General features: G+C 41.5%; 1 protein-coding gene and 2 non-coding genes across 5 annotated transcripts; all 3 read right to left on the bottom strand.

The window, feature by feature from the left end:
* Positions 1–22,599: 22,599 nt before the first annotated feature.
* Positions 22,600–22,670, bottom strand: Trnag-gcc. Its single transcript has one exon. It is a non-coding gene; the product is annotated as a tRNA-Gly (tRNA).
* A 4,952-nt stretch (positions 22,671–27,622) lies between these two features.
* Positions 27,623–27,693, bottom strand: Trnag-gcc. The gene has a single exon. It is a non-coding gene; the product is annotated as a tRNA-Gly (tRNA).
* Positions 27,694–66,138: 38,445 nt separating this feature from the next.
* On the bottom strand, positions 66,139–139,312 carry LOC124606848 (alanine aminotransferase 1-like). Of its 3 annotated transcripts, XM_047138925.1 has the most exons (13): positions 138,707–139,312; positions 102,364–102,453; positions 102,135–102,243; positions 101,884–102,014; positions 101,575–101,688; positions 101,324–101,453; positions 96,379–96,458; positions 72,691–72,811; positions 72,423–72,544; positions 67,862–68,047; positions 67,031–67,179; positions 66,545–66,599; positions 66,140–66,477 (listed from the first exon to the last, which is right to left on the bottom strand). In XM_047138925.1, exons 1-13 carry the CDS (start codon positions 138,995–138,997, stop codon positions 66,442–66,444), a joined length of 1,614 nt encoding a protein of 537 aa, XP_046994881.1. In that variant the 5' UTR covers positions 138,998–139,312; the 3' UTR covers positions 66,140–66,441. The 3 variants fall into 3 exon arrangements, with proteins under 3 accessions (XP_046994882.1, XP_046994881.1, XP_046994880.1); XM_047138926.1 differs by lacking the exon at positions 96,379–96,458 and having other exon boundaries at positions 66,139–66,477; positions 101,373–101,453; XM_047138924.1 differs by lacking the exon at positions 66,140–66,477 and having other exon boundaries at positions 66,478–66,599.
* Positions 139,313–144,179: the final 4,867 nt, after the last annotated feature.

Below are 144,179 nucleotides of genomic sequence, written 5' to 3'. Positions count from 1 at the left end.
TAATAGTCTTGCTGTTGCACCATCTGAATGACTGCTTTCGATGCTGTGTGAAATTCTCCTGCTGTTAAGCCTCTCAGTGGGTTGCCACCTAAGATTGTTTATGTATCTCAGCACATACGCCATAACTATTTGCAGTTTTGACCATGAAGAATAATGTTGGGCTATCTCATTCACAATCCAAGTAGTTGTGAATAAGCAAACATGTTGAACACGTTTCTCTGGTGCGTCAGCTGATTCATCTGCATACCTCATGTTGTTAACAGGCCATGCTGATGGTGCCTGATGGAACCAGCAAAGGCCTGTCCACCATAGCTTACTGTCGCCTAGCTGTTGTGGTGTAATTCCTCTCGAAATGATGTCAGCAGGATTACTTTTATTTTTCATTTTTGGGGACAGCGCAAATGTCATCCTAATTACCTAAAATTATGCGTCCAAGTTAAGCTCATTTTTTTTCCTTTTATTTAGGAACATAACATCATTACAGCAATACATGTACAGAAAAATTTAATTGTGAATAGCTGGTCAATATTTCACATAGCCGAAATCCTTTAACAACAGAAATAAATACAACTGACATGTGTGACTAGTTATTTACAGAAAGCTATCAGTAACAGTTCTAAAAAAAGGTCAGTAAGTGTTGTGCAATGTAAACAAAATGTAAATTGGTGCATCAGGTAAAAAACTAATAGAAAGTGGAAAACACAAATGAGGAAAGAGAAACAAAATGGATACTTCTAGCGAAGGTATTCACTTTAAGTGAAGCGTCCACTGATATCTGTACAATAACCCAACTAATGAAGTGTTGGCAAAATTTTCACAGTACTGCAGTGAACCGTGCAATCGTTGATGAGCTTCAAATTACTGACGTCATCTCACTGGCACTAATGAACTCGAGAACGCGATCGGGTGATCGCGTGTCATCAGCTAAAATGGAAGATACATCAGGCGACAGCTGTAGACGGGTTTGTAATGGAGTAAAATAGGGGCACTCGAGTAAAAGGTGTCTCACCGTCCACAGTTGAGAGCAGTGGGGACAGAGTGGGGGCCGCTTAAAAGATGTCGATGGCTAAAGAGACAGTGCCCTATCTGGAGTCTAGTTAAAATTACCTCCTCCCGACGACGAGTTCGGGAGGAAGAGGTCCAAGCACAAAGAAGAGCTTTCACGTCCCGCAATTTATTATTGGGAAGTGTCGACCAATGTGCGTGCCATAAAAGAGCAACACGACGACATACAACACTCCGTAGATCGGCGAAGGGAATCATGCGGATAGCTGGCCGAAGAAGAGAGACTGCAGCTATATCGGCCGCCTCATTTCCACAGATACCAACATGCCCTGGGATCCAGAGGAACGCCACAGAGACGCCCCCCAAGTGGAGCAAGTGGAGGCAGTCCTGAATCCGGTGGACTAGACGGTGGACAGGGTAGAGAGCTTGGAGACTGAGGAGAGAGCTGAGTGCTGTATCCGCCGAAGGCGACGGATGTATTTGACAGCCTGGAGAACAGCGTAAATCTCTGCAGTATAAACTGAACACTGGTCGGGAAGCCAAAATCGATTTGGGGTGTCACCAACAATAAAGGCACTCCCAACACCAAACGATGTTTTTGAGCCATCCGTGTAAATAAATATGGCATCCTTCATTTGTGCGCAGAGAGCAGCAAATGCCCGAAGATAAACAAGAGAAGGGGTACCATCCTTGGGAAACTAGCTAAGGCGGTGCTGTACCCCAAGTTGTCAATAAAGTTTTAGGAAAGTGGAAGGAAAGAGAATGGAGCAGTTGACGGAAGCGGACTCCCGGTGGTAGTAGGGAGGAAGGGCGGCCAGCATACCCTATATCCACGGAGGCGTCGGAAAAAAATGTCATGGGCCGGATTTGCAGGCATGGAAGACAGATGACTAGCATAACGACTCAGAAGGACAGCTCGCCGATTGGACAGCGGAGGTTCAGCAGTCTCAGCATAAAGGCTTTCCACAGGGCTGGTGTAAAAAGCTCCAGACACTAAACGTAATCCACGGTGGTGTATAGAGTCGAGACGCCAAAGAATAGACGGCAGAGCAGAGGAGTAAACTATGCTTCCATAATCCAATTTCGAGCGCACTAAGGGGCGATAGAGGCGGAGAAGGACCACTCGGTCCGCTCCCCAGGAGGTACCATTCAGGACACGGAGGGTGTTGAGGGATCGCAGACAGCGAGCCGAAAGATAGGAAACGTGGGAGGACCAGCACAGTTTTCTGTCAAACATAAGACCCAAGAATTTAGTGACGTTTAGGTCCTAGGTGTAAGGAGGGTGGAAGAAACTCCTTACGTCGCCAAAAATTAACACAAACGGTCTTACTGGGAGAAAAACGGAAGCCGGTTTCGATGCTCCAAGAGTGGAGGCGATCGAGACATCCTTGAAGACGTCGTTCAAGAAGGCTGGTCCTTTGAGAGCTGTAATAGATCGCAAAATCGTCCACAAAGAGGGAGCCCCAGACATCAGGAAAGAGACAATCCGTAACTGGATTTATGGCAATGGAAAACAGTACAACACTTAGCAGGGAGCCCTGGGGTACTCCGTTTTCTTGGGAGAAAGTACGAGAGAGAGTAGTGTTCACCCGCGCTCTAAATGTGCGCTCTGCCATAAATTCGCGAAGAAAAAGGGGCAGCCGACCTCGAAAGCCCCAAGAGAACAGTGTGCGGAGGATGCCTGTCGTCCAAAAGGTACCGTATGCTCTCTCCAGATCAAAAAATATCGCTACTGTTTAGCGTTTCCGGAGAAAATTGTTCGTGATATAAGTGGAGAGAGCAACAAGATGGTCAACTGCAGAACGATGCTTTCGGAATCCGCATTGGGCAGGTGTCAAAAGACTGCGGGACTCCAGCCACCAGGCTAAACGGCAATTCAACATACGCTCCAAAACCTTACATACACTACTCGTGAGAGAAATGGGGCGATAGCTGGAGGGGATATGTTTGTCCTTTCCAGGTTTCGGAACAGGAACGACGATAGCTCCCCGCCATCGTCTGGGAAAAGTACTGTCGGTCCAAATTCGATTATAAAGGTGAAGGAGGTAGCGGAGACTATGGCATGATAAATGCAGCAACATTTGGATGTGGATACCATCTGGCCCTGGGGCGGAAGAGCGAGAAGAAGAGAGTGCATGTTGGAGTTCCCACATGGAGAAAACAGTGTAGTAGCTTCCGCGATTTTGAGAGGAGAAGGCAAGAGGTTGCACTTCCGCTGCACGTTTCTTCGGGAGAAAAGCTGGTGGGTAATTTGAAGAGCTCGAAAACTCAGCAAAGTGTTGACACAATGAGTTAGAAATAGCGACGGGGTCCACTAATTTATCATGCGCGACAGTGAGTCCAGAGACCGGGGAGAAACTAGGCGCTCCAGAGAACCGCCGAATCCGCCTCCAAACTTCCGAGGAGGGAGTGAAGGTGTTAAATGAGCTAATAAAGAATTTCCAGCTTGCCTTCTTGCTATCGCGGATGACGCGACGCCATCGCACGCGGAACTGCTTATAGCGGATGCAGTTGGCCAAAGTAGGATGGTGTCTGAAAACGCGAAGAGCACGTCGCCGCTCACGTATTGCGTCATGGCATGCCTCGTTCCACCAAGGAATTGGGGGGCGCCGGGGCAATTCGGAGGTGCGAGGTTTTGAACGTTCCGCAGCTGTAAGAATAACTTCTGTAATATGAGTGACCTCATCGTCGACGCTAGGAAACTGACGGTCATCGAATGTCGCTAGAGACTAAAAATGTGTCCAATCGGCTTGGGCAAACTTCCAGCATCTTGGGCGCATATATGGCAGTTGTGGCTGCAATCTAAGGACACATGGAAAGTGGTCACTCGAGTGTGTATCAGCAAGAGAGAACCATTGGAAGCGCCGAGCTAGCGGAACAGTACCGACCGAAAAGTCCTAATCAGAGAAATTTGTCGTGGAGGCAGACAAAAACGTAGGGTCCCCAGTGATGAGGCAAACAAGATCCGCTTGGTGGAAGACGTCTATCAATAGTGAGCCGTGCGCACAAGGATGCGAAGATCCCCAAAGCGGGTAGTGGGCATTGAAGTCCACAACCAGCAAATAGGCAGGTGGAAGGTGACCAAGAAGATGAAGGAGATCAGCCCGTGCCAGTGGTGTGGACGATGGAATGTAGACAGTAAAAAGAGCGAAGGTGTATCCAGAAAGGGAAAGACGGACAGCGACAGCTTGGAAGGCAGTGTTTAAGGGAATTGGGTGATAATGGAGAGTATCATGGAGAAGAATCATGAGTCCTCCATGTGCTGGAGTGCGTTCAACAGAGGGGAGATCAAAGTGGACTGACTGAAAATGGGGGAAAACAAAGCAGTCATGGGGACACTGCTTTGTTTCCTGAAGACAGAACATGACCGGTGAATAGGATCGTAAGAGTATCGACAATTCATCCCGATTGGCTCGAATGCCGCAGATATTCCAATGGATAATGGACATAGGGTGGACAGAAAATGGAAGAATGTGACCAAGGCTGCCCTCAATTCAACGACTGCTCAGAGCTTGCGACCGACAGCGTGAAACGGCATTCAGCCAAAGGGAGAAGATCCTGATCCATAGGTTGTTCGGTAGCAGCTCCTGCCACTAGCGACCGGCCAGTTGATCGGCCGCCAGCAGTGCGCCTCGGCCACACAGAAGACAGCCGAGGGCGGTTACCGCCAGGCAGTGCTGTAGATGAGCCACGCCGTGGCGGAGAAGGAGAGGAACAGGGTTTCTTATTAGCCTTTTTGGAAACAGAGCATTGAGATGAAGGAGGAACCGATGGTTGTGAAGTTGGGGTACGTAAAAAATCTTCACGAGTAGGCTCTTTTTTGGAAGTCCGGGTTTCTGATTTTGGGGCTCGAGATTTAGCAGAACCCGATGAAGGGTGAGCCATAGAGTGAGCAGGTGAGAGTGGGGAGGTCGAATGGGCGATCTTTGCGCAGGCCAATCAGATGACCGCAGCACTAAAGGTGAGATCACAAGTCTGCGTGGCTGCCTCCTTTGTTGGCCGAGGAGAGGCAAGGACAGTGCTGTATTTACCTGCGTGAGACACAGTGGGCTTACGACTGGCGAGTAACTTTCGAGCAGCAAAGGTCGACACCTTTTCCTTCACTCCGATTTCCTGAATGAGCCGTTAGTCTTTAAAAATGGGGCAATCTTTAGAGGAAGCCGCGTGGTCACCCATACAGTTGATGCAACGAGGGGATGGAGGTGGACAAGCACCCTCATGGGCATCCTTGCCACACGTAACGCATTTGGCCGCATTGGAACAGGACTGGCTGGTACGATTGAACCGCTGACACCGATAGCAACACGTTGGGTTCAGGGTGTAAGGGTGAACGGAAATTATCTCATAGCCCGCTTTTATGTTCAATGGGAGTTGAACTCTGTCAAATGTCAAGAAGACAGTATGGGTTGGAACAATGTCTGTGTCAACCCTTTTCATGACTCTGTGAACAGCCATGACGCCCTGGTCAGAAAGGTAGTTTTGAATTTCCTCCTCGGACAATCCGTCGAGAGAGCGTGTATAAACGACCCCATATGATGAATTTAAGGTGTGGTGTGCTTCCACCCGGACAAGGAAGGTGTGCAGCAGTGAAGCACGCAGCAATTTTTGTGCCTGGAGGGCACTGACTGTTTCTAACAACAAGGTGCCGCTTCGTAAACGGGAACAAGCCTTTATAGGATCTGCAATCACGTCGACACCTTTCTGAATAATGAAAGGGTTGACTGTGGAGAAGTCATGACCTTCGTCAGACCGAGAAACAACAAGGAACTGTGGCAACGATGGAAGAACTGTCCATGGCAGAGACTCATTGAACTTACGCTTGTGTGCAGACATAGTGGAAGGTGAGGAAACCATTGCGGAAGTATCCCCCATGATTACCGGCGTCTCCAATGGCGCGCTCCTTCCTTGTGGGGGCCCTCGCTGAGGGCACTCCCGCCTTAGGTGATTGTTCACGGACAGAGAGACCAATCGGCACTTTTGGAAGGTATTAGCTCGGGTAATCACCCTTCCCTGTTCCTAGCCGTTACCAGGGGGTATGTACATGTCTTACATGTCCACCCGGGGCAGGGAATTACGCGTTACCCCATCACCGACTACTGCGTGGGTCGGCCTTCAGACACGCACAGGGAGGAAAAAAGAGAAAGGGAAAAACAAAGAAAAGGAAAGGAAAGAAGAGGGGTCTCAAACGCCGCAGCGGAGAAAAGGGTAAAGAGAAGAGTTAAGGAAAACAAGGACAAAGACTTGCCAGCAGAGAAAGCGAAGAAGATTGTTTTATATTTTCGAGCATCTGTCTCCGGACGTAGGCACAAAACATGCTCCCAGAGGGGGAGAAAGGGAAGGAAAGAGGCGGAGGTGAGGGGTGGGCGAAGATGGGGGATGGGGAAGGATGCGAAAAAGGAAGGTATGCAGCCCGGAAAGGAAGGAGGGCCACATTAGCTCGGGGTCCCGTGCTCGCTACGCATGTATCCACAAAAGAGTTGTGGATCCCCGGGGGGAATGTGTTTATGGCTGTATGAACGGTATGAGTACTGGACACTGCAGTAATTTCACAATGAATCAGGTCCAGGTGTGTATTCGTTTTTCATCAGCTGACAGTCTGTAGAAGAAGGAAGCCCATACTGCCTGCTTCACTTTCAACAGATCCTCATAACACACAAATCCACAGCCTTCTATATAAAAAACTACATGTTTTATTAGATCTTGAAGTAATGCACGTAAAAATTTTAACGTTTTCAACCAGTATAGATTATATTTTTAAAAAATGGAATAAACTACTTCCCATGTGAGTTTATAAGTGTTTATATATATATATATATATATATATATATATATATATATACACCCATATGTTTTTTTATTCCAAAAATTGCAAATTTTACAATGAGATAAAAATCCGAAAACATGAAAAAAAACTTTTTTACATTCTAACTCCCCTTGTTGTTGTTGTGGTCTTCAGTCCTGAGACTAGTTTGATGCAGCTCTCCATGCTAATCTATCCTGTGCAAGCTCCTTCATCTCCCAGTACCAACTGCAACCTACATCCTTCTGAATCTGCTTAGTGTATTCATCTCTTGGTCTCCCTCTACGATTTTTACCCTCCACGCTGCCCTCCAATGCTAAATTTGTGATCCCTTGATGACTCAGGATATGTCCTACCAACCAATCCCTTCTTCTAGTCAAGTTGTGCCACAAACTTCTCTTCTCCCCAATCCTATTCAATACCTCCTCATTAGTTATGTGATCTACCCATCTAATCTTCAGCATTCTTCTGTAGCACCACATTTCGAAAGCTTCTATCCTCTTTTTGTCTAAACTATTTATGGTCCACGTTTCACTTCCGTACATGGCTACACTCCATACAAATACTTTCAGAAACGACTTCCTGACACTTAAATCTATACTCGATGTTAACAAATTTCTCTTCTTCAGAAACGCTTTCCTTGCCATTGTCAGTCTACATTTTATAACCTCTCTACTTCGACCATCATCAGTTATTTTGCTCCCCAAACTCCCCAAATAGGAAAACTCACTTACTACTTTAAGCCTCTCATTTCCTAATCTAATTACCGCAGCATCACACGGTTTCATTCGACTACATTCCATTAGCCTCATTTTCCTTCTGTTGATGTTCATCTTATATCCTCCTTTCAAGACACTGTCCATTCCGTTCAGCTGCTCTTCCAGGTCCTTTGCCGTCTCTGACAGAATTACAATGTCATTGGCGAACCTCAAAGTTTTTATTTCTTCTCCATGGATTTTAATACCTACTCCGAACTTTTCTTTTGTTTCTTTTACTGCTTGCTCAATACACAGATTGAATAACATCGGGGAGAGGCTACAACCCTGTCTCACTCCCTTCCCAACCATTGCTTCCCTTTCATGCCCCTCGACTCTTAGAACTGCCATCTGGTTTCTGAACAAATTGTAAATAGCCTTTCGCACCCTGTATTTTACCTCTGCCACCTTTAGAATTTGAAAGAGAGTATTCCAGTCAACATTGTCAAAAACTTTCTCTAAGTCTACAAATGCTAGAAACGTAGGTTTGCCTTTCCTTAGTCTTTCTTCTAAGATAAGTCGTAAGGTCAGTATTGCCTCACGTGTTCCAACATCGTGGCAAATTTCCAACCCACCTGTTCGACACAGGGCCAAAGCAATCATCAATAGGGAGGCTAGGTCGATGCTACTACACATTCCATTGTTGCCAGATGTATTCAAGATGGTGGTGATGATGTCATCAAAGATGGCGGCTTGTAGACTTGCCAACAGCACATGGCATCATTCTAGATGGCGACCATGACGTCATTCAAGATGGCGGATTTTGGCGGGAAGATGTCAATTATGCTACCTCCAATAACCTAACCTCCCCCAGAAAAATGGCGGGGAGTTCAAAATTCCAACAGGGTAATGAATCACACCATGGTTATCTCTAATATCTTAAGAAAATCGCAAGAAAATAGGTCACTTGTGCTAACCTAAGTCATCCAACCGCCACCTCTTCCTAGCGATTGGTGGGAAGTTTGAATTTTGGCAGTAAAGAAAGGTGTATTGGGCTGTGTTCTCCACGAGGTCCGAAGTTCAACTGACCTAGTACACAGTACTGTCACCAGAGGGTGCTCAAATCCGTGACGTAATCAAAAATGGCCACCATGACGTCAGCTGATGACGTAAGTAACATTATCCAAGATTTCGGGAAACTGTGTTCACCACAAGGTCTGGACCTAGTACACACTACTGCCACCAGAGAGCACTGTCGTTCATTCCGTGATGTAACCCAGGATGGTAGGGGAAATCGGCACAAAACAGTGTGGTCACAATGAGGTCTACTACACAGTATTGTCACCATAGTGCGCGGTCATCTGTTCCATGACATAACTCAATATGACTGTCTGGAGGAGTAAATGACTCAGCCTGCGCTGGGCTGCTGGACAGAATAAGGAAGGAGTACTTTATTTTGGAGCAATTTATTTAGGGATGAATTTTGAAAGATAGTATATTTATCACATTGATACAAAACACATGCTCTTACATGCTTGGGGTCAAACCACACAGCCCACAGGCCTGTTAAACTACTCCTAAATAACGCGCTGCGGACATACAAACAACTCCTAAAATACCGAGATAATTTCAGTAGAGACATGCAAACTCCTCCTAAATAATGCAGTATACTGGTGAGCACACACGAAATCAACTCTTAAGCTGTCCCAATAACACAGAGCACAGCCTACAGACCTGCACGGAAAATAATGGAACAGACACGCAAACAACGTAAACAGGCACCACCCGCCACCCCCTGTCCACTGGACTGCACAGGAGGCTTGTGCCAGCCCCTGCAAAGTGACGTGGTTGTCAACTGCGAACCCACGCACAGGTGCCCGTTCGGGTCCCTCAGGCATGAGGTGGCGGCATCCCCTTCAAACTTCACATCTGAGAAATTCCTCTCGAAATACATGATCACCATTGATGACGTGAATGGACGGGCGCGAAGACCTATTTACAGGTGGGCCGCGCGGATGTGCGTTCACCGCTGCTGGTGTGAAACCTCCCTCTACCTGCGGGCCGGCAAAGAGCTTATAGCCAAGCGACACTGCAGAAATCCATTTCAGAATAGCACAAGCTGCTTTCTCCCTAGCAATTCTAATGGACCATGCGTGATGTATGGCTGACGCATCGCCACGTAGCTATATACTATCTCAAGTGCATCTAGCAATGTTCTCAATGTTAGCCAAATGGCTATCTAAAACAATAACCAAGTCAAACTCTACGAAATTGCATAGTGTTTCAGAAATACTTAACATGTGCTTTCGTAGGAGTTTTCGGGATGTCTCAGCTTGTATTGTTCTAACAGAATCTGTTTACGAAAATAGCGCTGAAAAACATCGAATGCAGTCTTCCTAGCAGTCCTAACGTGATACCCCATCCATTACGTGTCACCCTTCCAGCATTCAACACACACAAACATTCCCACCACTACGTAGAGACTCCTGTATCCCAGCACATAGGGTGTCTTGTGAATGAATCAAGCATATGATTGGCTCTTATCGAATTTACCCGCCGAATTACTGATGCTTCCGGTATCAAAGAACCATCCCCCTTTTCTTTCTTTCTGCAGACCAGACTTGCAGCGGGAAAAAAAAAATTCCGCAGATCGCTATATTCCACCGACAATTAAACCATGCAAAGTGCCCCTACATATCGTCAAATACGTAAAGACTCTTACCCAATTACACAGCTCTCCCACTGAGGGCAGGAGCTTAAATATTAGAGCGCGAAACTGATCTCCAACCCAGCAATATATCACAGTGTACCATGTCAATGACGTAAACATACAATTCCTATCCTGTGCCATACAAAGTCACCCCTTTTACATCATTCGTACAAATACCGCAGAGACAGAGAGCTCAGTACATGTACTCGCAGCACTAAATATGTCAATGCGAGGTTGGCGGCCATCGACTACCGATGGGTGACCAGAGCGCTCTCAGCGGGCCCAAGTCACTCTCAGAACTGTTCTACAAATTCGGGCCTGCTTCCCCTTGACACAAATGCTGTTTCTGGTCTGGACCTGCTTGCCTGCTAGCTTTTCTACACCCATCTACAGACTCTGGGAATTACAAGAACATATGTATTTTCGCATGGTTTGCCATAAAATTGTACTATTTTTGCAGTACTTCTAGATATCAAGCACACAGCAGTAGCCTACCGATCGCTCGCGCAACGTAATTTCACAGATATAGACTGCAGATTCTATAACATACACCAGATAAAGATTATGAAATATAAAAGCTCTACTACCTTCATCCAATGGAGAACAAGCTACGATTTTTAACACATCTCTCTCCTCCCGTATATCGAAACCATATACCGCATGCATGCAGGCATCAAGCATGTGACGATCCTATTAAATATACAATTATTGATCAACTGCACAGACCAGTTTAAAGTTCCATCACCAGTACTGTAGGATGATTATGGTATCCCATTGACTATACTGTAAGTCGCAATAGCTGATGGCTCTGTGTTCCGTTTTGACCGATTCCTCATACTGCACTCTTGTACGCTATCACTGTTTCGGTGCTAGAAACCCCCAGAAGGTGTCACCCATCCACAAAACTCTTTCCCCAACTCAAACAAGCGTTGTCAGCCAATCATGATATGGTAACCAACAGCCTGTCAGTGGATGGATGGGATGGAAAATGCACCACCAATGCACTGTAATAACAAGCATCACAGTTGATAGTGTGAACAATTTTAGCAATTTTACAGTAATTTCAACACCAGCCAATGATGTGACAGCATGTTTCCCCAATTTCAGTAGGCTATCGTAGCTCAACTGCCCCTTCTCTACTTTGCCAGTATCATTGCGAATGTAGATAGATGACTGTGCAGTACATCCATTCACTGTTAATTCTCGAACACACACGCCATCAAAGGTTACCAGACAGTGCTCTACACATTTCTAACACCTCGAGCATGGTGCATAATTTATTATCTATCTCTATGCGGATGGGAGTCAGAGCATTCTCGCAGTCTTAGGATAAAATTAGTGACTGAAATGCCTCCCTGCAATGTCTTTGACCAGCCCACCCTGCAGCACCGTTACCGATTTAATCAGCAGCTGACCAGAAATAGACGGCTACATTCCACATCTTGTGACTGGAGATTGCCTGGTCCTCACTCATACAAGTGCACAAGATTTCTCCAGACACACCCATGTCAAGGTGGTTAGCACCCCTTATCAGTGTATAGTAACAGATTTGAAAGTGTTGTGATGAAATAGCACAGGGTTAAGAAGAACAAGAAAAGGGTGATTTTTATGCATGATGGAGCTCCAGACGGATGGAGTTCGAAGTATTTTACACAAATCGACTACGCTATCAACTCTTAAGTATGGTTCTAGAGTTCAGGATCAGTACCTGGAAGGTATTGGTAAGAGAGAACATTAACACCTGCACTCCTAAGGCTACAACGTTCCACACTTGAAACAGGCTATAATGTTAGATAGCTTAAGCTTCTGGCCTATCTGTCCTGTGGAATGCTGCGCTGTTAATATTCCAAGGTAAGAAATATATTGCCAGCGCATGACACGCATCCTTCTTGTAGGTTTTTCTACGATAAACTATGGTAACAAACTGTAAAACACTGGCTCTGTGTGATACATGGGCAATATAGGTTTCCAGAGATTTATACCGTCCACTGTACACATCCGATCACGGTTCAGAAATTATACTATGCCCACATCAGTTCTATATAAAATGATCGTCAATAACTGAGAAGACCTCTTACAAGGCAACAGATAAACGCATAGCAGTGGTGTCGGACATGTGAAATTACGTCTTGCCGCCACTAACTCTGTACACAGTACATCTGTCAAGCAGAAGTATACACGGGGATTGCAGAGTCGTACGAACACCTATCGCTAACTTAGTTATAAAACTGAAGTTTCGATTTTACACTTAACATGCGACAGGGGAATGGAGTACACCGCATAAATCTTCGTTCGTTTAGAGGAATGTGTCACGGTTCATCACACGTGAAATGGAAGTCCTCTGATGACCGAGAGGTTTACTGTTAACGATCGCAAGTAGACAGCGCTCTAAGACCCATACAGTACAAGCGGTTGTATATGGGTCGAACGCCGGCTATGTCATGTGACTGATGCATCCTGACAGATCAGCGGAAAAAAATGGTCGAATGACCTGCGCCAACATATCCATCCCTCTCTAGAATGCATAATCAGTCTGCCATTAAATCGTACCTCGTTACAGCTCCATCTCAATCGACCACTCCGTCCATTCGCTGTTATCCTTCAACGCAGATGCAAGTAAGTTTAGAGGCAGATGGTTCTCTGTCTTCCTGAAAAGCGTCAAATACAGTAGTCAACTCGAGTGTAGCACTGTTACCTTAATAGACGTAAGGTCGAATGCTGCCTCAACGGAAGAAAAAGTGACTGTTTCCCTGCTTTAGTTCGCTTCCGTGTCGACGTTTTCCTGGATTCCTCTTGCTGTCGCATACTTACCCCCATGTGTAAATTGTTCTGCGCCAACCACAAGACACGCTAGTTCTTCTTCAATTTCACTGCATTTCAGAGTATTTTCCCTTGATATATACTTATTTTCCGCAAATCTGTAGATTTTGAAGTCACTGATCACGACATGACATGACATAACCTCTCGTTCTGTGTTGTAAAATAGCTTTAAATGTAGCACAGCTGCCAACACCTAGATCAAATGCTTTGATCGCGGGGTGTAGTAAAGCACTGTACAAGATTGTATCCAACTACCTCCACATTTGGAGAGGATATCCTTTGTTTTCTGTATGTTTGTGTAATACATGTGCCGCGAAAGGGTACTGGGGTACTAGGACCCAGTCTCCCCGCTGGTGGACCAAACTTCGAACATCGAGCACGTATTCATCGTAATCTTAAGCGTTCGAGAACATTCCCTTAATCACGTTAAAAGCATTCCACGATGCTGGAAGATGTTTAAAAATATATATCTTTCTTTACACAGTAAGCTGCTATTACTGGCCATACACTCAACGTCGCATCATAGGTAATATTACAAAGTGAGAAGCTGTTTAAACTACAGTGAAACTAATTCTCTGGCAATCTACTAAAAAAAGAACTCTTATTCTGCATGGAGGTATGCTTCTACGCAGTTCTGCTTCACTGACATTTTAGTAATAACATGCCTTACTTGTTTCTTCATTGCACAGTTTATGGGCTAGCAAAAAACACGTAGGTAAGTTTTTTGCAAAACGTGAACACTAAAACTGTTGTGCATACGAACTGAAAGCAGAAAATTTAACCGACAAGAAGCAGTAAGCAAACAAGCGTTGGTTTCGGAGTTCCAGTTTCATTTGTTATCAATACAAATACAGTAACAGTGGAATTTAATGGCTTACTAAAGTATGCTTCTCACATAACTTTCACTTTATCATTACCCGAAACAGCAAAAAACAAGTTAACGAGGCCAAATGTGTCGTATCACTGGAGCAAATTTGCATTCAAGGACATAAAAACGATCAAGTTGCCTTCCTGACATGTTATTCATGTAAGCTCTATAATTTTTAGTATTCAAAACAGTTTTTGCGCACACACAGCACAACTAAGGTCCCACCAATTCTGGCTTCAAAGCAACGTACACCTTGTCTTTTTTTTACCCCCATACAATTCACATAATTAATTACTTAGCCACGAATTATACCAAAAACAATTGAAGGCAATGAAAACAAGTAAGGACAGGAAAAGAGAGACTTACATGTCTCAAAATACTAGCGTAATTTATGCGAGTAATAAAACCATGGAGAGCCATTAAGTCTAACGCAGTATTAGCGGATGGTGAAGTCTTAATACTGTGAATTAGCGTTAATATTTAATCATAATTATTGGATCTAACGGTGCTACCGCAGGAAAGTAAGGGTTTTGGGCGAGGAGGAACTAAATTTTGATACAACAGGAAAAATAAACAACAACATAAACGAAACACGAAAAGAACAATAGCACCAATTATGGCGTAAACGACGGAGAAATTACAAAAAACGCACACAAGTAACGCCAATTCACAAAAAGTAACAAATACTGGAATCGGTAACTTGAATTGAACTGTTTACGTCAATTCTAGCTATCAATTCCAACCATTCCACTGTTCGTTATTTAGGACTTTTTTGCAAACTAGTGTGTGTATTACAGAGCTACAGGATTTCTACTTTTAGTATTACTCTTCATTACAGAGAAAAAAGTAAAAAAACTTGGAATCGGTTCCTATAATATTTGTTACTTGGACCTTGCCGTCGGTGGGGAGGCTTGCGTGCCTCAGCGATACAGATGGCCGTACCGTAGCTGCAACCACAACGGAGGAGTATCTGTTGAGAGGCCAGACAAACGTGTGGTTCCTGAAGAGGGGCAGCAGCCCTTTCAGTAGTTGCAGGGGCAACAGTCTGGATGATAGACTGATCTGGCCTTGTAACACTAACCAAAACGGCCCTGCTGTGCTGGTCTGCGAACGGCTGAAAGCAAGGGGAAACTACAGCCGTAATTTTTCCCGAGGGCATGCAGCTTTACAGTATGGTTAAATGATGATGGCGTCCTCTTGAGTAAAATATTCCGGAGGTAAAATAGTCCCCCATTCGGATCTCCGGGCGGGGACTACTCAAGAGGACGTCGTTATCAGGAGAAAGAAAACTGGCGTTCTACGACTCGGAGCATGGAATGTCAGATCCCTTAATCGGGCAGGTAGGTTAGAAAATTTAAAAAGGGAAATATATAGGTTAAAGTTGGATATAGTGGGAATTAGTGAAGTTCGGTGGCAGGAGGAACAAGACTTCTGGTCAGGTGAGTACAGGGTTATAAATACAAAATCAAATAGGGGTAATGCAGGAGTAGGTTCAATAATGAATAAAAAAAATAGCTGTACGGGTAAGCTACTACAAACAGCATAGTGAACGCATTATTGTGGCCAAGATAGACACGAAGCCCATGCCTACTACAGTAGTAAAAGTTTATATGCCAACTAGCTATGCAGATGATGATGAAATTGAAGAAATGTATGATGAAATAAAAGAAATTATTGAGACAGTGAAGGGAGACGAAAATTTAATGGTCATGGGTGACTGAAATCCGAGAGTAGGAAAAGGGAGAAAAGGAAACATAATAGGTGAATATGGATTGGGGGAAAGAAATGAAAGAGGAAAACGTCTGGTAGAATTTTGCACAGAGCATAACTTAATCATAGCCAACACTTGGTTCAAGAATCATAAAAGAAGATTGTACACATGGAAGAATCCTGGAAATACTACAAGGTGTCAGATAGATTATATAATGGTAGACAGAGCTTTAGGAACCAGGTTTTAAATTGCAAGACATTTCCAGGGACAGATGTGGACTCTAACCACAATCTATTGGTTATGAATTGTAGATTAAAACTGAAGAAACTGCAGAAAGGTGAGAATTTAAGGAGATGGGACCTGGACAAACTGATTAAACCAGAGGTTGTACAGAGTTTCAGGGAAAGCATAAGGGAACAATTGTCACAAATGGGGGAAAGAAATACAGTAGAAGAAGAATGGGTAGCTCTGAGGGATGAAGTAGTGAAGGCAGCAGATGGATCAAGTAGGTAAAAAGACGAGGGCTAGTAGAAATCCTTGGATAACAGAAAAAATATTGAATTAAATTGATTAAAGGAGAAAATATAAAAACTCAGTAAATGAAGCACGCAAAAAGGAATACAAACGTCTCAAAAATGAGATCCACAGGAAGTGCAAAATGGCCATCAGGGATGGCTAGAGGACAAATGTAAGGATGTAGAGGCTTACCTCACTAGGGGTAAGATAGATACTTCCTACCGGAAAATTAAAGAGACCTTTGGAGAAAAGAGAACCACTTGTATGAATATGAAGAGGTCAGATGGAAACCCAGTTCTAAGTAAAGAAGGGAAAGCAGAAAGGTGGAAGGAGTATATAGAGGGTCTATACAAGAGCGACGTACTTGAGGACAATATTCTGGAAATGGAAGAGAATGTAGCTTAAGACGAAATGGGAGATACAATACTGCGTGATGAGTTTGACAGAGCACTGAAAGATCTGAGTCTAAACAAGGCCCCGGGAGTAGACAACATTCCATTAGAGCTATTGACGGCCTTGGCTGAGCCAGTCCTAACAAAACTCTACCATCTGGTGATCAAGATGTATGAGACAGGTGAAATACCCTCAGACTTCAAGAAGAATATAATAATTCCAATCCCAAAGAAAGCAGGTGTTGACAGATGTGAAAATTACCGAACAATCAGTCTAATAAGCCACAGCAGCAAAATACTAACGCGAATTCTTTGCAGACGAATGGAAAAACTAGTAGAAGCCGACCTTGGGGAAGATCAGTTTGGATTCCATAGAAATATTGGAACACGTGAGGCAATACTGACCCTACGACTTATCTTAGAGGAAAGATTAAGGGAAGGCAAACCTACGTTTCTAGCATTTGTAGACTTGGAGAAAGCTTTTGACAATGTTGACTGGAATACTCGGTTTCAAATTCTGAAGGTGGCAGGGGTAAAATACAGGGAGCGAAAGGCTATTTACAATTTGTTCAGAAACCAGATGGCAGTTATAAGAGTCGACGAACATGAAAGGGAAGCAGTGGTTGGGAAGGGAGTGAGACAGGGTTGTAGCCTCTTCCCGATGTTAATCAATCTGTATATTGAGCGAGCAGTAAAGGAAACGAAAGAAAAATTCGGAGTTGGTATCAAAATCCATGGAGAAGAAATAAAAACTTTGAGGTTCGCCGATGACATTGTAATTCTGTCAGAGACAGCAAAGGACTTGGAAGAGCAGTTGAACGGAATGGACAGTGTCTTGAAAGGAGGATATAAGATGAACATCAACAAAAGCAAAACGAGGATAATGGAATGTAGTCGAATTAAAAAGGGTGATGCTGAGGGAATTAGATGAGACACTTAAAGTAGTAAAGGAGGTTTGCTATTTGGGCAGCAAAATAACTGATGAGGGTCGAAGTAGAGAGGATATAAAATGTAGACTTACAGTGGCAAGGAAAGCGTTTCTGAAGAAGAGAAATTTGTTAACATCGAGTATAGATTTAAGTGTCAGGAAGTCGTTTCTGAAAGTATTTGTATGGAGTGTACTCATGTATGGAAGTGAAACATGGACGATAAATAGTTTGGACAAGAAGAGAATAGAAGCTTTCGAAATGTGGTGCTACATAAGAATGCTGAAGATTAGATGGGTAGATTACATAACTAATGAGGAGGTATTGAATAGGATTGGGGAGAAGAGGTGTTTGTGGCATAACTTGACAAGAAGAAGGGCCCAGTTAGTAGGACATGTTCAGAGGCATCAAGGGATCACAAATTAAGCATTGGAGGGCAGCATGGAGGGTAAAAATTGTAGAGGGAGACCAAGAGATGAATACACTAAGCAGATTCAGAAGGATGTAGGTTGCAGTAAGTACTGGGAGATGAAGACGCTTGCACAGGATAGAGTAGCATGGAAAGCTGCATCAAACCAGTCTCAGGACTGAAGACCACATCAACAAGAACAACAACTTTTTGCAATAGTTCAGAGATCAATAAGAACTCTAGAAAGCCTACAAATCCGAGTTCACACACTTATGTACTACTAACATGGCAAAAATTATGAACCATTGTATGGTTTGAATTGGTAATTAGAATTGATCTCCTCTATAAGTCAGTTTTCGTTACAGATTCCAACAGTTCCATGGTTCACTATTTAGATCGTTTTTCCGTCTGGTGTGAACACCGACAATGTAATACGATTGTTGTACCTGAAACTGCTTTCTTAAAACTAGCGTGAAAACATGACTAGATTTCCACTGTACACGAGGTCACTTTTAGTTATTGATTCCAATATCCACATCTACGTGATTACTCTCTGCAATTGACAATTAAGTGCCTGTCAGAGGGTTCATCGAATCCCATTTAAACTACTTCTCTAATGTTCCATTCTCGTAACACCGCGCGGGAAAGACGGAATACTTAGGCCCCGCCCGGCGAGCTCTGATTTCTCTTATTTTATTATGATGATCATTTCTCCATATGTAGGTGGGCGCCAGAAAAATATTTTCACACTCTGTGGAGAAAGCTGATGGAAATTTCATGAGAAGTTCCTGTCGCACCGAATAACACCCTTGATGTAATGACTGCCACTCCAATTCGAGCATCATATCGTTCTACACTCTCCCTTATTTAGCGATAATAGAAAACGAGCTGTCTTGTTTGATATTTTTCGACGTCCTCTGTCAGTGCTATCTGTTGCGGATTCCAGCAATACTGCAGAAGAGCGGGAGCAAGGGTAGTGTAAGCTGTCTCTTTAGTAAATCTGTTGCATTTTCTCGCCGAAGTGGCGTCAAATAGAAAGACTTGCATCCGGCGAACGGTCTACCCGACGGGAGGTCCTAGTCACACGACATTTTATTGTGTAACTGAAATTTAGAGGATTCTAGTTAGTGTTCATGTGCACGACTTCACGCTTTTCACAATTTAGAGCCAACTGCCACTTTTTGCACCATACAGATATCTTGTCTGAATGTTTCTGCAGTTCGTTTTGATCATCTGATAACTTTACAAGGCGGTAAATGACGTCATCGGCAAACAATCTAAGAGGGCTGCTCAGATTGTCTCCCAAATCGTTTCTGTAGAACAGGAACAACAGAGAGCCTGTAAAACTTCCTTGGGAAACGCCAGATATTATTTTTGTTTTACTTGTTGACTTTCCATCAGCTACTACGAACTGTGACATTTCTGACAGGAAATCACGAATCCAGTCACACAACTGAGACGATACTCCATAGGCAAGCAATTAAATAAGAAGTCGCTTTTGGGGAATGGTGTCAAAACCTTTCTGGAAATCTAAAAAATATGGAATCAATGTGACATGCCCTGTCGATAGTACTCATTACTTCGTGAGAATAAAACGCTAGTTGTGCATCACAATAACTATATTTTCTGAATTCTTGTTGGGTATTTGTCAAATTGTTTTCTTCGGGGTGAATCACAATGTTAAACACAGTATATCTTCCAAAAGGCTACTGCAAATTGACGTTAGTGATACTGGTCTGTAATTCAGCGGGTTACTCCTATTTCCTTTCTTGTGTATTGGTGTAACTTTCCCGTCTTTGGGTACCAAGCTTTCTACGAGTGAGCGATTGTATATGATTGCTCAGTATTTACCTATTGCATCAGAATACTCTGAAAAGAACCTGACTGGTATACAATCTGGACCGAAAGCCTTGCCGTTATTAAGGGGTTTAAGCTGCTTCGATGTTACTCATGTTAGCAGTTGTTCTTGATTCGAATTCTGGAATACACACTCCTTTACTTTTTGTGAATTTAGTTACTTGTGTACTGGCCTTTGTTAGGATTTCTGTGTCGGTTTTTCCACATTTCAAGCTACTGTTTCACATACATTATTATTTATTTAATTTTCTCGTTGTTGTGTTATATTTTAGTTTCTTCCCGCCCAAAAACCCCACTTTCCCGAGGTAATCCCGTTAGATTTTACAGTTGTTATTAGAAATTAACGCTGCTTTATTATATTACGACTTCACCACGCGTTATAATGTAATGGAATTTAAAGTTTCTCTAGGCTTTTCTTACTCGCGTAAATTACGACAAACATTATTTCACATTCTATACTTCTCTTTTGTTCTGTTCTTATTTCCGTTATTTCAATTCGTTCCGATATAATTCGCGGCTAAGTAAGTAATCGCGTCAATTATGATCGCAGGCTTATCGTGTACTACGTTCTTTCGTTCACGAATATCATACGCCGCGGGTAGCATTCATCTCACTCTAGGTGAGGAGAACCCTACGTCATAATGACGTAACGCTACGTCATCTTGACGGAAATAACCTAAATCGACTAAATGAGTACGTATGTCGATCTTAGCAGTTGTACCGATAACGTCAAAACTAAATGTAAATACATGTGTACAAACGAAGTGGCAGGAGTTGTGTGATATGCTCATCCCAGCTGAATGAATTGTTAAATGTAATCCCAACAATTTGCGATGTTATCGTGTATTTCATGAACATAATTAATGTCTGAGCGAAGGAGCCATAACGAAATCAAAAAAAAGCTTGTCATTCAAAGTAAAGTAATTAATTATTAAGCTGCAATCCAAAGAATGTGGGATGTTATTGTGTGTTTCGTGAACGTAACGAATATCTGAAGGAAGGAATCATAATCATAACGAAAGTTAAAAAAGTGTCTATTCATGTTTCCAATCCGATTAATATTGAATAAATCATGTGGATAAAAACGTGAAACAGGAAGAAATTAAATTGTTTCGTATTTTTATAAAATCTAATGAGTTGTACACAATTCATGTGGGCAGAAACGTTAAACTGAGAAACTGAAGTGGTTCTGACGAAATTCGGAATGTTGCTAGAAACATTAAACCATCTAGTTCCATTTAATTTTGCCTTCGTGTTGTAAATCAACTAAGAAAGATAGTGAAATCTTTCGACTATCTTCATGGATCTGCTCGAAAGGTCTCTCATCTCAGTTACAGCCCATGTTCAGAACGACATACACGCTAGCAACACCGGACAATAGGACAATGAAAGCACATAAACGAATAACAATGCAGATTCAAGACGCACACAACAGTCGATATATACAGAATGTCGATAGGACAACTCGTGAAACTGATGATGACGCGTGCCTACGTCACTATGACGTAGGGGTCTCCTCACCCGAGGCCAACGAGAACGTTGGCCTCGCTCCTCACCTAGCGTGAGATGAATGCTACCCATACACCGCTTTCAAAGACCGCCCCCATGTAGCAGTGCCCTAGCCTCCGGTATGGCACATTGCTCAAAGCCGACGAGTGAAATCTTGACACTATAAAGATGCCGTAGTTCTAAGAACGAATTAAATTTATTTATACTTGACAGCTACTTTCTAATGTTTTGTAAGTTGTTTGCCATGTAGCTTCTTCGATTTGTTTTAATAGTTTCTCAATTATCATCATTTAACAATTTTGTGTGCATAGGCAGCCGAATCTGCCTATAGAAGATTTCCTTGTTAAGATTTTTTACGATTTCACTTCGTCATTAACTCCCAAATAATGTGAAGATTGGCTCAGAAATGCATTTGGAGGATAAGCTCCGTCCAAAGCAACAATTTATAACTGGTACAGCGAATTCAAAGGAAACCCAAGTTTGACTTAGCGATGTATTTTGTGAAGCCCGTCCAAGAACTGCTGTTACTGATGAAAATATTAGTTGTTCGGGCAGTATTTGAAGATCGACGTCCATATTATGAATTCATTCGGACGATACTGACATGATTCAAAACCAGAACATTTTACAACCGGGGTGTGTCAGAAAATTGAGTTTATGTGGAATCCGTCGACAACAGAGTCATTCAGATCAAAAATTACAACGCACTGCTCTTCAAATTTTGGTTTTGAATATCGTTACTGGTGACGAATCATTTATTCATTGTTAACATACAGAAAAGAAAATTCAGTCAATTCACTGGTCTTTCGAAACAGTGTTGGTCAAAAGATCGTTGCCAGTTTCTTTCTTTCTTTTTCTTCTTCTGTAAGAAGGGCTGTACTGATGCAACAGTATCAGAAGATAAACGCAGTGTTACTGCCGGTTAGTACACAAATATCCGTTTACCACAGCTTTTTCAAAAATTTCGTGAACTATATCACGTCAACGCATAACCGTATACAGTAGAAATGAACATCGTACAGCCCTGACCTAGCACCTTGTGATTTCTTTTTTTATTTCCAAAAATTAAAAATAAAATTCGTGGAATAATTTTTTAGTCCTTACATGAACTAGCGGTACGTCATAAATATCTACTTTGTGAAGTGCCTCAGGAAGAACGGCATCATTGATTTAAGGAGCGGTTTCATATAATGCAATGATTTATCTTGTTAACGGGTAACATTTTGAAAAACAATAACATCATTTCAATTTTGTAAATACTAATCCTGGCTTGAGTTTCTAAAATATGCCCATTGTTGCATTCTGAAGTAGGAACAGGTATATCGCGTAATTGAGCTTCACAAGAAACGCAGCAGCTCCATGGAGATAACAACAAAATAGATGCATCGGCCGGGAATCGAACCCGGGCCGCCCGCGTGGCAGGCGAGCATTCTACCACTGAACCACCGATGCGCACTAATCACACGATTTACGTGTACTTGTCACGCAATGGTCTGCAGAGAAAGTGTATGGAGCCATCCAAGTCTTCTCAGATCGACTTGGAAAATGGCTGCAGATTGCAGACGCTCGCTCAGTAATCCTGCACACACGGGGGCGTGACTCGCGCCATGGTTGCGTTGACATTTCGGACCGCAGACGAGTATCACATGATTAGCTGCTGTACACGCCTGGCTGCAACGACAGATGATAGCTGACGCGGAAATCTGTGCTCGAGCGGAATATGATTGTATATTCGTAGCTACAAAATTCGTGTACTTTCCTTCTCAGTTTTATCCCTCAGTTATCTATATGCACTAAACAAATAAGCGAACATGTTGAAATGACCGACTGGTGACTGCTATTAAAGGGAAAAATATGTTGTTAGTTACGTTTCAGTTGTGCTTAAGAACTTCCGCCTGACAGAATAATGAGTGCGACTGCTATTTTGTGATATTTTTGAGACCCCATTGTAGAAGTAGACTCCAGAAAAAACGTAGGTCGAGATTTGTTGTAACGCACCTTGTCATGCTATTTATCATTGTGCATTAAACATTGAGAAATGTGTTACAGTATTACCGTAATACTGAAGTTTTCTCATAAAATGACCGTATCATACACTACCAGCACACTGGGTATTACCTTAAATACATTTATACAGATATTTTAAATTTAATTATTGCTATATCCCCACAAATTACTTTAATGTAAAATTGTTTCGTCTCTCTGTTACAGCTTGGTGTATGACGCGAAACTCGCATTATTATAAACGCCTGTATCACTGGTCAAGGTAGTTCATATTCATTCCAACAAAGTTACTGTACGCAAATTTATTCACTCTGCAAGTGAAATTTAGATTACTACCGCTGCGTACGGTCATGTCTGTGAACCTCACGTATTTGTAATAATGACTCATCTAACTATTGTGTGCTTTTGGAATAATGTGTTTAGTGCGGAATGGTAATACAAATAATGTTCTAAATCACTGAAGGGTGGTCATTGTAATTCACTTAAACATTCAATATTCCTTTGATACAGTAGCTCTGGTTGTTTTCTTTTTCCACAGGAATACTGTTCCACAGAGACTGAACACAAAGAAGGAAATGTTAACAGAAGACGGTTTAGCATGTAAGCAAATGTTTTTCAGTTACAATGGTTTATAATTTGTGAAGGACGAAACCACTTTTAATAGCTTTACCTGGTGTCTGCTTACCATGTCAATTTGAGATCTAGTTGTTTGACTAGCCGTCTGACTCAGAATACTTACTTACTCCGTCACTGATTTTGCGAGGGAAAATATAATATCATCGGTTTCAATGTTATTTAAACACGGATCTCACGTGGAAAACTAGAGCACCTATTATGCTTGCTTTCTTTCCCACCTTTAATAGAGGTAATATACTGGGGGAATTTTGGCAGCAGCTAAGCGATCTAAACTGTGGCAATAGTTACTGTAGCAATGTTGTAGTTGATCTTCAGTCCGAAGACTGGTTTGATGCAACCCTCCATGTTATGTACGGGGATCCCCTCCGTAACTAAATTGGCCGTGCCAACTCTCGTTTCAGTGGAAATATTGTAAAAATCAACGTTATTGGAAAAAAATATTTGTGGGAATATCGCTTCCTGTAGGAGAGCAATGTCTGTCGCTGACTAATACAGAAACTGTTTCAGAGCAGCTATTTTAACATCCGACTGTATCCTATTAACGTTCAACTTGGTAATCGTGTATGACTGTAACATAGGGGAGTGACCTTTTTTCCATACCGGATACTTCTTGAGAATCTGACATGAGACCACCGCCGCGGTTTGCATTAGAACCTTTCTTTTTACTTTTCTTGCGGTTTGTACTGACACTGGTCTTCACCGAACGTCTGCTCCGCCCACCCCGAGAGTAGCTTTCCACTGAGGGCGGCGTCGGTGAATCTGAGGGGCAGTCGTGTACCTCCATCTCCTCTGCCAAAGGCGGCGCAGAAGCAGTTTGCAAACATTCTTCCAATGCCCGGTCACTTCTATGATCACTTTCGTTTGCTATTTGTGTGTTATTGCTGTAAAACTCCGATTCTTCGTCTTGGGATTTGGGCTGTGACATCGGCTGTTGTTGACAATAACTCGCTATCTCGTCATGTTTGCTTTCAATTGCATCCGGGAGTGAATCTGTCTGCATTGATTGACGAACCGGTGCTGTAGTGAGGTGTTGTGGCGTCACCGAGTCCAGCGCATTGCCATCTACTGGCGTGACCAGCGCTACAGAATGGGGCTGTGATGTCACTTCGACCTGTTCAGCTGATGGTGGCGTACTCTGTTTGTCTACTGATATACTTGACTCAGAGTTTGAATCTATGCTGACAATATTGTCCGAAACAGTAGTTTCCAGTACTGTTTTCTGAATGTCACCTACAGCTTTCAGCGACAGGTTGATATATTCGTCATCTGTGCTACTGCCGTCATAAGTTCGACGTCTCTTGTTAGTAGCTACACTACTTTTTCCAGCCGGATTGTCTGCAGTGGCTTTCCTGAGTAAAGGTGGAGATGCTTCAAGAGTATTTTGTGGCCTGTCGTCCACATTTCCCATAATGCTGGATGTGGTGTCGCCGCCAGACACCACACTTGCTAGGTGGTAGCCTTTAAATCGGCCGCGGTCCATTAGTATACGTCGGACCCGCGTGTCGCCACTGTCAGTGATAGCAGACCGAGCGCCGCCACACGGCAGGTCTAGAGAGACTTACTAGCACTCGCCCCAGTTGTACAGCCGACTTAGCTAGCCACAGTTCACTGACAAATAAGCTCTCAGTTGCCGAGACAATAGTTAGCATAGCCTTCAGCGAAGTTATTTGCTACGACCTAGCAAGGCGCCGTATTCAATTGATATTTATTATATGAAGCATGTATCATCAAGAGCGATGTTCTACAATTATGGATTAAAGTTAAGTATTCCAGAAGCTACGTACATGTCTTTATAGCATTCATTACGTGTCCTGTTTCAGACCTCACGCCAGCCTGCGTGAGTTTAAGCGCGTGCCTTTCGGCTTCCTCTCATTGTGTCTGGGCTGTCTTGTCTAGACACAACACTGGAAACTTCACCACCCGTCATCTGATTTTCGGTCACGAGATCAGCCAGTGTTAACCTTTCACGCTGTTGTAAATCATTCTGCAATACAAACGCCGTTTTTGGGCAGTTTTGCCGGAGATGCCCACTTTCGTTGCACATATGACAAGTCAAAGTTTGTCCATTGTAAATAACGTGCGCTTTTTAGCCACAACCCAAAATATGAGATGGAATGTTTTGTTTGATATGCATATCGACAGAACGAACACCACTAAAGCAATGCAATCTATGCTGGCTTGGCCACCGTTCATTACGAATTTGCCTGATATCACCGTATTTAGATAATGCGTCTTTTAAGTAGCAGTTTTCTACCTCAGGGGGCAAATTAAATACTCTGACTTGTTTATAATCAACATCAGCATTTGAAATGGTAACTGTACTCACCGAATTATCGCGATGGCGGAATTCAGCTTTTCCTTCAAATTTCTGCAAAATCCGTTCCAGCACCAACGGCTAAAGCAGCTTCACAAAAAAGCAGTATTTCTCCAAGTCATAATAAGCAGTGTGCGTCTGATCCGAAGTAACGCCAATAACGTCAAAGATCGAGTCATGAATTTCCAGTGAACTTGGCTGACCATTACGGGTTGCTTTGTCAAATCCAAATCTTAACAGTAAGCTTTCTGGGGAACATGGTTGCCATGTCAGCAGCTAACAGCTTGCGAAAACAAGGAAACTAAAATGCTGCATCACCACAATCATAATTTTACGCAACACTGTAACGCAGAGACTGAATATTAAGTCGTAAAATCCGAAAAGAAGCGCCACGGCGCGTCCGCTCAGGACGGCCGCAAAAGCCGCTATTCTGGTCCCAGACAAACGAAAACTTTTGTGTAATTACTTGCTGAAAGGCTATGAACGATAATGGACACCGCTCAAAGTACAATTATCTGTAATACAACTATATATTTAAATTATTTCGCAATGCGAACCAAACTGCGATCTCTGTTTACGTTGCTAAGCAGAGAGAGATACTATGATCGACGTCCATATTACATATTTCATTCGGACGACACTCGACACTGATATATTCAAATCCAAAACATTTTACAACAGTGATGCGTCAGAAAACTGAGTTTATGTGGAATCCGTTGACAACAGAGTCTTTCAGATCAAAAACTAAAACGCACTGCTCTTCAAATTTTGGCTTTGAATATCGTTACTGGTGATGAATCTTCGATACTGGCGACGAATCTTTATTCACTGTTAACATACAGAGAAGAAAAATCAGTCAGTTCACTGGTCTTTCGAAACACTGTTGGTCAGAAGATCGTTGCCACGTTCTTTCGTCCTTTTTTTAAATTCTCTAATAAGGGCCGTACTGATGCAACAGTATCAGAAGATACACACAGTGTTACTGCCGACTGGTACACAAATATCTGTTTACCGCAGCTTTTTCAAAAATTTCGTGAACTAAATCACGTCAACGCATAACCGCATACAGTAGAAATGAACATCGTACAGCCCTGACCTAGCACCTTGTGATTTCTTTTTTGTTTCCAAAAATTAAAAAAAAAAATGCATGGCATAAATTTTTCGTCATTACATGAACTAGCGGGACGTCATAAATATCAAGTTTGTGAAGTGTCTCAGGAAGAACGGCATCAGTGATTTTTAAGGAGCCGTTTCATCTAATGCAATGATATATTTTGTTAAAGGGTAAGATTTTGAAAAACAGTAAAATAAATTCCATTTTTTAAATACTAATCGTGGCTTGAGTTTCTAAAATATGCCCATTGTTGCATTCTGAAGTAGGTACAGGTATATCGCGTAATTGAGCTTCACAAGAAACGCAGCAGCTCCATGGAGATAACAACAAAATAGATGCATCGGCCGGGAATCGAACCCGGGCCGCCCGCGTGGCAGGCGAGCATTCTACCACTGAACCACCGATGCGCACTATACACATCATTTACGTGTGCTCTTGACGCAATGGTCTGCAGAGAAAGTGTACGGAGTCATCCAAGTGTTTTCAGATGGACTTGGAAAATGGCTGCAGATTGCAGACGCTCTCCCGGTAAACCTGCACACACGGGGGAGTGACTCGCGCCATGGTTGCTTTAACATTTCGACTCGGACGCCAATATCACGTGCCTAGCTGCAGTACACGCCTGGCAGCAACGACAGATGATTGGTGACGCGGAAATCTGTGCTCGAGCGGAATATGATTCTATATTCGCAGCTATAAAATTCGTGTACTTTCCTTCTCAGTTTTATCCCTCAGTTACCTATATGCACCGAACAAGTGTATAGAAATGGCTGGCTGGTGACCGCTATTAAAGGGAAGAATATTGTTCTAATTGCAGTTCAGTTGTGCTTAAAAACTTCCGCCTGACAGAATAATGCGTGTGACTGCAATTTCCGTGACATCTGTGTGACTCCATTGTAGAGGTAGACTCCAGAAAAAACATCTGTCCAGATTTGTTGTAACGTACGTTGTCATGCTATTTATCACTGTGCATCAAGTATTGATAAATGTATTACAGTAATGAAGCTTTTCTCACAAAATGGCCATATCATACACTACGAGCACACTGGAGATTACTTTAAATACATTTATACAGGTATTTTAGATTTAATTATTTGCTCTATGCCCACAAATTAATGTTGTATAATTGTTTCGTCTCTCTGTTACAGCTTGGTGTATGACGCGAAACTTATTATTATAAACGCCTGTATCACTAGTCAGGTAGTTCATATTCACCCCCACGAATTTTTTCATTCTGAAACCGAAATTTAGATACTACCGCTCCGTACGGTCATGTCTGTGTACCTCAAGTCTTTGTAATAATGACTCATCTAACTTTTGTGTGCTTTCGGAATAATGTGTTTAGTGCGGAATGGTAATACAAATAATGTTCTAAATCACTTGAAGGGTGGTCATTATGATTCACTCACACATTCAATATTCCTTCGATACAGTAGCTCTGGTTGTTTTCTTTTTCCACAGAGACTAACACAAAGGAGGAAATGTTAACAGCAGGAAGTTTAGCATGTAAGCAAATGTTTTCACTTACAATGGTTTATAATTTGTGAAGGACGAAACCACTTTTAATAGCTTTACCTGGTGTCTGCTTACCATGTCAATTTGAGATCTAGTTGTATGACTAGCTGTCTGACTCGGAATACTTAACTTACTCCGTCACTGATTTTGCAATGCAAAATAAAATACCATCAGTTTATTTAAAACATGGATGTCATGTGGAAAACAAGAGTACCTATTATGCTTGCTTTCTTTCCCACCTTTAATATGAGGTCATATACTGGGGGAATTTTGGCAGCAGCTAAGCGATATAAACTGTGACAATAGTCACTCTAAGAATGTTGTTGTTGATCTTCAGTCCGAAGACTGGTTTGATACACTCGTCCACGCTACTCTATTCCGTGCCACCCTTTTCATCTTCGAATAATTACTGAAACCTACATCCTTTGGAATCTGCTTACCGTAGTCATCTCTTTAACAGCATAAACTATGTAATGAGTACGTAACTGCCAGCAGCATATGTAAGCTAACAGAAACAAAAACAAAAAATAACAAGGAAAGCAAGTGAAATGAGAATAAGCAAGCCATGTGAGAGTAGGCAAGCGTAGCAACGTCTTAGCAGCTACCCTGAGAACGGTATAATGCGCAGCTAGATCTTCTCTGAAGCTGGGTCACGTAATGTAAATTTCCGGTTCGAAACATCAGCGCCGCCTGGCGTTTTACTGCACGAGAAACTCCCGCACCCATGGCCGTCCGTACAAAATTTTCCCGGAGGCGGCAAGAGACTTAAAACTCGATAGTTTTGGAATAACTGATTCAATGTCGTGCCCCAAAAACTAAATTTGATACGGAGTACAGGATATCCATCATACCGTTACGACGGATAACTGTTATGCATCTACTTAGCATTTTTTAAATTAGATTATTTTGTTACCTAAATGGGAAAGTTATTTCAATATACATGAAAAGTATCGGTACATCTTTTTATGTTATTAGCAAGAATAACGACGTTTGATTCGACAGTCTGAAATTACATCTTCATTGATTAAACTGAGGATAACCAACGAGTTATGAAATAGAGCTAGAAAATATTCACAAAAATAAATTATTGACACTGCCATAATTTTAGGTTCAAATGGCTCTGAGCACTTTGGCACCTGTCATGTAAGGTCATCAGTCCCCTAGAACTTAGAACTACTTAAACCTAACTAACCTAAGTACATCACACACATCCATGCCCGAGGCAGGATTCGAAGGTGCGACCGTAGCGGTCGCGTGGTTCCAGACTGAAGCGCCTAGAACCGCTCGACCACAGCGGCCGGCTAATTTTAGGCTGAAACTGAAAATTTAAAATAAGTAATAGGAAAAAAAAGAGTGCTTGAGAATATAGATATCAAGTAAACGGTAACACTGATACTCCTCGAATTGGAGAGACAGGAAATAAACTTTAGAAAAGCCTTATTCAACTCTGGTGGCCAATGGCGCCCATGCTCTCTAGCTCTCAAGCGATGGAAAAAAAATACAATGCAGTAAGGTAATTTTCTTTCATGAGTATGATTTAAAAATCAGTACTACGTTGGTTTTTAACTGGGTCTGAACTGGAACTTTTCTATGGCTTCTTAGAAGTCGCTATCTGTCTCCCAAAATATTCAAATAGTCCCTACCCCAGTTCTAGCACGACCCCCTCCACAGACTATCGCTGGGCGCCCTTGCAGTGACGCCATCTACGTTTGCTTATAACAATTAAAATGCGTTCATGGTAATAGATTTTTTGCATTACTTTCATAAGATATATATTATATCAGTATCGATTAGTGTAACTTAAGTAGAATAAAATGTACTTCGAAAGCTACTTTTTTTTTGTTTGGTTAAGTAAAATAAGCTCAGTGACAATAAAATAATGATAACATGAGCGTGGAATACCTCCAAAAAAAAACATCCTCATATTGGTCGGTGGAATCAACTTTTAGTAGACTGGGACTGCCCAAGGTAATCCCCGTCTTTCCAGTTTTTCACATTATTTCTACAACTACTTCTATATCTACACATGTACATATATACTACAACAACAGTGAAGTGGATGACAAAGAGTACGTCCCTTGTACCTTTCTTTCTTCTCCAATCACGAATGGAGCGCGAAGAAGACAATTGTTTGAATGCTTCTATGAGTGCAGTAATTATTCTAATCTTGTCTTCACTTTCCCTATGTGAATGATACATACAGGATTGTAACATATTCCAAGAGCCATCATTCAATGGCCGGTTCTTGAAACTTCGTTAATGGAGTTTCTCTGGATAGTCCACGTCTACCAGTTCAGTTTCTTCAGTATTTCTGTGTTACTGTACGGAATACCAACAGGAATGCACAATTCGTAGCTCGGTGATGGCATATAACACAGAGTTTGAGACGATCTCAATCGCGAGGAGCGCATTTTTTTTTTTGAACCTGATATTTCACACTTTTTCCCCCTCTCTTCTAGGGTATTCTCTTGTTTCGGTTAATGTGTTTGGGATTAAGTACAGATGTAGACACAATCTAACAATGGCCGTGTTCTACTGAGTGTACTATAACACCTGTCTTGTAAAACTGAAAGCAGAATCAGCAAAATGTGGATTATTTCATTTTTCCACAAAGGAATGGTGAACAACTGGTATGATTCCATCGTGCATCAAGCGTTAAGAGCATCATTGTGGAAATTGGGGACAGATGACTGGTACGTATAATGCTACTATTTTTATTGCGTTGGGAATCTGCTGTGGGATTCGTGCTCTCGGGGTGTTAGACCTGCTCGTTGCAGCAGTTTGCTAAAGATTGAACGGCAAAGCAACAAAAAGATTGAAGACTATATTTCGGCACAGTTATATAGAAGTACATATCCACTTTGACGGCAGATCAGCAACGAAACCGCAGCCGTACCAAGGAACTGGCGTAATTTCCACGAGTGTGACTACTAAGAAAACCCAGGATATATAGTGATTGCTAAATAAAGACGCAGTATTATTCGTCATGGTCGGCAATGTTAAATCTGCTGTTTGGTGTACGTGCAGACAGCTGATGCTGGAAGTTCGAGAATTCTTAATGAATAAAAACGGCTTTACCCACACCCTAGATTCTGCCCTAACCTTGATAATGCCAGTGCCCGTAACATGCGTGTACTGCAAAGCCAACGGAAAAAAAATTCAAACAACCAAACCAGTTCAGAGATTTCCTAGGCATGCGATAAATCGTACACTACCTGATGAAAAATATTATTTTAAAGGCACGAAAACATTTTATTAATTTCATAAATACACCCTGAATACGAAAAAAAACACATTTACTGAAAAAACACAAAAGTTTCACAAAAGCAAAGAATAAAGATATTGACAGCAGAGTCATGGAGCAGCACATAAACAGACCTCAAGGAATTTTTTTTCGTTTCTTTTAACACTTCCTCCAAAAGAAAAAAAAATCATGAAATTATTGCTTTGTGTATTGCACGCCAATTTCTGAACACAGAAAATTTCTGCAATATTTCTGAAAAACAGTTTCGATCTTTGTATTCAACTGCATCAACTTTTGTTGCCATACAAAATTCACCACTTTCCATCCAGGTTGGTTTTCTTTGTTGTCTCTTATTCTTCTGTTTCTCTTCATTAGAAGATTCAGCAGCTTCTGCTTTTAGAAATTCTTTTAATTCTTCATTTTCATCAGATTCACTCGACTCTTGACTTTCTCTAGAATCGAGAGTGCGAATTTTTTCTTGAGTTTGGTTTTCTCCAGAAGTGTACAGCATAGGAGATTTACATTGGTCATCTTTAGATGAATTCGGATCATTAAAGTGTTCCTGAGGAACTTCAAATTCAACATGATCACTATGTAAATCACAAACAATTTCTGGCTTAAATTTCACGTTGAGACTTAACACCACTTTACTTTTAGATGGAATCCAAACTCTAAACCCATCCTTGTCATTAACATATCCAATAAGTCGTCCAAAAACTGCCTTATCATCAAACTTGGAACGGAATTGTTTGTTAATGTGAACATAGCAGCCTGTGCCAAAAATTCTGAGATGATCAAGTCGTCCTACTGGTCGATTAAACCGTAGTTCATAAGGGGTTTTATTTTCAACGGAAGATTTTCCGGTACGATTTATTAGGTAGACTGCTGTGTTCTATGCCTCTGCCCACAACCCTTTAGGTAATTTACTCGGATTTAGCATTGACCGGGCAGCTTCAACAATGGTCCTATTTTCCCGTTCAGCCACACCATTTTGCTCAGGAGTGTAAGGAGGAGGAATCAGAAGCTCTATTCCCCTGTCTGCAAGCAGTTCACTGACATTCTTGTTGTTAAATTCTTTGCCACCATCACATCTAAATTGTTTGACAACATGGCCATTAGTTCGTACTTCATTTAAAAACTGCTTAAGCACAATACACACTTCACTTTTGTGTCTTAAAAAGAAAATTCGACGGAATTTACTAAAATCGTCTTTGAAACATACATAATAATGCTTACCTCCAAAAGATTTCGTGCTCATTGGTCCATTGACACCCGCGTGGATTAATTCACCAGTACTGGTAGAGCGAATTGTTCGTGTTTTGAATGGCAGCCTATGCATCTTTCAAACTGCACAGCCGTCACAAAATTCACTTTTGGCATCTTCCACATTAATGTTCATTCCTTTTAAAATATTCGGCACTTATGCAGTTTAGCAGGTACGGAAAAAATTTACATATTCACCCACAAAGCTCTCCAAGCCAGATACATTTGGAATGAAAAATTTTTTCCGTGCCTGCTAAACTGCATAAATCGATCTGTAGCGTAGCCCACTTGAGGTTAGGTTGGGAGTTTTTTTTTTGGAATGCGGCCGCGGCAGCGGCCGCCTATGATTTGAAAATACTGATTAGTTAGTGTATTACGCAATGTTGCGTCATCGGCAGCGCCGCGCTTATCGGGCAGAAGATATCGCCGACGGTCAAGGGAAAATGAAAATGGATGTTATATTCGAAATCAGCGCATCAGAATTCACTATATCGACAAAATATTGAAAAATAAAAAATTTTTAAAAGATTTAAAACAATTTTTTTTGATTTAAATAATTGACTGGGGCGAAAATAAATATCGTATTCGTAATCAGCGTATCAAATTTGACTATAATCGATCAAATTTTGAAAAAAATTGATAAATTTTTTCCGTACCTGCTAAACTGCATAAGTGCCCCTTAAAATTGTCGTATTCTTTTCCCAGTGTAAACAAAATTCGACCATTGAAGATTCTTTCAGATTGCGTATTTTCTTTATGTTTTGCTAATTCATCGTTCAGGTCCACAAATGACTCTTGCAGTTTGGCCACATGTGCATTAATATCTTCCGTTTCATCACGTTTAACACGGAAAAATGTTTCAATCAACATATTCAAACGCCGAGTACTGCTACGTTCAAATCGGGCGCGTAATTTGTCCCAGATTTCTTTAGCATTCTTGCACGTTAAGACGAGTTCTGCAACAGGTTTACTTAGCGCACTTGCTATAAGACTTGCTGCCTTTGCGTCATCCTTGTGACATTCCACACTCGCTTCTTTTTGTACACTTGTCGCATCTTGCGGCAACTCTACACGTTCACGCGTACCGTTAATAATATCTTCTAGTCCATATGAACGCAGCACCATAGAAACATGCCATTTCCATTTGGCACAGTCGTCAGGTCCTTCAAGGTTATGAATGCTGACCTTATAATCGCCGCTAGCAATCATGTTTCTTTACAAACATTGGCGCATTTCAAATATTGTTTTAATTAAACTATGTTGTTTGCCTTTACACGTGTACTGGGCCCATAACCTGATGAAAAATATTATTTTAAAGGCAAGAAAACATTTTATTAACTTTATAATTACACCCTGGATACGAAAAAAAACATTTACTGAAAAAAAACACGGAAGTTACACAAAACCAAAGAATAAAGATATTGACAGCAGTCATGGAGCAGCACAGACAGACCTCAAGGATTTTTTTTTCTTTGCTTTTAACATTTGTTCCTCTAAAACAGAGAACGCAGCTGAGACCTACTAAAGTTGTTTCGCTTCGGTATCCAGTTTAAGATTCCAGAGAATCGTACGTGACAGGGCAAGGTACTACCGTAACTGCCTTAAAATTAAAATAATAATAATAATAATCAGAAGAAGAAGAAATTACTATAGCTCGTCTCAAGTTTCTGTTTTTATTTGGGGGGGGGGGGCATGCTGATATAGGCACTAATGATCTTAGGGAATTTCTTAATACTGTAATTAAAACAAAATACAACTATGCCTATATCTTTTCGCGTGTTCTAAACGTATGTCTATAATAATATTTTGTGACTTGCATCCACCGACTGTGATTTTGGAAATACGTCTTTAGGTCCACACTTTTGGTAGAAAGTAAATTTTAGTTTACACCTGCTAGTTTAGAGAGGTTTTATGTAGAGTATTTGCACAAATCAATTATCGAAACATGTTTTCCGCGAAGGCTTTATTGGAACAAAGTGCTAGTCACGCTTTCCAATATTTTCACGAAACCTAATTCGCCTTTTTAAATTTTAATATCTGCAGTGTTGACGAGTTCGCGTGACAGCCACCATTTCGTACTTCACATTTTATGTGTGGTACAATCCACACTCTTTATGTACGTAAACAACGAGGAAAATATAACTCCATACCACATGAAATAACGCTGTAACAGGCTGTACACATTATGCTAGAAGGAAATTAAAGAATGGATCATATCAGAACTATTTTGCTAGTATGAATTGAAGCACCAACCTTGGCAATCTAATTTCCAAGCATTTTACGAAATACGCTTACCCTTAACGCGGCATCAATTGGCGTGATCCTTTTGAGCCTTAGGCACTACAGCTTTTCACAGCACAATCCCAGAATTGTGGTTCCAGTAGCCCCACACTGTGTAGGTGACTGCGCTGGAGTCATATGGAGTACTATATTTGTCGTGTTGTCGGAAGAAGCTCACCGAAGTGACTGAAACGCTGTATTCTTTCTTTGCCCACTAAACAAGCTGTACTCCCGAAGATTACTAAAAAATGTCTTCCTAAGTTTGAGCCAGTAACTATTATAATCACATAAAGTAAAGTGATATACAAAAAAATATGTTTACAAATGCAAGGTGCCATCATTTACAACAATATGTGCAGTGTTATTCGAGCAGAATATGGCGTTAAATGGGTACGATTAAACACAATTACTCTGTAGATGGCTTTGAAATAACAATCGATTAGTAAACTGAGTGTCAACTAGAGATCATTCATTCTTTAATGTTCACCGGACAAAATACGATATAAATCTTATTACGGTAATGTAATGTTTACGCGAATGAGTTATACTAATCAATACCAGCTGGCTAACGACACAGATTCTAGTGTTTTCAACATTTGATATTTCAATCGTGTGGTTCGATTCATGTGTGTTTGTTGTGACGAAACAATGTTCCTCAATACAGTCGTGCCGTTCGATGAATATGTGATTGTTGTTGCGAAAAAATTCAATATAGTGTGGGATCGTGATATTGAGATCTAAAGTATGAAGAGACACATAATAACCAGTACCAAGTACCATTACCTTGAAAAATGAAGCAAAAGTAAGGATGAGTGCGATACTACAACTGCCCCCCCCCCCTTCCCGGTCCTACCAATATGATGTACATATTACCGTCGACTGGGGTTACTTTGGGCCAGTTTTTCATGTTTTCACTTGCATAGTGATTAAAAAATATAATAAATGCATTTTCAACGTCAAAATTGAGTTTTAATCGATTAACAAAGTGGAAAGAAATAAACTGTATCGTCCTTCTTTAAGAAATCATCCTTTTTTAATTTTTAACTATTTTTCAAATGTTGGAACAAAGTAACCCTTGCTCGGGGCTACTTTGGACCACTCACTTACTTTAATACAAATTGAATACAAATCACATGTTATACTATGGTAAGCCCTTACACAAAGTTAAGGAACGAAATACCAATACAATATAGCAAAAAAAAATTATTTACTTATTTAAATATCTATAAAAAAATTTAAAAAATTTACAGTTAATTTGAAATACCTTTTTGTTCTACAGACTATTTTAATGCTAATTTCTTTTTATACCAACTCAAAATCAGCCATCTCAGGAACATTTCAGTGTCCTCGTTTCATGAGCTTGGGAGGGCAGATTTTTTTTTTCTTCATTTCAGTCCACTCATAAACAAGAATATCCTTTTTGCCAGGCCACTTCCAGGACTTTTTGGTCTTGTTCATACAGTCTACTGTAAGGCCCAACTCTCCCCCCATTAGGCAGTTTCATATTCAAACCTGGATAGTGCTTTCCTTCATACACGACAATAACTAAGTCACCTTCTTTCATGTTATGTTTTAATGATTCTAGGTCCATTGCCGGTGGCGTTTCCTTGATAGGTTCGATGATACTAACTTCTTCTTTGAAATCTTCAGATTCACTTTCAGTTAAAGAAAGGTGTTAGCCATCATCAGAAACACTGTCATCGTGAAGACTGGAAGAACTAGAGTTATCTGATTGGCTTGCTGGTTCTTGCTTCCTACCCCGGGCCCCTTTTATCGGCTTAGGTGTAGAAGTTGATGCGCCTTCAAAGTCCATTTCATTTTCTTTCGACTCATCAAACAAATTTGAACAAAAACTTTCTCCAGCTGGAACATCCAACGGTTTCTGAGTTGGCTTAGTACTTTTTGTCATATCCTTCCTTTTTTCTGTAAGGTGTTGCATGAAACTCACCAATTAAACTTTCCATAGGGCTGTTGAAGTTACCAAGTTCAGGCAAGTGCTCCAGTACTTTGGTTCTGTCAAAAGGTATGATACCTGTTTTTTTAAATCCAGATATCATATTTTTCTTCTTCTCTACATACAAACTACATACAAACAGTTAACCAGCTGTTTTAGCAGTTTTGGAAATTGATTCTTGGGCAAGCCTGTCATTGACTTTTTTTTTTTCCTTCCAAAAAGTCAATATCTTATGCCACTCCCTTCTCATAGGGCCATAGTAGGTGATGTCCAGTGGTTGGGTGACACAAACTTTACATCGTTATCCTCACTAGCTTTTACAATTTCTAAGTTGATATGGGAACTTAAGTTGTCCCCAATCACAACCTTGACACCAGGCATCTTTTTCAACTGAGGAAGTAAGGTGGTCATAAATCAAACCACCCACTTTTTGTTCTGTTGTACCTGCATCCCGCAGGACCACCTTCGGTTCATGTAGACCATAAATGCTCAGACTTACACACCATATAGGGTGGTAACATCTCTCCACAGCCACTTCCACAAAACATTAAAGAAATACAAGACTTTGTTGACTCCATTATGCATTCAACGTACTTCTACCCCGTTTTATAAATGATCTTGCTTGCTCCAGGTTCATCTAGCAGGTTCGTCTTGTCATAATTGTATGTGTTCTCATCTGGAACGTTCCTTAGAACAGTTTGTTTGTGTGTTGTCAAAATAATCATTGACTACCGTTTCATCAATAGCAGCCCTTACTTGTTTAATGTTGCTTGCTGTACGCACCGTTAACTTGTGACGTTTTCTAAATGACACTGCCCAATCGGGACCTGGAAAATAGTTTTTAAAACTCTTTACTGTACACGCCTGTTTGTCAAGAAAATATTTTATGGAGTATCTTAAATCAAGATCAGTGATAGGAAATCAAAATGTAGCTAATTTGTCAATATGAGCCTCAAAGGCTTGTTCTTCTTCTTGATTGAAGACTGGCCATGTGTTTTTGCAGGTAGGCCTACCAGCACCAGTAACCCATAGGGTTTAAGATTATTTATTATTTTGCTTCTAGGTACATTGTAATACTAACTTGCACTTCGTTGTGTTCTTACTCCACTTCGTATGTCCTTCAAAGACGTTTCCAAGGTCTCAGCATTTATAACCAGTGTACTTTCTTGAACATGGCTTGCTCTTGTAGGTTCTCGTCACTCTGCGATCAGCAACTGGAACAAAACCAAGCAACATAATATTGCACAACAGTAAGTTATACAACAATGAAAGTATAAATATTTTTGTTTTAATTTGGAAGTAAAAAACATGTTTGTAAATTGATGGGGCTATTTTAGTCTAAATTAGGCCTGGTACAAAGTAGCCTTAAAAAACTAGTTTTTAGGTGAAGTTTACAAAAAGTTAAACATGTACTGTTTTTTTAAAAAAAAAGAATAAAGAAAAACAGTTATCACACATTGGTAACAAATTATGAAAGATGACATTTTGACACTTACCTTATTGTTATCTTGCTACTGAATATGTCCACGATGAAAAGTTTGGAGATAAACAAATCACACATCAAAAGAAAGGTTTACAGAAACACCAGTGTTAACAATGGTAAAAAATTTAAATTACTCAAAACTATTAAAATACCCTCAAGTAGGGTATAAAATATATTTTAAACCCAAAAATACCAATATATCTTGTTTTGTTTGTTCAGCACAAAAATTTAATTTGTGTGTGTGTGTGTGTGTGTGTGTGTGTGTGTGTGTGTGTGTGTGTTGGACCAAAGTAACCCCACAAGGATCAAAGTAACCCTGGTCGATGGTACCAGTATTGTGAAACATGGAGCTGGATTGCAGGTAATCTTCAAGGAGTACAATAACAAACACAGTGTATTGCAGCTGAAGCCGTCATAGGCCTCCAGAATCCTTCTTTACCAGCTGATCCTGAGGATGAGGAAACTGGCACTGCTTATCCACCTTCACTCACAGTAACAACAACAGCAGCAGCAGCAGAGCACACTGAAGCTCCACCAGCAGAAGAGGAGGGAACAACTGCAAGTGAAATATGTAGTGTAACAAGCAGACTTAAAATAATGCCACCATCCCGTCTGAAGGATTTTTTAATGTCAGGCACGAAGAGGAGGAAACCACCACAGTAAGTAGAAGTGAATGTTCAGCAGTATGTCATCTAAATATACAATCCATAAAGAATATAGTTAAGCTACTAGAATTAGAGTTTCAAACACAAGACTGTACCATTGTATTTATTACTGAACATTGGTGTAAGGAAAATGGAACTGTATATTTTACATTAACATCGTATCACTTAATCAAAATATCCACGGGTATGCTGCCGGTCTATAGTGTCCAACGGGCACAATATTTCGGCGATCAAACATGTCGCCATCATCAGGTGAACTGACGGACTGAGCTCCTGTGAACGTGCCGGCACGGAGATCCGTACGCTATGGCTGCTCAGAGGGAACTGGGTTCGGTCGCGGCGGCCGCCGCGACCGAACCCAGTTCCCTCTGAGCAGCCATAGCGTACGGATCTCCGTGCCGGCACGTTCACAGGAGCTCAGTCCGTCAGTTCACCTGATGATGGCGACATGTTTGATCGCCGAAATATTGTGCCCGTTGGACACTATAGACCGGCAGCATACCCGTGGATATTTTGATTATCAAATACGCCGGGAGAAACTCAAGAATCACATCGTATCACTTGGTCTGTTCCACTAGTAGAAATTTCATGAAAGGTGGGCTTAATGTATCTATGTGATAAAAAGATATTACATTTAAAATCGGAAAGGATCTTGTAGCTTTAAGTAAAGACAAAACATTTTGAATTATCAGCAGTCAAAATAACGGAAAAGAGTATGTCAAAAAAAATTAATTGTATTTTGTTTACAATGATCGACTTGTGCCAATATCAATATTTTTTTCTTCAAAACTCAATCAGAGCTTGGACAAAGGTATCTAGTCCAAACATTAATTTTCTCATATGTGGGGCTTTAAATATCAGTACAATGAAATCAGATGATATTAGTAATACATACTCGAAAATCCTCTGCAGCTATGGCATAACATCACTCATAAACTGCCCTACTAGAGTGGCTAAACAATATTCCTCAATGATAGACCATGTGGCAATAGACACAGAAAGAAAGCACTGCAGGTTACTTGTTCAAAATCTAGGCCAATCAGATCATCTCTTTCAGATATTAAAAGCAAATATTTATGCAGAAGTGGTATCCAATAAACAATGTACAAGAAGTACACAGTCAGCTATAGCACAGTTAACTAAAGTTGTATTTGTGATGTCAGCATCATAGTGATTAGAGACAAAAATTCAGCTCAGTTAGCAGAAAAGTCCAGTGAAGCTTTCAGAGACGTCCATAACAGGTCATTCAAGAGTAGGCTAACTTCAAATGTGAAAAAAGACAAATTGTATGAACTCCTGACTACATAAAAAAAACAATGATACTACATTGAAAGTACATTTACATCTACTTGGTTACTCTGCAATTCACACTTAAGTGCCTGGCAGAGGGTTCATCAAACCATTTTCATAATACTTCTCTACCATTCCACTCTTGAATGGTGCGTGGGAAAAAAGAACACCTAAATCTTTCCGTTCGAGCTATGATTTCTCTTGTTTTGTTATTATGATCATTTCTCCCTACGTAGGTGGGTGTCAACAAAATATTTACACATTTGGAAGAGAAAGTTGATGACTGAAATTTCGTAAATAGATCTCGCCGCAAAGGAAACTGCCTTTGTTTCAGTGACTGCCATCCCAACTCTCATATCATATCAGTGACACTCTCACTCCTATTGCGCAATAACATGAAACAAGCTGCCCTTCTAATGATGATACCAAATTCTTGGGTATAAATGTAGATTGTCAGTTGAAATGGACAGAAGATGTGAGAGTTTTGGCACCATCAGTATGTTATGCCCTGCAAATCCTTGCACCTGTGTGCATCATTTCATGCCTCAAATTAGCCTACTGGATATATGTATTGAACCCTCAGTTATGGGACAATGTTTGAGGAATAAGTGCTGGGGATTTACAGATTATTTTTAAGATACAGAAAAGAGCTGTACCCAGTAACAAATAGTTCTAATAGGGCACACCGCAAAGAATTATTAAAAAAACTAGAAATTTTGACAGTTCCGTGTGAATGCATCTATCACAACATTGCATACATAAGAAAATATCTCAATCGATACCCCACAAACAGTAAAACACGTGACCATGGAACCAAGTCCAGACTGTGTTTACATCTAAACAGGGGAAACAAGTCAAAAACTCAAAGTAGTATAGTATGCTATGGAATAAACTTGTACAGTAGACTTCCACAAGAAATTAAAGATGCAAATGATCCCCCCTTTAGCCAAGGCCTAAAAAATATTTACTGAATAACAGCTACTACACTGTAAATGAATATTTACAGTAATTATAGATTGTAATTTAATATTCATAAACATTATAATATCTAACAACTTTGTGATATGATTAGAAAAGTAGAACTAAGCATAGGAGCTATAAATGCTGTAAGAGGAATGTTTATTTTAATAAGAAATATTTTACAAACATTTGACGACATCCATACAATGTATATTGCTCTACAGATGAATAAACCAATCAATCAAAAATGAAGAAAACATTTAAGGGTGTAGTGTGATACTACGTCTCTGTGCCCCCCTCCCCCCATCACCCTCCTCAGAAAATTTGGTTTGCAGTTGGTTGAGAATTCATGAAGCTAACGAATGCGAATGCAAAATAGAGGTTGTGGTAACAGACTAATCTCTAGCATAGCCTGATGTTTACGTTCACACCATATTTGACACACTTTGCTTCATAAAAGCTAAGACTGCAAGATAAATTTTGAAAGTCTATATTTGAATACAGGTAATTCTCCAAGAGTATTTTAATGCATGTCATGTACATATATCATACATAAATTACAATAAATGCAGACGGGAGGTCCCCTCTACGTACTTTTACCATGCCACTTTAACATTTGCTGCCCTTCAGTTACCTGTGTGATCAGTATATTCTGGGTATATTTCCTACTGTCCTCCCATTAATTTCAAACATTTTTGTGTCAGTGGCCTATTGTAGACTGCTGAAATTTTTTGTCTGTGCAGAACTTGTTAACGGGTGTGCACTTTGGCTTTGTCTGTCTCCATAGCTGAGTGGTCAGCATGGCAGAGTGCCGCACAAGAGGCCCGTGTTCTATTTCCAGCATGGTCAGAGATTTTTTCCTCTTGGGGACTAGGTGTTGTGTTATCTTCATCATCATTTGATCCCAGTTGATACGCAAGTCATTGAAATCGCGTCAACTAAAAAGACTCGCAGCAAGCGGTCAGTCTACCTGATAGGAGGCCCTAGCCACATGTACATTTAGGCACATTTACTTTGGTTTTAATAAATGTTCTGTGCAGAGAAACCCAAAGAAGTCCACATAAATGAAGCCTTGGCAGAATTAAACAAGCATATTGCTCTGCTGGCATTTCCTGTGAGCTTGCAGCTGTCTTTGATTGCGTGGACTAAAAATTTTACTTAAGAAACAAAGATGGTACAGAATTAATGAAGTCCTTCTTGCACTGATGTTAATTAGTGGATGTCTGAGATAATTTTACAGTCATAGTAAACTTTGGCAGTGAAAAATATGGCTACCCCATATGCTGACCACTTGCATGATGGTTTATAACATATTCAGAAAGTCTACTACGGAAGGTGTCGTCAAGCAGATATTATTTCTGTCTGCATTTGAAGTTAATTTTGTTGTGTCTAGACCAGACAGCCTAGACACAATGAGAGGAAGCCGAAAGGCACGCGCTTAAACTCACGCAGGCTGGCGTGAGGTCTGAAACAAGATACGTAATGAATGCTATAAAGAAAAGTACGTAGCTGCTGGAATACTTAACTTTTATCCATCTATTGTATACATCGTTCTTGATGAGACATGCTTCATACGATAACTATCAATTGCTATGGCACCTTGCTAGGTCGTAGCCATTGACTTAGCTGAAGGCTATTCTAACTATCTTCTCTGCAAATAAACGAGGCTTCGTCAGTGTTGCATCGCTAGCTCAGCCGTCCGTACAACTGGGGGGAGTGCTAGTACATCTCTCTAGACCTGCCATGTGGTGGCGCTCGGCCTGCTATCACTGACAGTGGCGACACGCGGGTCCGGCGTATACTAATGGACCGCGGCCGATTTAAAGGCTACCACCTAGCAAGTGTGGTGTCTGGCGGTGACACCACAAATTTTATTATCTGTAAAATAAAGGGCTTTGTAATAGAAGGCAGAGTGTCACAATGACAGACAGTGTTACATGAGTGAGGCACGAAACTAATCACAGAATAGGGGAACTCGACATATGGTGTTCCCCAAGCATCAGTACACAACCTTCAAAAGTGATCTGCCAGTGCCTTTAAAGGATGGTTCAAAAACTGTGATGTTTGCCAGTGATACAAGCATACTAACCAAGGGTCCAACTTATCTTTATTAGACACTACAGCTGGTTAACAACAGATCATCCTAATCTCACAAAGGCTCATATTATGTGCGAGGAGTGTTCAGTTAGTAATGCAACACTTTTTTTCTCAGGAGCAATTTCGAATTAAAAAAACCTGCACATTATGAGGCTGATCATGACAATTTTTTGTCAAATATCATCACAGGTGATGAAAGATGGATTCCTAACTTCAAACCGGAAACAAAATGGCAATCCACGGAGTGGTGCCACACCACCTCTCCTCCAAAGAAAAGTTCAAAGCCACATCCTCAGCCAGTGACGTCATGGTGATGGTCTTCTGGGACTCTGAAGGGGTTATTCTGTTTAATGTTCTCCCTCATGGTGCAACAATCAACTCTGAAGTGTATTGTGTTATGCTCAGGAAATTGAAGAAACAACTTCAGCAAGTTCATCGCCACAAAAATGCAAAAACATTTCTCCATCTCCGTGACAACTTAAGCCTCATGCAAGTCTGCACACCTGAGAGGAGCTCGCAGAACTTAATTTGGACTGTTCTTCCTCATACATACTAGAGCCTGGATGTCACACCTTCTGACTTCCATCTGTTTGGCCCAATGAAGTATGCACTCCACAGGAAGTAGCACATAGATGATGGAGAGGTTATTGATGCAGCAAGATTTTGGGTCTGACGTCGACCAGTAGAGTGGTACAGTGCAAGCATACAGACCATCTCTGTAAGGTGGTGGAAGGCTGTCACACTGAATGGAGATAATGTTGAAAAATAGGGTTATGTAGCCAGAAGAGTGGAGTTTAATATGGTGTGCTGGGATCCTGTATAAAACTAACCTGCTTTCAACAAAAAATGTGTTGCACTACTTATTGAACACCCCTCGTATGCATGTACATTTTTATTTCTCTCTTGATTCAGCAAATCATGATGTAACATATAATTTATACATACACTATAGGACAAGGGAAGGAAGGAAGAAAGATTAGAGTTTACTGTCCCACCAACATTGTGATCATTACAGATGGAGCATAAGCACTAATTACAAAAGGGCAAGGGGAAGAAATTCACCTGCGGCCTTTTAAAGGAAACACATCAGCATTTGCCTGAACTGATTTATGTATTTCATTGGAAACCTGAATATGAATGGCTGGATGGGGATTTGAACTGTCTTCCTCCAGAATGTGAGACCAGTGTGCTGATCACTAAGCTACCTCGATCAGTGATGCAGGACAACTCAGGTTTCGCATAGTAAATACAATTTATACATACTACAGTTTCAAATTACTAATTACATGTTGTATTTTGGTAGCATAAAACTGCAAATAAATAAGATGACTGAACAATTATACTATTTTTATGGGATTTTAAAATCTGAGAAAAAGAAAAGCAGCTGACAAGCAAGTTCTATCAGTTTCACTTTAAATTTATACAAATTCAGTGTCTGTTTCAGATAGGATGGCATATAGTCTTACAGCGTAATGACAGTATGATATATCTCTCCTTCTCAAAAGGTTTACTTACTGTGTTGATGTGCAGATTATGCTTATGTGAAAATCAGTTATCCTGTAAGATTTTTCTCCTTTTAAAGGCTTTTGTGAAAATTATATATATATCCCACGTGGAATGTTTCCCTCTATATATATATATAGAGGGATGTATATGTGTATATTTCCCTCTATATATATATATATATATATATATATATATATATATATATATATATATATATATAGAGGGAAACATTCCACGTGGGAAAAATATATCTAAAAACAACGATGATGTGACTTACCAAACGAAAGCACTGGCACGTCGATAGACACACAAACATACACACAAATTTCAAGCTTTCGCAACAAACTGTTGCCTCATCAGGAAAGAGGGAAGGAGAGGGAAAGACGAAAGGATGTGGGTTTTAAGGGAGAGGGTAAGGAGTCATTCCAATCCCGGGAGTGGAAAGACTTACCTTAGGGGGAAAAAAGGACGGGTATACACTCGCAAACACACACATATACATCCACACATATACAGACACAAGCAGACATATTTAAAGACATATTTAAAGACAAACTCTGTGTCTTTAAATATGTCTGCTTGTGTCTGTATATGTGTGGATGTATATGTGTGTGTTTGCGAGTGTACACCCGTCCTTTTTTCCCCCTAAGGTAAGTCTTTCCACTCCCGGGATTGGAATGACTCCTTACCCTCTCCCTTAAAACACACATCCTTTCGTCTTTCCCTCTCCTTCCCTCTTTCCTGATGAGGCAACAGTTTGTTGCGAAAGCTTGAATTTTGTGTGTATGTTTGTGTTTGTTAGTGTGTCTGTCGACCTGCCAGCACTTTCATTTGGTAAGTCACATCATCTTTGTTTTTAGATATATTTTTCCTATGTGGAATGTTTCCCTCTATTATTTTTTATATATATATATATATATATATATATATATATATATATATATATATATATATATATATAAAAAAAAACAAAGATGATGTGACTTACCAAACGAAAGCGCCGGCACGTCGATAGACACACAAACAAACACAAACATACACACAAAATTCAAGCTTTCGCAACAAACTGTTGCCTCATCAGGAAAGCGGGAAGGAGAGGGAAAGACGAAAGGATGCGGGTTTTAAGGGGCGCACACACACACACACACACACATATCCATCCACACATATACAGACACAAGCAGACATATTTAAAGACTAAGAGTTTGGGCAGAGATGTCAGTCGAGGTGGAAGTGCAGAGGCAAAGATGTTGTTGAATGACAGGTGAGGTATGAGTGCCGGAAACTTGAAATTAGCGGAGATTGAGCCCTGGTGGATAACGGGAAGAGAGGATATATTGAAGAGCAAGTTCCCATCTCCGGAGTTCAGATAGGTTGGTGTTAGTGGGAAGTATCCAAATAACCCGGACGGTGTAACACTGTGCCAAGATGTGCTGGCCGTGCACCAAGGCATGTTTAGCCACAGGGTGATCCTCATTACCAACAAACACTGTCTGCCTGTGTCCATTCATGCGAATGGACAGTTTGTTGCTGGTCATTCCCACATAGAATGCGTCACAGTGTAGGCAGGTGAGTTGGTAAATCACGTGGGTGCTTTCACACGTGGCTCTGCCTTTGATCGTGTACACCTTCCGGGTTACAGGACTGGAGTAGGTGGTGGTGGGAGGGTGCATGGGACAGGTTTTACACCGGGGGCGGTTACAAGGGTAGGAGCCAGAGGGTAGGGAAGGTGGTTTGGGGGTTTCATAGGGATGAACTAAGAGGTTGCGAAGGTTAGGTGGACGGCGGAAAGACATTCTTGGTGGAGTGGGGAGGATTTCATGAAGGATGGATCTCATTTCAGGGCACGATTTGAGGAAGTCGTATTCCTGCTGAAGAGCCACATTCAGAGTCTGATCCAGTCCCGGAAAGCATCCTGTCACAAGTGGGGCACTTTTGTGTTTCTTCTGTGGGAGGTTCTGGGTTTGAGAGGATGAGGAAGTGGCTCTGGTTACTTGCTTCTGTACTAGGTCGGGAGGGTAGTTGCGGGATGCGAAAGCTGTTTGCAGGTTGTTGGTGTAATGGTTCAAGGATTCCGGACTGGAGCAGATTCGTTTGCCACGAAGACCTAGGCTGTAGAGAAGGGACCGCTTGATGTGGAATGGGTGGCAGCTGTCATAATGGAGGTACTGTTGCTTGTTGGTGGGATTGATGTTGACGGACGTGTGAAGCTGGCCATTGGACAGATGGAGGTCAACATCAAGGAAAGTGGCATGGGATTTGGAGTAGGACCAGGTGAATCTGATGGAACCAAAGGAGTTGAGGTTGGAGAGGAAATTCTGGAGTTCTTCTTCACTGTGAGTCCAGATCATGAAGATGTCATCAATAAATCTGTACCAAACTTTGGGTTGGCAGGCCTGGGTAACCAAGAAGGCTTCCTCTAAGCGACCCAAATTTTTGTTTATTGTTTGGAAGTGGGTGACGTATTATTGAGTTTATGTAGGCGGGATAAAATTGTATAGTAGATTACAGTACAAAGAAAAAGGTGAATACAAAGTGAAATTTTTTTCCGCTTTCAACACTACCGCTGCTATAAAATCCACCCTTTCTAGTCCACAAACAGTTCCTTTCACCTATTAAACAACCATTTCGTCTAGTTCTGATAACTTTAGCTTTATTTCCATTTCCGTTTTTCCCACATCACTGATAATTTTTAGCCGCTTCCCACATGTTTTAACATCATTATTTCTTCGCCAGACAATTGTTAGCCTCATTTTCATAATCTGCCACCATAGAACCACTTTTTAATACATTTACACGCCGTTTTTTCGAAATTTTCCCGAATCTCTCCATCCTTTAACGTGTTTTGGCGGCAACACAACCACCTAACCTGTGTGCACATCGTTGTCTTCCAACCCAAGTTCACCACAGCATCAACATAGCCCTGCTTCAACCAACACTTTTTCGCCTTTTTTCACAACAGATCTCCAGTTACTTTCTCCAGTTATTTTCATTTCAACCTCATGTTACACTTTCCACCTTCTAATACCATGTCAACCTCACAACACCCCCACAACGACCCCATTAAATTTTTTTTTTTACATTCCCTCCGCAAACATGCCTTCACCCTAGCCAGATTACGCTTGCATATTTTATTTTCTCAGGCTTGTCTGACATTTGGCATTACCCCCAAAAGCCTCACACTTAAAGTTCCCATCTCTGGCTGCAACCCTTCTTTCCATCAGTCCCTATACCAGTTCCAAACTGAACAATCCATTGCCCTCACCCACCTAATCCTTCACCTACACATCAACTCAGCAAATGAACACATCCGTCAACTCCTATCCTTAATAAAAGTCCTCAATCTTTCCTCTCCCACATCCACACCGGCTGTTCAGAGCATCCTCCTACAGGCCAACCGCAAATTAGAACAGTATGCCACCCATCACCTCAAAAAACTATCCAGTCTCCTGGTTTCCCACCTCCGGAAAGGCAACTCACTCACCCTTCACAACCTTTCCAGCAAACCTCAACCTCCTCTCATTGCACACAAACCCAGTCTCTCCCATCTACTCAACCTCCCACTTCCAGCTCCACTCCCTCCAAAACCTCAAAATTCCAATCAACACAATCTGGTACCACAACACCCTAATTCAGTGGTTAACCTTTCCTCCAAACCTCTCTCGCAATCCGAAACCTCTGTCCTATCCAAAGGCCTCACCTTCAGCCCCACCCCCAGATTCAACCAAACAGCCCTCGTCAAAGATTTACTGTCCTACACTCGTACTCTCTGCTGGAAGTACCACTTTGCCACGAAGAAAAATGATCCTAATCCTACTCCTAATGATCCAACTCCCCAAGACACTATCCAAATTGAACCCTGCCTGGAACAGTTCCGTCCTCCGTCACAGCGGGACCCACCTCCTCTTCCTCAAAATCACCCTCTCCAAACCTTCCAGGAATTTCTGACTTCCAGCCTTGTCTCTCAATCCTTCTTAAAAAACCTTAATCCTACTCCCAACATCACCACTGCTCAAGCCCAGGCTATCCGTGATCTGAAGGCTGACCGGTCCATCGTCATCCTTCCGGCAGACAAGGGTTCCACGACCGTGGTACTTGATCGTCGGGAGTATGTGGCTGAGGGACTGCGTCAGCTTTCAGACAACACCACATACAAAGTTTGCCAAGGTAATCCCATTCCTGATGTCCAGGCGGAGCTTCAAGGAATCCTCAGAAACTTAGGCCCCCTACAAAACCTTTCACCTGACTCCATCAACCTCCTGACCCCACCAACACCCCGCACCCCTACCTTCTACCTTCTTCCTAAAATTCACAAACCCAATCATCCCGGCCGCCCCATTGTAGCTGGTTACCAAGCCCCCACAGAACGTATCTCTGCCTACGTAGATCAACACCTTCAACCCATTATATGCAGTCTCCCATCCTTCATCAAAGACACCAACCACTTTCTTGAATGCCTGGAATCCTTACCCAATCCGTTACCCCCGGAAACCATCCTTGTAACCATTGATGCCACTTCCTTATACACAAATATCCCGCACATCCAGGGCCTCGCTGCGATGGAGCACTTCCTTTCACGCCGATCACCTGCCACCCTACCTAAAACCTCTTTCCTCATTACCTTAGCCAGCTTCATCCTGACCCACAACTTCTTCACTTTTGAAGGCCAGACATACCAACAATTAAAGGGAACAGCCATGGGTACCAGGATGGCCCCCTCGTATGCCAACCTATTCATGGGTCGCTTAGAGGAAGCCTTCTTGGTTACCCAGGCCTGCCAACCCAAAGTTTGGTACAGATTTATTGATGACATCTTCATGATCTGGACTCACAGTGAAGAAGAACTCCAGAATTTCCTCTCCAACCTCAACTCCTTTGGTTCCATCAGATTCACCTGGTCCTACTCCAAATCCCATGCCACTTTCCTTGATGTTGACCTCCATCTGTCCAATGGCCAGCTTCACACGTCCGTCAACATCAAACCCACCAACAAGCAACAGTACCTCCATTATGACAGCTGCCACCCATTCCACATCAAACGGTCCCTTCCCTACAGCCTAGGTCTTCGTGGCAAACGAATCTGCTCCAGTCCGGAATCCTTGAACCATTACACCAACAACCTGCAAACAGCTTTCACATCCCGCAACTACCCTCCCGACCTAGTACAGAAGCAAGTAACCAGAGCCACTTCCTCATCCTCTCAAACCCAGAACCTCCCACAGAAGAAACACAAAAGTGCCCCACTTGTGACAGGATGCTTTCCGGGACTGGATCAGACTCTGAATGTGGCTCTTCAGCAGGAATACGACTTCCTCAAATCGTGCCCTGAAATGAGATCCATCCTTCATGAAATCCTCCCCACTCCACCAAGAATGTCTTTCCGCCGTCCACCTAACCTTCGTAACCTCTTAGTTCATCCCTATGAAACCCCCAAACCACCTTCCCTACCCTCTGGCTCCTACCCTTGTAACCGCCCCCGGTGTAAAACCTGTCCCATGCACCCTCCCACCACCACCTACTCCAGTCCTGTAACCCGGAAGGTGTACACGATCAAAGGCAGAGCCACGTGTGAAAGCACCCACGTGATTTACCAACTCACCTGCCTACACTGTGACGCATTCTATGTGGGAATGACCAGCAACAAACTGTCCATTCGCATGAATGGACACAGGCAGACAGTGTTTGTTGGTAATGAGGATCACCCTGTGGCTAAACATGCCTTGGTGCACGGCCAGCACATCTTGGCACAGTGTTACACCGTCCGGGTTATCTGGATACTTCCCACTAACACCAACCTATCTGAACTCCGGAGATGGGAACTTGCTCTTCAATATATCCTCTCTTCCCGTTATCCACCAGGGCTCAATCTCCGCTAATTTCAAGTTTCCGGCACTCATACCTCACCTGTCATTCAACAACATCTTTGCCTCTGCACTTCCACCTCGACTGACATCTCTGCCCAAACTCTTAGTCTTTAAATATGTCTGCTAGTGTCTGTATATGTGTGGATGGATATGTGTGCAAGTGTGCGCGAGTGTATACCCGTCCTTTTTTCCCCCTAAGGTAAGTCTATCCGCTCCCGGGATTGGAATGACTCCTTACCCTCTCCCTTAAAACCCGCATCCTTTCGTCTTTCCCTCTCCTTCCCGCTTTCCTGATGAGGCAACAGTTTGTTGCGAAAGCTTGAATTTTGTGTGTATGTTTGTGTTTGTTTGTGTGTCTATCGACGTGCCGGCGCTTTCGTTTGGTAAGTCACATCATCTGAGGGAAACATTCCACGTAGGTAAAATATATCTAAAAACAAAGATGATGTGACTTACCAAATGAAAGTGCTGGCAGGTCGACAGACACACTAACAAACACAAACATACACACAAAATTCAAGCTTTCACAACAAACTGTTGCCTCATCAGGAAAGAGGGAAGGAGAGGGAAAGACGAAAGGATGTGGGTTTTAAGGGAGAGGGTAAGGAGTCATTCCAATCCCGGGAGTGGAAAGACTTACCTTAGGGGGAAAAAAGGACAGGTATACACTCGCACACACACACATATCCATCCACACATATACAGACTCAAGCAGACATATTTAAAGACAAAGAGTTTGTCTTTAAATATGTCATTATAATGATCATCTATGTTGTTATTGTCTCCATCCTCATTAACTACCCATACATCATTATCCTCTGCCACACATTTGTAGAGAGGGATCTGGTTCAATTCATAGCCCATTGCAGAAAGCAGGGATACCTAGTCACTTTTCTTTGCCTGTTGTACATGACTATCATTTAGTAAATGTTTTACTTGAGGCAAAAACATGATCATACCTTACCCCCTTCTGATCATTTTGCATTTTCACACTGATGTTATTGCATATGCAGCATGCACACCAATGTATGATGAATGGTGAGATGTTTAGCTTCACTAATTTTGAATATTTCGACTTTGGAACTGATATTTGACCGAGTTCTTGCCTGTTGACTCAGGAGAAATCAGGAGTCAGTGAGTGAAGTGGTCCTGCTGTCTCAAATACACTGTAGATTCCCCAGGGATCATTACAGTTTCAAGCTTTTAGAGTATCTGTTCTACAATACAACAACATCCATCTGCAGGTGTTTGTGAATTACCATGTACAGGGAAGAACCACTCAATCTGAAATCCATTTTGTGATGTAATCACACAGAGCAGAAATAAAATAATTTTTGTTTTGTGATGCACAACTGTCACAGAACAATCAAATACATTTATTGTCATTTTCATGACAATTTGGATTTAAGACCGTCTTGAAGAAATGCTACAGACATTAACTAATTTCCTTTTGACCCCTACCACCTCCACTCTCAAGCTACCTATAAAAATATGTCATGTTTAGTGAAATAATTTTGCTTTCCTCACGAATAACTATTCCCAACACAGTACCATAATTGGCGTGAATAATATGCTGTTCACTGTTACACTGCCATAAGGAAATTTATTAAGGCTCTGAAGGAAAAAAAAACCTCTACTTTTTGTTTACGAACAAGTATTTCCACAACAATCTGCTTCTTCATATCATCAACAACAGCAGCTTTAAAATGAACTTTGAATGCTAGGCAGTCATTGCAGGTGTCCTGTTTTATGTTGTTAAACCCCAGATTAAATTTGGTGATAAAAAAACTGAAGAAAATAAAGAAAAGATAATTAGAAATCTCCTTTTACTGTGCAGTGACCTTAACAGAAATTTTAGACATAACATGAATGCGTCTTTTAACTGTCATCTCAGGATATCATATGTACTAGATAATTAATTTATTGCTCACCTGATAGTATACTTTGTAAGTAAATTGTGTTGAAGTTGTGCTGCCAGCTTCTCTCTTCTTGCACAATAAATTTCACATCTTATGTATGGTTAATTCTGGAGGCAAGTATTTTCTTAATGGTGTCTTTTTTTCCCCCCCATTTGCTGTTCGCTGCATTTAAACCTTGTTATGTGAGCTATAATTTTAGCTTGTAATTTCTTCATATCGTCACCAAGCCTTGCACCACCTCTTTTTTCAGAAACTGCTACCACACTGTTCATTTTCTCATCAGCTGCAAGCTCAACCTTCCTTCTCCCAACATTAAAAATATTTAGGACTGCAGATCTACAAACAGGGACCTTCCCCTGAAGAGCAGTTTATATGCTATAGCTTATAGTTTTCTTTTAGCTGGAACATTCTGTCTTACCTTGATTATGGCTTCTTCTGTTAGGATAATGCACATAAGTGTACCCTATTAAAAAGTTTCTCTGGCTCACAGCATCTGTGTTCAATTCAATTCAATCTCTTTATTCATCTGTTAACAATATACATTGTATGAATGTAGTCAATTACAATATAATTTCTTATATTTAATTTGTTACAAAATCTTGGATAATACATATAAATATTTCATATCAGTATATATAAATAATATTACTTTTCCATATTCAGATTTTCTTCAATGCTATAAAAACTATGTGTTGTTCCAATATCTATTATCTTCAAGTATCATGTTATATTCTAATATGCATAATGCTTTGCAAAAACTATCATTATGTTTACACATGATTTGAGTCTTTGCACTTGTAGCAGCATAATGTTTTTCTGCTTCCACATATTTATAGATGTTTTACATTTATTTGTCTTTTTTGTAATTTTAGGCACATTGGAATATTCATTGGACACATCAGGATTCATTTTAAGTATTCACCATAGACAAACACAACAGAAAATACAAGGATATTGCATGAGATAACACAACAGCAAACATGTAATGTGACAGGGTTTTGCAGTTATCCGCTTTCATCGCTAGCCACTACACAGAGTCCTCTATGTAATCTTGAATTGCATAGATCCTGTATTTATGTAGAATGTTGAAGCTGTCTTTTTAAACAGGTCTAGTCTAGGAAAGCTTTTCATTTCCTTGTGCAGTTTGTTACAGAATTTTATTCTCTGATAGAAAATGATGTTTGGAGATTTATGTTTGTTTCTTCCTGGTAAATCTAAGTCTAAGTTGGCTCTTGTTCCACGATTATGTACAGAACTATTCATGAAATACTTAGTAATGTTTGCATTGATGTGCACAACAGATCCATAAATGTATTCATTCGCACTGTGTCACTTTCCTCCCCCTTCCCTTTTTAGTCCCCCAGCACAGTCTCCTGATGCTGCACCTATCAGCCCTATCCCGTTCTCAGCACACTCCTGCATGCTCTCATGGGAAGCACTGGCAACTCCCATATCTCTACACTGCTATCCAACCCCACCTGATACCTTGCCCCTCCCCCCTTTCCCCCCCCCCCCCCCCTGCTCCCCCACTACACACCTCAACTAGATTACTGCTCACATTAGATGCAGTCACAGTTGGGCATTAATGCCTGACGACAGTGATCTTGTGTGTGAGGTGTTGTTTGGATATGTGTGCGTTTTCTACCTTCTACCTCTGAAGTATGACTTTGTCATAAATCTGAAATATTTAGTATTTTGTTTCACTTTGTTGCTGGTCTCAACACTTCCCCTAAGTGGTGAGTATGAATCTATACTTTCTGTACTTCAATTTTTTAAACAGTTCTTACAGTGAGCCTGACTACCACTTTTGCTATTTAGCAAGAATATACTTAACTTTTTATTTATATTACTCAGGTGCAACTCCCATTCTGAGGTTTTCTTGAATATGTATACATTACCCAAAAAATTTTTCTCTCTTACTAGTGAGACTGTTTTCTGTCATAGAAAATTCATATTGCTGGGTGGCGATTCTGTTTGGTGTGGAAATTGATTGTCACTGTTTTGCAGAATTTATTATAAGCATCTCAGTTCTGAACCATGGTGTTAAATGGAGTATTATGACTTCAACAGTTTCTTGTCAGCTCTCTTCAATGTGTGCTAGGTTTTTTCCCTGATAGGTCATTAATGTAAAGAATGAAGAGGAGCAGAACAGATCCTTGAAGGACTCTGTATTTGATTCTGTGTACATTACTATAAAAATTATTACTTTTGTATGTTTTTGCATCTTTGTGTTTCATGTAATTGGTTTGTTGAACGTCAATGAAGGGTAACAGGCAGATTCCATATTTGAGGATTTCTGGAAATTGTTTGACACAGGGCCCCAATGAAAACTGTTAACAAAGGTCTGAGCATATGGAATAGTTTCCCAGATATGGAAGTGGCTTGAAAACTTCTTAAGTAACTGAGCCCAGTATGTTGTCCTGGGTGGCAATTGATGATCAGATACAAGGGTATCATCAGAAGTGCCCCAGGGGAAGTGTGATAGATACTGTAGTGAACAGGAAAATGCTATTGTTGAGCGACTGTAGGAGGATACAAGATGACTTAGAGAGAATTTCTATTTGTTGTGATGAATGGCAGGTTGCTCTAAGTGTAGAAATGTCTGAATTAATGCAGGTGAGTTGGAAAAACAATCCTATAATGTTAGAACACAGTATTAGTGGTGTGCTGCTTGCCACAGTCAATTTGTTTAAATATCTAGATGTAATGGTGCAAAGCCTTATGCAACGGAACACATATGTAGGGATGGTAGTAGGGGAGGTGAATGGTCAGCTTCAGTTTATTGGCAGATTTCTGGGAGAGTGTAGTTCATCTACAGAGGAGACTGCATATAGAACACTAGTGCAACCCTTTCTTCCATACCACTCATGTGTTTGGGCTCCTCACCATCTTGGATTAGAGGGAGACATAGAAGAAATTCAGAAGGATGCTGCTAGACTTTTTACCGGTAGGTTAGATCAACACAGAAATATTATGAAGATGTTTAATGAGCTCAAATGGAAATCTGAAGGGAATAAAACATTCTTTTTGTGAAACACTGTTGATAAAATATAGAGGAACTGCATTTGTGGCTGACTGCAGATCAGTTCTACTGTTGCCAATGTATATTTTGTGTAAGGGGCCACGATGAGAAGGTATGAGAAGTTACAGCTTGTACAAGGGCATTTTCCCTGATTCCATTTGTAATTGGAACAGAAAAGGGGATGACTAGTAGAGGTAGATAGCACCCTCTTCCAGGCACTGACTAATGGCTCATAGAGTACATCTGTAGATATAGATGTCGAAGAACAGATCCATCTCTTTGGTAGACCTCAAATTCCATAATTATTTAGTTTCTGCAACAGATTGCCATGATCAGTTGTATCAGAAGCTTTAATAAAGCCAAGGAATATGCCAAAATATGTTGTTTATTGTCTACTACAGTTATTATTTCATTTAGGAAGACAGAAATAGCTGAATAGGTTGACCTCCCAGCTCTAAATCCATATCATGAATCACTTCTCATCATTTCTTTATTTAGGAAGGTTGCTAGTCTCCTAACGAAAAGATTCTCAAGAATTTTACAAAAGTCTGACAAAACTGATACAAGTTTATAGTTTGCAGCTTCGCATTTGTTTCCTTTCATGTGCAACAGTGTTCGGCATATTTTTAGAATTTTCAGATTACATCAGATCTTGCTCACAAGGCAGAATGCTGATATTAACTGATTCCCTAAGTACGAGGGCTATCCACAAAGTACATTACGTTTTGGAATTAAAAATAAATAAAGTATTGGATTTTTTTAATTATATACAGATGAAAGCCACACTTAAATACTACTTTTCTACATAGTTGCCATTTAAATTAAGGCACTTATCGTAGCGATGGACGAGCTTGGAAATTCCTTCGTCGTAAAATTTGGCCGCCTGCGCCTTCAACCACGTAGTTACCTCTTCTTGAAGCTGTGCGTCATCATCAAAACGCTGCATAGCCAACCACTTCTTCATTGGTGGGAATAAGTGGAAGTCGCACGGTGCCAGGTCAGGACTGTACGGCGGATGGGGAAACAACTCCCACTTAAAAGATTCGAGAACTTAACGAGTGGCATTTGCCGTGTGGGCCCAGGCGTTGTCGTGAATCAGCAAGATCTTTGAGCCCAACTTTCCCCTGCGCTTGTTTTGTATTGCTCTTCTGAGGTTGTGCAGAGTTTGGCAATACCTTTGAGAGTTTATTGTAGTGCCTCTTTCCAGGAAATCCACAAAAATCACACCTTTTCTGTCCCAAAAGACAGTCGCCATCACCTTCCTTGCCGACATTGTCTGCATGCATTTCTTGGGTTTTTGGGGGGAATTTGTGTGCCCCCACTGCACTGACTGCAATTTTGTCTCGCAGTTCACATGCTGAACCCATGTTTTGTCACCAGTAACGATGCGATCGAGTAATGAGTCACCATCTTTCTCGTAAGTGTCCAAAAACGTTAACGTTGCAGCCATTCGCTGATTTTTGTGAATCTCTGTCAAGATTATTGGTATCCATCTTGCACAAAACTTGTGGTAACCAAGCTTTTTGCTAGTGATTTCGTGCAACAAACTTCGTGAAATCTGTGGAAAACTCATAGAGAGTTCCGGTATTGTGAAATTATGGTTTTCACGGACCGCGGCATCGACTTTTTCGACAAGTTCGGCAGTCACTATGCTGGGTCTTCCACTTTGCTCTTCATTGTGAACGTTAGTTCGGCCATTTTTAAATTTTATGACCCATTGACACACTCCACCTTCAGTGGCTATGCTGTCCCCATACACTTCACAAAGCTGCCGATAGATTTCTATCGGTGTACAGTTTTTTGCAGTCAGAAACCTTATTACAGCATGCTTTTTACACTTCACGGCATTTTCAATTAATGCTGACATTTCAGACTGTCACAGTAACTCAACGGAGTACAGCACGAACCTCTCACTATAACGGCAGGATGCCGACTGAGTGGCGGAATGCCATGACACCAAGATGGCCACACTAGCCCCGCCCCTAACGGACACAAACGAAAACGTAATGTACTTTGTGGATAGCCCTCATATATTAAAGATTCTTAAAAAACAAAAATGGAACAAACATGTGTCAGTTACAATTATAGACATTATTAAAAAAGTCACTACAAATACAAGAAACAACTGACAGATCCAATGGGATTCAACCAAGGTTTCAAAAGAAGTGCATTATGGTCAAGCACTCTGTTTTCAGGCCACGAGTGGCCCACCGGGACCATCCGACCACTGTGTCATCCTCAGTGGAGGATGCGGACAGGAGGGGCATGGGGTCAGCACACTGCTCTCCCAGTCGTTATGATGGTTTTCTTGACCAAATCCACTACTATTCGCTCGAGTAGCTCCTCAGTTGGCATCACGAGGCTGAGTGCCCCACGAAAAATGGCAACAGCGCATGGTGGCCTCTATGGTCACCCATCCAAGTGCCAACCACGCCTGACAGCGCTTGACTGTGGTGATCTCATGGGAACCGGTGTATCCACTGCGGCAAGGCCATTGCACATTATGGTCAGCTGAAATATAAAGGTAACATTTTCTCCTTGGTTTAACTTTTGCAATAGAAGTAGATGATTCATAACAATGATTATGCACATGCGCTTAAATCATGGCAAGTTACCAGCTTTCCTGTCCCAAATAGTATTGAAGGAATCTCCATTATGTGATTTATGCAGTGAAGAAGGAGACATAAACCGTCTACTATTTTCACGTACGAGATGCAAGACATACCAATGGCATTGTCACAGTGGTCACACTAGTTCCCCTCAGACCACCAAAGTTGAGTACTGTTGAGTATGGGTAGCACTTGGACGGGTGACTGTCCAGGTGAGCCATGCACTGTTTGCAAGAGGGGTGGGCTCAGCCATTGTGAGGCCAACTGAGGAGCTGCTTGACTGAGGAATAGTAGCTCCAGTCTCATAAATTGACAGTGACTGTGAGTGTAGTGGGCTGACCACATGCATCTCCATATCCACATCCAGTGATGCCTATGGGCTGAGGGTGACAGTGGTCTGTCAGTACTGTTGGGTCTTCCAAGGTTTGGTCAAAGTTTAGAAACAAGACACAGCAAAAACCTTTTTAATGAGTATTGGTTAATGCAAAGGTTCCCATTCCAACATTGGCTCCAGTGTTGCTGTCAAACCGGAAGAATGAGCTATTGTTAAATACAATATTGAAGCACTTGAATGTTTAGTATGAATTTCTTTTATTTCTGCCTAGTTTACATCATATTTTAAAATACGTACAATGGTGCTATGCGGATTTTCTGTATATTTTAGAATGATGCTACTATGGCTTTATTATATCACGACATCAACAAAGCGGGAAAAGGTAGATTGCTACTTACCATAAATATTACATGTTAAGTTGCAGACAGGTGTAATTAATGCACACTTACACAAAGTTTCCGGTCATAGCCTTCATCAGAAGAAGAGAAACAAACACCATTCATACACACAAGCAAGCACACCTCATGCATAAGACCACATTCTAGCTGAGCTGCCGGGATTGGCAGTCATGTGTCTGTGACGTGTGCTTGCTTGTGTGTATGAATGGTGTGTGTTTCTCTTTTTCTGATGAAGGCTGTGGCTGTGGCTGGGGCCAAAAGCTGTTGTTGACGTATTATGTCATCTTTATGATAAGTAGCAATCTACCTTCTCCTACACTGTTGATATTCCTATGCAGAGTTTCCATTGTTGTATTAGAACATGTTATACAACAGATCTGAAGAAGGTCATTGCTGACTGAAACCAGTAATCTAAGGACCAAAAGTTTTGTGATCATTTGTGGAAATAAAGGAAATTCTTTCTACATTTTCTGGATCACTGTTTTAATCAGTGACCATGTCGCAATTTGGTAAACTTAAATATGTGTGATCTAACTATTCAGATCAAGGACAGCCAAGAATTCTGCATGCGAGCAATGCTCTTGCTTGCATGCCATAGTTTTCTCACCTGGATGCACACTTCCACCATTGCCACACCACACTGTCTGAGAGTGAGGAGTGGGAAACTGCAAAAGTGCTGCATTTAAAGGGCAATGTAGTCACACTGCTAACAACTTGATTTCATATTTCCCAACAACTTAGATTACAAATAAAACAAATTTTAAGTATTATTCAAGTACTCCTGGTGTGTTGAATGCAGAATATAATTTTTATCAGGTACAAACTGTCAGCATATGGACACAAACAGACAATTTCATAGATTTCCACACTCGGGTTGCTGTGTAATTTTATAATCGGAAAAGTCCTTTCACACACAGGTTAATTAAAATATTTTATCACATTTGCAACCTGATTATGGGAGTGCAGAAAGTCTTCCGAATGAAAGCAATGTAGACCACCTGGACAGTTTTAACATAAAAGAATTTGTCTTTTAAAGGGGAATTACACTGCAGGTGAATTAGTTCTGCACACCCACAAGGGAACTTTCAACTGAAATGGCAAATCGTCTCAAAAACCAGATGTAAGATTGGCAATGTCCTCAAAACATTTAGAAATATTGTTGCAATTCTTTCAAGGCTACAATGCATTATTCAGACCTCGCATTTTCTTTAATGCCAGTGGGCTTAGGGAAGTGGTTGGTATTTTTTGTCAGAATTTGTCCCTTTCACAATGCGGTTTTCTTTTTAAAATAATCCCTACCAAATCATAAATAAGTTTTTTCTCACCTTGTAATGTCTTACTGAGAGAGTCATGCTGTCAAGTCCACTTACAATACGAGGTCTGCATTCCATAGTGGATGTTCTAATTTTCATTCCTGCTCTCCTTTTTCTTTCATAAATAAACAGTAGTGAGTTTGAAATTGAAAAATCACTGCAAATTCACTTAAGCAATGTACTCTGCAGTAATATATAAAGTCCACATACTCTTTGTTCGATTCCATTGAAAACTGTTGCAACTTACAGTGGAATAACGCACACGACTTCGGAAAATTTACTATTTGTACCACCAATTTCATCAAGTGCTCTACACCTGCAAACAATGAATTTCATCTGTTGGTCATTGGAATTTTTTGCTCTTTCAGCATCAACTAAATCTTCAAATTTTTTCTGCATGGTGTTGTTATGTCATAACACAGCAAATTTGTGGTACATGTTGATAACATAATTGTATATTACATGACTGATACTGAGAGTTCATATCCTTCTCTTCTGTCGTTCCCATTCACTTTTAAAGGCTTGTGATGATAGATCACTTGACTGCCTCTTTTTGTACAAACAACCACTGGCCCTGTGAACTTTTTTTTTACCACAAACAAATAACAAAAGATATAGAGTGCAGATACCCAAAGATGCCCATATGATTGTAGGAGGGGAAGGGGTGGGGGTAAACCAGGGAGGGATGGGGTATGAAGTATTTTTAATATTTCTTCAAGATAATTGGTGACTTATAAGTAGCCATAAAAAAAAGTTCTAGCTCCGAACCTTTTAAAAATCTGCATAACAATGACTTTTAAATCATTATCTTGAAAGAAAAACATTTGACTACACTATATTTTTTTCATTTGCCTGAGAGCGAGGGAGCAACTGTGCCCCCCTTCAGCCCAGGTATGGGCGCCATTACTGATACCATGACCCTTCCAAACTGAAGAAAGTAAAGCCAACCAAAAAATGGAATGTCATGCTGCACCAAGTTCTTCTGACAAGAAACAAGCAAAGTCAAGACACATGCAGCCTGCTTATCATGCTCACATGCAATTTGGCACACTGTGGCTGACCCTGATTTGCTGATACAGAAACATTATGCACATGATGTGTGGCTATTTTATATGATTGTATCTAGGTTTTTTTTATATTATTGTAGTTTGGAAGGCTCCTAGCCAGTTTGGGTTATTGAGAGAATTTAAATTTTTTTTCTTTTTTTTTCATGCGTGTAACTGCAACAAAGCTAGATGTTTTTCTAGTGCTTACATGACCAAACTACCTGTCCATTCAGGACAGAAGTAGCTCTTTTGAGTAAAAGCAACCAACAGGGTACACTTTCAGCCCTCTGCTGAATGCACTTATGTACCCACTCCACCGACTAGCTGATAGGGAGGCATCAGAAAGGATTCACATGGTTGCTGCTGGTGGTTATATTTTGGGAAGGAGAGGACAGTGAAGTTGCTCTATGGTTTCTAGCTTTCAGGCAGCACCTGCCTCCATAACCACTCTGTCTAACCAGCCACTGGATGCTTTGAACATGAAACACCTTTCTCTTCCCTTTCTGTCCCCATATTTTGCTAATACTCATACTGGTGTATGCCCCCCAGTCCCATCTGGATAAACCCTCAGGCACACCACATGGTCGAAATATAACCAAAAGTTTATTTTACATATCTCCTTAGCTTCAAACCACCTCCTTTCTGGTGTCTCCCTTTTGACACAAGTTCTCTCTACACCTGGTGCACTCTCTACAGTAATATAATCGCTTTATGAATAGTTCCTAGTGGTGACATGTATCAGTCTTTTGTTCATACCCCAGTTTTTGTAAACAGCAATTAACAGCATGCATAATGGATTAAGCAATAAGAGTGGTAGTAGCTAAATGTGGTGCATAGCAGTATAGCAATGGCCAAATGCCAATAAAAAAATATAAAAAAATACATTAAAACTATTACACCTATCTAAAATATTAAGAACCAGTGATATAAATGTAAAAATTGTAGTGCAGTCCTTTTTGTAAATCATCAAGTCTAAAATAATCCTGAGCCTCTGTAACAGCCAAGGTGGAGATCTACTCCAACCTTTGTTAAAACTTTAATATCAGCCACATCCACCTCTAAAAGGCAATCTTTCACACAAAACACATAGGTCCTTGTTGCTCATTGTCAATTATGAGAAAGTCTTCCCATTGGTGGTGAAACAGACTTATAGTGTTGTGATATCTTTGCAAGTGTAAATAATGGTACTGCCGTGACTAATGAATATCACAATATGTTTCTTGTCCTGTTTATATTTCATTTGCTTTTCTCTGTGTAAAACGGTGGGTCTCTTTCAATGTTAGGGACTTCTATTCTATATTTCGTGTTTTATTGTTTCTAAAACTAATTGATTACTGGCATTCAGAGCTATCAAAATGCTATTGTGATTCGGTACAAACTATTCTACTTATATTACATCTCTGTCAGCGAATATTGATGTGAATGTTTATCTGTGATCAGAAGAGTCTTAATATCTTTTTACCACATGCCTGTTACCTGATGTATTTGCTTATAAGAAAGTTTTCGTTCAGTTCTGTCTTGTATCTTAAGTGGACAGATATGAGGAGGTTTGATTCTACACACCTTCATTTCGCATATGTAAAAATACATACGTGAAACTGTATTGCCAAAGAATGAGTATTGTCAGAAGAAATGTGTTTTGCCAAGTGTGAGAACTATGAGAAGTTATTGATTTAAAAACTCATTCAGTATCATTACTTTAAAAAAGGGGTCGAGTTAATGTTATCACATTTTTTGAAGAATGCACTACAGTGGATTACTGACCTGTGAGATTAAACAACTGTTCTAAAATACATAAAACATACACCTTTATCAGTGACATCATACCCTTTTCATTTTAGGACAACAAGCAACAACAACAACAACAACAACAACAGTAATTACAATGCTGAATACAAGAGACAAAAGATAAGTATAATATTTAACTACTGACTTTTACACTGTGCAGTGTTAATGCAACTGATGTACTACCTGTGTCCTGCAATTTACCCTATCCATTTCTGTGTCTACTCTACATAGACAGAACTGTTAATGAACCTTCAGTTTTGACCATTATTCAACATTATTTTTAATTAGACCGTGAGACAGGATAATTCAGAGTTGACAAGAAACAGTATGGTATGCAGGTGTGTTAGGTGTGGACAACATTCTATAGGCATGCCGCACCCCAGTGCCAAGTGTGGGGCTGGTTGTAAAGGCCTCAGCAGTATCCAGCCGAAATCCTTCACGGTGTACCACATCCACAATTTCTCAATAAGAGATCTTATAGACCCATAAACTATGCACCCATAATCAGACCAAGAGTGCATGAAGGCCCAGTAAAACTGCAAAACCAAGTTGAGTACTCTCCCCATGAATTATGACTAACACATTTTAAATACTGAGTACTTTGAGTGATCATCTTTTCAGGTTCCTAAGATGTGGCATAATGCAAGTTAAGAGTCAAAGGTGAGGCCCAGAAACCTCACCTCATATTTAAAATTAAGAACAGTGTCCCTCATCATCAACTCAGGAAAGTGGAAAACAGAATGTGAACTGTTAAAAAGAATGCATTCAGACTTCTTGGTTGAGAAATTAAAACTGTTTTTCTCTGCTGTTGCTGCAACCACCAAATAGTCAACTGAAACTGACGAGTTGTTGTTGAAAGGTTCAAAGGGACAAAACAAAGAGAAATCATCAATAAACAAAGAACTTTGGACAAGACATTTAACTGTCGATGTTATACTGTTAATAGTTATGGCAAGGACAGTCACACTTAAAACACTACCTTGAGGAACATTCTCTTGCTCAGTGCAGTCGTGGAGGACAGAACTGACTCAATATCTTAAATAGCGTGAAAGGAACAACTGCATAAGGATAGGAAGACATCCTCAAAACTTCCATTCATGGTGCTGCCCAAGGATATTGTGCTGCCAAGGAGTATTGTAAGCCTTTCTGATGTCAAAAAATATACCCATTAAGTGATTCCAGCATAGAAAAGCCTGTTGTATAGCTACTTCCAGGAGGGCTTTGTTACCAAAGGTGGAGTGGTATATGATGAATGCACACAGAAAGCAACTAAGAAACTACCTGGGTTCTATGATTCAGAAACGGCAGCACTTGACCATCTGATACAAGGTATTTCCCATACAGCTAGTGAGGGCAACACTATGACAACTACTTTGGGTATGTGTGATCCTTCCCAGGTTTTAAAAGTGGAATTAAAGTTGCTTCATGCAACAAGTCAGGAAAGTATCCTTACTCCAAAAGGAGGTTAATATGGACAAGGAAATTTCTTTGTTTTGCCGTATGAGGATTTGTACCAGACCGGAAACACAACCATCATGGTGGGTGCACAATAGTGAAGACTGGATGTTCTGCAGACAACTTGCTGTGTTTGAACACCATAACAGCATCCAGGAGTGAGTGGATCATATTACCAAAGTGATCCACCATGCCATAGAAACATACATTCTGCAGTCTTCAGGCCAGCTGAAAAGGCATCTTGGCCCTGATGGAGTGATGAATGCCACTTTGCAGTAAGGACCAGGTGGGTGGCTCTGTGTAGATTCAAGTGTTAACCAACAGCAAAGATCTATGCAGCCCTTTGAGAAGCAGACATTGTCTGGGTTATGATGGCCTATATTGCCAAAGTGATTGTCACTGCCAATCACGACTCAGCCTTCTGACAGAACAGAATGGCTTCTGGGAGGGGTAATTGGAACTTCAATTCCACCACTGATTAGGAATACAGCTGCCCATTTTCCATAAGGGGGCTGCATTCTGTGTTATCAGAAACTTCTGACAGATCAAATGGTCATGATGGGGTCCATTATATTTAAGGATCTATACCAGGACAATGAAAGACAGCATGCATGTACATGTTTTTGTTAGTTTTTAGATTTGAGGTAGGACACAAAAGACATAGGTACACTTTCAGTCTTGATTCTGTACTTATCAACAACTGCACAATACCTCAGCTGCATGGTAACCCTTCCATCATTTATAATAGAGCTCTAATGCTACTGTCAAATCCTTTGATAATTTTGAGTGTAACAACACAAACAAATAACATGAAAATTATGGATTGCATGTCATATTTATTTCACATTAATTACTTGTAACATGGATCCACAGTTTCTATAATTTTTAATGACATATATGTAATATACAACACACACAACATCAAATCAAATGGCAAAATTTCAAAACTGAAATAAAAAGGTAACAGCTAAAAGTGAGTATTACATCATTTAAGAAATTAATTTCACAGCCTCCTTAGGATGTATAGTAATATTTGTCCACAAGTATAAGTATTTAGTAGTTTTTACTCCATAAAGGAACAGAAGACAAATATATCCATAATAAAACACTGCTCTGCCCAAATTTGTGAGCACTTTCCTTAATTTGCATATTATTCATACTTTTGCATAAACTCTTCATGATAAGCCTTGAATTTCTTCATAATACTCTTCTGCATATTATTCATACTTTTGCATAAACTCTTCATGATAAGCCTTGAATTTCTTCATAATACTCTTCAGTTTATCTTGCTGAGGCAGAATAGTAGTTCTGGAAAAGAAAATATGTATGACTGTTAACCTTCCAAGAATCTATAATGCAACAGTAAACTAATGAAATACCTGTAGTTCAAATCTTAAACAATGGATACATGCTGAAAAATGCAAGGTAAATGAAAAACTACATTGCTTAGAAAAACAGAGTAGAATTTCATTCCTTTCACATTCTCTAAAAAATTCTGTCTGCTAATAAATTGAATGAACAAGGAAAAAGGGAAATATGAAGAGCTGCTAAAAAGAATAAAATTTCAGTCACTCCAAACCTCTGAAGGTGGTAATTGCTTATTAATCGTTTCTGTATCTCGTGTAGCAACTATACTGTAATTATTCTTATTCCAGTGACTGGCAGGTAGATACTTCTCTTTTTCACATACATAATTTACATTCAACATTTCATATCAGAACTGATAACTGATTTCATACCTGAAATGATAAGTTCCTGGTTTTTGCCCGAATCCTGATCCTGGTACAACAGAGATACCAGTTGCCTCCAGTAATCCCAATGCATAAAATGTATCTGGTGGTAAATGATTTTGTTTAGCTGTCTTTATAGCATTGGGTGGAAGATGTAACTGAAATGAAAGTTGATAGCAGGACATGAACAATAAATACAGAAGAATAAAAGTGTAAAAATTGGCTGTTTCACTACAGAATAAAGGAACAGCACTTGCTATCTGAATAGGGAGGAAAAGGATTGGAGAAAGCTGGCTCCATTCAGCAAACAGGTTGCAATAGGGAATGGAGCAGCATAAAGATAACATGTTCTGACTTCTTTACATCAGTGCTTAGTGATCTTCACCAAGCATTTATGATGGTAAACAAGAGATGTGCTTTATTATGTATTTCAACGGTTGTCGTCTGAGGAATTGCAACTAACCCTAACAATGGGCCTCCAATAACTTAATCACTCATTTTCAGCCCAATAATGCAACATGTCATTCACTACATAATGGTTTCTATAATGCTAGACATAGTATTGTATCACTACTACAATAAGAAAAATTCCAGAAAGGGAACCATGACCAAAAATGAGGAAAGGCTACTCCACTCACATGTAGCTGATTGATGCAGTGCACAGAGACATTTGATAGTAGAAATATTTTACTACATTTCCAAGCTCATGTATGTGCTTATGCTAGAAAAAGAGCAAGGGGCTGTTTACAAACTGATAGGTTGCCTTGCCTCATATTTTGATTAAACACTGTAGAACATGTTTTCCAGTTGCCACATATTTTAAGAGTGTTGGAGTTTTACCTTTGGGAATGCGTACATGGCACCTTGCACTTTGTTGCAGGACATCCCCTTCAGACTGTTGAATGTTTCTACAACAATCTTTGCTCTTACACTGAGTGAGTTTAAAATAGCCTCTTTTTCTACAGCATACTGCTTGTATGATGGAGCTCCTGGCTGAGGTGGTTTGACTATGCAGTCGATTGCAACCTGTACACAAAATCACAATATACACACACATGCAAATGCACCACCCTTAAAGAGAGAGAGAGAGAGAGAGAGAGAGAGAGAGAGAGAGAATAATCATTACAACATACTGCTAATTAAATATGAGCATCATTTTAAATGAAATGATGAATCCATTGTCAAAGTAAAACATACACTAACATGTGGCTCAATGACTTAGTGGCTAGGCATCAGACTAAAGATCTACAAGTCTGATGTTGAACATTCTGACAATTGTAGAATCTTTTCTTCCAGTTATCTCCTCTTTTACATTTGGCAATAATTTGCATGTAAAAAATGCTTAGATGCACCATGATTTGGAGTCCACATTAAACTGTAGGTCCCCTTATAACTGGCTGCGTCAATCATTCATCATAGGTTGGAAAGAGAAAATATACTGCTTCCAAAATGACTATGCATATTAAAGTGGCATGGTGTTCAACCTTAGGATTGAGTACAGTTTTATCTTACCTACTAAGCTAAAATTTAAAAATTTCTTACTAAGCAGTCAGGCTATGTAAAATTTTCATGCGCAGAAATCTATGTACTTGTAAAATAAATTTAGAAATTGATTATCACATTTTATGAAAATTGTCATTGTGTGACCATTACATATAATTATCTATTTCTTCAGTAATATTTACTGTAAAAAATTTGTACTTACAATGAGATGCAAGTGAACTTTTATGCTGCTTAAGTAAAATGTGTGTTTTATTTGGCAGGTTTACACTTCTTACTGTTTGCATATTAATCTGTAAAAGTAAGCTTTGGCCACCCCAAACCTGAAAGATGCTGATGTTAAACTGAAACTAAGAAACTGTTGAGTGACATTTTTGCTGAGGTACTAAATAAAAGAACAATTAACTTGATAAATCTTTAATTATAATGTGTAAACACCTACACCTCGCTCTACTTAATTTCAATTACGTTTCACACAGTTTTCTGATGTATCTGCAGTTCTTTGCTTATAAGTTTAAGAGAGACAGTCCCAATGGGAGTCTCATTGATACACTGGTAGTAGTGATTAAAATAGATTGAAGAATGACTATATTATGTAAAGCATAGATTGTTACTCACCTTATAGTGGAAATGTTTAGTCACTGCCAGGCACAATAAAAAGACTGCTAAACAAGTAAGCTTTCAGCCAAACAGCCGCCTTCTGAATTAGACAAAATACACACACACACACACACACACACACACACACACACACACACACACACACACACACACACACACACACTTAAAATCACCCTCTCCAAACCTTCCAGGAATTTCTCACTTCCAGCCTTGCCTCTCAGTCTTTCTTGAAAAACCATAACGCTACTCCCAACATCACCACAGCTGAAGCCCAGGCTATCCGTGATCTGAAGGCTGACCGATTCATTGTCATTCTTCCGGCTGACGAGGGTTCCACGACCGTGGTACTTGATCGTCAGGAGTATGTGGCTGAGGGACTGCGTCAGCTTTCAGACAACACTACATACAAAGTTTGCCAAGGTAATCCTATTCCTGATGTCCAGGCGGAGCTTCAAGGAATCCTCAGAACCTTAGGCCCCCTACAAAACTTTTCACCTGACTCCATCTACCTCATGAGCCCACCGACACCTCGCACCCCTACCTTCTACTTGCTTCCTAAAATTCACAAACCCAAACATCCCGGCCACCCCATTGTAGCTGGTTACCAAGCCCCCACAGAACGTATCTCTGCCTACGTAGATCAACACCTTCAACCCATTACATGCAGTCTCCCATCCTTTATCAAAGACACCAACCATTTTCTCGAATGCCTGGAATCCTTACCCAATCTGTTATCCCCAGCAACCATCCTTGTAACCATTGATGCCACTTCCCTATACACAAATATCCCGCACATCCAGGGCCTCACTGCAATGGAGCACTTCCTTTCACGCCGATCACCTGCCACCCTACCTAAAACCTCTTTCCTCATTACCTTAGCCAGCTTCATCCTAACTCACAACTTCTTCACTTTCGAAGGTCAGACATACCAACAATTAAAGGGAACAGCCATGGGTACCAGGATGGCCCCTTCGTACGCCAACCTATTTATGGGTCAATTAGAGGAAGCCCTCTTGGTTACCCAGGCCTGCCAACCCAAAGTTTGGTACATATTTATTGACGACATCTTCATGATCTGGACTCACAGTGAAGAAGAACTCCAGAATTTCCTCTCTAACCTCAACTCCTTTGGTTCCATCAGATTCACCTGGTCCTACTCCAAATTCCATGCCACTTTCCTCGACGTTGACCTCCATCTGTCCAATGGCCAGCTTCACACATCCGTCCACATCAAACCAACCAACAAGCAACAGTACATCCATTATGACAGCTGTCACCCATTCCATATCAAACGGTCCCTTCCCTACAGCTTAGGTCTTTGTGGCTAACGAATCTGCTCCAAACCCGAATCCCTGAACCTTTACACCACCAACCTGCAAACAGCTTTCGCAACCCGTAACTACCCTCCCAACCTGGAACAGAAGCAAATAACCAGAGCCACTTCCTCATCCCCTCAAACCCAGAACCTCCTTCAGAAGAACCCCAAAAGTGCTCCACTTGTGACAGGATGCTTTCCGGGACTGGATCAGACTCTGAATGTGGCTCTCCAGCAGGGATACGACTTCCTTAAATCCTGCCCTGAAATGAGATCCATCCTTCATGAAATCCACCCCACTCCACCAAGAGTGTCTTTCCGTCGTCCACCTAACCTTCATAACCTCTTGGTTCATCCCTATGAAATCCCCAAACCAACTTCCCTACCCACTGGCTCCTACCCTTGTAACCGCCCCTGGTGTAAAACCTGTCCCATGCACCCTCCCACCACCACCTACTCCAGTCCTGTAACCCGGAAGGTGTAAACGATCAAAGGCAGAGCCACGTGTGAAAGCACCCACGTGATTTACCAACTGACCTGCCTACACTGTGAAGCCTTCTATGTGTGGATGACCAGCAACAAACTGTCCATTCGCATGAATGGACACAGGCAGACAGTGTTTGTTGGTAATGAGGATCACCCTGTGGCTAAACATGCCTTGGTGCACGGCCAGCACATCTTGGCACAGTGTTACACCGTCCGGGTTATCTGGATACTTCTCACTGACACCAACCTATCAGAACTCTGGAGATGGGAACTTGCCCTTCAATATATCCTCTCTTCCTGTTACCCACCTGGCCTCAACCTCCGCTAATTCCAAATTGCCGCCCCTTGTACATCACTTGTCACTCAACAACATCTTTGCCTCTGTACTTCCGCCTCGACTGACATCTCTGCCCAAACTCTTTGCCTTTACATATGTCTGCTTGTGTCTGTATATGTGTGGATGGATATGTGTGTGTGTGCAAGTGTATACCTGTCCCTTTTCCCCCCTAAGGTAAGTCTTTCTGCTCCTGGGATTGGAATGACTCCTTACCCTCTCCCTTAAAACCCACATCCTTTCGTCTTTCCCTCTCCTTCCCTCTTTCCTGATGAAGCAACCGCGGGTTGTGAAAGCTTGATATTTGTGTGTGTGTTTATGTGTTTTTTATTGTGTCTATCTACGATTCTGTGACTTACCAAACGAGAAAGATATAAATCTCTTCACACACATAATCACTGGCTCTGGCTGCCAAGGCTACCTCGTTGGGCAGAGACATTGGTCATGTGTGTGAGAGTTGCACTTGCATATATATATATGTGAGTGAGTGAGACTCAACAATTCCACTGTATGGTGAGTAGCAATCTATCCTTTTCATGATATTGTCATTATTCTGTCCTGGATTTTCCATTGTTTGATAGATTGAAGAATGAGACACAAAAGATGTTAGCACTCTTTTCTGTGGAGTCTGAAGGTAAGCACTTGCCACACTTACTTTCTCTTTGTGAAATTTATACATAAAATTCACCATACACAACAACAAAAGAGTAGACATGTAACAATCCATTTTTAGCTATATGTTTGACGAGTAATACTGTTTTCTTAATAATAATTGCCACATGTAGTATATATCAGAAAATTTACCTAAAAAGAAGCATAAAGAAGGTAAATAACAGAAACTAGCAACAAATATTAATCCAAAAATACTGAACTGTATTCATTTCCTGTTTTTAAGTATAAAAGCACATTGTGGGCCCAGAATCTACAAATGAAAGTTGATTAAGTGTTTAGCGCCCATTTATATTTCTGCTTCCCATGGGAGATACCATAAACAGTTATATATCCAGTAATCTGTGATATTGAATATGATCTTGCATTGAATTCTGTTCTTGTACATAAATTAAAAAGTATTTCACTATGCAATTAATGTAAAATAAAATCAGTTAGCACTCAAAACATTTTTCTTTTTAAGTGAGGGAGAGTACCTGTCCTGGAAGAGTAGCACCTGACAGAACACTAAAGCCTTTCAAGCACATTTCTTTCACATCTGGATCTAGGTTGATCACCTCACAGTATCCTCCCCGTAGTCCACATTCACCCATGTATCCTGTAATAAACAACATACCGTAACAACACTGACACTGTTAAAGTTAATTGAGGTATTATTTTGTACTTTCAGTACTAAAATCCATGACAAATTACAAAAAAATTATAGAACAAACAAAACTATGTCAAACACAATATACATTTCACCTTTTGATGCAGACATGAAAGAGGCCATCTCCATCTCACTATACGGTGGTCCCATTTCCATCATAACCTTTTTAAATGAGTAGAATTTAGTTTCTTCTGCATACACATTGTCCTGGTACACCTAAGGAGAAACACATTACAACTGCAACTGCAAGGAAAAGTAACTTGTTCTTCACACATGTATAGAATATTAAGAATGCAATGTAAAATGGCAGTCTCCTGATTATTATAGTTGTCATTTCAAAAAACTTGTATTTATCGTTTCAGTTTATTGTAATGAAGCCATTCCGGCAGTGAATGTTAAAACCTGCATCATTCTCCCTCTTAATTTACTCTTATTTATTTTAAATTTAACAGACACTGACAGTAGTAATATACTTGTATAGCTGAAATATGTTTTAAAACATGCAATATTTTATGAATGTTTGAAAATTCAAACAGATCTTTACTTCAAAAATATTAAAACTGTAATCACATTTGCCTCAGGAAATTTATCTGTCAATTATGTTTTGGATCAAGGCATATATACCTTCAACCCTCCCTCCCACTCCTTGTCTTTTTCTCTCTCACACACACACCACAATACATGACCTCTCACCCCCGGCCAAGATGCAGGACTATAGTCCCAGCACAGTGTATTCGTCTGCCACAAAGCTGCAGATGTTAGCTTTATTCCAAAGTTACATACATTATACCAAGTAAAACTACTTTGCTGAAACATGCATTATATGTGAACCCTTATCCAGAGGAGGTTAAGTAGGCAAGATATCTCTTGTCTGCTAAATTTCCCTTGATTTTCAGTCAAGGGCAACTTCCCCAACAGCCGTTCCTACACCCTAAAGCTTTGTGCATCTGTTTACTTCTAACTCTTTCTTCTGTTCTGCCAGGAGCACTAGTCCCTGTTTGCAAAAGCTAACAGTTTTATGTCTTTCTGTGTTTTCATCTCCCATCATTTGATGAGTAGATTTTCTCTGTTGTAAGTATAAACAAAATATTACTTTAAACACTGGACAGATTGAAAGTACCATAAAATCAATGCAGTGCCTACCCTTGAGAATTTCCTTTCAGAAAACTGGTAGGCATTATTAACTGGTTTCTCATTGAGGGCAAAAATCACACTCTGATAGTGAATGTCTCCAAATTCCTGGAACATGGCATTTTAACAATTTGCAAGATGAATACTTAATACAGTTTTCATTGCATGTTTTTCTGGCAAAAATGAAAGTCTCTTTCAGATCTTAATTTTATTATGAGTTGGTTTCTTGACATCACTGGATAAGTGGATGTCATGTGGCTTAGAAAGCAGCAAGGTTTATAAAAATCTAAGGTGGAGTGCCATACAGTTTAAGTTTTCTCCCTGTTGATAATTAACTTCATAAGGAGTAGGTGCTTTGTGTGACTATTAATATGTATATCTGGTTAAAGACTCATCTAAAAGAGACTAAGAGTGGATAACAGATATTATTTTTATTACATACTTCTGCAGTGTGAATACTTAATTGTGAAATGCCACAGAACATGATGCCATAAGCCGTCAGTGAATAAAACAAGAAAATTATAACATTACAACATATACATTGAGCTAGAAAATCACACGGAGCACAGCAAAACAAATTGCCATCTACTGGAACTTATTGTGGAGCACACAATGTGCTTTTGGTAAAACATCTGTGTAATGAAAAATATTGGGCATCTGAAGATAGGTATGGTAGCCTGAAACTAGTTATGAAACTAAAATTAAAAAAAAGCATGTGTGGCTGGTTGCGTCATTCACCAACTGTCGTTAATGGCTGTGGAGTTCACAAGACCCAACATCAATAAAATAACATTGCAACATTTTGTTGGGAAGTGAGTGGATTTTCTTTTCATCACTGCATGTTCGCAGAGTGCCAGAGAGTCCCCCCCTCCCCCTCCCCTCCTCTACTCTGTTGAGCTGAGGTTGCGAACTGCCTGATCAAGCATGCAATTAGAGATTACACAAAAAGACTCAAAACGACATAATAATTAATATAATCCAAATTGTAGCCAAAATTGTTCAGAGGTAATAAAAAGACCAAATTCTGAGTTTGGCAGAAATTAATGTAATAGTTTCTGTAGGAACCACTGTTTTTTGTAATTTTTAGAGTAATGGGATATAAAAGCTACAAACTTGACACTTAGACAGTAAATGAATTATATCATAAATTCATCACTTTCAAGTTTCTATTGTGCTACTTATTATTATTTATTGAGTTACTGGTGAATATATAAATTTTGGCCCAAAATAAGCTGAAGTGTTGCAGATTATCTACCACCTTAGAGATACGTTAGAAGTTCCTGTTATGAATTAATGAAGCTATAGTATCCCAAGAAATCCTACTTACAGAGTTTTAAGAATGGGATTTAAATGATGACTCTAGAATTATACTACAATCCTCTACATATCCACTTCTGTAGATATCATGAGGACAAGATCAGATTAATTACAGCATGGAAGGAAACATTAAAACAATCATTCTCTCCATGCTCCATATATGAATGGACTGGGAAAAAAACCTAAAAACTGGTAAATGGGATGTACTCTCTGCCTTGAACTTCACAGTGGTTTGCAGAGTGTAGATCTAGATGTAGATTTCCAAGATAATAAATGTAACATTTACTTGGTACAGAGTTGAGGAAATGGCAAGTTTGGAGGAGAAAGGCTGTGAATAGTGCTATTAAAATTTTGTAAAAGACATAATTAGAGACTCCAAACTTAGACAATATATCTAGAAACAACTATCTAGTATAGAAAAAATTAGCAGCGAGACAGAATCCCAGTTGAAAAAGATATTTCAGATTTGGAGTTGCACAAATAGGTTGCCTGAGCTGGCAGATCCACTAGTCCTACGAAATCAAGTGTTCCCATCACCATCCACACCAAATCACAAAACCATCTCCATTATAGACAATGAAGTCTGTCAGTGTGAGTGCTTCCCCATGGGGTGGGGGGACTATGTTAATATTTCATTTTTATTTCATTGATTTTAACTTTTTGTCTGAATTTTATGAATATCTAAAGAGATGAAATGGCCTTATTGCCTCAGATTTTTCAGTGTGTACTACTTTTTATGTGCCACCTATATAAAAAAAATCAGCATGATGAATGGAGCATTAGCTTTTTAATAGGTGAGCAAAACGGCTTATGTTTAATACAAACAGTAACTGCTATTAACCTTTAACTATTGCAGTGAACTTTTTGTTGCACTGCTAGTATTGTGGGGTCATGACCCAGTGTTGTTTATTTCAAAATTAGGTGAATGAAAATAAAGCTAACTCCTGTAATCAACTTAATAGGTATTAATAATTGAAGGTGGAAACATTGCAAACAGTTGAATTAGGACTTTACAACACACTGCAAAGATTTTGTTGTTAAATAAATATTTTAAAGTAACATAAATTCAATGTACAAAATATTGGTGTGTTTTGTGTGTGTCACAAAATTATTGACACTCAGAAATTATTAAGTGATTATAAAAATATGGATCAAAGGTAACCAACTGGGCTACCGCATAAAGATTGGGGAACAGCTGACTTCTCAGACATTGGTCATAGTCACACAAATGGCACATACAATATGACTATCACTCTTTGTCCACTGTTGTGAAGTGCAGCAACTACGAGGAGACACCCCACAGCCTGCTCATCATGCTATTTGCTGCACTAGCTAGAACTGTACTGTACCTGGCTTGCCTCATGGCTACACCATATGTTATATCTGTTGTGAACTACAGTCCTATGAGATCATTAAATATGCTTTATTTGTTATGCAATCATGGACCCTGTGCAGCAGGTTACCTTACTGGGTGCGTTGATGGAAGTCGTGCTACAGAAAGTTCTCCACCAGCAGTTAGAAGGACACAAAACATCAGGAAGCCATGCTGTCCAACTTACCATGAGATGGTGGAAGAGCAGTAAGCACACATAAGCACACTGGCAGGACTTTGCTGCATTCCAGGTAATGGATACAGCTTTTCCTGTCATGGATCTGACCCAGTACATACCAGATTTTGTGCCAACTGACCCACCTCCCTGAACTGGTACACCTGACATTTGACAAAATGTGCTCTATTAGGTACCTACTTTCACCAACACTACCACATCATTGCATCCCGTGGAATTTTATCAGTGTTGTTAACAGCCAAATCAATCACACTGCACACAGGCAGCTGAACTGCAGGGACTCAGTAGGAAATGCTGTCTCATGACTCCAGTGTATATAAGGAATCATATGCAGTGGAAATTACCAGAAACACAATCATTCAGGTGGCTCTGGATAAGGAGGTGCATCAGAAAGCTCTACAATTTGAGGACCCTTCTTTGGATGATGTTTTAACATGGGCTGAATCCTTCAAAATTTCCCAGGCTGTGGGCCGTTGATTAGAATACTGTTGTGAGGTGGTTATCATTGTGTCAGATCAAGGAGAGGGATCCAGTGTTGCCGACAGGCTCCCTGACCAGCACTTGTATCTGTAGTGCCTACACTCTTTTCAAATACTTGTCAGGGTAGATGGCCATGACAGGTTGTTACAGTGTGAGGTGTGGTGGAAGGAAGGACATCTCACATCTGTGTGCCATGCTCTGGACAAAAAAAACTCACATCTTGATGGGAACTGATGGATATAAATACGATTACATCAGATTCTCACACCACAGTGATATCACCTAAGAAACTGTTCATCACACTCACTTTGTGATGTAAACAAGTTCAGCTACAGGTTGACACTGGTGCTTGTGTGCCCCTCTTAAGCACTGAAAAGTATCTCTAGCTAGGCGCACCACCCCTTCAATCCACAGCTCACTGCTGAGTGGCATATAACAAACAATACATTCCACTCAAAGGATATCTCACAATTAAAAGTCATATGACATCTCATCTTCCTTGTGGTTCACAACACAGATATAGAAAATTTTCACCTTTCACATTTGTCATCAATTGCTTGGTCCACCTGGTCTTAGTACAAGTGCTGGTTTGGGACTAGGAAACCAGAAACTTAATGGTGCACATTACATTAAGAAAATCAGCATGCCCTTGCTTCTTCCATGGATGACCCATGCCCATCACAATGTGGGATGCTGTCAAGAATGAGGTAGACAATGACAGCCTTGGACGTAACTGAAACCAAGTCTGCAAGTGAGTGGGCAATACCTTTGATTATTACGAGAAGGGTGTGACGAAGCAAGCTGGGATATTTTTACTTCCTCTCTTGTTTTGCCATCTGCCCCCTAATCACCATTAAAATACATAAGTATAATCTGCATTTTCATAAAAGAGAAAGGTGGCCCTCAGTTTTAAAGTAAATAACACCAGATCTAATTTTGTGCCTAGTTTTATGTATGTAATTGATTTTCTAATTTATTGTGAGTATTCCTAGTTAGTATCTTTTATTATAGGGAGAAATCGGTAATTGTTTTGTAATGTAAATTCTATCATTGACATATAAACAAATATAAATTCTGTACTAATTATAAACATTTGGAAGACAAAATGCTAGTATTCTTAAAGTATCTATTTGGCTTTAGTCGGAAACATGTTAGCAAAACCAGCCCTTCATTAATTCTGGAGTAATTAACAGTTTTGTCAAAAGTATTGTTTGCATAACTATGTATGTTAATTTCATGATTTAAACAAATAATTTGGCTTAACCCTCGCAGTAGAAGAAACTGTTAAAAAGAACCATCTTTTCGACGTATTCAGTTAATTTAATGAGTTAAGTTTTAATTGTAATTTCTGTAAATTTAACTTTGAACAATGTGTAGTTTCAGTACCTATTATTGTGATGATATATAAGGGCCTGATGTTTAGTCATGAGACAGTCAGCCTACAGCTGAGTTTCAGACAAGGAACCTGTGTTGGTTAGAACAGCAACAATGCATTGACTTAACAGTTAAATAAGTGTTACACCAATAGGCCATGTGTAAAAACAATGACATTGTCTGTTTCCATACATACCTGTTTATTCTTCAAGAACTGTGAATTATGTGGTTATGTTTTTACTGCTCGCTGATGTTCAACAGGAAACTATTGTAGCAGTATGTGGATGTGGGCCTGCTAACTAGTAATGAGGCTTATTGAAAGATGAACAATTGCACACTGGCCATATATAACTGTGTATTATTGGGCAGTTGTGAAAAGTGAAAATAAAAGACTGAAATGCAACTGGGCATCTGTCGGCTACATCATTTTCAGAAGACGGTACTGTACGTCCACCCCCTATTTTTTCAGCCAGTACGTCGACACCTAGGACAACAAATAAAGAAACAAAGGAAGCAAACTGCTACAGGAGGAAATAAGAAAAAAAGAAAAGAAAGATTAACATTGGAAAAGAGCACCTGTATGGAGACTTCAAGATTACAGTTAGTTGCCAGTCAGAGAGTGATATGTATCTCATTCCAAAACCAGATGAGCTTTTTTCTGCACTGGTAGGAGGCCAACGTTTTCCAAAGGTCAATCTCTCCAAAGCTTGCTTACAACTACCCCTGGATAAGAAATCATGGAAAGTCCTGATAGTCAGTGTGCCACATGGATTACACTGGCCCTCCTATCGGCACCATATCTTGCCACATTTCACTTGGACAAACAGCTGGTGGTGATGGCAGATGCCTCTGAAAGAGGCCTGGAGACTGTCTTGACACATAGAGATGTAGTAGGCTCTGAACATATGATTGCATTTTTGTCAAAGATGAATTTCCAAGTTATTTGATTATGTGTTTCTTTCCCTTAATAAAATGAACTTATTTAGAAATACATACATCAAAAAAAAGTTTTGCATCACCCCAGTTCCCAGAACTCCTGAAGGTAGATGTTGACTGTGGATTTTGTATCACAGACATAGCCCCTTTGACTGTTCAGAGATCTCACTAAACCCACCCAAAGATGTAAACAACTATGCATGAGCAGCACCTATCAGACGGAGGGGGCCGGACACCTTATCAGTTGCAGTCATTCCACCAGGAAAGAGGTATATGGCTTGTGTTGTATATAGTTCAACCATGAACCTAGATGGTCAGTACCATGGTTCAATCATGTCTGCATTGTTACTTTGTGCCAGGAAGGGCTCTCAACAAGGGAAGTGTTCAGGCGTCTCGAAGTGAACCAAAGTGATATTGTTCAGACATGGAGGAGATACAGAGAGACAGGAACTGTCAAGGAAATGCCTTGCTCAGGCCGCCAAAGGGCTACTACTGCAGTGGATGTCCTCTACCTACAGATCATGGCTTGGAGGAACCCTGAATAATGCTTTTTGTGCAGCCACAGGACATGACTCAAACTGTGCGCAATAGGCTGCACGATGCACAACTTCACTCTCAATGTCCATGACTAGGTCCATCTTTGCAACCATGACACCATGCAGCGCGGTATAGGTGGGCTCAACAACATGCCAAATGGTCAGCTTAGGATTGGCATCACATTCTCTCCACCGATGAGTGTCGCATATGCCTTCTACCAGACAATCATCAGAGACGTGTTTGGAGGCCACCTGGTCAGGCTGAACACCTTAGATGCACTGTCCAGTGAGTGCAGCAAGGTGAGGTTCCCTGCTGTTTTGGGGTGGCGTTATGTGGGGCCGACGTATGCCGCTGGTGGTCATGGAAGGCGCCATAATGTCATCCTCCAACTGATAGTGCAAGCATATTGGTGATGCATTCGCCTTCATGGACAACAATGCACAACCCCATTGTGCATATCTTGTGAATGACTTCTTCAGGATAACGACATTGCTCGACTAGAGTGCCCAGCATGTTCTCCAGACATGAACCCTATCGAACATGCTTGGGACAGATTGAGAAGGCCTGTTTATGGACGATGTGACCCACCAAACATTCTGAGGGATCTACACTGAATGGCCATTGAGGAGTGGGACAGTCTGGACCAACAGTGCCTTGATGAACTTGTGGATAGTATGCCATAACATATACAGGCATGTATGAAGGCAAGAGGATGTGCTACTGGGTATTAGAGGTACCGGTGTGTGCAGCAATCTGGACCACCACCTCTGAAGGTCTCACTGTATGGTGGTACAACATGCAGTGTGTGGTTTTCATGAGCAATAAAAAGGGCGGAAATGATGTTTATGTTGATGTCCTTTCCAATTTTCTGTACAGGTTCCGGAACTAAGGCTATGCAAAACTTTTTTTAATGTGTGTATTATGCAATTCTGAATTTTTCATAAAATATCCATCTATATACTTTTCTGTTTCTAAGCATTACATATTTATTATATGAGCATTTGTATCATTATAATATCACTCTCATAATCATTTTAACCATGTATCATCTCATCTCCATTTTTGACTTGTCCTATATCATCATGTGCTCCTCTGCACACAATATATGATCTATAGGATAAATAAAATTACAATTACAATACTGCCTCTATGACTTATATTATAAAGATAGGTTAAAGAAAGGCAAACCTACATTTATAACATTTGTAAACTTAAAGGAAGCTTTTGACAGTGTTGACTGGAATACACTTCTTGACAGTCTGAAGGTAGAAGGGCTTAAATACAGGGAGCAAGATGTTATTTACAACTTGTACATAAACCAGACAGCAGTTGAAAGAATTAGAGAGCATGAAAGGGAAACAGTAGTTGAGAGGAGAGGGAGAGAGAGTGTTGTAGCATATACCCAGTGTCCTCCTATCAGTTCATTGGACAAGCAGTAAAGGAAACCAAAAAATATTTGGAAAAGGAATCAAAATGCTGAGAGAATTAGGTTAGGAAATGAGACTATAAAAGTAGTAGGAATGTCTTGCTATTTGGACAGTGAAGTGTTTCTTAATGGCAGTGGCAAGTAAAGTGTTTGTGAATAACAGAAATTTGTCAACACTGACTGTAAATTTAAGTGTTAGAAAGTCTGTTCTGAAGGTATTTGGCTTTAGTATAGTCTTATACAGAAGTGAAATGTGGATGGTTAACATTTCAAACAAGAAGAGAACAGAAGATTTTGAAATGTAGTGCTACAGAAAAATGCTGAAGATTATAGGTGTAGATCATGTGACCAGTGAGGAAGTACCATAAATTGGACCAACTTTGGTCATTTGGGAAACTTGGTCCCACATACAGGGAAAAGATTTTTGTTTTCCTCCAGAGACTATTCTTAAGATGCTGGAAATCCAGGTATTCTATACTCTTTTGCTAGTATGTATAGTCTTAACCTAAGTTGGTCACACTGGTTTCCAATTTAGTTTTCATGTTGGAAGCATTTTTACAAGGGATTCCCCTCTTTTGTCATGGTAAAGTAGTACAACAACTTTCTTGTCTGTGGATCTCAATTTCACCCTTAAAATACAAGTAACTACCAGTTTCCTTACATTATTTAATGACATTACCTCATTAGTAAATTTCTGTGTACTTTCTTCCAACATTTTGAAATTGCACTTGATGTTGCAACTTTGTTGTGGGCCAAAGTCACACCAGTTTCAAGTAAGTACACTTACTCATGGTGCAAAACTACAAATGGAGAAAATATCAAGACTCTGCCTAAGGATGTGTTTCCAAAATTGCTTAAGAAGTTTGTGACAGAATCTCATTAAGGCAAAGAAGAAACCAGGGTTTCAGATTTTAGAGGTTATGTAGCTATCCTTTTGATGCAAATGCATTTCAGAAAAGACTGCCTGGTGCTGAAAGGTCTGTGAATGCTGAATGCACCACTGAAGCATTCTTTGAAACAGCAATTAGTCTGAGAAGAGAGGCTACACCTGTTGTAAGAAAAAAATGGAAACTGATAAATGTGAAGCCTGGAAAAGGAATCACCCCTGAAGACATGGAAGTGCAAATGCTTGACTGACCTGTAAATGAGAGGAAGAGGAATGAGGGAAGGCCACGAAAAAATTACTGGTGTATCAGTTCCTCCAGTCATGAGTCTGACTTCAGTGTTGTTGATTCTCCAAATGATAACCTGGAGGGTGGGCAGCAGGACTGTGACACTAATGAATACCCTAACTAAAAAAAACACTTACCATATGGGATGGGAAGAGTCCTAACTAAAAAAAGAAGATGAATCATGCAAAGAAGACCTGAAAGAAAATGACTATATTGCAGTCAGTTATAACAGACAACTCCACCCTGGCACAGAAGATGGAATGAAGAAAATTAGAGTGATGTGCACGGAGAAAATTATGAATTTCTGGAAGTGGCCACTATAACAGAAAGAAGACGTAATGACCTGTGATTTTTCAGATGTAAAAATGAGTATAAATGAGTCCACACCAATTAGGAGAGGATATTACTGTGTTATGAAACTGGCTAACTTCATTCTTTTCTCAACTCATAAGTAAACTTGCCCTGTTTGTATTACACAGGTTTGTATAACATTTTCATTCAATAAAATGTTCAGTGAAATATCAATACATAACTTAAACTACTTTTTTTTCTTCCTTACTTTAGCTTAGAACCTGGATTAATATCATATATGGAAAATTTTGAGCAACCGAGAAAAAATGTTTTCCAAAAAATCAAACTGTTGAATAGGCTAAAGTTGTCCTATAATGGGGCAACATTAACTAATTTCAAATTTTTTTCAAACACCTTCTGTGTCAATAAGTACTCAGAAAATCACCACTTTTATTACAGGATTTTTTTGGAAATTTTAGAAGCAAAAATGAAGGACATAATAAATTTTAAACCTGAAAAGCCAAAAAATGTGGTTCAAAATTGACCCAGTTTACAGTAGTGAATAGAACTGGGGAGAAATTAAATTTGTGGCGCAACTTTATGAAAAGAAGTGATCAGTTGAGAGGACACATTCTAAGGCATCAAGCAATGACCAGTTTAGTATTGGACAGAAGTGGCGGGGGTATGAGACCAAGACTCGAATACAGTAAGCAGGTTCAAGAGGATGTAAGTTGCAGTAGTTATTCAGAGCTGAAGAGGCTCACACAGCTTAAACTAGCTGGGAGAGCTGCAGTAAACCACTTTTTGGACTGAAGACCACAACAACAATAACAATAACAACAACTAATTGTCAGGCAGCTCTTCAATGGACACCATTATAGAACATTTAGCAAGAAAATTTTTCAGCCACTAAATGTAAATATTCAGATAATTTGTAGAAACAGGAGCTAGTGAAGAATGTTCTTAATTTTTTATTGATGTGAAAGGGAATTTTTGCTTTATGTGGGACAGGAGTGTGTTGAATACCTTCTCACTGGAGTATAAGATTCTATTCTGAATAATACACAAGGAGGCAAAGTCCACATGAAAACTGGTTTTGTTGTGTATTGTGACCATTAATCACAGTTCAATAGATATTGATTTCTATTAACAGCTACAAAAAACATTAAGGAATAGATGGTTTGGGAAGCGATCAATAATCCCAAGATCTGTAAAATGGCTTCTGCAAGAGATGCGCTAATCAACAGTATCCAGACATCACTATGTAATGCGGAATTAACCACTATGTCACAAGAGGCAGACCCACCAGCATAAAAGGAGGTGGGGAGTATTGTGCTATCAGTAGAAAAGCAGTAACACCAGAACAGGTTGACCAGGACAGCTCAGGGATTTCGGACATGGACTAATTTGGATGCCGTCTAAGTAACAAATCCATTATGGACTGTTCAACCCTTCTAAAGGTATGAGATTTACACTCTGCAGCAGAGTATGCACTGATATGAAACTTCCTGGATGATTAAAACTGTGTGCCAGACCGAGACTCGAACTTGGGACCTTTGCCTTTCACAGGCAATTTGAGAATACTTTTGTTGGGCGTCCGTGAGCATTTTGGTGGCAAAAGCAATGGGTTGTTCCGAGCCGTCTGAAAAGCGGTGCGCAAGGACTGCACCGACCCCATAGTGAGAGGTGTCCATGGCAAGAACAAGATGTTGGCCAGATCGATAAGTAGCCAGGCACGGGTCCTGTTCCAGCATAGTCTTCAATTTCTGGAAAGCCGCATCACATGACGCGGACCAGTGAAAAGGTACGTTTTTATGCAACAGGCGATGCAACGGCTGAGCCACCAAAGCAGCAGATGGTAACAACTTGTGATAGTATGCTATTTTCCCCAGGTAGGCCTGCAGTTCCTTAACAGATGTAGGGTGAGGAAGGGCATCGATCGCAGCGACAGTTTGCTGAAATGGACGAATACCATCCCGAGAGAGTTGAAACCCCAAGTACGTGATAGATGCCTGAAAAAATGGTGATTTCTGAAGATTACACTTAAGACCGGCAGTCTGTAAGACATGAAAAAGTGTGCGGAGATTCCGAAGACATTCTTCAGTGGTGGAGCCAGTGACAACAATGTCGTCCATGTAATTGATACACCCAGGGACAGTGAGCAATAATTGTTCCAAGAATCGCTGAAAGAGAGCAGGGGCACTAGCAACCCCGAATGGCAAGTATTGGTATTGACAGAGGCCGAAAGGTGTGTTAAGGACCAGAAACTGCCGGGAAGCAGCGTTGAGAGGAAGTTGATGATAAGCTTCAGACAGGTCAATTTTAGAAAAAAATACTGGCCTCCAGCAAGTTTAGTGAACAGTTCTTCGGGTTGGGGCATAGGGTAAGTGTCGATGAGGCATTGAGCATTTACAGTGGCTTTGAAATCGCCATAGAGACGAATATCACCATTTGGCTTAGCAACGACAATGACAGGAGAGGACCACTCACTGGAAGTGACAGGAAGCAAGACCCCGGAAGTAGTGAAACAATCCAGCTCCCATTTTACACGATCACGAAGGGCCACAGGAATGGGCCGAGCCCAAAAAAACTTAGGCCGAGCAGTGGTTTTGAGTGTGAGAAGAGCTTCAAAGTCGTTTGCATGGCCTAACCCAGGAGAAAAAAGGGACGAAAATGTCGTCGACAAGGAATCCAATTGAGCATAAGGAATAGCATCAGAGACAATATTGGCAGAGTCATCTATGGAGAACCCAAAAACGCGAAAGGCATCGAAACCAAAAAGATTCTCTGCATTACTATGGTCAACCACAAATATAGGAACAGTGCGAATGATGGATTTGTGAGATTCCTCAGCATTAAATTGTCCCAAAAGAGAAATCTTCTGTTTATTGTACGCCCGTAATTGCCGAGTGACAGGTGATAGGAGTGGAGAACCCAACTGAAGATACGTCTGAGAATTAATTATAGTGGCAGCAGAACCGGTATCCACCTGCATGCGAACATCCTGACCAAGGATTTTGACAGTGAGGAATAATTTCCCTGAAAGGGGAGAAGTGCAATTGACAGACAACACAGAATCAGAATCAGCGTCATGTTCATGAACATCATGTATGCGGTCGGATTTGCAAACGGAAGACACATGACCTTTCTTTTTGCAATTGTGACCCACAGCCCAACGTTGGGGACAATCCTCGCGTGAATGTTTCGTAAAACACCGCGGGCATGAAGGAAGTTGCTGGGGGTTTTGCTGCAGTTTCTTAGAGGGTAGAGGGTTGTTTATGGTTAGGCCGAGGCAGCGTGTGGGAGCGTACTGCGGCCATGTCGGGTGGCAGGGACCCAACGCACGCGTCGTCAACAGCGCACAGAGGTTGTATTTGCCCGACGTCACCCCACGCCTCTATTTGCACCACAGCGGTGCGAGAAATTTCAAAAGACTGTGCAATGGATAGGACTTCATCTAGAGTCAGATTCGCCAACTGAAGGGCACGTTACCAAACTTCTTTGTCAGGCACTGACCGGATAATGGCATCCCGTACCATGGAATCCGTGTAGGATTCTTTGTGAACGTCAGTAACAAATTGACACTTTCGACTGAGGCTGTGAATCTCAGCAGCCCAAGCACGATAGGATTGATGCGGTTGTTTTTGACAACGATAAAAGGCAACCCGAGAGGCTGCCACATGTGTTTGCTTTTGAAAATAGACAGACAGAAGTGAGCACATTTCAGCAAAGGACAGAGATCCAGGATCTTTCAAAGGAGCCAATTGCGTCAACAACCGATACATTTGAGGCGAAATCCAGGAAAGGAACAGAGACTTAAATGTTTGTTTGTCCGTGACATGAAATGCCAAGAAGTGCTGTCGAAGACATTTTTCATAATCAGACCAGTCTTCCGCCGTCTCGTCGTAAGGAGGAAAAGGAGGTATAGACAATGACGAGAAATGCCCCGCATTTGAAGCCGTGACGAAATTACGAATCACCAATGTTAGAAGTGTTTGCTGTTCAATGAGATCTTGCAATAGTTGCTCGACAGTAGGCATGGAAACCTGTGGGTCAACAATGAAAAGGAAAAATCCCATCCTCATCGCCAATTGTTATAATGTCAAGTTGAACACATATATTTCGAAACGACACAACACATATATTTCACTGAGCAAGTTGACAAAGCAAGACATGTGAACACTGTAACATTCGAATGAGCACTGATTCCAAGTCTAGCGGCCGCTGGCTGGCTGGCCGCTTAGGTGGCGCAGCTGCTGCATGGCTGGCAGACAGCGCCGCATGTAGAGGACGCGTGTAATTGCGCGGTGGCACTTTGAATGATCGGCGAGTCACAACACATATATGTGAAGAAGAGTATTTGAGTAATTTACTTCACATAATAACTCCATGAGGGTTTTTGCTTCTGAGTGAATTATTTACAGTATATCCCTGACAAAGCATGGAGTAATTGTGATCTGGTTTCATGTATATTGATTGGGGTTGCTTCTTGCATGTGTGCTATTGCTTAATCCCACAACTGTCTATAATACTGTTCTAAATTGCTTCCAGGGAGCAATTAATAAATATGTTGCCTTTCTGACTGCTGTCATTTATTCTTTGACTGTATTCTTTATTACTAAGTTCTCTCATTCTTTACTGATTTATTCCCTGTGTAACTTTTATTATCTGAATTACAAATTTCAGACCTACAGATGTTTGTTTTCAATTTTTTCAAGAGGTACCAGAGTATTTATTTTAATCTGAAATTAGTCCTGCTTCTCTGTTTGTCTTAAATGTATCACATTATATCCTTTTTCTTGCACACAGTATTTTGATTCCTTCTGTAATACATGACTTTTTTGTTATTGGTGCATACTTTATTATTTTCTTTGGAAAGCAACTGTTAAAGACTGACAGGAATTTCTCTATAAATACATCAGATTTAGAATAGATCATACATTATACACATCAAACCATTCAGCTTCCTGTCATACTGCCTGAAACTTTCTGTTATCAATTCCTTAATTTCTTTGTTTTGTACTATACTACTTCATTCCAATCAGGTGGATTATTCAATGTACACCTTCAGTCATTTGTAGGGAACAGCATGTAAGTGAAGCACATTATGGAGGGTATTTCCTATTGTACCACATATCAGGGTGTCCTGCCTTTGAGTCCTTATGGAAGTATACTTAGGGATTTTTTTGTATATTCCTCGATATATTCATTTGTTTGCCAGTTCACATTTTTCAGCCTTTCCAAGTCCCATGGTCCAAGGTAACCTGTGCTTGTATTTGTATACATTCAATAACTCCCCTTACTCCTATTTAGTATCAGTCACGCATACTTGAAGAATATTGTGGGAGAGGGCATGTAATTGATCTATAAGCAGTTGTCTTTGTAAACTGACTACATTTTCAAGGGAAAATACCAATAAACCAAAGCCTACCACAAGCATTATGTGCCTCTGTTCCTATGTTGTCTTCAATTTCCTGTCTCCACAAGCTGTTCTCTCAGGGGTTTGCATGAGCTGACTGATTCCAGTTGAGACTCATTAATACTGTAGTTCCAGGATACCACATTTCTGTGTTTCATGGAGTGAACAATATTACATTTCTGAACATGGACAGGACAGGATTAACAGAGTACAATGAGAGAGTTCAAAGAAGAGTAATATGTTTTGTAATATTGAGAACTATGGGAGAGAGTGTCACAGACATGATACAGGAACTGGGATGGACATCATTAAAACAAGGGGGTTTCTTGTTGTAGCTTGATATGCTCATGAAATTTGAACCTCCAACTTTCTCCTCCCAATGCAAAAATATTTTATTGATGCTGACCTACATGGAGAGAAACAATTATCATGATAAATGTAAAGGTGGTTGGATGAAACCTCTGCCAAGCACTCGATTTGCAGAGTAGCCACATAGATGTAGATGTAGATGTATGTGGTGTTCAAATTTCTTACTCCGCAAATAGTTCTCTCAGGTACTTGCATGAGTTGACTGATTCCAGTTGTGATTCATTGACATTGTAGTCCTAGGATACCTTTTCTCTCTCTCTCTCTCTCTCTCTCTCTCTCTCTCTCTCTCTCTCTCTCTCTCTCTCTCTGGAGTAGGTGGTGGTGGGAGGGTGCCCCGGTGTAAAACCTGTGCCATGCACCCTCCCACCACCACCTACTCCAGTCCTGGAACACGGAAGGTGTACACGATCAAAGGCAGAGCCACGTGTGAAAGCACCCGCGTGATTTACCAACTGACCTGCCTACACTGTGAAGCTTTCTATGTGGGAATGACCAGCAACAAACTGTCCATTCGCATGAACGGACACAGGCAGACAGTGTTTGTTGGTAATGAGGATCACCCTATGGCTAAACATGCCTTGGTGCATGGCCAGCACATCTTGGCACAGTGCTACACTGTCCGGGTTATCTGGATATTTCCCACTAATACCAGGATGTAGGTTTTAAGGGAGAGGGTAAGGAGTCATTCCAATCCCGGGAGCGGAAAGACTTACCTTAGGGGGAAAAAAAGACGGGTATACACTCGCACACACACACATATCCATCCACACATATACAGACACAAGCAGACATTGAATTTTGTGTGTGTGTTTGTTTGTGTGTCTGTCGACCTGTCAGATATATATTTCCTACGTGGAATGTTTCCCTCATATATATACACTCCTGGAAATGGAAAAAAGAACACATTGACACCGGTGTGTCAGACCCACCATACTTGCTCCGGACACTGCGAGAGGGCTGTACAAGCAATGATCACACGCACGGCACAGCGGACACACCAGGAACCGCGGTGTTGGCCGTCGAATGGCGCTAGCTGCGCAGCATTTGTGCACCGCCGCCGTCAGTGTCAGCCTGTTTGCCGTGGCATACGGAGCTCCATCGCAGTCTTTAACACTGGTAGCATGCCGCGACAGCGTGGACGTGAACCGTATGTGCAGTTGACGGACTTTCAGCGAGGGCGTATAGTGGGCATGCGGGAGGGCGGGTGGACGTACCGCCGAATTGCTCAACACATGGGGCGTGAGGTCTCCACAGTACATCGATGTTGTCGCCAGTGGTCGGCGGAAGGTGCACATGCCCGTCGACCTGGGACCGGACCGCAGCGACGCACGGATGCACGCCAAGACCGTAGGATCCTACGCAGTGCCGTAGGGGACCACACCGCCACTTCCCAGCAAATTAGGGACACTGTTGCTCCTGGGGTATCGGCGAGGACCATTCGCAACCGTCTCCATGAAGCTGGGCTACGGTCCCGCACACCGTTAGGCCATCTTCCGCTCACGCCCCAACATCGTGCAGCCCGCCTCCAGGGGTGTCGCGACAGGCGTGAATGGAGGGACGAATGGAGACGTGTCGTCTTCAGCGATGAGAGTCGCTTCTGCCTTGGTGCCAATGATGGTCGTATGCGTGTTTGGCGCCGTGCAGGTGAGCGCCACAATCAGGACTGCATACGACCGAGGCACACAGGGCCAACACCCGGCATCATGGTGTGGGGAGCGATCTCCTACACTGGCCGTACACCACTGGTGATCGTCGAGGGGACACTGAATAGTGCACGGTACATCCAAACCGTCATCGAACCCATCATTCTACCATTCCTAGACCGGCAAGGGAACTTGCTGTTCCAACAGGACAATGCACGTCCGCATGTATCCCGTGCCACCCAACGTGCTCTAGAAGGTGTAAGTCAACTACCCTGGCCAGCAAGATCTCCGGATCTGTCCCCCATTGAGCATGTTTGGGACTGGATGAAGCGTCGTCTCACGCGGTCTGCACGTCCAGCACGAATGCTGGTCCAACTGAGGCGCCAGGTGGAAATGGCATGGCAAGCCGTTCCACAGGACTACATCCAGCATCTCTACGATCGTCTCCATGGGAGAATAGCAGCTTCCATTGCTGCAAAAGGTGGATATACACTGTACTAGTGCCGACATTGTGCATGCTCTGTTGCCTGTGTCTATGTGCCTGTGGTTCTGTCAGTGTGATCATGTGATGTATCTGACCCCAGGAATGTGTCAATAAAGTTTCCCCTTCCTGGGACAATGAATTCACGGTGTTCTTATTTCAATTTCCAGGAGTGTATATATATATATATATATATATATATATATATATATATATATATATATAAAAAGCATGGTCGTAGGAATTGAAGAATAGTTTGTAGAGGAAAAGGCAAAGTGTGTGGCTTGGTGCATTAAAACAAAGTCAGACATCCAAGTTCAAAGAAATTGCAGAAGGTGATACGAAAAATCCTGACCTCTTGGCCATCTATAAGAAAATAGCATATAAACTTCATTGAAAGAGGGAGTGTGAATTTGAAGCAATATACAGGCAGCAAGATGAAGCACCTCTACACTTAGCTTTGCCAGTGAGACATTATCTTACAGGACTCTCCCAAAACAATGGACTGGAAGAGGTGGTCAAATTCCCTGGCCTCTTTGATCCCCTGACATTACACTCCTCGACTTCTTTAGTGGGATTATGTCAATGACCTAGTGTACCATGTCCCTATGCATGATGTTGCCAATTTGAAGGCAAGAATACTGGCAAATACTGAGACAGCTAATCTTGACATATTAGAATAGTCTTGGACTGAGTTGGAATATTGTGTAGATACAGTATGTGGCATAAGGGTAGTGCATGTAGAGCTTGATCAAAGAATGAGCAAAAAACTTTTTGAGCTGGTGCATCAAACAAACTTTTTTCTCTCTAAGATGATTACTACAATTTGAGTTACTAGACACTGAAGTTGTAAAGTCTCTTTTGGGACACCCTGTAGATAACTGCATCTTCTACAATAAGCCTGAGGTTACTATTAATATTGTCTGCCAAAACATTAACATAAACCAGGAACAAAAAGTGCCCTGGTACATGCCATAATTTACTTCTAAATCTGTCAATCCTCCATCATAGATAACATGCTGCATACTGTACCAAGAAATCTTCAATCCATTCCCAAATTTCATTTGATATTTCACATTATTGTAATTATGTTAATAACCATTGGTGTGGTAGTGACTCAAATGCTCTTACAAAGTCAAGAAATACTGCTTTGTTCCATAGCTTTCAGCATGTTATGTAAGAAAAGTGTGAGTTGGGTTTTGCATGATTGCTGATTTTGGAAACTGTGGTGGTCGAGGTCGTTTTGTTTGGGATACCCCATTATATTCAAACTTTGAATATTCTCTAGGGTTCCGCAGTAGATGAATGTCAATGATATTTGACAGCAGATTGATGTGACTTGTGCTTTCCTCCAATTATTGAGCACAGATTCTTGTTTGAAGGATGTGTGATGTATTACAGTTAAAAGAGAGACTAACTCAGTCACAGATTTTGAGTAATGGTTAGTTGTGCATCAGGGCCAGGGAGGCCACTGAATTCAGATAAATATTTATATCATTGATTAAGGGTTCATTTACAAATATATTATCTATTAGTGTAGCATATTCTGTTCAGTTCTGCTGGGAAAATCAATTACAGAACTCAGGTTGTAAGTGTTAAGTAACATTTCAATTTTTTCCATAATTATTTTCTTTTAGAAAATTAATATTAAAAATATATCATTTGCTCTCTTTTGCATGCTTGGAGAGGCAATATGGATTCAAATTTCTTCAAAAATATCTGAAAATTTCCTGTTGTGAATCTAATGACAATCTACCATGGATCAGTATGAGATCAGTGAGAGGGAGGAGAGGGGAGCGGGACAGCTTTTATGTGAAAATGAAAGTTCAAGTTCACAATTTCATAATTTGAAGCCGATATGAAATGGCCTAGTTCAGCAGTAGATTTTATTTTTCCCATTTCATTTTGCAGTAGAACTGCGCACTGTGTACTCTGAGTTATTTAGTAGATATCTGCATGTTTCTATGTCAGAAGGTTGACAGCTAGCACCTCACTATATTAACAAACACATAGCATGGCCAAGTGCAGTTCTCTGTCATCATTACTTGCCAATGTGATTGTGGACCAGTTTGAGAAGACTGTTCTGAACTTAGTGCAATTGAATTCAACTGGTTTCCTCGACTACATTCAGTACTTATGTGGTGTAGTCACAATGACCTGTAGAGATGATGATTTTTTCAATCACCTGAATTCAGTATATTTAAACATCAAATGGACAACAGATGGTAGTAAGGACAGTATCTTGTGAGTGGGAACAGAAGTTACATCATCATAGAAGTTTTAGACCCTGCACTGTAGTAATTGCAAGCGACATGCAACTGATCCCAGATCCTGGTTGTGGTGTCACCGCCAGACACCACACTTGCTAGGTGGTAGCCTTTAAATCGGCCGCGGTCCGTTAGTATACGTCGGACCCGCTTGTCGCCACTATCAGTAATTGCAGACCGAGCGCTGCCACATGGCAGGTCTAGAGAGACTTCCTAGCACTCGCCCCAGTTGTACAACCGACTTTGCTAGCGATGGTTCACTGACAAAATACGCTCTCATTTGCCGAGACGATAGTTAGCATAAGCTTCAGCTACGTCATTTGCTACAACCTAATAAGGCGCCATTACCAGTTAGTATTGATATTATGAATAATGTACCATCAAGAGCAACATTCACCATTAATGGATTAAAGTTAAGTATTCCACCAGCTGCGTCCGTTTTTTCTAAATTCTAATTTCCTTGTCCTGTTCCAGACCTCACGCCAGCCTACGTGAGCTAAAACGTGTGCCTTTCGGCTTCCTCTAGTAACCTGGTGTTGGCTCTCCTGCCAACCCACAACACTGGTACCAACAGTAGCTCATGGGGTCTGTTGCCTAGTCCTTCCTGGGTGCAGATCATTTGATTTGATTTTTATTGTCCTAGAAATCCTGCTGTGTGTCTTTACACATGGTCATGGGACAAGTCAGTATTACAATTTATATAAATATTACAATTAAGTCTTACTAAGAAAAATGACAGTTACATCTCTAGGATGAACCTCATCAGCTGAAAGCCTACAGTGATCAAGAAAACACTAAACTTAGTTGCTTTAGAATAAAAAATGAGTTACATCTGCAACCCCCTTGTGCCTTACACTAATGTGTCATTTACATAACCATTGACTAATTATAGATACATCATTGGAATGATGGATCTGTTCATGTTGCATATCTATCTTTTAGAATAATATGTCTTTGCTATTCACTTTTGCACAGTAAATTTCTCTGTGTGAGATACTCCAAAGTGGAATATAATATGTGACTACTGTGTGTACAAGTGCAAATCATGCACATTTTAGTGTTTTGGTGTCATAAATGAAACACTCACACCTAAGTGCTAGCTCCTGTAATCCCACCTTTTGATTTCAGGTGAAAGATGGTGTATCTGGAGTGGATACAAGAAGCTACTTATTGCAACAAAGTATCTGATGGCAGAAGGTCAAAATCTCCATCTAATTTTTCTACCAATGACTAATCCACATTAAATCTGCTGCTTTGAGGCAAGAATACAATCTTGATGTTTGTTTCAAACTTCTAACAATAATCTTCAGCCATTAGCAATCACACAGAGAGTTCTGTCTAACTTCCCATACAGTCAGCACTGTCCAGTAACACTGAAAGCAGGCTTACACATCCCACTGGTAACTTCCATTCTCCAATGATGCTAGAAATTTCAGAAATCAAACTTGTCTGATTTCATCAAAAACCTTGATAAGACCTCAGGATGGATTCTTTCCTTGAGCAATAATTGTGGAAGATTTGTGGGTGTGGTATTAAGCACAGGAAGAAAGTTTAATACCAGAGGTTACAGAAGGAGTACATTCCTGGACAGTATGAGGTCAGTGAGAAAATGTATGAGGACATCCTCACAACTGGAGAGCAACAAATAGCAGACAACTGCTGCATAGTCTTGATGCCATGGACCACCAAAAGTGGTTGGACACTATTGAAAAACTTGGCTTCAAACAATCACCTCTCCTAAAGTCATGCTCCACTGCCCAACAAACCTCCACAACATCCTAGTCCATCCTTATGCCATTCCCAATCCCAACACCTTGCCACAAGGATCACATCCCTGTGGAAGGCACAAGTATAAGACCTGCCCAAATCATCGATCCAGCACTTCCTATTCCAGTCTTGACCAGGCCACCTGTGAAAGCAGCCATGTCATTTTTCAGCTCTGCTACAGTCACTGCACAGCTTTTTATATTAGTATGACTAACAATCAGCTGTCCACCAGGATGAGTGGCCACCACTAAACTGTGGCCAAGAGCAAAGTAGCCCACTCTGCGGCACAAGACACAGCGGAACATAACATTCTTGATTTCAATGGCTGTTTCACTACCCAATCCATCCGGATCCTGCCCTCCACTACCAGCTTTTCTGAACTGTATAAATGGAAGTTATCCTTACAACATATTCTCCACTCCCATAATTATCTGGCCCCAACCTACAGTAAAATAATGTCTCCACACCCTCCACCCAACAGTTGCCAACCACTTTGTTCTATCATCTCCTCCTCATTCTTGTCTCCCACCCTCTTTGTTTGGCACCCTCTGCTAACGCGCCTGCCCATCTTGTGTAGTTCCTCTTCTTTTTTGCTCCTTTTTTCCCACCTCATTGCCCCACAACCTCCTTATGGTGCACCTGTTAAATCGCTGCACAAACAATCAGACAGCATTCCCCTGTTTCCCCAACTGTGTACTATTATCCCTTCCCCTTTCCTGCCCGTCCAAATTGCTGCTTCCATCCCACGTGATAGTTGCAATCTGGCCCGAGCTTTGGAGTTGGCAGCCATGTGTGCATGAGGTGTGCTTACTTTTGCATATGAATGACATGTATTTCTCTTTTGCTAATGAAGACTGTGGCCAAAAGCTTTGTGTAAAGGTCTTTTAATTGTGCCTGTCTGCAACTTAATGTGTCTTCTTTACGGTAAATAGCACTCTATCATTTCCTCAGTTGTCGTTTATGTAAAATGAAATGATTTCTACTGGCTGATCATTTCATAGATTATACTGGCCCACAAGTACTATAACAAATTGTCCAAGTTTTGAGTTTTCTTTCAATGGACACAAATCACTTCCAAAAGAAAAGAATACCAACAGTGTTTTTGCTAGGTTATGAAATATTCGAATTTGGTGTAATTTCCAATTGTTGATTGCAAGGAACAAAGGCTGATGTATCAGTGTCTATCTTGGATCATTGCTGAGAAATTCTCTGATTAGTTTCAAGCAGATTCCGTGACTGTAACGATCACCGTTCAACTTTTCCTGAAATAGTTGTGTAATATATATTTTACTAAAAAAATTCCAATGCACCCTACCTGAGAAACAGACTGCTAATGTAGGTCTGGGATATCTTGTCTGCAAACCACATAATGATTGTCTAAACTGCATTGTTATATCAAACTTTATTAGTTCTTTCCCGTTCAATATTAATTACTTGGTCACATGAATGTGAATACAATGAAATGAGTGTAGTACAATGCACTGCATCAGCATTCCTAAAGAGAACCACCCTACATTGTTTGGTTAGCCATCTTGGATGCTGCTTAATAGCATGATTAGTGATTTTCACATAAACTGATATTAGAATTTTTTAAAAAAAACTTACCTCATCAGCAAAAATAAATAACCTCTCCTGGTGTGCAAATTTAATTATCTCTTCAATGTTATTTCGTGAAAGAACTTGGCCTGTAACAAGGAGAGTATAATTCACTACAAGATAAGTACTCTGAAAACAAAATAGCACTACTATCACAATCAGTGAGTTGGAAAATAACAATTACCTCACACCTGTCCAGAGTTAAATGATCCTCTCATCTTTAAGACCTGTCAGTTTTCCAGCATCTGACTGAAATGGCCTGATGTATTTTTCCTGTCTCTCAAGATACCACAGCTGCTAGCTGTATTATTATGATAATGGAAAAACAAACAAAAATGATGGAGCATCTTTTGGAACATTGTTCCTGGGAAACAGCATTCAAAAATTAGAATAAAAGTTTTTTTAAAAGAAGAACAGTCTAAGAATGCATGTAAGTTGTTAAAATTTATTAATCAAGTGACCAGTTTCGATTTTGTTACAGTCATCATTAAACCATTAAACTCTGTGGAAAGAGTCATCAAACCATTAAACTCTGTGGAAAGAGTAATTCATAGGTTCAGAGGACAAAACTTAGGTATAGATGTAAATAATGTAACCAACTTAAAGCATGATTCCATAGCTATCCATAATAATTATACTTTACTGCAACCTATTATGAAATTATGTCATAATCTGTAACTATTTGCTATAAATGACATTGTGTGGGAGACAGTGGCTAGAACCTCACCTACTTAAGTGCAAACAGCCGTACTTTGGTCACCAGTGTTTATCACTGTTACATCGTGGGCTGCTCTTTGCTATTCTCTTGACCCGTGATCATTGTTAGATTTGGAATCTTAGATAAATTATTAACAGTATCTACATTTATACCTAAGCCTTGTCCTCTGAAACTTTTTATTACTCTTTTCACAAAGTTTTAGTGGCCTTATGATATTGTACCATGATCAAAACCAGTCATCTGAGTAACACATTTTTTCATTTTAACAACTCACATGTGATCTTAGACTGTTTTTACCTAAAAACTTTTATGTAAAAACAATGGAAGTCTAAGACTCATTACCTGAGCTTTCCCTATTTTTATAGTAGGAATGCTCTCCCCTCACATTATCTCCAGAGAGTCTCTAGTATTCCTGCTCTATAGGGAAAGTGTAGCTCACCAGTACAAGAGACCACATGTATAACACTATCATGACACATTCTTGAGTACTCTTCAAGTGTTTGGAATACCCACGAGGTCAGACTACAGGAATATATAAAGGCAATTCGGAGATGGGCTGCTAGATTTGTTACCGGTAGATTTGATAGACATGTGAGTATTACAGAGATCCTTCGTGAACTCAAGCAGGAATTCCTGCATGGGAGGAGGTGACGTTCTTTTCACAGAACACTATTGAGAAAATATAGAAAACCAGCATTTGGAGCTGACTGCAGAACAATTATGCTGCCACCATTGTACATTTAGCATAAGGACCAAGAAGATAAAATAAGAGAAATTAGGGTTCATATTGAAGCATACAGATGGTTGTTTTTTGCTCATTCTGTTTGTGAGTGCATCAGCAAAGAAAGTGACTAGTAATGGTATGAGATACCCTCTGGCACCCACCATATGCTGTCTATAAGAATATGTATGTATGAGGGTTGGAACTTAAATAGTGGCAACTATTTATTCACAACCAATACAAAAGACTTCCATGTTTGCACCCATTACTGTCCTTCAAAGTAGTCACCAGCATTGTGTAGAACCTGTTTCAGATATGTGGAAGGTGTAGTGTACCGTTAGCAGAGCCTGTTCTGTTGATGGTGCGAATGGAGCAGTCTACTGCCTGTTGAATCTCTGGAACAGTTCTGAAGTGAATGCCACGAAGCTAAAACTGAAATGCCAATCCAACAAATGGCATCATTATGGGTCACCGCGAAAGTCAAAAGTGCATCAGAGCCACAGTATGGTGAAAGTTATGGCGATTCTCATGTATGACTGTGATGGTGTTATCCTAACACATTACATTCCTTCACGACAGACCATCAATGCACAGTGTTACTTTTCATTTTTGGAGCATCACCTGCAACCAGCTTTGTGAAAGAAGCAGTGACACTTTCTGTGTAACCTCCCCATCATTTTGCATGACAATGCGCGGGCGCATACTGCACAAGCTGTGGCTGTGCTGTTCAGTCAATGGGACTGGTAAGTACTGTACCATCCACCATACTCCCCTGGCTAAAGTCCTTTTGACTTTGATTTGATTCTGAAGGTGAAGGAACCACTTCGTGGCATTCACTTCAGAACTGTTCCAGAGATTCGACAAGCAGTAGACCGCTCCATTCGCACCATCAACAGAACAGGCTCTGCTAATAGTATACTACATCTTCCACATCACTGGTAATGGGTTCTACACAACACTGGGGACCACCTTGAAGGACAGTAACAGGTGCAAACACGTAACTCTTTTGTATCGGTTGTGAATAAATAGTTTATACTATTTAAGTCCGAATTGTACAATGTAATTGGACTGATAAAAAATCTACTCACCAAAAGGTGGCAGGAGAACACACATATAAAGATATTTAAATTGCCAAGCTTTCAGAGCCAGCGGCTCCTTCTTCTGGCAAAAGGTTGAGGGAGAAGGAAGAGAGGAAAAGTACTGATAAGGTTTAGAAAATGGGGAGAGTTCAGAAAAGTTATCCAAAACCCTGGATCAAGAGAGACTTACCATAGAGGATGAGAAGGAAGGACAGATTGATGGGGACTGCACCTGATGCGATTTGAAAACCTGAGAGCTTAAAGGTGGAGGATGGGTAATACACGAGACAGAGATTACTGCCAAAACTTTGTGCACAAGTTAATAAGAGTGGAAAGTAAAGCGTATTTTATGTAGTAGTTGTGTGGGAGGGGGGGGGGGGGGGGGGAGTAGGCAGGTCAGAAAAAGACATAGAAAACTAAAAGGGATTGAAGAAAGGAATGGTTACTGAAAATACATGTTGAGACCAAAGAAATTAACATAAATGAAGGGAGAACCAAGGACTTGGTGTAACGCCAGTTCCCATCTGTGGAGTTCCGAATAACTGGTGTGAGGGAGAAGAATCCAGATGACACATGTGGTGAAAAGGCACTAAGATCACAACTGTTATGTTGTAGAGCATGCTCTGCAATAGTATTATGTGTGTTGCCAGTATGCACCCTCTTCCAATATCCATACATCCTAACTAAGAACCTGGTGGTAGTATGCTGATGTAAAAGGCTGAACAGTGTTTGCATAACAGCTGGTATACAACATGTGTCATTTCACAGGTGGCTCTTCCTTTGATAGTACATGATTTGCCAGTTACAGGGCTAGTATAGGTGTTGTAGAAGCGTGTGAAGGGCTGTTCTTATGATGGCGAGAGTCACAGGAGTGGAAGCCATAGGATGGAAAAATGTGTGCAGAAGGGGCATAGGGTCTGTCATAGATGTAGTGGAGATGGTGATGAAAAATTGTTCATGGTGTGGTGAGCAAAATGCCAGACAGAATTGACCTCATTTCAGGGATGATTTAAGGAAGTCATAGCCTTGTCAGAGTAGCTGATTATTATCCTGGTCTTGAATGTACTATAAGCTCTGTCAGTAGAGTGTTTGCCCACAAAAGGCAAAGGCACTGGGTTCCAGTCTTGGTCTGGCATACAGTTTTAATCAGCCAGGAAATTTCAACAGGTATTTTCAGTGTTATAGATCCTTTGTTCAAGGATGCACCACACAAAATTATTGCACCAGCATACAATGGTGCAGCTGCAATGAGTGGCCATACAGGTGGCATGCAGGTAAAAACTAAAACAGTGTATCCTAACTGTTGTGCACAGCAATTAAATTTAACAATGGAACATGCTGCTTCACAAAATCAATTATCTACAGTGTTCTTTTTAAATCAGTCAGTTTTTTCATCCTTCTTTTCAAAGTCACTGGGACAACTTTCTGCAGTATTGGTACTGTATGAAGTATTCCTAGTGGGTCAGCTAGTAGATGGAATTTTAAATCATGGATCATAAATGTGGTGCACAGTAATAAATCCTTGCTGATGGGTGTTTATCAGCACTGCAAGAAACAACATCTGTCCAAATTTGTTGTCAAGCAGTTTAGCTCCACCAGAATCTAGAAGATGAAAAATTCTTCTTTTGGGTATTGTTCTTCAAAAAGTAATACCTCATGTGGATATCATGTTCAGTTAACTGCAGGCAAGATCTGTTGAGGCTGTAAAGTAAAAAGTTCGGCATCCCATTTCACAGAAGTCAGTAATAATATAAGTGCCTCAATTGGTGACCATGATACCACAGATACAGCCACAGCCACCTCTCACAGCAAGTGCCAGATAAGTGTTTGCTGACATTCTGATGCAAAAGAAGTCTGTGACAGGATTAACAGAGAAGTCCTTGATTGTTTCCAAGATCTAGATCATCCAGATGCAGCTATGTTGTTGGATTTCTCAAAGTTTGAAGAATACTCAAATATTTTTCCCAGAGAGAGAAATTAATGTTGATATCCAGTTGTAGCCCATGTTGGAGATATGGAGTTTAACCTCCATACCTCCAACATTGTTGGTATAGTACCAATGGCCAGACTTAAGGAATATTGCTGGAGCGGTATCATTACTCCAATTCATTTTGAACAGCAACTGGTGAACCTGTAAGATGTTTTTCATCTTTGAACAGAATTAAGACCTTTCTCCAGAATACCATGTCAGAGCAGTGACTTAATGCCCTGCCAATGCTCTCCATTGAAAAAAAAATCGTAACCAATGTTGAGAGTACAACTCTAAAGTTATAGATAAAGTCTGCAGCAGAAAATGGCAATGTATGGACTTCATTTTTCATCACTGAATAAGTACTACTTCTTATTTTAATATAATTTTTATAAATCTATTTATATTTGTAATATTGTAGCACATGGGTAAAATTTTTCATGAGCTGCCAGTGGCTTTATCATTACCTGTTGGGTTTCCAGGATTTATAATGACTATAGCGCGAGGATTACATACTTTTTTAGCTTCACCTATGGCATGTTGCAGCTCAGTTACATCCAAGCCCCAGCATCTTTCTTCGTCCAGATAATATGGTATCTAAAAAAAAAAAAATTGCAAATGCTGTTATTTGCACAAGTAATTTGTGTATAGCTCACCAAATACAAAACACCCACACTGAGAGATTATGGAACAACAAGACAAAAGTAAATGCTCTGACCTGCACCATGTTAAATTCTGAAAGAGTAGCAGAGTATATAGGATACTGGGGAATTGGAATCATAACACCAGGTTTTTTCCCATTTATTTCTCCAATCAGCAACTTCAGCACTACCTGGAACATTAATAACATTCATAATAAAATATTTTCCACCTTTCAGTTCTTGTTTATCAACAAATATGTGTGTGTGGGTTTTGAGAGGGAAGGGTAGTCATTGTACGTGGTGGGTGTGGGCATGGAGCATGTGCACTTGTGTGTGCTATCAAATTCTGTAATAATTTAATGACACCAGAAATAGCAGTTTGTTACCTTTATGCCTACAGTTGCACCAGATGTCAACACAATGTCCTCCCAAGAACTTGGGGCACCATCTCTCTTTTCTATAAATTCTGCTACATGTCTACGAATCACTTCATTTCCAGCAGTTTCAGAATATGATCCTAGAAAATTTTTCGAAGTACCTTTGAAAAATACTGATGTGGCAGTGGTGTGCTGTAAGACAGTGAACCGAATAGCTTAAATGGTTGGAGTAAATAATTCAGTAGTGCAGTCATACAAACCAACACTGCCACCTGGACAACTAGCCAGGATCTCTTTGGCTTGATGTTTCACATCATAGGGAAACATGGGGTCATCTAGTAACATTGGATATGAAACCAGAGCAAGCACCTGAAATAAATACTACAGTAAAATGAACAGTATATATGTATTATCATATGTATAAAGTATGAAATACAATTTTCAAGAGAGATCCATTTTGAAATTTCTGATTATATGTACTAAAGTCACCTGTCTAATAAATGTAATAGGCACTTGTCCCATGGCATGGCAGTCACCGATGTTTGCTTTAATAACTTCTGTAAATGGTTTCTTGACACCCTAGGCAAAACAACCAAACAGTAAGAAGTTAATTAAAAACAAGAACTCTTTTTACACTAACAACATATGTAGCCTTTACACGCCTTGAGCAACAGAGGCACAAAAAAATGCAGTAAACTGTTTAGATTTCAGTCATTTGTCACACTGCCAGTGTAACATTAAACTAATCATGGGTGAGGCACTCACAATTAAACACAATAAATTCTGCAGCCAAAGAGTTATAACTGACCAAACATAATTTTCAAATCTGTGCAGCACTCGGCATGTCATCTGTAGTGATTCAAGAATTTCCACGTAAATTCTGGAACTACTCAGCCTTCTGCTGCCTCAAACACATGATGTTTTAAAGATAAGTGTGAGAGAGAGTCTATTTACTGTGCAAAACCTGTCTGTGTGTGCAGGATGGATGTTGGTCATGGGAGAACAGGAGCTGCATCAGACGAGTGACACTGATAGGTGTTTGCCACGCACACTATAGAACCTGAATGGAAAGTACAAGGAGTAATTACGTGTTATTCCTTGGTGGTCGAATAATTGTAACTGTTATAGACAATTGAAACATGTTTTGTCTAGCGAATCTTTCTTAATCTTGATGGTAGACTTGCTAGAAGCAAGAACTGTCTTTGAATTTCTGGTGGTTATTAAACCCACATATTTAAGAGTATCCGATGGTTAACAATGCAGTTGACTTGCAAGAGTTTGTATGCTTATGTGAAACTTGTGGAAATGAAATTATACCTGAACTGAACTGAAAGTATTAAGAGGGTACCAAGTTATTTCAAGAAAGAGAGAGTCTTTTTTAGTTCCTCTAACCAGCATTATTTCTTCAGAGAAGAAATTGTGGAGATTGACACAGCCGGGTATCTAGAGAAGGGGACCTTGTAAACATTTCAAGTAAGTCAATTGTAGTAACAGAAGTGTTAAGTTCGCAATACAGTTTTGAACCGCTTCTCTTGTTGCCAAAACCATTAGACATCTGCAAAACGGGGGGCAGATCTCCACTTAAAGTTACAGTTACGCTGATGAGCCAAAACATTATGGCCAACTGCTTGATAGCTTATTTGTTCATCTTTGGAACAAAATATATCACTCATTCTGCACATCAGGTATCTGACTTTTTGTTGGTAGGTTTAAGGTGCTATGTGGCAGTAAATGTCTATGCTCAGGCCATGTAATTGTCATTAATAACAGCCCGCAGTTTGCATACACAGTGATGGCACCTGATAGTGACTCAGATGGGTGTTGAAAGGAGGGTGTACAATGAACATCAACAAGAGCAAAACATGGATGATGAAATGTAGTCAAATTAAATCAGGTGATGTTGAGGGAACTTTGCTAAAAATGGCTTGAGTGTCTGTTGTGAGTCACCACTGGGGGACTTTCAGGTAGGTTGTACCAGGAAAGACACACACATTAATTTGGGAAATGGTTGGCAGTATTTTGTTTGTGATATTGCTGAGCATGTACACAACAGATTAATGCACTTGAAAAGCAAAGAACAGACTCATGTAAGTCTCCAAATATACAATTCAACTAAGAGCTAATGCTTGACAAAGATAATTTCACAAAACATATTGTTGCTCAGAGGTGAAGTTCCCACAGTCTTCTCCCCAGGCCCATCATGACTATAGTTATGCTCATTTGAATGGTTCTTACTCTTATTTACAGTTGATGTTCCTTCATACAAAGGAGAAATCTACTTGTAACTTTAGCAAGACAAAAACTACAGAGTTCAAACTCCATTACCAGCATAACTCCATGGGGACATTGCTCCTATTACAACCACCCAGGGAATAAAATGGAGTTGTACAATGTACACATTCCATAGTTAGCTTCTTCCATACCTATCTACGCCTGGCTTCATCCCATTATCTCACAACTAGTTTTCTGATAGTTTCTGAGAAATGTAAGTGGGTACAGAATCCACTAATCAGGTTCATTCAGCTGCAAATTGTAGCTCGTGTTGGCACTAATGACACCTCCCGCCTGGGTTCTTAGGCTATCCCAGATCGCTGCTGTAGTTTAGTTTGTTGGTTCACAACCTTTCTGATGCCATTACCCCAGAATGTAATCAGATATTAGGCAATATCCCCCCCTCCCCCCATACCATCATCAACTTTAGTGTCTAACTATAGAATGAAAAAGAATTCTCTGTGAACATTTACATTTTTAAAATAACAAAAGCTAAATGAGATTTAGTTTTTGCAGGCATTTTGCTAAACCACCAAGTAATGAGTCAATGAGGGTACTGCACATTTCTAACGACTTTTGTTTGTAGAATGATGATGCATTTCTCAGTGTATCACCTACAGGTCCTTCTCGGAAAACAATCATAACTATCCACATTGAGGATAAATTCTTGTTATAAAATATGCTTCCTCTGCACCATTCCTCTGCCGAGCAACATTTTCTTCACCTGTACCATGCACCCCCATTTAAAATGGACCAAATTAAAATCTGTGCACAATACATTGCCACAGATTTTGCTTTACCATGGTGTTAGACATGTCATGTTTACAGTGTTATACAGAATAGAACAAATTTCTTAGAAATTATTCATTGACATATAAAAACAATTTTTTTTGTAATTAACTTTTATTGATGATCAACAGTAACACACAATGATGAATCATGCTAATGGCCTACATTAATTTATGCAACAGAGTTGCATGTTTAAGGAAATTCTATAAAATGATATATTTTTGCCCTATTGCTGAAAATACTAAAGTGTTTAGACAAAATGAAAACTAATTTTTTGTTGACTGTGCTACAGAAAAAAATTTGACATATACACAGAGTGAAAATTCATTTAAATCATAATTGTACCAGTACATGTAGTCTGTATGTTTTCTCCTGTGTTGTCAGCATTCACTTAATTTTCCATTTTCCTGTTTCCAGAAATTTGTTTCCACATGAAAAATAAAGTGTTTTACTCCACTTCCAACTTTACATTTGTTCTATAGAAGTGCTCCTTACCTTACACCAACATCCAGAGATGAGATGTTCCTTCAGTTTTCTTTTGAAGGTGCTCTCTTCCTTTAGGCTCTTTATGCTAAGTGGCAGCCTGTTACAAAATAAGCTTCCTGCATTTGTTGGGTCCCCATATGTCATTTTCAATCACTTGCTGTAGATATGGTAGTTATCTCTAGTTCTTGTGTTGGGCTCATTTAAATCCCTATTTACAAGTGCTGTGCAATTTACCATTAGCAGAAGTATAGTCTCATACGTGTACAAACTTGGCACAGTCACTGTTCTAATTCTTTGAATTTGTTTTTGCTGGATTTTGTAAATCATCTAATTGTTGGACCCTTTACTTCTGAATTGGCTGAATTTGGAAGACTTCAAACTGCCAGTGCTTTGTGTTTGACCACTGCCACTAATAATGATAAATATTATTATGAATATATGGTGTTTGGCCCCAATTGCAGAGTGGTAACTATTACATAGTCACAATAATTGTGTTGTGCTGTCAGTTGGTTCATTTATTGTTATGAAATGAATACTTCAACAATTTCTGGTCTATTGTGAGAACTACTAACAATTCAGGGAAAGCATTTCCGTGATATATTTAAGGATATGTGATATGTGTGTCTCAGTTTTACTGTCATACATGCATGGTACAAAATACGTGTGTAGCTGGAGGACTAGTTGAGGCAGATAATGTTCATATACTCATCTCACAAGTTGTAAGCTTCTCCACATTGTGTCACATCTTAATATAAAAAAAGTCATTATTCTTAACTGGTGTAGGATGTTCATTTTAACTAAAGGCATTGAAGTATCTCGAAAGCTACACATTTGAACAAAAAAAGTTATAATTCCAATTTGTTTGTCTCAGAGGGTGACATTCAATCATATCCCCTCCGACCTTCTACCCTACTCCATGCGCGGGTGATGAGGGTCAACTTCGAAATCTTCAGTAGGAACCCCCATTTTATAGCAATTGTGGTTCTATGACAAAATCTACGTACATTTTGTCTGAAACATTCTCTTTGTTTTACCATAGATGGCGCTGTAATAAGAGGAATAGAAATGGGTACGCAATTGTAATTAACAACATGCTACTCAATGGCCCTTGATATGCAATGGCATATGGGATGCCACTTCCATGCTGTGAGGGTAGGAAAGGTCGATATCTTATAATTTATAATCAGAAGCCCCACTTGCAATATTGCATTCCTCTGAAATATCAAACAGGGGTCTATTTAATGATGTGTGTGTAAATAGGCTACATCTATAAAACTTTTTTGAGGGCTGTTACAAATTTATTTCAATATACGCTGTCCACTAGTAATTAAATATCAAATAAAATTACAGCAGTCTTCTAAAATCACAGAAATGACTGAGATGCTGCAAACACACTATTAACTTATAATTGCAAGCTACCATGACAAAGAGAACACACAAATTTGCTTGCTTGATTTATTAGTATACATCAATAGTCTAATCCCATTCTACTTAGAACAGCAATGGAAGTTGTTTTAAAAGCTGTTCCTATATGAATGGGTTAACAGGTGAAAGTTCATTGTCTACTGCAATATCCAAGTAAATGAAGATTTTTTTTAATAGAATAATGTAGTTTTTAAGGCCAACGATAGCTGATGAAATGGGAATCAGTGTGGATTCACAGCAATGTAGGTGGAGAAATTAGACATTTATCTGTTGCTTTTTTAATAAATAATGTTTCAGTATTTCATCGCAATAAAAACTGCATTAGCAGGTTAGTGAGATGAATCCCATGAGATTTAGTGAAAAAAGCAAATGTCAACATGCCTGCAAGAAAACTGCAAGTGTTGCAAACATAAACATACATGGATTCATACAGTTCTTATAGTTCTTATAATTAGTTTTACAGTAACTATAGATGGATCATATACTGTTGGTTCATACATTGTGTATTCATAAATGTTAAGTCATTATCTATAATTATTTATAATACTCATTTACAGCAGAAAAGCTTTTACTTGATAAATACATTGCATAACACAAGTAAAGGGCCACTTTTTGAAACCCCATAAATTGTGTCCCATTAGTATGTAGATCTATGAAATTTGGCTCAAAGGTGCCTACAAAAGCATTCCGTCTTCAGGCCACAAGTGGCCCATCTGGACTATCTGACCGCCATGTCATCCACAGATGAGGATGTGGTCGTTATGATGGTTTTCTTTGACCAGAGCCGCTACTATTCGGTCGAGTAGCTCCTCAGTTGGCATCACGAGGCTGAGTGCACCCCAAAAAATGGCAACAGCACATGGCGGCCTGGATGGTCACCCATCCAAGTGCCGGCCACTCCTGACAGCGCGTAACATCAGTGATCTGACGGGAACCGGTGTATCCACTGCGGAAAGGCCATTGCTTAAAGGTGCCTACAACCTTCCACAGTGATGGTGCAAAAGCATTGCTCACTACAATACCAGTGGGCTTGGTGACACATCAACTGGCAAGGTGTTGACACATGGAAAGAAAGAAAAAGCCACAGTTCAGAAGTTCATACGAGGTGTAAGGTGGCTCAATAAGTTAACATTACCACCAGATTTCATCACAATTCTGCTGTGGATGTGTCACACAATGGGGAGGCCATCACGCCTACTCTTACCCAAATTTCACCCCTTTTTTTGACATCTCTGTGATAGAGCTCAGAACAGCGACACCCAAAGTTGAAATCATGCTGTTTTTTATGGGTGGCCAAGGAAAACATTTCAGACACGCTGCCACTCACAATCGACATGAAAAGGCCTCAGGGGATGACATAATAAAGGTCGCCAGTAAAACCACCTCTTTCCTTCATGCATTGATTCCCACACATTTCACTGTGGAGAATGACAGTTCACAATGCGACGAGAAGTAGAACAACATTCTTGACAAACTTTGTCACTGATGACAACCCCAGACAATTCAACCCTCGAGTAAGGATATTGTTGGCGTGCTATCCCACTAAATGTGAACGCACCCCTTTGGACTGTAGTGAGACTGCACTTTTTGCTCTGTTGTACAGCGTGGTACCATTGGGGACCATTCAAAACCATTCAACAAAATATCAACATGATCCTCCGCAGGAAATAGCGCTTATTCTTTTTCAGCCATCTGTTTTGCACACCCTCCTGTGGCGTGATTGTGAGAGGGGGGAGGGGGGGGGGGGGGCAGCAAATTGACACATGTGTGAATAAAACTGCAAAGTGTCTCTCTAAGGCTACCCAATTCAGCAACTCCCTTGGTGTTACCCACCTACCTTTGTTGACCACCTTAAAAATATACATGTACTGAAATGACGCGCAACATACTCCTTTGTGCCTACAGACAGGCAGCTGCCTAGTCACTCCAGACACTCCACCAATTCCGCATGTATGCTAGCAGGGGCTAAACCAGAAGTGTAACTTGCATGCAGGTATGTAGGACTCCAACACATGTTGTTCAAAAGGCTCTAAGCACTATGAGACTTAACATCTGAGGTCATCAGCCCCCTAGACTTAGAACTACTTAAACCTAACTAACCTAAGGACATCACACACATCCATGACCGAGGCAGGATTCGAACCTGCAACCATAACAGGCACGCGGTTCCGGACTGAAGCACCTACCCAGCTAGCACTCAAGCTTATTTCAAGGTGGATATTGAGTTTAGGTTCAGTTGAAAATTCAAGATTGAAAAATCAACCTGTTACACAGCTTGTTTCAAGGTGGGTATTGAGTTTAGGTTCAGTTGAAAATTCAAGATTGAAAAATCAACCTGTTACACAGTTTACATCAAGCTGTAAAAATTTAGCTTGAATTAAAATAATTTTCCCAAGCTTGAAATAAACTGTAATTTCCCTGGAAGGCTGTACAACAGTTGCACGCGCAGCATAGCTTCCATAGACGTCCAGGGGAAGCGCCACAAACGTTTATAAGCCGTGACGTAAGGGTGTTGTCATGTGTGGCGTCATGACGGCGCGGAGTTTGGTTTTAGTGTGGCTGTCTCCAGTTCTGTTTTATCTTATTTTATTTACTTTTCTGAGCCTTGCTATGTTTACGGCCATTTTACCTTTGTGACGCGCGTTAATGGTTGTGGTTTGTTGACAAGTTTGTTTTATACTAGAAAACAGTTCGGTACGTTAATGTTACAAATATTAAATATTACGTAACGTAAAGTTACGTTTACGGCCATTTTACCTTTGTGACGCGCGTTAATGGTTGTGGTTTGTTGACAAGTTTGTTTTATACTAGAAAACAGTTCGGTACGTTAATGTTACAAATGTTAAATATTACGTAACGTAAAGGAATACCATATTCTTTTACGTAGAAAAATTGAGCCTGGATAAAAGTGAAATGGATTACCAGCTAAGAATACATATTACAAGTTGTTGAGCAAAAAGAGGTCATTTTAAACTAACTCTCTAATACGTGGCACAAATAAATTAAAACTTCTTCATAATTTTTTCACACCATTTCCATTCTGATATTTATTTAATTAATTAGGTTCAATAAATTCAGATTAATATTTATATAGCTTAAAACAAGCTGTAAATACCAGGCTGTATTCCACGTGTGTAGATACAGCTGGAGCCAAGCTTGATAAGTCAAGCTTGAAATATAGCTTGAACTCTGCCAACTTTGATGTTTGTTTCAAGCTTGAATCCAGCTAACAGGCCTGAATATTCCAGCTTTGATCAACTTGAACTTTACAGCTGGAAACAAGTTTGAAACTGGCTTACTGTGCTATCTGGGTAGAACTGCTTGGCCACAGTGGCCAGCCTTACATTTTCTCTCTTTACAGATATAATGGGTGATTTTTTCCATGTGTACAATCTCTGCACATTGATTTATGAGAGCAAACAGAACAAAAAAGGTCTAATGGACTTAAGTCTGGAAATGCGTGGTTTCCATGCTAGGGATCATTTATTAAATCATACTTCATTACAGAGACTGTGGTCCGATACACCCTCCACCATGGACCCACAGTCACAGTAGCCATGGTTTCCTCCTAGATGATAGTACATCATGCCCTAGCGCCCTCTGCTGCCACAGTAATTGCTAATGTTGTGTCCGATTCACTTCTCTTGCTGACTCACCTTGTAGTGGATGTGATAGAGTATTGTAGACAATGGTTCAATATTCGAATTGAGGGCTTTCCATTATGGAAAGGGAAATGGTAATGGGCGGCAGGCAGCAGGGTTGTATCAGGAGATCTATCCCTGCCAACAACAACCACAGAATTCAATGTTTGCAACTGTGTTTCGCCATTCATCTGAGAGAAGGTCATTTCAGGAAGCAGGAAATCATGAAGGACGTACTCGAAATGTTTGGACACCAGACTTGGAGGAAAATATGATTAACAGTGTGGAAGGCAACCACGGAGTAAGTATTAGGCAGTTGGCCCAACAGTGTAGGTTAAGCCAGACGTCTGGAATTCTCCATCATAATTGTTACTACCCTTATCACTTACAGAGTGTGCAGGTCTTATTAGTGACAGACTTTCCACATGAGGAGCAGTTTTGTCACTGGTTTCTTCACCAGGCAACCACAATTCCGGTATCTCTGTCATCCATTGTATTTACACATGAGGCTATCTTTACACAGAGTGGTATCTGTGGGATAGTATGCAGAACCCCCATGGGATGTTGACAGCGAATCATCAGCATTGGTACAGCTGGAATATGTGGGCCAAGTTAATTGGCGACTATATTTTGGGACGAGTCTTCCTTCCACATCACCTAACAGGCTGGAACTATTGGCATTTCTTGCAGGTGACTTTGTCTCCCCTGCTGGAAGAAGTGGCATTGATAATTCGAAGGGTTATGTGACTGCTACATTGTGGTGCTCCAGCCCAATCATCCATTAATGTCCATATGCATCTCAGTCATGTATTCTGTGGTCAATAGATCAGATGAGGGAGTCCAGTTGCATAGCCTGCTCATTCCCTGGATCACAACTTGTGCGATTTCTAGTTATGGGGCCATCTCAAAAGTATTGTGTATGCAGAGCCCACTCTAGATGTGGAGACACTGGAACAGCAGATTGATGCTGCCTTTGGCACTGTTCGGGTGCAGCCTGCCTGATGTGAATGTGTGAGACAAAACATGCTACGGTGCATACAAACATGTTTGTGGTACATGGAAACCCTTTTCAATACATACTGTAACTGTGGCTATGTGGTACAGAGCATATTAGACCGCACTCTCTGTAATAATGTATGATTGAATAAATTGTCTGTAGCATGGAAACCATACATTTCCGAACATAAGTTCATTAGATCTTTTTTGTTCTGTATCCTCTCTTCAATCGATCCCAAGAAAGAATCGTCCTGTATTTTAAGGTGCCCAAAAATGTTCGGCAGGTGGCATTGAGGGTGTTGCCGAACTGGGTAAGCTTAGAGAGAATCCTTTACGATTGCATCTCCGGCCCCCCTTGCGATCATGTTACAAGAGGATGTGAAACAGTAGGGATGAAAAAGCATAAGCATCCTTTGATGCAGGGCATCACGTTCAAATTTCGTAGAATGGTTTTGAACAGTCCCTGGCGATTCCATCTTGTACGCCAGAGCAGAAATAGCGTTTGCACTGCACTCTAAGGGGGTCAGATCAGGTTCAGTGGGGTTGCTAGCCCACCATGTCCTTAGAGTAAGACTGGGTCGTCTGGGGAGTGTCACCAGTGTCAAAAGTTGTCAAGAACATCGTCCTGCTCCTCATCACACTGAGAACTTTTGTTTTAGACTGCGAAATGTGTGGGAATAAATACCCAAAGGAGAAGGACAGTTCCGTTGACGCACTTTATGCCACCCTGTGAGGTCTTTCCGTTTCGATAGTGAGCGGCGCTGTGTCTGAATGTTTTTTCTCGGTCACCCATAAAAGACCGCTTGATTTCAACACTGCCTCCATCGTAGAGGCATCGAAAGAAGGGGTGAAATATGGGTAAGAGTAGGTGTGACAACCTTCCCACTGTGCGACAACCCACGGTGGTGTTGTGCATCACCTGGTGAAATTTGGTGCCAATGTGGCATCATTAACCTAACTCACAGCTATCATGAACTTCTGAGCTCTAGTCCGCCCCGGTAGCTGAGTGGCTCCGCCCCGGGTAGCTGAGTGGTCAGCGCGACAGACTGTCAATCCTAAGGGCCCGGGTTCGATTCCCGGCTGGGTCGGAGATTTTCTCTGCTCAGGGACTGGGTGTTGTGTTGTCCTAATCATCATCACGATTCTTTCTTGGGATCGATTGAAGAGAGGATACACAGTCGGCTCTCAGCCGTGGCAGCGTGCGGACGGCCCCGCGCGCCGGCCAGTGCTCCGCTGCAGGCGTTGTTTACTTCCGCGTCGTAGCTTTCAGGCTTGCGTCCGTCCACCGTGAACAACATGTCGAGCGCTTACCGCCGTGCGACCCTTAAAGTTTCCTTCCCAGCTGAACATGCGCGACCTCGTGCACATGAAGTTGAAACGTTCATACGTGAAGAAGTTCGTTTAGATCCTAACCACGTTATCGGAATCCATTTTTCGATCACGAGTAGTGTCGTTCATATTAAAATGACAAACACCGAGGTGTGTGAAGATGTTATTCGCCGCCATGCCAATAGACTTAAGTTCAAATACTCTGATGGTCACGTCGGAGCTGTAACACTTGAACTCGCAGAGTACGGTCAACGCACGATTAGGGTGTTTGAACTACCTTTTGAAGTGCCGAAGGACGAAGTTGTCTCTGCGTTACAACCATACGGTAACGTCATCGGTTACGTAGAGGAAAAATGGCAAACCTTCACGACCTACCATGTCCTTAATGGTGTGCGTCAGGTCAAAATTGAACTGAAAAAACATATTCCATCATACCTGACCATTGGCGGGGTGCGAGCCATTGTCATGTACGACGGCCAACCCCGAACGTGTGCGGGTTGTGGACAAGAAGGCCACGTCAGATCCGCCTGCATGCGACGCCGCCTGATCCAGACGCCGGTCGGCGAGGAAGCGTCCCCAGCGGTGATGACTCAGATCCCTGTCACATACGCCAAGGTTGCCCAGGAAGGTAGCACGTCTACACAGAGTCTTCCTGCTCCGTTGACGTCGTCTGATCAGGTAGATGCAACCGCTCCTGAGATTCCTTCTGAGGTGCCCCAGACGCCAGATCCTAACCTGCCGAATCATCGCAGCACTGTGACTGAAAATGCTACTGAGATGGACGTTGATCCGGGAGTGGTACCTACTTCTGCTTTCCTTCAGACTGGTCCGGAGTCAGACGAAAGCCACCCGCAATCGGACTCTGAACGACTTGTTCGAAAACAAGGGTCGACACGAAAGAGAAAAAAACGTAGCCGTACACCCCCTGATGAATCCATTCTACGGATGGATACCGGAGATGCAGACCCGAAGATGGACGACAAACCGATCTTTGATGACCGAAAGGCTGATGCGAAAGACCCGCCACAGGCGACCACTGGCAACGAACACCCCTCCTTACTGACGCCGTCGCCCCCACAGGTCGACGTTGAAGAGAGCCTATCCGATGAGACGAAAACTACGTCTCCTCTCCACGTGGATGACGTGCACAGCCGATGCCCTACCGCAGCATCAGTCTCCTGGGCAGACGATGTGGAGATCGAAGGGACTGGGGTGGATGCTGCTGATGATGGGGCACCCCCATCGGTTGCGCCCGCGCCCGCAAACTCTCCACAATAGCAGCCTCTTCAGCGGACCGGCAAGATCGACGACCTCTCGCTCCTGAAGAAGAAGCCCCACCTGTGCCTGTGGGACTCCAACACCAGCATTATCGTGTCGCAACGATTAACCTCGCGACCATTCGTGCGCCCCACAAACTAGCGCTGCTCCGCGATATGATTTATGATGCGGACATAGATATTGCGCTTTTTCAGGAAGTGCATGTCGCCGATTTTTCACCACCACATGGCTTCACGGTGCATCTTTCTCCCGCTTCGGACACCGGTAGTGGTGTTGCCATCATCTTACGCGAAGGTCTTCCTGCCGAAGATGTCCTATACCTCCCCAGCGGCAGAGGTATGGCCCTTACTCTCTTTGGTGTACGCATCATCAATATTTATGCGCCGTCGGGCTCCAGCTACCGTCGTGAACGCAATGCCTTCTTCGCGAATGAAGTCACACCCCTTTTTATGGGACCATACGATGACTGGATCATGGGTGGAGACTTCAACTGCACCCAGCGAACTCAGGATCAATTGCCGCGTCACTCACCATGCGCAGCTCTGGAAACAGTCGTCACGCGGCTACAATTTGTCGATACGTGGAGACATGTTCACGGTGATCTTTTGGGCTTTACGTACCACACTGCGCACTCCTCTAGCCGACTGGATCGCATCTACATCTCGCGATCCCTAATTCCACACACTCGACAGGCTGAAATCTGGCCTGTTGCTTTCTCAGACCATGAGGCTTACTTCTGTGATGTTGTTCTCACAAGACAGGCAGTATGGCACGGACGTGGTTTATGGAAACTGAACACGGCACTTCTTAATTCGCCTGACTGTCGACTTCTAATAGAAGACACTTGGATCACATGTAATAGACGCCGACCCACGTATCCGTCTACCATATCCTGGTGGATCCAGTGTGCAAAACCTGCTCTTCGAAAAACTTTAATCCGGTATGGCAAAGATGTTGTCGCCTGGAGGAAGAGCACTATGGACTTTTACTACAGGATCCTACGAGAATGCTCCACGATGCCAGCCTCCCCTGAGCGCCATACAAGGATGAACCAAGCTAAGGCCCAAATCTCCAATCTCATGCGACGGCATTTGGAAGGGGCGATAGTACGATCTCGTACTGCTGATCGCATGCCTCATGAACATCCGTCGATGTACCATATCATCCAAGAACGACAAAATCGACGCCGAAAATTGATTCACGTCCTAACGGATCAAGAAGGGCGTCGCTACGTAACCCAATCTGCCATAGGGAATGTGCTTCACGCCCACTACCGGCAGCTCTACGCCGCAGTTCCACATTCCCCAGAGTTGATCGAGGAAGTCTCACAGCTCAACTTCGGTGGTATCCCAGGAGATGCGGCGATTGACTTGATGTCGGAGGTGACTGATGAGGAAGTCCGCGATGCGATCCGGGCAGGAACCATCAATCGCTCCCCGGGCCCCGACGGTCTTCCCCTCGAATTTTATCGCACCTTCCGTGATTTGTTAGAGTCCACCTTCACCTCCATCTGTCGGGAACTGATGTCTCCGGAAGTACCTGTGCCGGACGCTTTCATGGAAGGAATTATTATTCCTGTACATAAACCGCACGGTGGCAACAATATCAGTGATTATCGGCCCCTCACCCTCCTTAACAGTGATATGAAAATCTTCACTCGCCTTTTGGCAGCACGACTTAAAAACGTTTGCGTCTTTGGACTTTAGTCAAGCTTTTGATAGGGTTGACCATTCGTTCCTTACGGCCGTTCTCCACCATATGGGTTTCCCGGTCGCCGTTATCACGGTAGTGATGCGCCTTCTGCGGGGTGCCTCATCCAGGATTATGTACAATGGCAGACTCACTCCACCGATAATAATAGGTCGATCCGTACGTCAAGGTTGCCCTTTATCAGCAATTTTGTACGCCTTTTCCTTGGAATCCTTGCTATGTGGACTAAGACAACGTTTGGTAGGGTTGTCCATAGATCGCTACCGATTCTGTTGCACGGCCTATGCTGACGATGTCGTCATCTGTTTACGTAATGCCGACGAAGTTCGAGCTGTTTTGACGTGGGTAGCGACTTATGGTGAGGCGTCGGGTAGCTCTTTAAACGTACGTAAGTCACAAGTTATGTTCATTGGCGCGGGACTTCCCGTGGAGTGCGTTACACCTCTCACCACCGTTGATACCATTCGTTGTTTGGGAATAGATTTTTCATCTGATCTCCGGCGTTCAGCCACCATCAACTGCCGACGCCTCCTTTTAATGATCAGAGCAGGTCTTATGGACCATCGCCTTCGATCCCTAGATATTCTCCAACGAGCTCGATATGTCAATACATATATCGCATCCCGAGTTCCCCATGTAGCGCAAGTTCTACCTTTCCCGCTTACTGTGGCACGTCGCATGTTGGCAGCGATGGCATCTTTCGTCAGCTCTGGGATGTTGTTCAAAGTTAACTATGCGACCCTTACTCTTCCCCGTGAACGAGGTGGGATAGGTCTGTTTCACGTGCCGGATAGAGCTCGCGCACTATTTGTCAGCTCCCAGATGACGGTATGGACACGTTGCCCAACGAGCCTCACTGGTCTCCTCCTGTCGGCATACTCGCCGGTCTCACTGTCAGCCCCAGTGATAATCTCGGATGTTCCGGCCCAGTTCCATTATATACGGTACTTCTTTCTGGAACTCAGTTATCTACGCCTCACCTTACCAAGACAGCTTTTACTCAAGACAAAGGCAGTATCCAATGTCCTCCAATTAGGTCGTCCACCTAACCCGATTGAACAAAAGTTCCCCCAGGTTGACTGGCGTCATGTATGGCGCGCGGTGTTCGCCTGTTACCTTGACACGAATGTTCAATCTGTCTGGTACATAACTGTCAATGGTAAGCAAATCAACCAATTTCGCCTTCATCGTATCCACCTCGCCCAATCACCTCTATGCTCCACGTGTGGAGTGCCAGACAATGATGAACATCGGTTTGTTTGCGGACCGGCGGCGGAGGTTTGGCACTTGGTTCGACGTATTGTGGCTTTTCTAACGCGGGACATTCCGGATCGGATTACTCCCCTTTCATTATTATTTCCGGAACGTGACTATTTTCCTCGGACAAAGACCAATGCTGTGAATTGGATTCGCGGACATGCCATTCACTACTTATTTGGACAAACTGTAGACTCTGCACTCGATTTTTGGACATACCTCAATGACCGTCATTATGTCGTTGTCCGTCACCCAAAATACAGACAATTTTTCTCGAACTTCCTTGGGAGTGCTTTCCACGAGCCGCCTCGCAGCTGGAATGTGTTAAGCCAAGAGAGAAGAAGGTTTCCTGTTTGAACCAATGAACATTTCTGAACAATTGAACGGAACACATCAATTTCGAGAAGACGTGACTCAACATATTACCAGCGGGACGCAGAAGGCCTCTTATCAATTACACCAAAAAAAAAATTAAAATAAAATTCAGAAAAAAGAAGATTTTGTTTTGTTTTTAAGGATAGCCCTAACCTTGATTTCCCATATTTCCCCTGGTATATAGGCAGCTCTCTGGGGTAGGTTTAGTCAGGAGCCAACGCCTGAAGTGGCCCAGATTTTTCTTTTTTCTTTTTTTTTTTTGTTATAGGATGAAAAGTGGCGGTGGCACTTGTTTTTTTTAGTTCCATTTCATTAAAAAAAAATAGGGGTAAAAAAATAAAAAAAAATAAAAAAAAGTTCAAAAAAGCAAAAAAAAAAAGAAAAAAAAAGCGGTAAAAAAACAAAAACACAAAAAAAATAAAAAAACAAAAAACAAAAAAACAAAAAAAAAACAAAAAAAAGTGGTCAGCGTGACAGACTGTCAACCCTAAGGGCCCGGGTTCGATTCCCGGCTGGGTCGGAGATTTTCTCCGCTCAGGGACTGGGTGTTGTGTTGTCCTAATCATCATCATTTCATCCCCATTGGCGCGCAGGTCGCCGAAGTGGCGTCAAATCGAAAGACCTGCACCAGGCGAACGGTCTACCCGACGGCAGGCCCTAGCCATGCGACATTTCCATTTTTCTGAGCTCTAGCTCTTTCTCGCATGTGCGGACACCATGCTGTTTGAAGTATCACTGAGCCAGATGGGGACGTCACAGAGAGCCACGTTTTTGCATTGTTGTAGAGGAAAGTTCCAGGCGTCTTTGAGCCAAATTTCAAACTTCAAGTCACGATGGGGGATAATTACGAGGTTTGGAAGAACCGGCCCTTTATCTGAGTTGCACAATGTTTGTTTTTAGTCTTTGGCTAAAAGTTTGAAGTTCATTTACAATTTCATTTTTCCGTGGTAGCCTGTTGTACATTTTTAGGCCGTTATATAGCATACTATTCTGTGTTTTGACTTGTTTAGGCATAAGTAATGACTGGATCTTGTTTCATGGTCATGTATTGAGCTGTTTGGTATACTGGTGAATATTCTTTTATTATGTACCTTACAGTCTGGAAGATGTATTCACATGGGAGTGCTAGGATTTCCAACTTTTTGAATAAATCAGTACTGGGGTCCTTATTTTTAATGTTTGTTACTTACAACCCTTTTCTATGCCTTGAAGACAGTCTGTATGTTGCCAGTACTTTTTCCCCAAAATATATCATGACTGTGGATTAAGTGCACCTTTCGAAAACAGGACACTTTGTGGCATGAAATATTGCACACCGGTGGAGGTATTCACAGTGCATAACATGCTTTGGATAATATCTTTTCCAAAGTCTTTACATGTTCTGTCCATTTCAGCTGCCAGTCTGCAGTCAACCCCAAGAATTTGGTTTCCATTACACGTTCTAATAAATCATCATTAAGTTTTGATCGAGCATCATTCTGTCTTTTATTCAACTGGAAGTATATAGCCTACAATTAGTTTCCTTGCCATTAAACGTTACTTTATTTTTCAACGACCGGTTGTAGACATCTTTGAGGATTGAATTAGCCTTTTCTATCAAGTGTGTTGGAGTTTTACCTGTGATCACAGTGCTGCTGTTATCAGCAAACAGTATTCTTTCTCCACGTCTGACACTCTGCACGAAATTATTAATATACACTGGTGTCCGAAATTAACGCAACAAACCGCTGCTTCCCCGTCCTGTGTCTATCACGATACAGTCATACAAACTGTCAACAGATGCCCGTAGGATCTTCTGCAGGGAAGATGGTATTCAACGGACAACCACGCCAACAATGACGTCAGGGCACCTGTCAAACTGGGTAATGTTTGCTACAATCGCTGTGTGCACTGTCACAGACGGTGCAGTGTGCACAGAGAGCCGTAGGAAGAATGGAAGCAGGACAGTTGCAAACTGATGTGGCCCGATGGCTTAATGTGAATCGTTCTGTTGTTTCTCGGATGTTGCGACAGATTATAGAGATCGAAACTGTGTCCCAAAGACCAGGGCAGAACCGACCACGTGTGACATCAAAAAGAGAGGACCGTTATTTGGCTGTACGGGCACTACATACGGACTTAGCATTGGACAGCAACTGGCATCTGATCTCGCAGCACCCATTGGACGTGTTGGTCTAAGGCGCTGCAGTCGTGGACTGTGCGGCTGGTCCCGGTGGAGGTTCGAGTCCTACCACAGGCATGGGTGTGTTTGTTTGTCCTTAGGATAATTTAGGTTAAGTAGTGTGTAAGTTGTACCGAGGCAAATGGTGTACAGGAGGCTTTGGCAGAGACCTGCTGTACTGTTTACCTCCAACGCTTCTTCACTGGCGGGGACGTCTACAGTGGAGTCGTCAACATGCTACCTGGACAGTCGAAAAGAGGGCCAATGTTCTCTTTACAGATGAGTGGCGATTTGGTATGGAGAGTGATTCTCGACGGATTTGTATCTGGAGGGCACATGGAACACGAGTTTGGGACCCAAAGATTATGGAGAGAGAGACCAATATCGAGGGGGATCCCTAATGGTGTGGGCAGGGATTAGGTTAACCACTCTAACGCTTCTTTATGAAGTTGTGCGGGTGAATCGGCAAGGTTCAGCTGCTGTGAGGTATCGTGGCGAGACCTTGAGACCGCATGTACGGTTGTTCGAGGTGCTGTGGGCTCAGACTTCGTATTCAAGGACTACAATGCTCGACCTCATGGAGCATGGGCGGTTGATGTTTTCTTGGAAACGGAAGATATTCGACGCCTGGTGTGGCCTTCTCGCTCTCCTGATTTGAATTCCATAGGGCATGTCTGGGATGCACTAGGGAGATGGGCTGCATCACATCAGCATCCACCAATCAATTTCCAAGACGTGAGCAGCTCTGCAAGAAGAACGGGCCTTGTTGCCTCAAAGCTTCAGTCTGGAACCGCGCGACCGGTACGGTCGCAGGTTCGAATTCTTCCTCGGGCATGGATGTGTGTGATGTCCTTAGGTTAGTTAGGTTTAAGTAGTGCTAAGTACTAGGGGACTGATGGCCTCAGATGTTAAGTCCCATAGTGCTCAGAGCCATTTGAATTATTTGAACATCCCATACTGAGCACATAACCAGTTGTTGGAATGTGTCCACAAACCCATTAGTTTGGAAAAGACGAAGAACGTTTTTATCTACCGTTATGCTTGTTGCAGTTATGTTCTGTATTCTACACATTGTTCCTACTTTACTATCACTTGTTTGCAGTGTAATGTGGCAAAATAATTGCAACATTCCAAAATGTCCGTTTGTTGTTTTAATTTTGGACATGAGTGTAAATACGAATAAGGATTGAGACTAATACACTCCCCTGTGGGAGCTATATTAATATATTTTGGGTCTGATAAGTGTTTTACCAGAAACTCTTATACAGTATGTCAGATCTCAACATGTTGCAGCCGGCTTTGTAGATATGACTTAAACCACTTGTTAGCCATATCACGAGTAAAATACCGTCAGTCTTTTCTGCAGTTTAAGTGCGTGGTATTTCAGTCCCAAACTACGTGGAATTCCCACGAGAGTATGAGGTGGGGCCTCCCACACGTCTGTCTCCACCATACTACCAATTCAACAAAATGTCGCCCACACATCGGCTCTCTCAGCCAGCCACACCTACCTCCCTCTCCCCCCCCCCTCCTCCCACACACATGGACACTAACACTCTACTACAATATTACCCTGGACACGATCCTCCAACTCGAGTAAGAAGAGGAAATAAGAAACACTTAGTCTATTTTGTTGTTAATACTTCAGTAAGTCAAAATGTAATCTTAACAATATCTTCCTCTGATTTATTAGCACACGAAACAGCTATCCTTCACTACATCGTTACAAATAACAAATACTAGTCACTACCCAAGGGACATGGAAGTTAAAATCAATACCAAAATGTTTGCTATGAGTATCTGTGTTTAACTTTACTGAGATAAATTAATTGATTGAAACACAAAATAATGTCACAAAATGAGAAATAATTCCTAATACAGTATTTCAAGACAAAACAGGAACAAAAAGATGACATCAAGGAAGTCGGCCTATGTACGAGGTCTGTTCAAAAAAATTCGGAACATTCGTAATTTCGCACCAATGGTGAGTTGCAACGAAATGCGGTTTGCATCCCTGCACACGCCTGTGTTTAATGCGTACCTGCGGGAAGTTTCATTGTTGTATGTCTGTTACGTACTGTTCAGTGCTGTGTTGAGTAGAACGTTGTGTCGCGCACTTTGCGAATTTCGAGACGGTAGAGTTAGAGGAGCAACGCACTTGCATTAAATTTTGCCTGAAACACAAGAAAACCTTAACAGAGATCACCAAATGCAGGAAGCCTACGGTTATGAGTACTTAAGCCGTACTCAGCGTTACGAATGGTTCACACGGTTAGAAATGGGTGGACGGAAGTTAAAGATGACCCTCGTTCAGCTCTCCCGTCGACATCTACCGACGACGATCATGTCAGGAAATCAGCGAAACTGTGCGTGCCAATAGAAGCCACACTGTCCGACAGATTGCAGAAGAATGTAACATTTTAGTTGGATCATGTTACGAAATACTCACACAGCATCTTGGAAAGCATCGTGTTGCCACCAAGTTCGTCCCACGGCTTATGAGTCAACACCGGAAGGAAATTCACCTTACAATCTGTGAAGAGCTTTTGGATAGCGCAAATGAGAACGAGATGTTCGTTTAGAGAATCATAATTGGTGATGAGACGTAGGTCTACGGTTATGATGTTGAGACCAAGGTTCAATCTTCACAGTAGGTCGGGAAAGGTTCTCCAAGGCCAGAAAAAGCTCATCAGGTCAAACGCCAAAGCCATGCTGATAGTTTTCTTTGACTTTGAAGGATTAGTTCATCATGAATTGGTGCAACAGGGACAAATTGTTAATCGGTGGCACTGTCGGGACGTGTTTCGACGCCTACGAGAAAATGTGACAAGAAGCGGCCTGAAATGTGGCGAGGTAATTGATGGCTCTTGCATCACCATAACGCACCCGCACATTCACCTCTGTTGGTGTGTGACTATTGCACAAAGAACGAAATAACTGTGCTGCCTCATTCACCGTACTTTCTACACCTGGTAAACGGTGCTTCGCCCGATCCAGCAAGAGGCGTACCAAGACTGCTTTCGGAAGTGGAAACGGCTTTGGGAGCGGTACATCGACTGTGGAGGAGAGTATTTCGAAGGAGACCATGCACAATAAGTAAAAGGTAAGCGTTGAAAAATTTTGTAGACAAAGTTGCAGAATTTTTTGAATAGACCTCACAAGTATGAAAGTAGACGTAGGCTACAAATGTGAACTGCAAACGAAACCTGGGTACTTATTGACCTAAATTCAGGTCTCACTTATATGAGATTTTCCTCTTTCTTATACATCCAAAACGGTATATTCTTTTAGAAAGAATGAGCATTTTGTTCCCATTCATTGTCTAGAACAGTGGTTCCCAACAGGTGGTCCGCGGACCCCCAGGGGTCTGCGAGCTATGCCAGAAGGGTCTGCAAGGTGCTATTAGAATAAAAAATATATTGTACAGAGTTCCAGGGAGAGCATAAGGGAACAATTGACAGGAATGAGGGAAAGAAATACTCCTTTATTAAGTTTTGCTATTTGGGGAGCAAAATAACTGATGATGGTTGAAGTAGAGAGGATATAAAATGTAGAATGGCAATGGCGAGGAAGGCATTTCTGAAGAAGAGAAATTTGTTAACATCGAGTATAGATTTAAACGTCAGGAAGTCGTTTCTGAAAGTATTTGTATGGAGTGTAGCCATGTATGGAAGTGAAACGTGGAGATAAATAGTTTGGACAAGAAGAGAATAGAAGCTTTCGAAATGTGGTGCTACAGAAGAATGCTGAAGATTAGATGGGTAGTTCACAGAACTAATGAGGAGGTATTGAATAGAATTGGGGAGAAGAGGAGCTTGTGGCACAACTTGACTAGAAGAAGGGATCGGTTGGTAGGACATGTTCTGAGACATCGAGGGATCACCAATTAATGTTGGAGGGCAGCGTGGAGAGTAAAAATCGTAGAGGGAGACCAAGAGATGAATACACTAAGCAGATTCAGAAGGATGTAGGCTGCAGTAAGTACTTGGAGATGAAGAAGCTTGCACAGGATAGAGTAGCATGGAGAGCTGCATCAAACCAGTCTCAGGACTGATGACCACAACAACAACAACAACGACGACACATCTTCACCACAGTAATAGACGATGTTGTACGCGGCCTCCTACGACTCCACAGTCTCTCCTGCGAATAACACAACGGTTCATCGGACGAAATTCCTCAAACAAAATTGCAGAGTATACTGATGAATTACAGCCTCAAATCCAAATTCGGTACAATAAGGCAAATACACCTCATGTTTACGGCCTAAAATTTTTTCAATCTATGTTGACTTGCCTATATTTGTGTCACCAAACAAATACAATTGTGGTTTCCTCACCTTCGAAGACTGAAAGGACGCATTGCACCAGACTATAACTTCCTTAGCCCAACAGGAACACAACAAATCACAATGCGATGGATCGCGACGTTTCATTCCGATTCTGCTGAAAAGCTTCCCAATACTTCTCAATCAACTTTGCACGGGAACAATGACTAACCAAAAACGGATCGGTATAAACTGCTTGACTCTTCGGAGAAGGTATGTTCTCGAAACCTCAACAAAAGCCCGTACCGAGCTACTGAGCGTCTCTCCTGCAGAGTCTTCCACTGGAGGTTATCTATCATCTCCGTAACGCTTTCGCGATTACTAAATGATCCTGTATGAAACGCGATGCTCTCCGATGGATCTTCTCTATCTCTTCTAAAAACCCTATCTGATACGGATCCCACACTGCTGAGCAGTATTCAAGCAGTGGGCGAACAAGCGTACTGTAACCTACTTCCTTTGTTTTCGGATTGCATTTCCTTAGGATTCTTCCAATGAATCTCAGTCTGGCATCTGCTTTACCAACGATCAACTTTATATGATCATTCCATTTTAAATCACTCCTAATGCCTACTCCCAGATAATTTATGGAATTAACTGCTTCCAGTTGCTGACCTGCTATATTGTAGCTAAATGATAAGGGATCTATCTTTCTATGTATTCGCAGCACATTACACTTGTCTACACTGAGATTCAATTGCCATTCGCTGCACCATGCGTCAATTCGCTGCAGATCCTCCTGCGTTTCAGTACAATTTTCCAATGTTACAACCTCTCGATATACCACAGCATCATCCGCAAAAAGCCTCAGTTAACTTCCGATGTCATCCACAAGGTCATTTATGTATATTGTGAATAGCAACGGTCCTACGACACTCCCCTGCGGCACACCTGAAATCACTCTTACTTCGGAAGACTTCTCTCCATTGAGAATGACATGCTGCGTTCTGTTATCTAGGAACTCTTCAATCCAATCACACAATTGGTCTGATAGTCCATATGCTCTTACTTTGTTCATTAAACGACTGTGGGGAACTGTATCGAACGCCTTCCGCAAGTCAAGAAACACGGCATCTACCTGTGAACCCGTGTCTATGGCCCTCTGAGTCTCGTGGACGAATAGCGCGAGCTGGGTTTCACACGACCGTCTTTTTCGAAACCCATGCTGATTCCTACAGAGTAGATATCTAGTCTCCAGAAAAGTCATTATACTCTAACATAATACGTGTTCCAGTCATATTGTTCTTCTGTATGGGGGGACCCTTACCAGTTGGGTCTGATTCATGAGATTGAGAAGGTCCAAAGAAGAGCGGCAAGATTCGTGACTCGTACATTTAGCCATCTCAAGAGCGTTACAAATCTCATCGAAAGTTTGAAGTGGGACACACTTGCATTTGACGGAACGCTAAGTGGAGGGGCTGCTCACTAAATTCCGAAATCCGATATTCGCCGAGGATATAGAGCATATATTGTTCCCACCAACTTTCAAATCGCGCAATGATCGCCATTCAAAGATAAGGGAAATTAGAGCTCGTACTGAGGCGTTCAGACAGTCGTTTTTCCCTCGCGCTATCCGCGAGTGGAACGGAGGGGGAGAAATATGACTTTGGCACGAATTGTGCCCTCCGCCACACACCGCTTGGTGGCTAGCGGAGTACATGTGTAGATATGTAGATGTAGAGGTCGTCTGCTACCATAGCGGCAGATGTCGCCGTACTGTCATAACGGATACGTTCGTCGTACGTCCCACATAGATTTCTGCGATTGTTTCACGCAGTGTTGCTTGTCTGCTAGCACTGATAACACCACACAAACGCCGCTGCTCTCGACCGTGAAGTGAATGCCGTCGGCCAATGCGTTGTTTGTGGTGAGAGATAACGCCTGAAATTTGATGTTCTCGGCACCCTTTTGACACTGTGGATCTCGGAATATTGAATTCCCTGGCGATTTCCGAAATGGAATGTCCCACGCGTCTTGCTCCAACTACCATTCCGCGTTCAAAGTCTGTTAATTCGCGTCATGCGGCCATAATCATGTCGGAAATCTTTTCACATGAATCACTTGAGTACAAATGGCAGCTCCACGAACGCACTGTCATGTTATAGTTTGTGTTTGCGATACTATCTTTGTCTGTACATATGCGTATCGTTATCCCATGTCTTTTGTCACATCTGTGCAACATGAACAGCGAGTGTCCCAACTTATTTCCCCCAGGCCACACGCAAAGTTGCTTCTACGTCTGTCGATGATTCTCCATTCAAGGCAGTTTGCTGTGTCATCCCTGCCAAAAATCCTCAATCCGACCACAAATTTCAGTCGACACCCCATATAATCATACTTTCGATAATAAGGGCATGTGAGTCAAATGCTTTTCCAAAGTCATCTACGTGACTGCCTTGATCCACTGCTTTCAGGACGTCATTTGAGAAAAGTGCGTGTTCGGTTTCGCAAGGTGTATGTTTTCGGAATCTGTGCTGGTTGGCATACGATGACATTTTGTTCAAGTGATATCGTTACACTTTAGCTCGGAATATATTCTAAGGTTCTACGACTAATCGATGGGAAAGCTATTGCACAGTAATTTTGTGGACCATTTCTGTTACTAACATTGTAGATGGGCGAGACCTGGGCTTTCTTCCAACTATTGGGCACTGTTTTTTGTTCTGGGGATCTACGCTAGATTATAGTTAAAAGAAGAGCTAACTCAGCCGCAAATTCAGTACAGAATCTGACAGGGGTTCCATCAAGCCCTAGAGCTTTGTTCAGTTTTAACAATCTCAGCTGTTCCTTAACGGCACTGACACTGACACTTATTTTTAGCGATACGAATATTAAATTGGAGCAGTTCTCCTGGATTTTCGGTTGTAGACGAACATTTGAAAACGGAGTTCAGCATTTCTAATTTTGCTTTGCTACAATCTGCGTTCCTGTCTGGACCGTGACTGAGGTGATACTAACTTCATAATATTTCACTGCTGAGCACAGTACCACTATTTCGACCAATTGCAGTGCTGTTAATTACTGTCTGTATTTGTCTCCTGGCCCGAGAGATTTGGGAACATTTGGGATCGCCGGCCGGTGGGGCCGGGCGGTTCTAGGCGCTTCAGTCTGGAACCGCGCGACCGCTACGGTCGCAGGTTCGAATCCGTAGGTTAGTTAGGTTTAAGTAGTTCTAAGTTCTACGGGACTGATGACCTCAGATGTTAAGTCCCATAGTGCGCAGAGCCATTTGAACAATTTTTGAACGATTCAGAAATGGAATGCGTCTAGCTCCAAATACCATTCCGCGTTCAAAGTCTGTTAATTCCCGCCGAGCGGCTATAATCACGTCCGAAACCTTTTCACATGCATCACCTGGCTACAAATGACAGCTTCACCAGTGCACAGCCCTCTTACACCTTTTATACGCATACTACCGCCATCTGTACATGTGCATATCGCTATCCCCATAATTTTTGTCAGCTTAGTGTTATTTGTTGCACGTGTGAATTGATGACCCATGTCTCACCGCCCATAATGATACGGTGTAGAAAAATATTGTCCCGAGGACTTCCAGAGACGCCGTAAAATTTTGTGTACAGGAGACAGCCGTCAGTGCCAGGGCAATTTTCGATACTGCAGACGGTCTCGAACGATGCAATGTCCACTGCCTATTGAGATGCGCAACTGCCGAGCAACGTCCCTGATAGTCACTCTGGCACTGCTGCACATCAGTTACTCGAGTGCCTGGACAGTGTCGCCTGTGGTGCCTTCTCCATCCACCAACCACGTCTGTGCCTTCTTTGTTAGATTGATGGTACCATTTCACGATGGTTGCACGCGGCATTGCATTTGGTCCATATAATGTTAAAATTTCACGTCGAATCTTCAGTCCAACTTACAAGAAAACACGACGAACTTGACCTTAAATGCCGGCTGGTGTGGCCAAGCGGTTCTAGGCGCTTCAGTCTGGAACCGCGAGGCCGCTATGGTCCCAGGTTCGAATCCTGCCTCGGGCATGGATGTGTGTGATGTCCTTAGGTTACTTAGGTTTAAGTAGTTCTAAGTTCTAGGGGACTGATGACTTCAGATGTTAACGTTCATAGTGATCAGAGCCATTTGATTATGACCTTAAATTTTAAAGGGATACAGCACACTTGCAAGATATCAGCCCCAGAAATCGGTTCCGAGCAAAACTTTAGACCATAATTCTGATGATACGCAATTGTGATCTTCTGAAATTACAGCCACAGTCTAATAGAAACAGTGACGACTCTCTTCGATTTCATGTGATTGCAGTTTTCCACCCGACTTGTATTTGCTGTGACTATCAACAAGGTGCAGAGTTCAAATGGTTCAAATGGCTCTGAGGACTATGGGACTTAACTTCTGAGGTCATAAGTCCCCTAGAACTTAGAACTACTTAAACCTAACTAACCTAAGGACATCACACACATCCATGCCCGAGGCAGGATCCGAACCTGCGACCGTAGCGGTCGCGCGGTTCCAGACTGTAGCGCCTAGAACCGCTCGGCCACTTTGTGCGGCATCATTAACTTGGACACGCCGCGTTTGTCGCGTGGCTTCCACAAGAGTCGGCACGCTGGATAGTTGTGTTTACACTCCTAATAGACAAACGAATAGCATTGTGTACCATCAAGCTTTGCGACAATGGTTTTATTTCATAGTTTTATTCGAGCTAGGTAAAACTATATCTTTGCTGGCTGAAAGTACATTTTCATTATGTTTCCGTGAAAGGAAAATTTCGCAGCTTGCAATGTAGAAACTGTTAAATCGGTAGGTCTTTTTAAGTAATTGGGGTTTTTTCTACCCCTGCTGACTGTAAATATATAATTAAATTACACAAAATATTAATAAACGTGTGAGACATTTAGGGTAAATATACCAAAGAGTTAGCAGTCCCAAGGAGAGCGCACCTTGTGTTCCTGACAGTTGACTAAACTGATTAGCTCGCCACTGGCGTAGTGGTATCAAAATCAAATCGTAGAAGTTGTGTGAAGAAATCCTGTGTTTCCGAAGTGAAACAGATAAGAATCACTTTTTAGCCTTCTTGATGTGGTTCTGGACTCTGTTACATAAGTTATATACAAAATACACGAGCGATAGCCTTTAATTCTTGATTGCATTTTGAACGACTGTCTTGCAGTCTACTATACTGCATCCACATATTTTGCAAATGTGACGTGTGCTGCCATCTGTTCACTTTGCTTGGAACAATTGTCTCTGTACGAAAGAGCGTGCATATGACGTCCCCAAAGAGAGAATGCTTTCTCTTTAGGGCACAACTTGTGATATTCGCTATTTTTGACTTCATTAAAACAGCAAATAGTTAATATTTTCAGCCAGAAGGCAAATACTTGTTTGTCAAGAATGATTAATGTATAATAAGGCGTCGCATAGCGACGATGGAATTTCCTAAATGATGTAATTCGTCGTCTTTGGGCGGCATTATAAACAGAAGAATACAGATAAATATGCGGTCCTTCACTATTTTGTTCGCTGGAGAACAAACGAAGCCTTGAGCGCTAAAGACTTGTACTGTTTTTCTTAAGTAAGACGGACGCAGATTTGTGGCGGTCTGATCTAATTTTTTACTAAATAAATAAAAACGTGTTCCGTCTAAGTTTGAGTGAAGTGTAAGAAGAACTGTTATAACTTATCGTGACGACGCACGAGCGACTCAAGAGGACAATGGCTATATAAAAGAGCGCTCAATGGACATGAAACGGACATAAAAATCTACCGTCAATGTAGTACTAAGCTTAAAGTATATATGTTTTAGTTATGATAAATATTTGTTCTGGGAATACTGAATCATTTAGCAGTGCTCATTCCTATCATCTCCTCAGTAATATTTTCATTCTAATTATGCATTTTGCTAAGATTACAGACACCAAGATCAGCAGTCCAATGTGCGTGTTACATTGATAAAAAGAAAACTGTTTGATCGTCTCCTTGCACCAGTTTTAATATTGGATTTCCCTTTTTTGTGATGTTACAGTTGTTTTTGCGCCCTTAAGAACTTTCTGGTCCCTTAGGAAATTGTTTTGTCATAACAACTTCAGAACCGGGTATGATCGTACCTACGATCATGAAGTAATTAGAAAGACGATAACGCAATTTCTTAATCAATAGCACGCTAGCTGTGACTTCTTCAAGCCACGCGAAACTGCAAGTAAAAACTATTCACATTTCATAATGCAATATTTTATGACAATGGTCAATCCATGATTCTTACGCCAATTGTGATTGATAAAACAGTAAGCGAAATCTCAATTTCCAACTTTTCCATTGATTAACAACCTCACTTTTATTTTGTAACATCACAAACTGCAGATTTGTACCCCTTGAGTGTGTTGTCGACCCCGAAGGATAGGTTTTGTTTCTGAATCGCTTCAAATTAGGTTGCCGCTGCTCTTGGTACGAAGGAGTCTACTTTAAGGAAAAGACTGAAAGCTATGAGTAGAAACATACGAGTTTGGCGTTTCCACAGGACTGGATCCAGTGCATTGAATGTGGGAGATGGTGGCACGAGGGTGATACTGCACTCATCTGTGACATTTGACAAATGTGTTCTGGTTCAAATGGCTCTGGGCACTATGGGACTTAACTTCTGGGACCGCACGACCGCTACGGTCGCAGGTTCGAATCCTGCCTCGGGCATGGGTGTGTGTGATGTTCTTATGTTAGTTAGGTTTAAGTAGTTCTAAGCTCTAGGGGACTGATGACCTCTGAAGTTAAGTCCCATAGTGCTCAGAGCCATTTGAACCAATTTTGAACTTAACTTCTGAGGTCATCAGTCCCCTAGAACTTAGAACTACTTAAACCTAACTAACCTAAGGACATCACACACATCCATGCCCGAGGCAGGATTCGAACTTGCGACCGTAGCGGTCGGCGGTTCCAGACTGTGGAGCCTAGAACCGCTCGGGCACTCCGGCCGGCTGTGTTCTCTTTGGACATATTTTGCGTACTCTTAAGTGCAGGTGAACGAAAGAGTGCGCATTTCCTGTTTTTTTGTATTTTCGAAAAGTTGAACTACTGCTATAGTTTTCTGAACAAGTAGATTTTGAGTGAATAAATATAAAACTAAAATGATTTTGTTTTCCTACTGATAATAACCCAGATATTTAAGGATACTCCTTAACTGCGCAATCTTAGGTTTGTTCCCCTCTTCATTAAGTATAAGCACATATTTTTAAAGTAAAAGCATTTCTCGCAGAAAATTAAGTGCATTAAAATGATAAAAATATGTGTTTTACAGTTAGATTTTAGGTACATTATGCGTTACAGATATATTACTTTAATTTGTAATTTAAAAAGGAATCAAAGCGTAATCCATGATGTAACGCCCATTATTAAACTTTTGACTTGAAATTTGTGTATATTTGCAGACGTCAGAACCGGAAGCCTAGATCGAGATTTTTATGATTGGTTGAGGTGAGGATGTATTCATTCGTCGCATTCCGTTGATGCCCACTCATTCAAGTATGCCCGTCGGTTTAAAGCGATTGCAGCTTCCCATGTGGCTTGCATTCGTTATGAGTATCAACAAAGCAGAGGGCGAAACACTTTGTGTGGCATATATGTCAAACATCCCGGGTAACGACGGGAACTACAGCTAGTTTCATATAATTCTTCAGTTGGTTAGGGTTATTCATTTTGATAACTTTTCGAAAACAGCGACAAGTCGCACTTTGTATTTTTTAATTATGACCATAATAATTTCATCTTCGGCGCTGTCAATGTCAACATTCACTACTCTACTATAAACGTACTTTAAACGTAAATTTAAGTACTACAGTACAGCCAAATAAATCTTTAGAGCTGTCAGCCAGCTGTAAAGGCAATCTTTAATACTGTCAGCCAACTTTAAACTGTATATTCTGATGATGCTCTTGTTCATTTGAAAAGCGAAACCGGTCATAATCAAAAATACAAAGTGCGACTTGTGGCTGTTTTCGAAAGCTTAATTTTAACAGTCGCTCCCCCTGCAGACAATGCCTGCTTTTGGTTTATTCATTTTGGTTTTGAGGCGTATATATACAGCGAACAGCCAAAGAAACCGTTAAACCTGCCTAATATCGTGCAGGGCCCCCGTGAGCACCCAGAAGTGCCGCAACACGACGTGGCATGGAATCGGCCTTGACTGAAGTAGTGACGAAGGGAACTGACACCATGAATACTACAGTTTTTTGTATTGTTACGTGCACAGTTTTACATTTATGTATTTTTAAAGGAAGCTGCTAATCTTGGTGCCACTCTGAAACCGTGTCAAGATCGGACTGAATATTTATGCAGCTTCATTCAGAAAGTGCCTCTTGACACACAATTGCATCATTTGTAAAAATTGCTATCAGTATCGTCCACAAGGTAATTAATGTTCACAGTGGTATCAAAATCCACGTGATACCTCCTAATATCGTGCTGTGCCCCCTTTTGCCCGACATAGTGCAGTAAATCGACGTGGCATGGACTTGACAAGTCGCTGGAAGACCGCTGCAGAAATACTGAGCCATGCTACCTCTATAGCCGGCCATAATTGCGCAAGTGTTGCCGGTACAGGATTTTGTTCACGAATTCACTTCTCGACTATGTCTCATAACTGTCCGACGGGAATCATGTTGGTCGATCTGAGTGTCCACCCAAATAATTCGCTCAAATTGTCCAGAACTTACTTCAAACCAATCGGAGAACAACTGGGGCCCTGTGACCTGGTGCACTTAGTCCATTAAAATTCCATCCTTACTTGGGAACATGAAGTCCATGAATGGCTGCAAATGGTCTCCAAGTAGCCGAACATAACAATTTCCAGTCAGTGATCGCTTCAGTTGGATCAGAGGACCCGGTCCACTGTAAACACAGCCCACACTATTATGAAGCCACCACCAGCTTGTACAGTGCCTTGTTGACAACTTGGGTCCAAGGCTTCGGGGTCTGAGCCACACTCGAACCCTACCATCAGCTCTTACCTACTGAAATCGGGAACCATCTGACTAGGCCACCGTTTTCCAGTCGTCTATGGTCCAACCTATATGCTCAGAAGCCCAGGAGAGGCGCTGCAGGCGATACTGTGCTCGTAGGAAAGACACTCGCGATGATAAACAGAAGGCAGTCGCTTGCGGTAGAGGACTGCAGCACAATTCCCCCTTTCAATTATCGAACAACGCAAGGATGGCTTGCATAGTGTTTAGTGTATCTGGTATTGTAAAACAGTTAAGATCCTTAGACGCCAGGAAGGCATCTGGCCCAGACGGTATCCCTGTAAGATTCTATGTTGACTATGCTACAAATATAGCACCATTCTTATCCATCATCTATCAGAGATCGTTGGAACAGCGGAAAATTCCACTGGAATGGAAGAAGGCCCAGGTCAAAAAAAATGGTTCAAATGGCTCTGAGCACTATGGGACTTAACATCTATGGTCATCAGTCCCCTAGAACTTAGAACTACTTAAACCTAACTAACCTAAGGACAGCACACAACACCCAGCCATCACGAGGCAGAGAAAATCCCTGACCCCGCCGGGAATCGAACCCGGGAACCCGGGCGTGGGAAGCGAGAACGCTACCGCACGGCCCAGGTCATAGCAATCTATAAAGAGGGTAGAAAATCGGATGCACATAATTACCGGCCAATTTGACTGACATCGATTTGTTGTAGAATCATGGAACATATTTTGTGTTCAGACGTAATGACCTTTCTAGACTCTGAAAAGCTCATCTGCAGAAACCAGCACGGTTTTAGGAAACAATGCTCATGCGAGACACAGCTGGCCCTCTTTGTGCATGATATACAACAGGCTCTAGATACTGGCTCCCAGGTTGATGCCGTATTTCTCGACTTTCGAAAGGCGTTCGACTCAGTTCCGCACTGTCGCTTGCTCCAAAAAGTGCCCGCTTACGGTCTATCCGATGACATATGCGGTTAGATAGAAAGTTTTCTAATAGACAGAGAGCAGTATGTCGTCCTGAATGGGGTGACTCCAGCAGAAACAAGAGTAACTTCAGGTGTGCCAGAGGGCGGCGTAATAGATCCGCTGCTTTTTACGATTTACATAAACGATCTGGTTGATGGTATTGACAGCGGCATTAGACTGTTTGCCGATGATGCTGTAGTCTACAGGAAAGTACTATCACACGAAAGTTGTGAACAAATCAATGAGGATTTGCAGAAAATAAATGCGTGGTGTAATGACTGGTAGTTTTCTCTCAATATTAGTAAGTGTAGCCTATTGCGTATAACAAGGCGAAAATCCCCGTTACTGTACGAGTACAAAATAAATGCCCAGTCTTTGGAAGCGGTAACATCCGTCAAGTACTGGGTGTGACTATTCGAAATGATCTCAGATGGAATGATCAGATAACACAAGTAACGTGCAAGGCGAAGCCTAGATTGCAGTTTATTGGTAGAATCCTGAAGCGATGCAGTCCTTCAACAAAGGAAATTGCTTACAATACGTTAGTTGGTCCAGTCTTATTGTTCGTCAGTATGGGACCCTTACCAGTTGGGTCTGAATCAAGAGATTGAGAAGGTCCAAATAAGAGCGGCAAGATTCGTGACTCGTACATTTAGCCATCTCGAGAGCGTTACAAATCTCATCGAAAGTTTGAAGTGGGACACACTTGCATTTGACGGAACGCTAAGTGGAGGGGCTGCTCACTAAATTCCGAAATCCGATATTCGCCGAGGATGTAGAGCATATATTGTTCCCACCAACTTTCAAATCGCGCAATGATCACCATTCAAAGACAAGGGAAATTAGAGCTCGTACTGAGGCGTTCAGACAGTCGTTTTCCCCTCGCGCTATCCGCGAGTGGAACGGGGGGGGGGGGGGGGGGGGGGAAATATGACTTTGGCGCGAATTGTGCCCTCCGCCATACACCGCTTGGTGGCTAGCGGAGTACATGTGTAGATATTTAGATGTAGAGGTCGTCTGCTACCATAGCGGCAGATGTCGCCGTACTGACATAACGGATACGTTCGTCGTACGTCCCACATAGATTTCTGCGATTGTTTCACGCAGTGTTGCTTGTCTGCTAGCACTGATAACACCACGCAAACGCCGCTGCTCTCGACCGTTAAGTGAATGCCATCGGCCACTGCGTTGTTTGTGGTGAGAGATAACGCCTGAAATTTGATGTTCTCGGCACCCTTTTGACACTGATGGATCTCGGAATATTGAATTCCCTAGCTTTTTCCGAAATGGAATGTCCCACGCGTCTTGCTCCAACTACCATTCCGCGTTCAAAGTCTGTTAATTCGCGTCATGCGGCCATAATCATGTCGGAAACCTTTTCACATGAATCACTTGAGTACAAATGGCAGCTCCAAGAAACCCAATGTCCTGTTATAGTTTGTGTTCGCGATACTATCTTTGTCTGTGCATATACGTATCGTTATCCCATGTCTTTTGTCACATCTGTGCAACATGAACAGCGAGTGTCCCAACTTACTTCCCCCAGGCCACACGCAAAGTTGCTTCTACGTCTGTCGATGATTCTCCATTCAAGACAGTTTGCTGTGTCATCCCTACTAAAAAATCCTCAATCCGACTACAAATTTCAGTCGACACCCCATATAATCATACTTTCGATAATAAGGGCATGTGAGTCAAATGCTTTTCCAAAGTCATCTACGTGACTGCCTTGATCCACTGCTTTCAGGACGTCATTTGAGAAAAGTGCGTGTTCGGTTTCGCAAGGTGTATGTTTTCGGAATCTGTGCTGGTTGGCATACGATGACATTTTGTTCAAGTGATATCGTTACACTTTAGCTCGGAATATATTCTAAGGTTCTACGACTAATCGATGGGAAAGCTATTGCACAGTAATTTTGTGGACCATTTCTGTTACTAACATTGTAGATGGGCGAGACCTGGGCTTTCTTCCAACTATTGGGCACTGTTTTTTGTTCTGGGGATCTACGCTAGATTATAGTTAAAAGAGGAGCTAACTCAGTCGCAAATTCAGTACAGAATCTGACAGGGGTTCCATCAAGCCCTAGAGCTTTGTTCAGTTTTAACAATCTCAGCTGTTCCTTAACGGCACTGACACTGACACTTATTTTTAGCGATACGAATATTAAATTGGAGCAGTTCTCCTGGATTTTCGGTTGTAGACGAACATTTGAAAACGGAGTTCAGCATTTCTAATTTTGCTTTGCTACAATCTGCGTTCCTGTCTGGACCGTGACTGAGGTGATACTAACTTCATAATATTTCACTGCTGAGCACAGTACCACTATTTCGACCAATTGCAGTGCTGTTAATTACTGTCTGTATTTGTCTCCTGGCCCGAGAGATTTGGGAACATTTGGGATCGCCGGCCGGTGGGGCCGGGCAGTTCTAGGCGCTTCAGTCTGGAACCGCGCGACCGCTACGGTCGCAGGTTCGAATCCGTAGGTTAGTTAGATTTAAGTAGTTCTAAGTTCTACGGGACTGATGACCTTAGATGTTAAGTCCCATAGTGCGCAGAGCCATTTGAACCATTTTTGAACATGTGCGGCAGAAAACGCAAGAACGAGAGGTGTCACGGCTTCCACATGCATGCATAAATGTCCGAAGAAACATTGCATCGTAATTCTAAACAACACACACACTGCAATATCGTATTTATTCGTCGACACTGGACAAGCGAGTTTCAGTTAAATGGTTCAAATGGCTCTGAGCACTATGGGACGTAACATCAGAGGTCATCAGTCCCCTAGAACTTAGAACTACTTAAACCTAACTAACCTAAGGACATCACACACATCCATGCCTGAGGCAGGATTCGAACCTGTGACCGTAGCAGTCGGGGGGGGGGGGGGGGTTCCGGACTGAAGCGCCAAGAACCGCACGGCCACCGCGGCCGACGATTTTCAGTTAAAATGCCTCCCCTGTACAGTAATATATTCGTACATAATGGATGTACTAGTGTAAGTTGTAGATACACGGTTGACGACGTATGGCCCTGAAGTGTGCTCGGATAGGCTAATGGTAAACCGACGGCTCGCGATAAGCGAGAAATCCGGGTTCGAGACCCACTCAGGCACACATTTTCATTGTCGCCATTCCATTATAAGTTGATGGTTACCCATATTCGCAATTGCAAATACATTTCATTCCTTCACTTTAGGTACCCCTAGGACGCTGCAGCCTGTATTCTGTACCAGCCTGTCGCAGTTTCCAGAGATCTGCCATGTCCCCTTATGTCCGCACAAATCAAACACTATCCCTATGCATTTCTGACAGAACTTTATGAGGAGGCGACCACGCTCGTAACTTCGAAGTGTCTGTTGATAATACCTGTCGCGAGCGACCATGGGAAGATAAGCTGGCGGAACAGCTGGTGCCTTTGGTTGGCTTGTAAAGCTAATGATGTAACATGTTTTCGTTTTGATCGCGGAGATGTAAATAGTCTATTTAACTTAGCAGCAGCCTCGACATTATTGGTGCTAGAATCCAAGTTTCGGAGAGATATTGTGCAGTCCCTCTGCTAATATGCAGTAATAATTTATACCGAATTAATTCTCTCCTTCTGTCACATGTTGGCGTTCTGTCATTGATGTATAAAGCAGATTTGTACTATTTATACTGAAATGTAGTGAATAAAGGCTGCAGCCTTTTAGAGGCACCTGTTGCAGAAGAAAAGTAATGAATTTGTCCGAAACACGGAAACTTAGTTGGAGTGACGGACGATCCGAATTAGTTCGTGTAAAATGTGTAACTTGATACTGGTGACAAACTTGTACAAATTATTCGTTTTGTGAAGACAGCCCTTATTTATCGTTTTTGCCGCATACAGGCCTTTCTATTATCGATATATAAATCACTTGGACACTTTTTATGATGACTGTTACTACGACTTCACCTTAACAAGGAATCTTCGTTGTGGAGATAATTATACGGAATGCCCTCATTGTGTGGGCGGTTCCGCGAAAATAAATTCAATAACAGTGCAGTGGGAACGTGAGGTTTCGCAAGTATTGTAGGTTGGTTGTTTTGGGGAAGGAGACCAGACAGCGTGGTCATCGGTCTCATCGGATTAGGGAAGGACGGGGAAGGAAGTCGGCCGTGCCCGTTCAGAGGAACCATCCCGGCATTTGCCTGGAGTGATTTAGGGAAATCACGGAAAACCTAAATCAGGACGGCCGGACGCGGGATTGAACCGTCGTCCTCCCGAATGCGAGTCCAGTGTCTAACCACTGCGTCACCTCGCTCGGTGAAGACAGGGTAATATCCAAGACGAAGATTACTACTCACCTGGATCTCGGTCTACGCTACAAACAATCACATTCAAGTCGTAAAAAACGAGTCCTGGTGTCTTGCAGATGACGGTAACAACGATGCACTAACCTCTCTCTCTCAGAAACAAACGCATACACCATTGTATAATCAAGTAATTACTATCGCAGTGCATAAGGGCAGGCAGACAAATGAGTGTTCGCACTACAGCTGTGGAACTGGGGACGCTGCAAAACTGCGCTACAAAATTGCGAATTAAATCAGTTAAAGCAAAAGAACAAAACAGACCTGGTGGCTTTTATACGATGGCAACTGTGATAAACTCCAGTCTTTCACAAAAACAAATGTTTAAGCTGCTACACAAGCAATGAGAGTGAGTCAGTCGCATTGCGCACTCGCAGAAAGTCATAAGTGACACACATCTGTAGTACCAGTCTGCTTCTTGTTTGTCACTTTTTATACTGTAGACTGAAACAAATACATAAAACTTTCTACGATTTTAACAAAAACACTAGTCCATATTCGTAGAAGAAACAGCAATCCGCAGCTGTCATCTTACCTTTTCCAGTTCCTTTTCGATCTCCGAAGCACGATTCGCGAGTGGTCCCCTAACCGCATACTGCATCTCTTTTATGCACGGGTTGAGTGTTTCCAACGTCACACTCTTCGTTCGCTTGCTGGGACGACGCCCGCTCGAATTGCTGACCGTTACCACAGTGCGAGATAAATAAGGGGAAATTCGTACGGTGTCCATAAACAGTGTGGCAGCAACGTTCACACGTCCATTTATCGGCATGGCGTTGCGCCCATTAAGGATCCGCACAGAGTGAAAAACACTGCTTCCTGCCATGGCTGCACTTGAAATTTAAATGTGTGCTCGCTAATTCGAAATTACCGAGAGTAAGAGTAAAGAATCTAGCTGAACAGTGAATTGCAGACCGTGCCGTGCTCTACATCATGTTATATAAGGCTTTAGATAAGAGCCGTAGTACATCCACGTTTACTGGTAACTGTCCGATCAGCTTAGTACAGAATTCATAGAAGCACGCACAGTGATAGAGAAACAACGCAGCAACAGCTCAACGGGTAAACGAACGCGACACGTCCACTACTCTAAAGCCCGTTTGAAGAACGAATCCCCTATGACTAGCTGTGCGTTCGCCGACTGTGCGAATGCTTATAGGTCGGAGGGTCGTTGATAAAGCGATAGTCTATCGTTCCGCGGAACAGATGAATGCGCACACTGACCTCGCCTTCATACTTGCCAACCAGCTGGCCTGCGGTTTTTGGCTGCTGTTCATGTTGCGCCCTCCTAGATGGCAACATGAGCGATACAATACTAGAGAGCCTGTATACATAGTGTGTGCCCATAGGTGAAGTTGCCCGTGATTGGTTGATTTGCTTTGGCAGAAAAATGGCGCCAGACGTCTCTCGCGCTACCTATGTTCGCCGTGCTTTTAAGTTGAATTGAAGTTCAGAGGACTTTTGAAAACGATTAAAAGGTATTTGAATTATTGAGAGACGTGTTATGCGTTGTGCATGCATGTTCGATTTAGTTGCATTTCGTTTTTACTACGTAATTAGCGTTTGCGATCTTAAAAACGAGTTGAAATAATGAAGCGTTTTGTGATGAAGTCGGTAGGCCTACATGTTTGAAGTAAACAAGTTAGTAATTGTACAGTATTGTTTTTGACATCTGTAATTCGTTCTGCAGACGTTCGTAAACATGCCAGGTTGTGCTGCATTTGGTTTTCCAATAGAGGCGAAGGTGGATTTCACATGTTAGCATTTCCACGCAATGAAGAAAGACGAAAGCAGTGGGCAGTCGCAGTCAACAGGACTGACATAAATCAAACAGGAGCCTTGTGGAAACCAACCAAGTACTCTTATCTATGCGAAGTAAGTCGTTTTTGCTTTTTACTACATATAAAACAACTTGCAATATATATAGTTAAATTTCAAAACAGTCCTGTAAATTGGCTGTGTGAAAATTATTATAGCACCTTATTCTTATAAACAAAGGCATTTAACGAATGATATCGCCATGTTGTCTTGTGCTTTTGATTAGGCGAGTGTGTACTCCACTACTCCACTACTGGCCATTCAAAAGTCCCGCCCGCAGTTTGGCGAAAAAATGGCCGCCGTATCGTCCGGTTGGTCATTCTCTCCCTATACAGGCTCTCTATACACAATATTTACATCCAGGACCGGACCTAGGGGTCGGGTGGGGGAGGGAGGGAGGGGGCAAACCGGGATATCTCCGCGGACGGAAGTTTCAGGGGGCGCCAAGTTCGTTTATATTCCTGAAGATAAAAAATCTTGTTTCACAAAGTGCCTAGCATCCAGCGCACGTTGGTTTATCGATTATTCATATGATTTTGAAATTAATCCCTGTTCGTGTTTTCAACATTTTTGAACAGATTCCAAGCTGATTTCTGAACGAATCGTAAGTTGATTTTTGAATGCGTACATAATGTACGTGATGTCTCTGCCAGGGGAATCCCCATCGCGTCAAAAAATAAAAAATAAATTCCCACAGCTAAAAGGGGGCGTGTTTATACGAGCTGAGCCGAATGAACCCGAACGGGTGAATACCAATCGCTGGTTGTTTATGAGGTTGATTGGGTGCGCGAATGGTGCGTATTGTTATAATTATTAGCGAAGTCCATTGACTCAGACTACCAGAGTAGAAATAAACGACTAACAGGAATAAAAGGTAAGAAAGATCACATATTATCTTCTCGTTGTATCCGAGAAAATGAAATTTTGATAGAAAATTTTTGCCAGATCGCCGCACTACTAAGGTCTAGTTGTACAGGCCCCAGTTAGCAGATTCTGAAGTTCTTTTCTCGGAATGGCGCGAAAAACGCATTGTACGAACGCGTAATAACGCCTAATCGGAGAATAAACGTGGGATAACTGAACTGGGGATTCTGGCAGCGTTATTGAAGTTGACAATGGCAGGAATAGTTACAGAATTAGTGATCACAAGATTGTTTGTTAGTACGTGGAAGGATAGGAAATGGGGACATCATACAAATTTTATGAAAGAACATGACGATTCCAAAATTATATAAAAACTTCGTATTACCTACTATTCGATCTCATGCTTGAGAAACTGGAGCGTTTAAATTAAATGTGAAACTATTTCCTAGCATAAAACTTTTTTGCTTGTAGTAGGCCTCACAGGCATTTAATATTGGTGCTTCATGAATTATATTCTGAGGTGTTATTTATGTATATAAGGTAGATAAAAATGAACATTTGTTCCAAAACAGTTTCGCTTATTGGCGTCTCTTACAAATATTGCAAATTAGAAAGGCCTATTTCGTTTTATCAAGCAGACAGTGGCAAATTAGATGTAATCAAATCGAGGAACCACGCCAGACTTGGGTACTATTCGTATTAACAGCTTTTTCAGCATTAGAAACGACATTTTAATTTTTCGTATAGCAAAACGTTTGACGAAACCTGATGAGGTAATAGATTCTTTCCCAGAAAGGAAAGTCTGCTGTATAAAGCTGTAGCAAGATTAGAAAGAAAAACGTTATGGGACCTAAGGATTGAAAAAAAGTGTACTGTCTTGCTTGTCTCTTGTCTTTAGTGATTTTATGTTTCCTGTATTTAATTTTATGTCACACAAGAGAGAAAGCTGTTAGCTAATATGCAATAAAGAGTGCAAATTTTCTGAAGAGTTCTTATTCTCCTGGGCACAAATAATCCCACACAGTATTAATCCTGGGTTTTTTAAAGGGCAGCAGGATGTCAAACCGGCTGACTGGGACTAAGAGAGGTACCACAGGACATTTTTATTTCCAGTGGAAATTAAAATATAGGCTTCATAGCTTATATAGGTTTGATGGCTTCCATTACAAAATATACACGTTTGAATTCCACGGAGCGAAATACAGTGACGTGCGAAAAAAGACTACTGTGTGAAGAGGTGTGGCACTGCACTTTCGCACACTTAGGACCAAATAACATGTCTTACATTTCCTCGAATATATATGTTTTATATATCAACCTCTTCAGAAAGATGTGCGCTACAAAATGAACATACAGCAGAGTCCCGATAATCCGAACCTCGGTAATCCAAACTTTCAGTTAATCGAAACCCGAAAAATGTTAGTCTGAGTATGGAAAACACTGCGGTAAACTGCTGTACATACACACTATTTTAATTTACACAGTACAGGAAACATGTATTACAAAAATTGGCAAGAAAACGTTAGGTTTAAACAATGCATAACAATGAAAGAAAAGCTGTCAAACTTACTAAAATACAGCGTACATTTTATCCCTACTTTTTAGATGATAAAAACTCAGTCGTTGTTTTTTGGGAGATGAAGACAGTGTGTTATGTGACACATAGTTTCGACATCGTCTCATAAACATCACATCAGCAGGTGTAGCAGTGGGCTGTTCCTCCAAATAATGTAGCGCGAGGTAAGGGGCTTCCGCTGCATCACTGTGTGGCACCAGCTCTCTCCTTTGTCGATTTCAGGCTCATTGTCACTTCGTCACAGCAGTCCACTTCAGAATGGTTCAAGTGGCTCTGAGCACTATGGGACTTATCATCTGAGGTCATCAGTCCCCTAGAACTTAGATCTACTTAAACCTAACTAACCTAAGGACATCACACACATCCATGCCCGAGGCAGGATTCGAACCTGCGACCGTAGCGGTTGCGCGGTTCCAGACTGAAGCGCCTAGAACCGCTCGCCCACAACAGCCGGCACAGTCCACTTCTTCCTGGTCTTGAGTCACAGCAGCAACTAAATCAGCGTCAGTAAGGTTCTCTGTATGTGCCCCATCCGCTGCCATACGCTCATATATGTCTTCTTCACTAGCTTCTTCACATCCAGGGATTGTCTGTATAATTTGCAGTAGCTTTTCCTATTCATTTTCAACAAGGTTGTCCTGAAATTTGAGAGATGTCCGCAGTTTTCTCCACGATTTTCTCAGAGTATTTTCTGAAATATTCTGCCTCAGCGGCCCAATAAACAACATCCTTCACATTGGTCTTTTTTTTTATTTTGTCCACTAAAAGAATACTATCATCTAGCATCAGCATTCTTAAAAAATGTTTTCTGTAAATCTGTTTTAATGTTTGCAGTACGCCCTGGTCCATCGACTGTAGAAGTGTTGTAACATTCGGGGGCAAAAACTTCGCCACAATTTCTCCATCACATAATTCATCAGTGCTGGGGTGAGATGGCGCGTTATCAATCAAAAGGATTGCACGGGGAGGCAAATGATTTTCCTTAGAAAACAGGGGGAACAAATCATTCTTTGAACAGCTTACCATCCATCCATGCTTTTTTTTCTGGTTGCGATAATATGCGGGCAGGGACTTGCAGTTTGGGCCTAGCAGATGTGCCGATCAGCATTAAAGGCAGCTCGTGATTACCAGCAGCGTTGCTGCACGCTAATAAAGTCACACGATCTTTGCACATTTTAAAACCAAGAGTATGGTCTTCAGCTTTTGATGCCAGGCTTTTTGCTGGCAATGCCCTCTAATTAAGGCCAGTCTCGCCAGCGTTATAAATTTGTTGGAGATAATACTTTCCTTCTCTTATCATTTTTTCAAACTCGCCCAAGTATTCCTTCGCTGCATCACGGTCAGAAGAAAGCTTCTCTCCAGTAATTGTTAGCTGACGGATTCCATGACGTTTTTTGAATCTGTCCAACCAACCCGCACTCACACTAGAAGACTGATCACCATTCATTAACTTGTTCAGGTAACCAGCATTCTCCTGAACCAGTGCTCCACACAAAGGAATTTCTCTTTCTCTTTCATGCGTAAACCAAAGGAAAAGAGCCTCATTCACTTTATCATACTGGGACTGTTTCAAAGTCTGCCGAATTTCGAGAGTTTTTCCCGAAGACGTTGCACAGAACTGTTCAAGCTTCACTTGGTTCTTCTTCCAATCATAAATGGTTGCTTTACCAACACCCAGTTCCGTTGCCAGTTTACCTACATTCTCACCATGGTCTGTCTGCTTCAAAGCATTCAGTTTTTCTTTGAGAGT

The sequence above is a fragment of the Schistocerca americana genome, chromosome 3 (genome assembly GCF_021461395.2).
Source record: "Schistocerca americana isolate TAMUIC-IGC-003095 chromosome 3, iqSchAmer2.1, whole genome shotgun sequence".
NCBI classification, from domain to species: Eukaryota; Metazoa; Arthropoda; class Insecta; order Orthoptera; family Acrididae; genus Schistocerca; species Schistocerca americana.
The sequence above is the reverse complement of the archived record's forward strand: the minus strand, read 5'-3'. Positions and strand labels throughout refer to the sequence as shown.

What these genes read in the sequence shown, in the direction of transcription:
- LOC124606848 (XM_047138925.1), bottom strand. Translation starts at nt 138,997, where the DNA reads ATGGCAGGAAGCAGTGTTTTTCACTCTGTGCGGATCCTTAATGGGCGC. An exon ending in TCGAAAAGGAACTGGAAAAG is followed by an intron (nt 102,454 to 138,706) that starts GTAAGATGACAG and finishes TGTTTTGCCTAG; the next exon opens with GGTGTCAAGAAACCATTTAC. An exon ending in GTATTATGAAGAAATTCAAG is followed by an intron (nt 66,478 to 66,544) that starts GCTTATCATGAA and finishes AAGAAATTCAAG; the next exon opens with GCTTATCATGAAGAGTTTAT.